The sequence below is a fragment of the Podarcis filfolensis genome (genome assembly GCF_964270895.1).
Source record: "Podarcis filfolensis genome assembly, chromosome: 6".
NCBI classification, from domain to species: Eukaryota; Metazoa; Chordata; class Lepidosauria; order Squamata; family Lacertidae; genus Podarcis; species Podarcis filfolensis.
In genome coordinates this window covers 6,498,829-6,638,757 of record NC_139609.1, presented here as the reverse complement: position 1 = coordinate 6,638,757, position 139,929 = coordinate 6,498,829, and the positions used below count along the sequence as shown (strand labels likewise).

Here is a 139,929-nt window from a genome sequence, read left to right as displayed (position 1 = left end):
ACCCCCCCCCGCTCTCTATTTCAAGCACAGACCTAAGCTCCAGCTCAGAAGCATTTGTGCAAACATTGTGTTTCCCTGGCTGTTATTTTCTAGCCTGTTGTATTTAATTAATTTATTTATTTTAAAAAAACACTTTTCCTTTTAGCACTGAAATTATCAGAAAAAGTAGAATTTGGAGACATTTCCCCCTGCTCTTTCAGGTTATGGCAAACATGTATGTGCACGTAGATCCTGTTGTTTTTTTTTAGCAACGGCAAAGGGATTTGTCCTCCTGTCTGCTGAGACATTAATAATATCTCCGCATTGTTAACTGACGTTGGAGGGATAACGAAATGTTAGGCAAAGCTGGGACACGCAGGGCATTTGGGCTGAAGGATACATGCTGAAATGTTACTGGCTGAAAGGGCGATTTCACTGGGAAAGGGCTAGAGGCCTTTGAGACAGAAATTCCCTTTGTTGCAGAAGCCAGAAGACCAAGATTAGATCAGCCCTGTGACTAGCAGTGGGGGGGATGTGGAGTCACAGCGAGCCTTTGCTGCCTTCTCAAGGGAATTCCATGTGCAAATTAGAGCAAGGCAGCACTCTGCCTTACAGGGCGGCTGGTATGTTTGGGGGCGGGGGGGGGGATACTCCCAAGCATCTGTTTACCACAGATTTGCACGTGTACGTATATGTGCATATGGTACAGGGGGAGTTGAATCGAAGGCAGCTCCTTGACAGCCAAGTTTGTGTCAAACTGCGATCCCAGCAAATGCTGTCCCTTTTTTTATTATGATGTCTCACTCCTACACAAGGGCGTAGCCAGGATTTTTGTTAGATGGGGCGGGGGTGGGGAAACCTCACATTCGTATTGATTTGTATTGATATTGATTGATTTAGGGGGGCAGCTGCCCCCCACCCCCCTGGGTTACACCCATGCTCCTCGCAGATGGGGCTCGTCAATCTGGGAAAGTAGCCCATATAGGCTGTGGGTAGGCAAACTAAAGCCCGGGGGCCGGATCCAGCCCAAGCACCTTCTAAATCCGGCCCACGGACGGTCCAGGAATCAGCATGTTTTTACTTGAGTAAAATGTGTGCTTTAATTTAAAATGCATCTCTGGGTTATTTGTGGGGCATAGGAATCCGTTCATTCCCCCCCCAAAAAAATATAGTCCGGCCCCCCACAAGGTCTGAGGGACAGTGGACCGGCCCCTGCTGAAAAAGGTTGCTGACCCCTGCCCTAGATCTTCAGCAGCGGTCTGGGGAACTGGCTGATGAGGTAAAAGTAGCTCAAACTTTGGGTGGGAGTGACTATAGACAGATACGCACCTTGGTTTTTAGGAATGCTAAAGATTTTGACGTGTTTTTTTGGGGGGGGAGACTTGGGTGCAATCCTGTGGGCAGAAACACTTGATGGGAAGGGAGTTAAAGACAGGTGGGGGGCGCTTAAAAATGAGCTGTTGAAGGCACAATCGATGTGCAAGAGAAATAGGGGGCAACTAAATAAATCAAAGAGGCTGCATAAGGAGCTGTCTGATGAGCTGAGATTTAAAGGAACATGCACAGGAAATACATTGCAGAGTGGGGGGGGGGGGGGCAGGTGGGGAGGGAACCACCCAGGACAAAGTGTTGACCCCTGATCTTGGAGAGGGAAAACTCTGATCCTAAGTGTCCACTGCCTTGAGGGACATCTTTGAGAGAAGAAAACCCTACACAAATCTGGAGTGGAGTCCCTAAGACGGTTGGATGGTCCCTGGTACACCTCCTTCTGGCAACTCCTGCAGCCAAGCTGGTGCCAAACGTCTTGATCTGCTTTCCTTTGGACCACATCAGCGAGGGCAAGAGGGGGAATCTTATCACCTGGGTGGGCAGCCCAGGACCTCCAAAGATACAGCCCAGCCTTGCGCCCTGGCGAGGTCACTTCCGTGCTGCTTCTTGTTGTTGTTGTTTAGTCGTTTAGTCGTGTCCGACTCTTTGTGACCCCCTGGACCAGAGCACACCAGGCACTCCTGTCTTCCTCTGCTTCCCGCAGTTTGGTCAAACTCATGCTGGTAGCTTCGAGAACACTGTCCAACCATCTCGTCCTCTGTCGTCCCCTTCTCCTTGTGCCCTCCATCTTTCCCAACATCAGGGTCTTTTCCAGGGAGTCTTCTCTTCTCATGAGGTGGCCAAAGTATTGGAGCCTCAGCTTCAGGATCTGTCCTTCCAGTGAGCACTCAGGGCTGATTTCCTTAGGAATGGAGAGGTTTGATCTTCTTGCAGTCCATGGGACTCTCAAGAGTCTCCTCCAGCACCATAATTCAAAAGCATCAATTCTTTGGCAATCAGCCTTCTTTATGGTCCAGCTTTCACTCAAAAACAGAGCAGGAGGCAGCAGTTACAAGATACCTGTCTCTGCAGCCACAGCAGGACCTGTGATTCTCCGGCAGTTTGATTTCACCCTTGGAGGTGCACTCCATTATCTCTCGATACAGATGGATGCCTAACCCTAACCTGGCCACAGGTGTGCATTTTGCTGCTCATTAAGATGCTGGTTGCTTTCAGCCCTTGAATTATTGGGAAGGAGGGAGAGAGGGGGCCCAGACCTCTTTCATGTTGTGATGGTCCCCTTTAGCTACCTGTTTTATAAGGCTGTAGTTGGGATATTGTTTGGCTTAAATTGGGGAGAGTCAAGAGTGAGGCTTGTGGATTTCATTAATGGTAAATAAAGTTCCATCTACCTTTCACCCATGATTCTAATACTAAAATGCTTCCAAGAAGCTGCTTTGTCTGGAATCGCTATCCTTTGTTCATTAAGTTTTTAGGGAGAATAGTGATTTATGAATTTTGTGCAGATCTGATTTTTGGCCAAACCTCACTCCCCCCCCCCCCCCCCAAATCACTTGAGCCTTTAATGGGAAGTTTTCTCTGCATTCCATTGCTTCCTTGTCAACATGGTCAACATTACTAGTGAATAGTTGACAAATTGCTCTTTATTTTCCCTGTATTTATTAAATACCAGTTGTCTGTGTATTGTGGGGGTGTTTTAATTACCAGAAGCTTTTCATTGTTTTAAAAAATTCTTTCTTTTGTAGCAAGATAGTACAATTTCACAAATAAGAAAGAAAAATAAAGATGAAGCAATGCAGGCCAGACCCCCTTCCGCAGTAATGTGCATGGGAAAGATTATTTATTTTATTTAATGGAGTCGTATTCCACTTTTCAGGAGAACATTCTTGTGAAACAGTAACATTGGTTAACGCCAACTATGCTGAACAGGGGGAAATTAGAAAAATAATGGGAGCAGAAGCTGCAAGGTGGAAGCTACTCATTAAAGTTGCAGAGGTCCTTTGCTGAACAAGACACTGCTGATTAAACATTTCAGAGGGAACTTGACCACGGGGAACAGACTGTGATTATGGGGAAATGATTCTTCAGCAGTGCTAGAGGAACCTCCTGTCTGTAGCTGGAGAAACAAAAGAAACTGGGGGAAAGCCTTTTAGACTGCTTTTCATAATTCCATCTAGTCCACTATTGTCATTTTTCAGAAATCTGAAGACATTCTGATAATATCACCCACAATACACATATCCATTGTTGTCTATTCTGCCATGGTCGCTGGTCAACAGTTTTTCAACTTTTCGTACCACTGCAAAACCCAAGACAAAAATCAGCAAATGCTGCCACGAGCAATGATGGCTCTAGCTTAAAGTCCCTGAAAATTTGTAAGCTGTAAGCAGTTTCTAATGGTGGTGAGGCACATGCCTTTAGGGAAAACCAAAGAAAGTCATTATAGAAATAGCCATCTCTTTCATTTTGCCAGCACTGCCTCATAATTAGAGGTGAGCTGCTGCCTCTCTTAATATGCAGATTGCTTGCGTGTGTGTGTATTGTGACTTACAGTCATTGTTGTTGTTGTTTAGTCGTTTAGTCGTGTCCGACTCTTCGTGACCCCCTGGACCAGAGCACACCAGGCACTTCTGTCTTCCACTACCTCTCGCAGTTTGGTCAAACGCATGCTGGTAGCTTCGAGAACACTGTCCAACCATCTCGTCCTCTGTCGTCCCCTTCTCCTTGTGCCCTCCATCTTTCCCAACATCAGGCTCTTTTCCAGGGAGTCTTCTCTTCTCATGAGGTGGCCAAAATATTGGAGCCTCAGCTTCAGGATCTGTCCTTCCAGTGAGCACTCAGGGCTGATTTCCTTCAGAATGGAGAGGTTTGATCTTCTTGCAGTCCATGGGACTCTCAAGAGTCTCCTCCAGCACCATAATTCAAAAGCATCAATTCTTCGGCAATCAGCCTTCTTTATGGTCCAGCTCTCACTTCCATACATCGCTACTGGGAAAACCATAGCTTTTACTATACGGACCTTTGTTGGCAAGGTGATGTCTCTAATTTTTAAGATGCTGTCTAGGTTTGTCATTAGCAGATCCTATTTTGAAATCTCCAAAGCTGGTGACCATCACATCTTTAGAAATCTTCTTTGGCGATCACTCGTACCTGAGTAAGATGGTCTTCCATGAATATGGTCCTAACAGTGAGTCCGTAAGTGACTCTGGAGGCCAATTCTGGATCCACACGTCCTTCCACAGTGGGGACATAGGTTTCTGGACAGGGGTTGATAAAAGTGAGAATTGGCCAAGTGTGCCTTCCTCTTAGCATGTTTCTCCCTTTCGTCCTGAGTTTGAGCATCTTCAAACCCTATGACATGTTTGGTAAAGGCTGTTCTCCATTGGAGCACTTGCAGGCCAGTGTATCCCAGTTGTCGTTGTTTATGCTACATTTTTTTAGATTTGTCTTGAGAGAGTCTTTAAACCTCTTTTGATGACCACCAGCATTACACTTTCCATTTTTAAGTTTGGAATAGAATAGTTGCTTTGGAAGACGATAATCAGGCATCCCAACAACATGACCAGTCCAACGAAGTGGATGTTGAAGAATCATTGCTTCGACACGAGTGATCTTTGCTTCTTCCAGTACACTGGCATTAGTGTGCCTGTCTTCCCAAGTGATGTGTATAATTTTTCAGAGACACCGTTGATGGAATCTTTCGAGGAGTTGGAGATAGCATTTATAAGTGGTCCATGTTTCACAAGCATACAGTAAGTACAATAGCTTTGTAAACAAGCATTTTGGTTTCCCTGCGAATGTCCTCAAACACTCTGCACTTCAATCGGGAGAAAGCTGCACTCGTAGAGCTCAGACGATGCTGTATTTGGCATCAGTATTGGCCCTCATGGAAAGGGCCAAAGCTGGTGAGGATCACATCTTTAGGAATAAGCTGTATGCTAAACCAGACTCTTCTCCCTGACAAATTTATCTAATTGAAGGGGATTCTTCAAATTTGCAACACCCCCCCTCCTCACCACCACCACCATTGAGTAGATTGGAAGTAAAACACAAAGGGTAAGGGGTGGTGGATGGTGATGGGAAAAGGAATTATCTGTGGGATTGAGTGTAGGTATGTTTGAACATTTTTAAGGATTGTATAAAATGTATGTTTGTATGCTTGTGTATTTGCAATATGTTTGTATTAATGCTGAATTATTTTAACAATAAAAACTTATTAAAAAAAATGAGGGAGGGGAAGGAGCTAAGCCTGGCAGCCTTCCACAAATATATATCCCCCCCCCTTTTCATTTTCTGTTGGCCTTGTTCCACCATCTATCTACCCGCTCCCCTTTCTACCGCTTTCCAACAATTGCTGGGACTGCATCCGGCTTGTCACAAATGATTAAGGCAGGAGAAATGCAGAAAACCTGTGCCAGTTCACTGCTTCTTGCCAACCTGAATGAAGGAGTCACAGATGGCCACTTTCAAGCTTCCATGCCAAAGAGACGAGGGAGGAGGGAAGTAATAAGAATCATTTAAAGGTGGAGGAAAGGATAGAATCTCAAGGTAGACATATACCATTTTAATTTTAAATTTCTCCCCAGGAGGGAACTTCACATAGACTTCCAATGGCCAGCTGCAGGCATTTAGGTGCTTGAGGTGAAAACTGGCAAGACCTCCTCTCCCCCAATGCTGCAGACCTGGTTTTGCAGCAGTGGCACCTGTAAATCAATTTATTTCTGCGACAACGCACATTGGTGTAATTTAATCCTTTCATAATATTCTTTCCATCGCCTTAACAGTTTAGTATCTTAGAACAGACTGTAAAGTAACAAGCATGGAAGAGACCACCTTTTAAATTGGTAGCAAAATTAAAATGATGGACTGTTTGTTTATTACCAATTACAAAGAAGACAAACAATATATAGCCAACATGTACCTTGCAATCTCAAAAATTAACAGAACCCCCTGCCCTCTTTTTCAAGCAGAGACCTCAGCTCCAGCTCAGAGCCCTAGATGTGAATTAAATGACTATCTGAAACTTTGAAGCAGCCTCCCATATTGTCATAATGCTGTCAGCAGCTCCTGGCTGGTTGCCCAGAGAAGTATAAAGACAAGGAAAAGTTACTTACTGTCCTCCCCCCCCAGTCTTTACAGAGAGAGGCTATAAAACCCAGCCTCTGGGATAACGGCATTGTCCCAAGTAAATCTCCACCCCTGTTCTCTCCCACTCTCTCTTCCTCATTCGTCTCCTCTACCTGCCCTCTGTCTTTGAGCTCTTTGCTCTCCTACTTTTAAGGCTCGCCAGGTTCTGGGAGATGTGTGGGAATGTTCAGGGTGGCAGGAGAGGATATATTGTTTATTAATATCCTTCCTAACTTGCATTAGCAAGTTTCTTTACTTAGCAGAGTTTACATTCCCCTTCTCAGGCACAGCAGAATGCTGGTTTCAGGCTCATTAGAATCTCTTACTATTATGCAATTCAATCTGCCTCAGATTGAATTGTATGTTTCTGGTAAGACCCCCTATTAAAGTCCCTCCTAAAAGAATAAAGACACCACAGTCTTATCCATAAGTAACAACAACAACAACAATATATTATTTATACCCCGCCCATCTGGCTGGATTTCCCCAGCCACTCTGGGCGGCTTCCAACAAAACACTAAAATAACCTATTAAACATTGAAAGCTTCCCTAAACAGGGCTGCCTTCAGATGTCTTCTAAAAGTTTGGTAGTTATTTTTCTCTTTGACATCTGGTGGGAGGGCGTTCCACAGGGCGGGCGCCACTACCAAGAAGGCCCTCTGCCTGGTTCCCTGTAACTCGGCTTCTTGCAGCGAGGGAACTGCCAGAAGGCCCTTGGCGCTGGACCTCAGTGTCCGGGCAGAACGATGGAGGTGGAGACGCTCCTTCAGGTATACTGGGTCGAGGCCGTTTAGGGCTTTCAAGGTCAGCACCAACACTTTACTCATGATCAGACAGAGCACAGTGAGATCCCTGAAGGCAGGCTTTAGGCTTTAATTTACAAACATATACAAACATGTTTACCCCATAAGAGTGATGACCTGGGGGACTGCTTGGCTGGCAGCCAGCAGTTCAATCCAGGAAGTTCGCAGGATGAAAGGAAAGTGGGAAAGAGAGAGAGTGGCAGTATGCCTTGTCCTTTTACCAGGTCTGGAAAGGTCACACCCACTCACTAGTCACATGCAAGAGGAAGGATGCTCTAGGCCAGGAGGAACTGGAAGTTTCGACTGGCTGGACCAAACATTCCCTTGCATGTCCACTCTAGGAAAACAAGGAATGTTGTACTTGACTGCTCCCAGTGGATTACATCCCACAAGATGGAGGGTCTGGGATGCTTTCTAATAACAACGTGTCAGCTGGGTGTTGTCCCGGCTCTTCCATTATTTCCCAACTTTCCCGCTCATCTGCCTCTGAGTTGTGACTTCCCGCAAACCCCTGTTGTAAATCTATACTGTCTTCCTCCTCCTCCTCCTCCTCCTTGGAAGGGTCAGGATGGGGAGTTGGTCTCCACCATTCCTCCTCTGCCCAGTCCCTGACATATATGAAACATGTCCCAAACCCATTTGTTCCTCTTCCCACCTCCTCCAGGCAGTTGGGCTTTGGGACCAAGAGGCCAGCTGCAGGTGCATGGTCCAAAACGGACAAGAGTTGACTTCCAAAGTGGCAAATGGGCAAATGGGTTATAGGTGCCGTGGGTATAGAGTGAAAACCAAGCTAGGGGCAGGAGCCAAAGCAGCAATAGAGAATTAGGAGGACTGGAAGGAGGTCCCTACTCAAAGGGATCAAGAGTCATGGTGCAATCAAGGAGCACAAGTTGTTTAGATTGAAGGGCCATCTGTGAGGTCAGGGCTTTATAGGGCATTGGGTGTGCAGAGGCAGACCAAATGACAAAGTCCAGAGCTCTGTCTAGTAGGAAAAGCAGAGAATGTCATGGTGCAGGAGCTAGCATGATGAAGCCCACCCACTACGGACTCTGCCTGAAACTACTCCCTGCTTTCATGCCTTATGCTTTTCTTGGATAGAAACAGTTTTCTTGAGCAAACAGTAGTGTAAAATTGTATTGCAGTAACACAGCGCTTTCCGTGTTTACTGAACTCCAAAGAAATGTGGAACAATTTTTCCTAGCACGCAGCTTTGGAAGAAGGAAACCAGTACAGATGAGGACTGATTATATTGACAATAACTATTTCAAGTGTGAGAGCTGCGTGGTTCTCTCCAGTTCTCCACAAGCCCCCAAAGAAAAAGCTGCACCAGTGAGGAAGAGCTTTAAGGGATTAATCAAATGAGTTTTAGCCAACTGATAAAATTTGCATAAATCTGCATATTGGTGCAAACCAGTAGTTCTGAATAAATATGCAGAATTGCAGCCTTGCATGCTGCTTGCTCCAGGCTGGTGTGATGTCTTGCTTTGGTGCTGGTGCAACAGGCTAACCATGGTTTTTCCTTGTCAGGCTAATTTCTCATTGGAATCAGTTCAATTAATCAGTTAAATATGAAACCCTAACAGGAAGAGAGAGAGGGAGCTGCGTTATACATAAAGGATGGATCTACAGTATACACATGCCAGTTAATCCATCAATCTGAACCCAGAAGGTCAGTTGAGGGCATTTCAGTCTAAATAAAAGGATACGAGACTGCCAAACCAGGGGGAGATTTGGATGATGCCTCTGCAGATCAGGTTACCAAATTTTCACAGAGGGTCGCAGCAATGAGAGGCTCACCCTGACATCTGCGGGAAGTCAAACTCTGCCAAGAACAGGTCTACTAAATTCCCGACTTGCTGTCAATTTCATCTTCCAGAAGGGGGAAGAAGAGACATGGGCTGCCCAGCCTGTTCTAGACCCTAGATCATGGGTAGGCAAACTAAGGCTCGGGGGCCAGATCCAGCCCAATCGCCTTCTAAATCTGGCCCACGGATGGTCCGGGAATCAGCGTGTTTTTACTTGAGTAGAATTTGTCCTTTTATTTAAAATGCATCTCTGGGTTATGTGTGGGGCCTGCCTGGTGTTTTTACATGAGTAGAATATGTGCTTTTATTTAAAATGCACCTCCGGGTTATGTGTGGGGCATAGGAATTCGTTCATTTTATTTTTTTTTCAAAATACAGTCCGGCCCACCACATGGTCTGAAGGACAGTGGACCGGCCCCCTGCTTAAAAAGTTTGCTGACCCCTGCCCTAGATTTTCAGCAGTGGTCTGGGGAACTGACTGATGAGGTGAAAGTAGCTCAAACTTTGGGTGGGAGTGACTATAGACAGACACGCACCTTGGTTTTTAGGAATGCTAAAGATTTTGACGGGGTGTTTTTTGGGGGGGAATCCTGTGGGCAGAAACACTTGATGGGAAGAGAGTTAAAGACAGGTGGGGGGCGCTTAAAAATGAGCTGTTGAAGCACAATTGCAAACCACTGATGTGCAAGAAAAACAGGGGCAACTAAATAAATCAAAGAGGCTGCATAAGGAGCTGTCCGATGAGCTGGAATTTAAAGGAACATGCACAGGAAATACAGCACAGAGTGGGGGGGGAGGGAACCATCAAGGACCAAGTGCTGACCCCTGATCTCGGAGAAGGAAAACTCTGATGCTAAACCTCCGCTGCCTTGAGGGACATCTTTGAGAGAAGAAAACCCTACACAAATCTGGAGTGGAGTCCCTAAGACGGTTGGATGGCACCTTGTACGCCTCCTTCTGGCAACTCCTGCAGCCAAGCCGGTGCCAAACGTCATGATCTGCTTTCCTTTGGACCGCTTAAAAATGAGCTGTTGAAGGCACAGTCACAAACCACTCCAATGTGCAAGAAAATAAAGGAAAAGGTAAAGGGACCCCTGACCATTAGGTCCAGTCGTGACTGACTCTGGGGTTGCAGCGCTTATCTCGCTTTATTGGCCGAGGGAGCCGGTGTACAGCTTCCGGGTCATGTGGCCAGCATGACTAAGCCGCTTCTGGCGAACCAGACCAGCGCACGGAAACGCCATTTACCTTCCCGCCAGAGCGGTACCTATTTATCTACTTACACTTTGACATGCCTTCGAACTGCTAGGTTGGCAGGAGCAGGGACCGAGCAACGGGAGCTCACTCCGTCGCGGGGATTCAAACCGCTGACCTTCTGATCGGCAAGTCCTAGGCTCTGTGGTTTAGCCCACAGCACCACCCGCGTTCCTGCAAGAAAAATAGGGGGCAGCTAAATAAATCAAAGAGGCTGCATAAGGAGCTGTCCGATGAGCTGAGATTTAAAGGAACATGCACAGGAAATGCAGCGCAGAGCGGTGGTGGGGGAGAACCACCAAGGACAAGGACAAAGGAACAGCTAAAGTTTGTGGAGAAAGTGTCAGTTCAGAGTCAGCTTAGGCTTGCAAGCGATGCTAACCTCCCCCCCCCCCCCGAAGGGGATGGTGGTTGTGACCATGTTGAGGGGAAGCGTGAGGAAGTGATAGATCTACCGAGAGAAGGGGATGGGAATTATTAGTGTGTGGTGGAGAGAAAGCAGAACTGCTCACTTCCTACTTCGCCTCAGTCTTTTTCCGCATGGGAAACTATGCTCAACCTTGCAAAAATAGGCCAAATGACCAAGGAAGGGCCAGGATAGATAAAATGGTCATATGGGAGCACCTAGTCCCTCTACATGGCTTCAGTGCTTCTGTCTATAATTTTAGAAAATCTTCAGAGATTTTCAGAGAAGTGCCATAGGAAGAGAGGTGGGCAATTGTCACCATTTAGGGGGGAAACTACTGTGATTAGTAAGCCAACACGGCTTACTAATAAGTCATGCCAGAAAGACTAACGTTATATCCTTTTTAATAAACAGCTATTAGCCTGGTAAATTAGGGGAATGCAATGGATGTAATATATCTTGCTTTCAGCAAGGTCCCATATTCTTGATGGTAAGCTGGTAAAATGTGGGCTAGATTCAGGGCTCGTTTACACTTCCGCTTGTCCTCTGCCTAAAATCTGGCCGGTTTTGCACTTGTCCTGCTCCTTTCCCAGGGAAAACCTGCTTGCTAGTGTTAAATCGGAGCAAACGTTTGCTCCAATTGAGCGCTAAAGAGCAGTTTTCCCTGGGAGAAAGCAGCGGAACAAGAGGAAGTGTGGTTGAGCCCTGAGTTAGGTGAATTTGTAGCTTATTGAAGAGCTTTCCTCAAAGTGTGCTCATCAACAGATTCCTACCAGCGTAGAAAGAAGAGGCAAGTGGGGTTCACAGCGAACTTGTGCTGGTCCTGTGGGTTAACCATGCGGTGATGTCCAAGTCCAGTCCTAGGTCGAGGGTGTGGTATGGAGGCTGTCCGTCAAGGCTGAAGCGGGGCCCAAGGCAGGGAGTCGGGTGGGGTCAGGAACTCTGGCAGAAGAGCAGGACAGGAACAGGCTACCAACAATGTTGCTCCTGCAACCTGGGACTGGGGCTGGCTGGCTTTTATCTGCCCCGAGGCATAGGGCAGCCCCAATCCTCTGGTGACTCGCCTCTCCTGGCCTGGAGGCAAGCACTCCTCCTGCGGGAACTTAGTTCCCTCCGCCTCTCTGCCCTGAGCCTCTGCAGCTCAGGAGAGGCTGGAGGGTTAGCGGACCCAGAGGCAACCTCAGCTTCCTCTGACGGGGCTGAGAGTGGAGCACCTGCAGGCAATGGGTCCTCCATCCCCTCAGGAGCCAGAGCAGACTCAGCTGGTGCCTGCACCTGAGGATCCAGCACAGGTGAGGACCCTTCAGGCTCAGGCCCCAGCCCCGGCTCAGCTGGTTCTGGAGCCGGGAACTCCTGTGCAGGCTGGGATCCCTCAGGTTCAGCCTCCGAGTCCGAATCCCAGGCCACTACAGAACTGTAGCTTGACAGTTGTTAGGAGACTCTTAACAAACTATAGTTCCCAGGTTCCTTTTGCAGGGGGAGGCCATGACCATTACCAAGAGTACTTTAAATACGTGGTGTGGATGTGGCTGCCATGCAGCACAGGATATCTGCATCTCCTCTTCTACCTGGGACCCTCGTACCTACGGGACCGCCTCTCCCGGTATGCCCCACGGAGGACCTTAACGTCCATAAATAGCAACACCCTAGAGGTCCTGGGCCCTAAGGAAGTTAGATTAGCTTCAACCAGAGCCAGGGCCTTTTCAACACTGGCTCTGGCCTGGTGGAATGCTCTGTCCCATGAGACCAGGGCCCTGCAGGATCCGATTTCTTTCCGCAGGGCCTGTAAGACAGAGTTGTTCCACCTGGCCTTTGGCTTGGAATCAATTTGATTCCCTCCCCCTCTTTCTTTTTTCCTTTCTCCTCCTGTGATGAGGCTGCGTTTTAATGTTTTAATGTTGTATTTTAATCTTGTTTTTAAGTTGTATTCATTTAACTTGCTTTTATTATTGTTTGTTAGCTGCCCTGAGCCCAGCCTTGACTGGGGAGTGCGGGGTATAAATAAAATTTATGATTATTATTATTACCTTCTCTCTCCCTTGTAATGTCTACTACTGCAAAATGTGATATATCACCACACTTTGAGTTTTCTCCACTCTGCAAAGGTGCAAATGGTGGAGAAAGCTCACCAGAAGCTATGCTATATCTCACAGTATACGATAGCAGACATTTCTGGGGCAGAAAAGAGGAGACGGAGAGCCGTTTGTTGCTTTCAGGAAGGAGCAGCTTGTACACCCCATAACGTGTAGCTCTGAACTGCTTTGGAGTGTTTGTGATTTACACTCCGGGATTCAATTTCCCCTGTTGCCACCGGAGAGCAAATAGCTGTACCCGCCTGGACAGCTGGCTCCTAAATCAAAGTTGATTCCCAAGAGGAAGCTGGCAGGTTTAATCGCTGACCAAGGAAGCGTCGATCAGTGCGCTTGTCAATGTGGTCTTCAAACGGACTGTAAAGATACAGTTCTAGGAACCGTAGAACAAAGTGGTCCAAAGTAGAAATCTGGATGCTGCGACAGTTGAGTGATGGGTGACAGAAGAGCAGTTGGAAAACATGCTTTACAATGGGCCAAATCTGCGGTATTGTCAGCTGAAAGAGAGAGGAGGGTTTTGCTGCATGTTACCGCTGTGGTCTAAACCACAGAGCCTAGGGCTTGCCGATCGGAAGGTCGGCGGTTCGAATCCCCGTGACGGGGTGAGCTCCCGTTGCTCGGTCCCTGTTCCTGCCAACCTAGCAGTTCGAAAGCACACCAGTGTAAGTAGATAAATAGGTACCACTCCGGTGGGAAGGTAAATGGTGTTTCCGTGCGCTGCTCTGGTTTGCCAGAAGCGGCTTAGTCATGCTGGCCACATGACCCGGAAGCTGTACGTCGGCTCCCTCAGCCAGTAAATCGAGATGAGCGCCGCAACCCCAGAGTTGTCTGCGACTGGACCTAACAGTCAGGGCTCCCTTTACCTTTACCTTGGAAAGATGTACCTTATTAAATGCAGCTGTACATGCACTGCACAAGTTCCATTTTCACCACAAACAGGGCACCTCCTTTCCAATTTCTGCTGCATCTGTGGGCCACAGGTGTTAATTATGTGAAGTGGGATCAATACGCATTAGAATAAATTTAATCTGCCCCTTTGCTTTGTGGATCTGGCTGTAATTCTCTTGCTTCCTCCTGCAGCTACAAGGTGCCTCCCCACCCCCTCGCGGTCTCCCGTCTCCCCGTGATGCTTTTGCCTGCCTCATTGTATTCCAGAGTAGGACCATTTCCTTCTGCTTTCCTATCCAGGCATAAGCCCATGGATAGAGCTTGGAAGCAGGGAAATAATGGCTTGCTTATTCTCATAACGGCTTATGTTCTATACCATTGATATTTTTTGTAGTTTTTTTTAGCCCTTTCAATTCTTCTTCTTCTTCTTAAGGATTTTTCTTTTGTAATTTTGGCTGTTTATATTTATCTGTATTTTTTTTAAGCAAAATTTAAAAAATTAAAAAAAGGAAAAGAAAAAAAGAAATCACAGTTCAGTTCTGGATTTATATGTTTTTTAAGGGCTAGAATATAAGAGGAGCGCTCTTGGTTCACACCCAAGGTGCATTGGTTAGAAAGCAACATCAGTTGAGCTTGTTGGAGAACTAAGTAGCTCCATCTCCCCCGAAAACGATGGAAATTAAGAAAAGGATAGTAAAACACACCGGGCACAATCCAGCCAAATTGAATCCCATATGGGAGAATTAATGGGGATTTAAGCACACGCATAATTATTTCCTGTTGAAATCAATTTGCTTTAAAAGTGCCAGAGTGCAGCCTGGATTGTGGGTGCTCTTCCAGCAGGGATCCAGCAGGTGCCTTCTGTACTACCGTATTTTTCGCTCTATAACACGCTCCAGACCATAACACGCACATAGTTTTTAGAGGAGGAAAACAAGAAAAAAAATATTCTAAACAAAATAGTGGATATATGATTTTTGTGGTTCATGCTGTGGCCACAGACATGTGATCTGACAGCGAGTTTGGAGTAGCCCAATGCAAAAATCCTGAGGATCCATGTGGATCAATGCTTTGTAACCACGGAGGAGGGAAGGAAGGGGAACCATGGATCCTCTGCTCACGACTGCAGCAGATCCCCCCCGCCACCCGCAGGCATTCGCTAAAAAACATGCACAGACATTTCCCCTTACTTTCCAGGAGGAAAAAAGTGAGTGTTATGGTGCAAAAAATACGGTAACTCTCAAACATTTAATGAAAACTTATTTGCCACCAGGCTTATGCGGAAACATTTTATGCAGTAGGCAGCTTGTGAACTATTTCAGTTTGTGTGTGCTTGTGTGTCTTTTCTTGTCGTTGTTGGCATCCCCTCTGCGATTGTTGTAAACTACTTTGGGCATTGTATTATTATTATTATTAATAATAATAATAATAATAATAATGTCAGGGAATCAGGAGCAGGAGCACAGGGGAGAGAGGAATTGGAGAGCGAAGGGGAAGAATCCGAGGGCAGCGTAGGGGAGTATGACAGTGGCCCGAGAGATTCCATGAGCTTCTCCAGCGAATCAGAAGATTCCCAGAAGGGGGTGCCGATGGTCAGGGCAAGGGGGGTCCCAGGGGGGGCGCACCAGAAACAAGGAGCCAGAGGGGAACCCCAAAGCAGCAGTGGAGGATCGGGACCAGTTTCCCCACCAGAGCGTAGTGGGGGGGAAGAGTCACATGTGTCAGGGCCAGCGTCTCCTCCAGCGGGGAGAGAAGATGAGTCAGGGCTGACCACGCCTCCATCGGAGAGTGGGGGAATGGAGGGGAGGTCAGTTGCAGCTAGCCCACCCGAAGGGGGAAGCAGTGACAGCAGCAGTGAAACGGTGAGGAGGAAAACGGCTGGCTGGGCGCGTGCGCCAAGTTCAAATGTACAGGCGCGCGGGACAGCAGGAGACCCGGATGGGGAACCAGCTCCTAAAGCCCGCCGGAGGGAGGGAGAAGGCTCAGGGGAATCAGCGTCAGAGGAGGCTAGGAAGGGCGAGACCCTGGCGGGCAGGCGGACCCAGAGGAGGAAGGAGCAGCGGAAAAGGTGGAGCAAGGCTAGGGTCTTAAATTGGTGTACAGGGGGAGGAGATTCAGAAGGGTCATCAGCGGTCTGACAGTTGAGACGTGGGGCTGCGCGCTGCGGCTCTGGAAGTGAAACTGAACTTCAATAAAGACTTTTGTATTTAATTAGAAAGCAGCGTTGGTCCTTTGTGAGCTGGGACCTTGGGCAGCCTTGACAAATAATAATATTTTTTTTTTCATTTTAATACACTACATACAAAAAGGAAATATGAAGATAAACAAATATCCATCACCTCCTAACAACTAAGAAAAAGAAAGAAAAATAAACAGCAGCAACAACAACATCAATACATCAATTAAATAGTGCTCACAATACATTTAACATAAAAACAACATTTTTCTATATAGCTGACCTCCCATCTACTCCTGACTTCTATTTCCCATCCGTTATTCACTGCCATATTATAACACGTTTTGGCTTTAATGTTATTTATTCTATCCTAGGTTTTCCATCAGATTTAAAACTCCTACTGAAGTTATTCAAATGCTGCTACAGATTTCAAACTTTCATTACTATTTTTCAAATAAATTTTAAAGACTTCCCATTTTGTAATAAATACTTCCTTTGATTTATTTTTTTTATTCTTTCTGATAAATGGTCTAATTCTGCATATTTGGTCATTTTTTGGATCCACTCTGATCTAGAAGGGACTTTATCACTTTTCCATTGTTTAAAATTGTGGTATAACAATGTATTTATAAATAAATGCAGACCCTTCAGATACCAGCAAATGATAAATGCAATTGCGTGACTGTGATCAAATACTTTCAAATATCAAATATTTAAGTATTCAATACAGGTACCAGATCGTATGTAAATATTCCGGTAGTTAAAGAAGCAATTTAAAGACTGTAAAGTCAAGGACTCTGTAATATTGGCTCACTTTGTCTATATAGCATCTAATAGATGGACGCAGGTGGCGCTGTGGGTTAAACCACAGAGCCTAGGATTTGCTGATCGGAAGGTCGGCGGTTCAAATCCCCACGGCGGGGTGAGCTCCCGTTGCTCGGTCCCTGCTCCTGCCTAGCAGTTCGAAAGCACGTCAAAGTGCAAGTAGATAAATAGGTACCACTCCGGCGGGAAGGTAAATGGCATTTCCGTGCGCTGCTCTGGTTTGCCAGAAGCAGCTTAGTCATGCTGGCCACATGACCTGGAAGCTGTACGCCGGCTCCCTCGGCCAATAAAGCGAGATGAGCGCCACAACCCCAGAGTCGGCCACGACTGGACCTAATGGTCAGGGGTCCCTTTACCTTTACCTATATAGAAAACGGTGCGGCTTGTAGGTCCTGTTTCTTCCTCTGCCTCTCACTACAAAATGTACCCAAAATGTACCCACCGTATGCAATTCATAGACTCCTTGCCGCATCATGCTTACCTTTTCAACATGGCAGGGTGGGGATGCAAACAGAAACTTTAAAACGGAACAACTCCTGCACCCCTAACAATCTGCTTTGGGTTGTGGAAACGTTTAAAATTATACCTTTTATAAGGGAGGGAAAGTTGAAGTGGGACCCTGGACCTGTTTCCAAACAGTCCTGGGTTTAAAAAAGGCCTCTCCTTTCTTCTCTGACACGCAGAATGATAGGTTTCAAGACCTGAGTTGTGTATGGCATTTAATTATACCAAAGTATTTTCATTCCTCTTGGATGAATATATCGCTCATCACCCATCATTGCAGGCCTTTGTTGTGCTTTGAGGGGCTTTGTTTATTGGTTTTAAACTCGCAACCCTAATCTTTACGGCTTCTGTTCCGGGGGTGTTTCTGAAACTTTCCGGGCAGGGATTTAGGGGATGGCTGTGCTGGTCTGCAGAAGTACATTTAGGCATAAACAGAAAGGGAAGGCACTATGTGGACATTTTAGAGCATGGGTAGGCAAACTAAGGCCCTGGGGCCGGATCTGGCCAAATCGCCTTCTGAATCTGGCCTGCAGATGGTCCGGGAATCAGATATATATATATATATACACACACACACACACACACACACATATATATATATGTATGTAGAATGTGTGCTTTTATTTAAAATGCATCTCTGGGTTATTTGTGGCGCATAGGAATTCATTCATTCCCCCCGTCCCCAAAGTATAGTCTGGCCCCCCACAAGGTCTGGGGGACAGTGGACCGGCCCCCTGCTGAAAAAGTTGGCTGACCCCTGTTTTAGAGTCATCTGCTCCCAAAGCAAAGGACCATTGTAACTGGGATGAGAAGAAGAGCTTAATTGCTAGTTCACACATGCATCTTGATTCCTCGGAATCTGAGGAGTCAAAACTGCAAGCTGCAATGTGGAATCCACAATGTGGAATGCATGGGTGTCACTGCTCAGAGGGACCCAAAAGGTGGAACAAGTTTAGAAGAGGGGGCAGATGTCAGGGACTGGGCAGAGGAGTATGGTAGAGACCGCCTCCCCACCCTGACCCTTCCAGAGAAGAGGAAGACAGTTCAGAATTAGAACAGGGGTTTGAGGCAGATAAGGGGGAAAGCTGAGAAATAATGGGAGAGGAGCAAGAGGAGGAGGAGAAGGAGGAGGAAACACCAGGAAGGCGACAGCTGACAGACTCTGTGCTGGTCCCGTGGGTTTCCGTGAGGTGTGGTCTGAGTCCAGTCCGAGGTCAAGGGTGCAGTATTGAGGCCGTCCGTCAAAGCTGAAGCTGGGTCCAAGGCAGGGAGTCGGGCGAGGTCAAGAACTCTGGCAGAAGAGCAGGACAGGACACAGGCAGGAACAGGCTACCACCAATGTTGCTCCCGCAACCTGGGACTGGGGCTGGCTCGCTTTTATCTGCCCCGAGGCACAGGGCGGCCCCGGTCCACAGGTGACTCGCCTCTCCTGGCCTGGAGGTGAGCACTCCTCCTGCGGGAACTTAGTTCCCTCCGCCTCTCTGCCCTGAGCCTCTGCAGCTCAGGAGAGGCTGGAGGGTTACCAGACCCAGAGGCAACCTCAGCTTCCCCTGATGGGGCTGAGAGTGGAGCACCTGCAGGCAATGGGTCCTCCATCACCTCAGGAGCCGGAGCAGACTCAGCTGGTACCTGCACCTGAGGATCCAGCACAGGTGAGGACCCTTCAGGCTCAAGCGCCAGCCCCGGCTCAGCTGGTTCTGGAGGCAGGGACTCCTGTGCAGGCTGGGATTCCTCAGGTTCAGCCTCCGAGTCCAAATCCCAGGCCATCACAGTGTCTTTAGAAAGCATTCCAGACCTTCCATCTCCCAGAACCTGGCGAGCCTTGAAAGTAGGAGAGCAAAGAGCTCAAAGACAGAGGGCACCTAGCAGCACCCATAGAGGATGTGATGAAAATGATGAATGAGGAAGGGGGAGAGACGGGGAGGTGGGGTGGAGATTCACTCGGGACAACGCCATTATCCAAGAGGCTGTCTCTATAAATACTGAATAAAAAGAGGGTGGTAAGAAACATTCCTTGTCTTTGTACCTTCCTGGGCGACCAGCCGCGGGAGTTGCTGGCAGCCGCCCAACAGCAGAATACAGAAAGTTTGAGAAACCAAAAGATTCCTGCATTGCAGGGGGTTGACCCTTTCCAATTCTACATCTCTATGATTCTATAAAAAGCAAATGGATCCAGATCAAGTGTGTGTGTGAGAGAGAGAGAGTGAGTGAGTGAGAGAGAAGGCGCTTTGATTCTAATGAAAGAAAGGGGACTGTTTAGCCATGAGCTGAATGCCCCTTTGGGATGGTTTCAGTAAGATGTGGGCGGTGTAAGAAGCCGCAGCCCCTACAGGGGTCCAGGAAGCCCAACCAATGCATGAAGCAATTTGTGTGTGCAACACATGCAGACCGGCAATCTGTTGCCCCCTTGGTTCACAAACACAGCGTACAGGGCTTACAAAGATATTCTATGCATATTACACACCATTTATGTAGCAGCTCTGGCATTTAACGAAAGAGCTAATGCTAGGGTACACTGAAGCTATTCATCAATTAAAAAAAAATATCTTTTTCTTTTTCTTTTGAACAGCTGAGTCCCCACCTCCATGTCATATCACAGATTGCTTTTGAATTTCTTCCCAGCTGGAAAAGCAGTGCTGCCATGCAGTATTTGAGATGGAAAGCTCCCCCCCCCTCCCTCTCTCTCTCTCTCTCTCTCTCTCTCTCTCTCATTTTTTTTTTGGGGGGGGGGAGAAGGGAGCGACTTTGCATTCCTTTGAGCTCAAGAATTGATTCTTGCTTTTGAATTCTCTCTCATATATATATATATATATTCTCATATCACATCTCTTAACATGCAAAAGGACGAAGTCAATCAATCAATATAAATTAAATTGAATATGACTCTAAGGATGCCCTTCAGAGTTTTGAATATGCAAGCAATCAAATGCAAAGTACCGTATTTTTTGCTCTATAAGATGCACCAGACCACAAGACGCACCTAGTTTTTGGAGGAGGAAAACAAGGGGAAAAAATTCTGAATCCCAGAAGCCAGAACAGCAAGAGGGATCGCTGTGCAGCGAAAGCAGCAATCCCTCTTGCTGTTCTGGCTTCTGGGATAGCTGCGCAGCCTGCATTCGCTCCATAAGACGCACACACATTTCCCCTTACTTTTTAGGAGGGGAAAAGTGAGTCTTATAGAGCAAAAAATACGGTAAATAATTGGGAGGCAGCAAATAACAGACACTTCAGCCAGATGGGCAATGTTTCTGTTTTGTTCACAAGGCTATACAGGGGGAGAAAGTTCACTTTCCCAACAGAGCATCCTTGACATCTTATGGGAGTTCCGGAGTCTGAGATTTTCAATTATTTCCATTTTCACAAGTCTCAGATAAAGGCGGGCATATCGTGCTGTTACGTTTGTCCCACTGTTTTTATTGCTAACCAAAGAGATGACTTCATATCAAACCACACAGAAAGAGTCCGTTTCAGCTTCCCCTTAATACCTGTAAATGGTGCCCGAGTTTTTCCCCATCGCTAGTATAACTTTGGCACATCCTTTTAGCACCGCTTAAGTCTCCAGCTTTCCTCCAGCACTGGGTTATCATTTGCCTTGCTGCTGCTAACGTAACGTGAGGAGAGCGCTCCTTGAGTTCTCCCACAGGAATATGGAAAGCTAACATAACTTGGTATCTGTTACCAAGTATCTTGAGGCTGGATTACTGCTTCAAGCTCTGTGCTGGGCTGCCCTTGGGCCGAGTCCAGGAGCTCCATCTGGTGCAGAATGTGGCAGTCAGATTGCTGACCGCATGTGACATCAGTGTTAAAGTATCTGTATTGGCTGCACATCTACTTTGGAGTCTGCATTCCTAGTACTCCGATCTATTTCCGATAGCAGTTCGAAAGCACGTCAAAGTTCAAGTAGATAAATAGGTACCGCTCTGGCGGGAAGGTAAACGGTGTTTCCATGCGCTGCTCTGATTCACCAGAAGCGGCTTAGTCATGCTGGCCACATGACCCGGAAGCTGTATGCTGGCTCCCTCAGCCAGTAAAGCGAGTTGGGCGCCACAACCCCAGAGTAATCCACAACTGGACCTAATGGTCAGGGGTCCCTTTACCTTTACCTAACAGTGATGGAAGGGTGTGTACAGAACCAGCAAACTGGTCTGAAATGTAAAAAAAGGTAAAGGACCCCTGACAGGTAAGTCCAGTCGCCAATGACTCTGGGGTTGCGGCGCTCATCTCGCTTTACAGGCCGAGGGAGCTGACGTTTGTCTGCAGACAGTTTTTCTGGGTCATGTGGCCAGCATGACTAAACCGCTTCTGGCGAACTAGAGCAGCGCACGGAAACACAGTTTACCTTCCCGCTGGAGTGGTACCTATTTATCTACTTGCACTTTGACGTGCTTTCGAACTGCTAGGTTGGCAGGAGCTGAGACCGAGCAACAGGAGCTCACCCTATTGCGGGGATTCGAACCGCCAACCTTCTGATCGGCAAGCCCAAGAGGCTCAGTTGTTTAGACCACAGTGCCAACCTGGTCTGAATTGTAGTTGGGGGCTAAAGCGTGAAGAAGATGTAAAACGATGCCCCCACCCTCCCTAATCTTTCCCTCCTTTTCAGCACAGTTGAGCAACTGCGTTCCTAAAGGCTCCTCGCAGGAACCATTCATAGTGACATCACCTTCAGGGGCCCATGTTTCTGTTTCCATTTATTAGGTCACATGCAGCGTCTTGGCCGCTCTCTTGGAACAAGACGAGTAACGCTAGGAGAGAATGCTTGGGGCTTCCTCCGTATTTAGGCGGCTGCCGAGCAAAAGCTGTCATTGTGTGAGGCTATGTAAACAGTTCTTGCCCTTGCGGTTTTACCTGCTGCAGGCTGGCAGCGTGCTTGGCTGCTGAGCGGTCCACGCCCCGATAAATGGCTATAATTGTAAGCTTGTTCTTTCCCTTCCTTTCGCAAGGAATACTGTTTCAGCGTGACATTGGCATTCTCACAGATGTGGAGGGGGGGCCGGAGATCCCATAATAATCATATGACATCATGGATCAAAGCGGGAGAAGGCAAAAATACAATTAAAGGGAATGGCAGTGCCTTGTTTGCGGCCCTCTCAACTCATCTTCAGCTCAAACCTAAACTGAAAGTCAAGCAGGGGAGAGGACGGCCCAAGCGATGAGTCATGCAGTGATTCAAATGTCTCTCTCCTTGGTCTGGAGCCAGAAAAGTCACTCTCATGTAGTGGGTCCACATTCTCCCAGTCCAACTGTTACAGCTAGAATCCTGGCTGCCTATGAGCTCCTCTTCTTCTCCTTCTGCACAGGCAAATACCATCCCTGACTTCTGGGGCTGAGAGGAAACAGACTGCCAGGTGTGCGTGCAGGAGCCGGGCCCTGTGACCAATAGGACTTTGCAGGACTGGGACCTTCCTAAGTTTGTTCTGAAGAGGCAAGGCACGGCTGCACAGGTGAGGCCAATTGGTAACTCACAGCACCTGGTGGCAAGAGCCGGGAAGGGATATAAGGTCAGCATTTTCCCTTTGCTCTTTGCCACACCACGTTCCCTGCCTTGCTGCGTTTGACTCCTTGACCCTTGATCTTCAGACCCTTGACTTTGTGACTCCTTGCTTCCTGACCCTTGGACCCTTGACTTGTTGACTCCCGGCTCTCTGCCCTCGGACTCTTGGTTTCCTGACTCCTGGCTTCTGGAGTCCCATTCCTGCTCTTACCCCGCCATCTTGCCCCCGGTCCCGATGTCCCCAGCCGGGATTTTGATCACCTGTGAACCGGACCGTGACACAGACCCACTGACAGCCCCATCGCCTGCTAATTGGAATGGATGGTGTTAGAATAGCTGGCTGGGTGTACAGCTATCACCCTCACAGAATTCTAGAAGAGTTGAAAGGGACCATGAGGGCCATCTAGTCCAACTGTCAGGGAACTGCCATCGGAGCTAGAGGCGGAGGCAAGGCTCCACAGCGATGCTGGAGAGGGGCCAAGCAGGGAAAGAGGCAGCTCTCCGGCTGGGGAAGAAAATCAGCGTAACACCAGGGATAGAGGGGGGCCGATGGGGGAAGCGGAGAGGAGGCTCCAGGACTCCTCGCAGGAGACCAGCGAGGAGAGCACGGGTCCTCCGCTGCCCACACCCTCCCTGCACAGAAGACTTCCACGCAGGAAGAGTAGGTGGCGACTTGGCGTCAAAGAACTTCTTTGCTGGAAGAGGTTCAAGAAACGCCCACTGACGGATTCTGCTAGCGACTGAACAGCCACGGAGAGAATGGCTGTCCAGACAGAAAAGGTTTAACCAGGCAACCTAGCCCAGAGTGGGGGTAACTTACACACGAGCAACCCCTAAAACCATTACAGCAATTCGTCAGTCCCTGAAGTTGCTTGTGCGCAGCGACAGGCAGGGGAGCATAATGAGTCAAACCGGAGAAGCCGGCGCCACGGAGCGAGCAGCTGGAGTGCAAAATCTGGTGGAGAGGAACCAAGATTTGGAACAGCATGTGGCTCTGCTGACGGTGCGACTGGACGAACAGCGGGCTCAGGATACCAAGATCAGACCCACCCCTAAAACCATTACACCAACCGCCTGCAATGCAGGAATCTCAACTAAAGCATCCATGACAGGTGGCCATCCAACCTCTCCTGAAAAATCTCCAGGGAAGGAGCGTCCATCACCTCTTGTGGGAGTCTGTTCCACTGTCAAATAGCTCTTGAAAGCTCATACGATTCACATTTCTTTAGTACGCTTGCCTGCCGAGTTAGTTTAATAATAATAAATACATTTTTTTTTATACCCTGCCCTTCCCGGTTCAGAAAACTCTGGGTGGCTAACAACAAATTTAAAACACTTAATTGATGCAACAAAAAACGGCATAAAATATAGTATAAAATGGGAATAACAATAAATTCAGAATTCAAAAATCAGTTTAGGGGGGAAATCCATCCAATAAACATTAGGTGATCACCAGGGCTAGCTGGCTAAATTAGTCCTAATTTACAGGTACCCTTTGTAAGTGCAGGAATCCTGGCATGGGAAAAGGAGGGGGTGTGTGTGTCTAGAATATGCAATGCAACCCACTCCGCATTCAAATAGTCCTCAGCCACAACCACATCCTTTTTCTTGCATATAAGCACCCCTATTATTTGAGTGGAAATGTGCATTTGCTAAGAGCAAAGTAGAGGGGGGGGGGAGAAACAAAAGGTGTGACCCTGCTGACTGAAAGTGTTTTTGCACAGGTATGAAGCTAGGCAACAATTCACCATGGAGACCGCGAAAAAATCGCACTCTGTGATTATGGCTAATTTGTCGCTCGTCAGTTTTGCTCTCACCGCATGCAGTATTCCTGCTTGAGCCATCCTTGTAGAACACAGTCTCAGCTGCGGCCACCAAGTCGCTTCTCCAAATGCTCTAGGAAGGGCTCCCCACCCCAGTTCTGGCACCTTTCAGGTGGGCACCGTTGCCATGATAAGAGAACAAGGATTCATGCTGAGTTCCAGCATCTCTTTTTCTAGAAAAATAGCACGGTCCTCTAGAAGACTACAACGATCCGCCCCCGCCCCAAATTACCAGTCAAAATCAAACAGATGAAATGTCATATTGTTTTTGTTGTTTAGTCGTTTAGTCGCGTCCGACTCTTCGTGACCCCATGGACCAGAGCACGCCAGGCACTCCTGTCTTCCACTGCCTCCCACAGTTTGGTCAAAGTCATGTTCGTAGCTTTGAGAACACTGTCCAACCATCTCGTCCTCTGTCGTCCCCTTCTCCTTGTGCCCTCCATCTTTCCCAACATCAGGGTCTTTTCCAGGGAGTCTTCTCTTCTCAGGTGGTGGCCAAAGTATTGGAGCCTCAGGAACTTCCGGGTTGGCGCCATCGCCGAATGGCGGACTCCCTCCGAGCTCCGGAGGGAGTCTGCTCGGCAGGGGCTGGGTTCTACCGCACCGGCGATGCGGGGACCCTTAGAAACCACGGCCACGGAGGCCGTGGACATGGAGACTCGGCTTGCACCGTTAGCGCCCTCCCGACTCGTGAAGGAGCCTTTTTAAAGGCTACGGATCGGGTGCCGGGGAGAAGCGTGGTGCCTTGAGTTCTCTGCTTCCCCTGCTGAGCGAAGCCGCATGCCATTCGGCGGAGAGCGCTGACTTCTTCCATTGAAAATTCGGACTTTTCAACAACAACCCGTGAGTAAATTTGGAAATCGGGTTCAAAAGGAGGAAAAAAAAATTTTTTTTTCGAATTGGATACGAGCGGGGGGGATCCAAAAAGGAAGTCAGTCCCCTCCCTATTGTAAACTTTCCAAAACAAGGACGGGGAAACCAAGACCCAAAAAGGCTTGCATTGCTGATAAAAATCCAAAATTTCACGATGGGGAACTACAAGAACTGTGCTGGAGGAGGAACTGGAGAAGGGAAACGCAACCCCCCCCCCTGGGAACCGGGGTGACTGAAGAGAGAGCCTGGTGAAAGGAGTCGGAGATCTTGACAGCTGTCAAAATAGCTGTCAAAGTCGAAAAGCGGAGTGGATTTTATTATGAGAACTTGGCTGGTTAAATTTGATACAATTTGCTACAACTTGTTAAAATTTGGATACAAAATGGCGAATATGGATAACAAATTGACTTTTGGATTAGAGGAAACAAAGATACAACAATCCCCCTTGAGGAGTTTCGGGACATTACAAGGATTGGGAAAGTGGAAAAACACCAATGGAACTTTACAGGACTGGTTATCTTCTGGGAAAGCTGCAAAACGGAAATAACATCTCGTCTTCAGGGTGTTTTCTTTTTTGTTTTTTTAAAGGAGACAATAGATTTTTCTATTGAAGAAAGGAAGGGACTGAACGTAAGGTTTTGCCCCTGAATAACAACCATCCCTGCAGACTTACCAAACTTTCGAACTACAACGTTTTAGCAGCGGAACAAAGGGAAATCAGACTACAACCTGGAAAGAACAATGGAGGGAGTTCTATTACAGTTTTATTAAAGACTGAAGTTAAAGTTTTGAAAAATAATGATAATAATAATAATTTTGATTTTCAAAAAAATTTATTTTTAATTTTAAAAAAGAAAAAGCCAGCAAGGAGTTGGGGAAAAGTTGTGATTTATGGTCTTAAGAATTCCAGGCAGACACCAGGGGTTGATGGTCAGGGGGAAATTATACCGGGGACAGGGGGGGGAGAACTAAAACTCCAAAGGCTTGCCAACTTGGTTATTTTTTGCTGAATTGGTCTATTATTCATTATATTTTTTTATTCTCTACCTTTTCTGTTTCTATTATCTGGGGTGCTTCTTTTATTAAAAAATGGAAATTGTGGAATGACATGGGGTGGGTCTTGGGGAAAGAACACTGGGTTTTTTTTTTTTTTTTTTTTTTTTTTTACTGTAAAACAAATTAAGTTTCAATTTGAATGGGGAACTTGTTTGGCCAACAATATGAAAGGGGAATATGGTAGGGGTGGGGGAAGGGGGGAGTCCCGTAAAGTGATATTTTTTGTATTTTTGAAAAATTTTAATAAATATTATTTAAAAAAAAAAAAACAAAGTATTGGAGCCTCAGCTTCAGGATCTGTCCTTCCAGTGAGCACTCAGGGCTGATTTCCTTCAGAATGGAGAGGTTTGATCTTCTTGCAGTCCATGGGACTCTCAAGAGTCTCCTCCAGCACCATAATTCAAAAGCATCAATTCTTCGGCGATCAGCCTTCTTTATGTTACAGATAGGTAGCCGTGTTGGTCTGCCATAGTCAAAACAAAAAAAAATTTTTCCCTTCCAGTAGCACCTTAAAGACCAACTAAGTTAGTTCTTGGTATGAGCTTTCGTGTGCATGCACACTTCTTCTGATACACTGTATCTGTATCTGAAGAAGTGTGCATGCACACGAAAGCTCATACCAAGAACTAACTTAGTTGGTCTTTAAGGTGCTACTGGAAGGAAAAAAAATTTTTTTGTTTAGCCTTCTTTATGGTCCAGCTCTCAATTCCATACATCACTACTGGGAAAACCATAGCTTTAACTATATGGACCTTTGTTGGCAAGGTGATGTCTCTGCTTTTTAAGATGCTGTCTAGGTTTGCCATCGCCTTTCTCCCAAGAAGCAGGCGCCTTTTAATTTCGTGACTGCTGTCGCCATCTGCAGTGATAATGGAACCCAAGAAAGTAAAATCTCTCACTGCCTCCATTTCTTCTCCTTCTATTTGCCAGGAGGTGATGGGACCAGTGGCCATGATCTTCGGTTTTTTGATGCCATATTATTTGGGTATAATAAAATAATGCAATGAATCCTAAGGCTCCAATGTAGATTTCAATAGCCTCGATAAATGGAGAGACAAAACACATCATCTGGTTGGAACTGAGGCATCACCCAAGGGAATTTAGACTGCAGTGCCCTTCCTGATAGGTGGAGGGGGCCGTCGATCAGGAACCGAATCCTTGCCTGCACCCTGCTCTGGCGAATGGGGCTGCAGGCTGGGGCGTGGGCTGTGCCGGGGGCGGAGCTGATGGAGCACGTAGGCTTCCCTCAGATCTGCCCCTTGCCCATTTAAGCAGCTCACACCTGGGGCACAGCCTGTTGGTTTCTGCGCTGGGTCTCCCAACTCACCCACCCAACCATGGTTTACGCTGCCAGTCAATGACTTTGCTGTGGCTGCGGTGGTCGCTGTTCTTTAAGGGGGCTGGGCAGGAAATTGCCCACCGGGCTAACTGGCACTGACCTGGTGGTTTTGCCTACCTCATAGCAATCGTCACAACTGGTTGGGCACTGGGGCAATCTTTTGTTTTGGACGGAGGGGAGGTTGTAGTCTCTGCCTGCCCCTCCAAACGCTGAGGTATCCCGTTACATCAGCTAGTGCGGCAGCTAGACTGGTGACTGGGAGCGGCTGCCAAGACCATATAACACCACTCCTGAAAGACCTACATTGGCTCCCAGTACGTTTCCGAGCACAATTCAAAGTGTTGGTGCTGACCTTGAAAGCCCTAAACGGCCTTGGCCCAGTATACCTGAAGGAGCGTCTCCACCTCCATCGTTCTGCCCAGACACTGAGGTCCACTGCCAAGGGCCTTCTGGCGGTTCCCTCGCTGCAAGAAGCCAAGTTACAGGGAACCAGGCAGAGGGCCTTCTCGGTGGTGGCACCCACCCTGTGGAACGCCCTCCCACCAGATGTCAAAGAGAAAAACAAATACCAAACTTTTAGAAGACATCTGAAGGCAGCCCTGTTTAGGGAAGCTTTTAATGTTTAATAGGTTATTGTAGTGTTCTGTTGGAAGCTGCCCAGAGTGGCTGGGGAAACCCAGCCAGATGGGCGGGGTATAAATAAATTATCATTATTATTACTACTACTACTACTACTACTGCTACTAGTGGTACTTCGGGTTACATACGCTTCAGGTTACAGACTCCACTAACCCAGAAATAGTGCTTCAGGTTAAGAACTTTGCTTCAGGATGAGAACAGAAACCATGCTCCGGCAGCGTGGCAGCAGCAGGAGGCCCCATTAGCTAAAGTGGTGCTTCAGGTTAAGAACAGTTTCAGGTTAAGTACGGACCTCTGGAATGAGTTAAGTACTTAACGCGAGGTACCACTGTACTACTACTACAGGGATGTGGGGGGAGTGGCCATGTCTGCATGCTCAGGCAGGGGCCAGGGCTGAAGGCACTCTCCCAAAGATGGAGGGCAGAGCAGGGATGCAAGAATCTGCCCCAGACAAGTCCAGGGAGCAGGAAGGGCAAGGATACGGGGAGCAGGTGAAGCTGTGGCTCAAAGGCTCTTTCCAATTATACTGGTAGCATTGCCCGCTAATGAATCGTGCTTTGCATAGTCTACTGGCTATCAAGTGAGGAGGTGATTCTTCTTCAGTCTTTTGTCTAGCTAACAGAGAAACAGGATGCAAAATGGCGGACACGTGGAATGTGTCTCTCTATGGCTTCTTATGATACAGACTTCTGTTTCCTCTGCATCCCATGCGCTCCCAATGCTGGCTTGGGGAAGCAGTGTATGCTCATTATCCACAATGGATAATGGCCGTCTCTTTAGAAATCCTCCCAAGCTTTATTTCTACCCACAAAGGTGAACATCCTTGAATCCAGTTACACCTTCCTCCTGTAAATACCACTGAGAAGCATTATTTCAAGACCCTCTTAACAATTCTGGAGTCTCTGAAGAAGAGCACTTAATAAGTTCATACTCTCAGACTGAGCAAAAGGCTGTTTTAGAAAGATTGGATACCTTAAGAGAAAGACCTACAAAGATCAGGGTTGCTTCCACCTGCAGGTGGGAAAGCAGCTGAGAAATTATTAGTATAGACCTTCGACTGGGAAAACAGCCTGTGCATGCATGCTGCTGCAATCATAAAGTGTAAACAGATAGTCTGATGACACTATGTGTGCGTTGCTTGTCTGCCTGTCCCTAAGGATAGCGATAGCATGTGCACAGAAAGAGAAATAGTTTGGAACAGCCACGGAACCAGCAAAGGAGTTAAGATGTGTAGATTAGGCAGCTAGTTTGAGGCTCCACAGAGTTGCTTTTGCATCATTGAAGTCTCATTGACTATCTGCCTCTGTCCCCCCAGTAGAGGGTCACCTTCCATCCCCACAAGTCTTCTCTGGAGAGGAATCGTTCTGTACCCTGTGCACTGCAAGTCAGTGCTAAATGCTTCAGAAAGCCCTCCATGCCAGTCTTTGAGGGCATCTGTGGTGGTGAGGTATGGCACACAGAAGCCATAAACTTTACAAGAAACTGCAGGACAGCAAGGTTTGTTGCAAACTGGGTGGCGACAGTTCATTTCCTCCAGGCTCCTGGCTCAGCAAGCTCCCCTTGTAAATACTGATGTCTATTTTGGGCTTTGGGTGTTTATTCATCACTCACATGAATAAGTGATTGGATTAGGTTTGCAGCTGATAGAGGCAAACTGGATTTTCCTAGGCTGAATCAGAAGACTCGTTTCTTATAATAATGAGAAAGGGGAAAGGGGAACCGAGGAGAAATCCTGTTAGTTCTCTCCCCCCCACCTCTCTTCAGATTGCCAGGTGCGTGTGTGTTCCTTTGCACGCACAACAAACAAACAAACCCCAACCTGCACACCTGTCAGTGAGAAAGGCAGGCTTTTCCTTAGGGCATCCATTTTCTGCTTGGGATCTGTCTTATCAGCTTCCACCTGGATTCTGCAAGAGGCACTCGCCCAGACATAGGATCATTTCCTCTGTGAGAATCAGACTGTGTGTATTCTCACAAGAGTAGGGGGTGGCCAAGTGCAAAAGGACTATCAGGTTGCTGCCAGTGACTCTCACAGATGGTCGCCCAGGAATGTACAAAGACAAGGGAATATTTCTTACCGTCTGCTTTTTATTCAGTATTTACAGAGAGAGGCTATAGAACCCAGCCTCTTGGATAATGGCGTTGTCCTGAGTGAATCTCCACACACACTCCGTCTCTCCCACTTCCTCATTCATCACTTCTACGGGTGCTGCTACGTGCCCTCTGTCTTTGAGCTCTTTGCTCTCCTACTTTCAAGGCTCGCCGGGTTCTGGGAGATGGAGGGTGTGGGATGCTTTCGAATGACGACGTGTCAGGCAGCTGCTGCTCTGGTTCTGCCTCCTATTCCTACTCCTCTCCCAACTTTCCCCCTCATCTGCCTCTGAGCTGTGACCTCCCTGTTGTAAATCTATACTGTCTTCCTCCTCCCTGGAAGGGTCAAGCTGGGGGGGGGTTTCCACCATTCCTCTTCTGCCCAGTCTCTGACAAGGACAGACAGGGTTATTCCACTCTCATCGCTGTGTAGAAGAGACAATGGGGACATTTTATGCAACTGGCTTGGGTTTTTACATGCATTCCATGCAACCAGTGCTCTCTTTTTAATGGGAACTCAAGAATACTCAGTACCAGCCCCTCTTTTTGTTGCTGTTAGGCACATACTGTAACAACTTCACGATGAGCACCTCTTTTTATGAGTACAGTGGGCATTCAGGTTGCGAACATGATCCATGCAGGATGCATGTTTGCAACCCACAGCACTCGCAACCCGCGTCTGCGCATGCACGGGTTGCGATTCAGTGCTTCTGCACATGCGCAAAGTGCGATTTAGCGCTTCTGCGCATGTGCGACCGCCAAAACCCGGAAGTAACCCATTCCGGTACCTCTGGGTTTCGGTGGTCCGCAACCCGAAAAAACGCAACCTGAAGCAGCTGTAACCCGAGGTATGACTGTACTGGGACCTATTTTTCGGGGGGGGGAGCACTGCATGCACCATTCAACCCCCCCATCCCCGCCTTCAACTATTCTCCTCCCTGCTGCCGCAAAGTGCTGCCCGAAGTCAGTTGTTTCACCCTGTTAGATAGCAGTGCTGGCACCAAATCTGTTCCTTAACGTGTCTAGAAAAGTCAGAAGAAGCCCTTTCTCCTCTGCCTGCTTCCCTGAGCGCCAGGTCTTTGCAAGCCTCAGACGTTCAGCAAAGATGTACGGACCATTTCCAGTTTGGGTGACACACCAAACATCCCCTACAGGAAAACTGTTTGTTTTCTGTGCCGCTTTTAAACGATAATATGGAAAACAGAGTGGTTGTCTGTCTCCATGGTGCCTTCAACTCCTTCTGTGTTTACAGCAGAAACAAAGGAAATATATGTTTATGTTGCAGCAGGTTCCCTTCATTCAAGAGAGTTATAATCAGCCTTTGGGTGTGCACGGCAAATGACCTTATTTCTCTGTGGAAGAGGCACGTGGAGGATCCAAAGGGAACCTTGGGGACGGCTAGTCCTCCTTTTGCCAAGAAGCCGTGTGAGCATCAACTCACATTGCCAGTTTTGCCTGAGAATACATGTATCAGATAAAATCCCCCCCCCCCCAAAAAACCCCACAGTTTTGCTGCTGCAATATTTTGAACAAGGAATCCAGAAAAGTGCACCAAACCTCTCAGATATGTCTGTTATAGGTAGGTAGCCGGGTTGGTCTGCTGTAGTCGAAACAAAATAAAAAAATTCCTTCCAGTAGCACCTTAGAGACCAACTAAGTTTGTTATTGGTATGAACTTGTGTGTGCATGCACACAAAAGCTCATACCAATAACAAACTTAAAGTAAACGTAAAGGGACACCTGACCATTAGGTCCAGTTGTGACCGACTCTGGGGTTGCGGCGCTCATCTCACTTTATTGGCCGAGGGAGCTGGCGTACAGGTCATGTGGCCAGCAGGACTAAGCCGCTTCTGGCGAACCAGAGCAGCGCATGGAAACACCGTTTACCTTCCCGCCAGAGTGGTACCTATTTATCTACTTGCACCTTGATGTGCTTTCGAACTGCTAGGTTGGCAGGAGCTGGGACCTAACAATGGGAGCTCACCCTGTCGCGGGGATTCGAACCGTCAACCTTCTGATCGGCAAGTCCTAGGCTCTGTGGTTTAACGCACAGCGCCACCCGCGTCCCCCAATAACAAACTTAGTTGGTCTCTAAGGTGCTACTGGAAGAAATTTTTTTATTTAGGTATGTATGTGTCATTTAGTGGTTGCAGCGATTTCGTTTCTGCTTTGTGGGATGTGGATGGCGGAGTTTCTTGAACGTGGAGACATTATATACAAAAACTGATGACAAAAAATACCCCCAGGTGTACCTTGAAACTATGGTCTATGGCTCCTGCTGAAACAGTGAACCTGTGCCTGAGTTACACCTTTTAAAGCTACAGGCAGGGGCTGATATTGTGGAGTGCTCTTTCTATGTGCAAAACCCTTGAAGACTTGGATTCTCTTTAATATACCCATTTTCTACATGGGGTGTTTACTGAGTGTGTCTGTGGGAAGTGTACATGTAAGGCTCTTCTTCTCATCTCGTGGAGGAGACCACAAGGCAAGAGAAATTCCTGCTGCACAACTCGCTCCAACAATGTCTGGGATCAGACAAAAGCCGTTTGCGCCTTGACATCCAGACAGCCCAGCCCACTCTGGGTTACACACCCTCCTTGATAACTGGAAAACACTTAAGGGGGCAGGACTCTGTGTCTGAAATATACTTAGAGTCGCAAAGTGATTTCATGCTCTTGATTCAGCTCATAGTGGTGAGGAGGAATGAATGAATGTCCCCTCAAAGTATCTGCTTTATATACATTATTTACACAATGGGCTGCACATGATTGGCTAATTCTGGAATTCTACTGTAAGCCAATCAGGTTGTGGATTCACTTATATCTGGAGCATGATTGGGTGGTTCCTGCCAACCAATCATACTGCTGCATTGTTCTAGGACCAATCAGACTGCTGCATTCTGAATCCTATTGTTCTAGGACCAATCAGACTGCTGCAGTTTGGATCCTATTCAACTCAGTACATAACATGTCACTGTTGGACTTTGAGGTCAGGGCACTGCCTTGGGTCTATGCTCCGCGAGAACAGCAGAGCCCTGCTAGATTGCACCTAGTCACTCATCCTGTTCTCACAAACAGAACAAGTATGCTGGGAGAAAACCGCATTTTCATTTTTAAACCTCTGTCATGTTGGTTTCCAAATCAAAATCACACAAACAGCTATTTTGCCCTGTGAGTGAAGAAAGTACGAGGGCCTTTATTTTATGGTTACCAGATTTTTTTCAATGAATCTGGGGACACTTTTTTTTTATTCTTTTAAGCTGAGTAAAATTAAGATCATGGCCACTGGTCCCATCACCTCCTGGCAAATAGAAGGGGAAGAAATGGAGGCAGTGAGAGATTTTACTTTCTTGGGTTCCAGGATCACTGCAGATGGTGACAGCAGTCATGAAATTAAAAGACGCCTGCTTCTTGGGAGAAAAGCAATGACAAACCTAGACAGCATCTTAAAAAGCAGAGACATCACCTTGCCGACAAAGGTCCGTATAGTTAAAGCTATGGTTTTCCCAGTAGTGATGTATGGAAGTGAGAGCTGGACCATAAAGAAGGCTGATCGCCGAAGAATTGATGCTTTTGAATTCTGGTGCTGGAGGAGACTCTTGAGAGTCCCATGGACTGCAAGAAGATCAAAGCTATCCATTCTGAAGGAAATCAGCCCTGAATGCTCACTGGACGGACAGATCCTGAAGCTGAGGCTCCAATACTTTGGCCACCTCATGAGAAGAGAAGACTCCCTGGAAAAGAGCCTGATATTGGGAAAGATGGAGGGCACAAGGAGAAGGGGACGACAGAGGACGAGATGGTTGGACAGTGTTCTCGAAGCTACCAGCATGAGTCTGACCAAACTGCGGGAGGCAGTGGAAGACAGGAGTGCCTGGCGTGCTCTGGTCCATGGGGTCACCAAGAGTCGGACACGACTAAACGACTAAACAACAACAAAAGCAACAGGGAGTCTGTAGTGGGGATGCTGAGGCAAAAGACCCTGGGCCCAAGCACACATGCATATTGTATAAAGGCGCAAAGCCCTTCTTTCGCACCCTGTGAAACATAAATGCGCAGGGTTTTTTAAAAACTGGGCAACGGCCAGCCGCCCGCAACTCCCAAGCCTCCCCCATCAGTCAAAACAAAAAGGGAAGGGGGCAGGAGATCTGTACCGCCGGACGTCCCCGGTTCCTTGCCAGAAGTTCCTCGCCATCACAAGACACATCATATGGGGACTTCCAGCGAGGAAAAATGGCGGGCACCATGGCAGTGAGCAGCTCCTGAATCCAGCCAGAGCCAACCAGGCTGGCTCTGGGCTGCTGAGGCTGCCGCTGCCACATTTCCCGGGGACAGATTTGCAAATCTGGGGCTGTCCCCGGGAACCGGGGACGTCTGGTAACCCTACTTTATTTATTTATCTTCCTCCTCTGGGGTTATTTTCTCTTCCTCGCTTTCTTTACGACTCTGTTTGAGGAAACAGTATGGCAAGGAGAGCATTACCAGCCCCTATTTCCCAGGGACAGCCCCAGATTTACAGAAGCCATCCCGGTTTCTGATTTGATCCTGGAACGTCCCGCTTTTCCTTTGGACGTCCCTATTTTCATCAGAGAAATGTGGGAGGGTGTGGAGTTATGTGACCCCCCCTCAGCCATGGAAAATAAGTCACTATTCAATCTTTAGAAGACATCTGAAGGCAGCCCTGTATAGGGAAGTTTTTCTTAATGTTTAATATTTTATTATGTTTTTATATCTGTTGGAAGCTGCCCAGAGTGGCTGAGGCAAACCAGTCAGATGGGTCAGGCAATAATAATAATAATAATAATAATAATAATAATAATAATAATATGCAATAGGACATCCCTATTTTCATCAGAGAAAATTACTCCTGCCCCTCATTATGCCCTTCTGGTCCCATTCTGATCCAGTTTTGATATTCCCCACCACCCCACCCTCCTGGCTCCTTTCAAGTAAGAATAAAAAACATCAGGGGATCTGTGCAAGCGGATACCATCCATACCACACAGAGTTTGGCCCTAACCAAAAGCAGGCGAGGTCGCTTTGTGGTCAGAGAAAATGGCTAGTCTATAAGACACAAGGAAAGCATTGTGTGCCCTCTTGTGGTCGCATTCAATGTGGCAGCCTGCTGTGGAAGTGGCATCACCAAAACAGGTACACAAACCGTTGGGAGGGTCAGTTTTTGCACTGTGGGGACGGAGGGAGAAATGCATTTCTATTTACTATTCCCTCAGCCACCCTGGGCTCCTTTGGAAGGGGGATATCAATTTAATAATAAATAAATAAAATGAAGCAACAGAAAGTGTTGCTGCCGCCGACTTTTTTTTAGATGGGGTTCGAGCCAAAAGCAAAGGATCTTGCAGTAGTGGAGGAATTGCACTCTGCACATGCTCCATCCACCTGAGGCAGAAAAAAAAATACCACACTGTTTATCAGTAAGAGATAAATGACCATTTGCTGCTTTTTCATGGCACCCTGAGGCAACAGCCTCACTCTGCCTAATCATAGGGATGTCCGTTTGCTGTCCTTCCCTCCAAAAAGTGACCAAAAGGAGCAGATACACCTTGCCTGCCCTGCCTATGGCTGTTGACCACCAATGTCCTCTAGCAGCTTCTATGGCCAGGCAGGGCAATTCTTGCTGAAAATAATGGACAGAGTCATGGGATTGTTCAGAGGCCAGTGGGGAAGTACTTCAGTCTCCTCGGACTCTCAAGTGAATATTAGCTTTGTTATAAAACAGAAGCATTTCGGAGCACAGCTGGTGAAGAGGCCAGTCCTGAAACTCATTCACTCAAATGTCTGCGTTCTCAGGGCCGAAACAAGAATGATGAGCGGTTCTCTCAAAATAATTGCTTCCAGATACGCCGTGCGCTTCAAACATGCTTATTGCTCGAGCCATTGTTTTGTGTTTAAGGTTCCAGCAAATGTTTGGGTCGTGTATTGCATTTTTATGCCAGCAATCAGGCTGTATTTCTGCCTGTTATCTTGTTCGTATGATTTGTTCTCCCGCGTACCTGAGCTGACATATATAAATTGCTTACCCTTCTCAGTTTCCTGCTGCCTGGAAAATGTCCTGTCACTATAAAAACAAAGGTTTTTTTTATCTACCAGTTTTGCACAAAAGAGCAGTCAATAATAATAATAAATGTGTGCATCACTCTAAGCCAGGAAGCCCACGGTCTGTTGAAGGGAGAGAGGTGGGAATTTGTGTGCTTGCACTTTTTTTTTAATCTACCAGAGTTGTACAAAAGAGCAGACAAAAAATAAAAACAGAAAAATGTGTGTGTTGCTCCAACCCAAAGATTTGAAGTTACTCTCATGAAAGCCTGCCACTTCCTTTCCTCCCTTTTCCTATACCTGAAGGGAGTATTTTGATTCTTAGTACAGCTATTTTCTGCAAGAGCATATCTGTGCAAGAGAGTTTTTTAAAAATAATAATAAAAATACCACAAACATTATTTTAGCAACAAAGATGAAAAAGAAGTATTATTCATTAATAACATATGGATAATGATTATCGCAGCTTGCCCCAGATATATCACCCTGTTCTATAGTCCTTCCCTCTTAATTTAATATTTCAGGGAATAGCTTTAATTTTGGATTTTAGATCAAAAATCAGTCACACCAGAGATTTACCTGAAAGCTTTAAAATATATATCATCAAGTTCAAGAAAATAGGTTTTAGTCATTCAGTCTTTCAGTACCTACAAATCAGACTTTGATTTTTAGAAATATTTAAAGAACATTTTATAAGGCAAGCCACCACGAAAAGTGGTGTTTTAAATGGTAAAAAAGGCAGCTGTTGGATCCAAAGAAAACTAAAAATAACTATCAAGGCTATGTATTTAGTATAACATTCTTTCTGGTTGGAAATGTATTCTGTTGTGCCAAATAAACATTTGTAAAAAATGTGTTTTATACTGTGTTGTTTTGTTTTGTTGCAGTGATAGGCCATTTCTAAATTGTGGCCACGGGCTTTAAGTACAACAATGCTCTGAGTCCATTTGTTTGTTTATATATTTATAAACACATTCATTTATATATTTGTTTATATGCTTATATTGTTAATATCCTGCCAATCCTCCGTCATGGATGGAAATGAACATACACACACACACACACACACAATTTTATTTGTATGCCGTCTTCCATAGTTCAAACCATGATCAAGGTGGTTTACAACACGAAAAAAGTACACAATTACCGTATTTTTCGCTCTATAACACGCTCCAGACCATAACACGCACATAGTTTTTAGAGGAGGAAAACAAGAAAAAAAATATTCTAAACAAAATAGTGGATATATGATTTTTGTGGTTCATGCTGTGGCCACAGACATGTGATCTGACAGTGAGTTTGGAGTAGCCCAATGCAAAAATCCTGAGGATCCATGTGGATCCATGCTTTGTAACCACGTTTTTGCACCACTGCGGCCCCAGGCAACAGTGGGTGCGTGATTTTTTTGGTGCAAGATGTAGCCATGGACATGTTATGTGATCTGATGGTGAATTTGGGGTGACCCAGTGCAAAAATCCTGAGGATCCATGTGGATCCGTGCTTTGTAACCACGTTTTAAGTGGGGAGGGAAGGAAAAGCACTCAAGGGACAAGGAGAAGGATGCTGCTAATAATGAAGAAGAGGGGTATAAGGGGAGAAGACTCCTCTCCTCTCCCGCTTTGCTCCTTTAAAGCAAGCAGGCTCTGCTTTTCTCCCTCCTCCCCGCTCATCCCCGGCTTAGCAAGCTGAAAAACTTTGCTGCTATTTAGCGAGCTGAGTGGGGAGGAGAGAGGGACAGAGAGCCTGCTTGCTTTAAAGGAACCAACCGCTCCTCTCCTCTCCCGCTTTGCTCCTTTAAAGCAAGCAGGCTCTCCGTCCCTCTCTCCTCCCCACTCAGCGGCTCTTCTCCCGCTTTGCTGTTTCAAAGCGAGCCACGGAGGAGGGAAGGAAGGGGAACCATGGATCCTCTGCTTACGACTGCAGCAGATCCCCCCCCCCCGCCGGCATTCGCTCCATAACACGCACAGACATTTCCCCTTACTTTCTAGGAGGAAAAAAGTGAGTGTTATGGTGCAAAAAATACGGTACAAATATAAGAAAAGTAGTAGTAGTTGTTGTTTAGTCATTTAGTCATGTCCAGCTCTTTGTGACCCCATGGACCAGAGAACGCCAGGCACTCCTGTCTTCCACTGCCTCCTGCAGTTTGGTCAAACTCATGCTGGTAGCTTCGAGAACACTGTCCCACCATCTCGTCCTCTGTCGTCCCCTTCTCCTTGTGCCCTCCATCTTTCCCAGCATCAGGGTATTTTCCAGGGAGTCTTCTCTTCTCATGAGGTGGCCAAAGTATTGGAGCCTCAGCTTCAGGATCTGTCCTTCCAGTGAGCACTCAGGGCTGATTTCCTTCAGAATGGAGAGGTTGAATCTTCTTGCAGTCCATGGGACTCTCAAGAGTCTCCTCCAGCACCATAATTCAAAAGCATCAATTCTTCGGCGATCAGCCTTCTTTATGGTCCAGCTCTCACTTCCATACATCACTACTGGGAAAACCATAGCTTTAACTATACGGACCTTTGTTGGCAAGGTGATGTCTCTGCTTTTTAGGATGCTGTCTAGGTTTGTCATTGCTTTTCTCCCAAGAAGCAGCCGTCTTTTAATTTCATGACTGCTGTCACCATCTGCAGTGATCCTGGAACCCAAGAAAGTAAAATCTCTCACTGCCTCCATTTCTTCAATGGACAAAGACAAAGAAAAGTAGCAATAAACAACAAATAAAAACACCAGATATTATAAAACCAAACTGAACTATTTCCACATAACCCTCTGAGCAACAACCCTCTCCCACAAAACCCCTAAGGCCTAAGCATGAATGAAACCCGGAACGTTCCTTTCCAGCACCAACATTCCTTTCCGGGGTCACTTTACACCAATGCACCAGCCCCGCGCGGGGGACAGGAAGGAGCGTGGGGTCACCGCCGGAAGTCTAGGCCTCAAAGCCCGCAACTGAGTTCGCGGAACCATAGACTCATAGCATGGTAGAGTTTTTCCCCACTCTCTTCCTAGTGAGAGGATAATACTTCCCCGGCGTGGAGCCGGCGCAGCGGCGTAAAGTGACCCCGGGAAAGGAAACGTTTGAGGCTGGAAAGGAACGTTCCGGGGGTTCATTCGGAACGCTTATTCAAAAGCGTCCGACGCTCTTTCCGTCGCAGGCGCCGTATCTCTACGTGCTCCTGGCCCGCGCGTGCGCGCTGGCTGGGCGCCCGCGTGAGACGCACGCGCGGGGGTGGCTGGGCGTGGCCTCGGCCGTTGGGCGCGAGCGGGAGTGGGCGGGGCCTGACTCTGAGGCGGGAGGAGGATGGACTGACTGAGGCGGCTGAGGCGCTGAGGAGGCGGCGGCGGCGGCGGCGGCGGCCGGGCGGGTCATGGCCTCCTTGTTCCCGGCCAACGGAGCGGCGGGCGAGTGGGGAGGCGGCGGCGGCGACGACCCCAGCTCGGCGGACGAGGGGGAGGGCGGCCGGGCGGCGGCGGCGGCGGGGCTGAGGGAGTCCCCGGTCTCCGACTCCGGGAGCCGCTCGTCGTCGCCTCCGCCGATGGAGCAGTTCGAGCGGGCGGCGCAGCGGGTGCCGGCGCTGGCGGGGTCGGCCAGCCGGGAGCAGCTGCTCTACCTGTACGCCAGGTACAAGCAGGTGAGGCTCCGCTCGGGCCCGGCCCTCCTTCCCCGCGCACTGCCTCTCATAGAACCGCCCAGGGACCCCCGGGGGTCATCTAGTCCAACCCCGCCTTCCCTCTTACCTTTTTGCCCAGTGTGGGTCTCTCGAACCCACAACCCGGAGAGGAAGAGCCCCTCACGCTCTTGCCCTTCCCGTGTGTTCAGAGAAGAGGTACGCTGCCCCTGAGCGGGGAGGTTCCGCTTATTAATATTTTTATTTACAGTGGTACCTGGGGTTACTTACGCTTCAGGTAACACACTCCGCTAACCCAGAAATAGTGCTTCAGGTTAAGGACAGAAATCGTGCTCCAGCGGTGCAGCAGCAGCGGGAGGCCCCATTATCTAAAGTGGTGCTTCAGGTTAAGAACTTTGCTTCAGGTTAAGAACAGAAATCGTGCTCCAGCGGTGCGGCAGCAGCGGGAGGCCCCATTATCTAAAGTGGTGCTTCAGGTTAAGAACAGTTTCAGGTTAAGAACGGACCTCCGGAACAAATTAAGTACTTAACCCAAGGTACCACTGTATGTATTATGATTTTCAGTTTTATATATTTCAATCATTCTATAATCGTTTTAACATTTCAAAACTTGACTTTCCCTCCCCCTCTTTCTGCGGTTCCTTAAATTTATTTTAAAAAATATTTTCTGCATATCCAAATGAACCGAATTCGCCCCTTTATTCATTTCACCTCTGTAATGTAGATGGAGGTTCGACTTTGGCTTCTGCCACCGGCAAAACGGCGTAATAGACGTCTTTGAAAATGCCTTATTCTCCTGTTAATGGTGCTGCTTCGAATGTGTTGCTTTATGTTCTGCGAATAATGTTTTATTCTGGATTGTTTGATGTTTTAATGAAGGGTGTAAACTGCTTAGAGAGTTTATTAATTTTTTGCTTAAAAACAGAACGTGGTATAGAAATGAAGGTAGGGTCATCGTCGTCACCATCATCTCCGTGGGTTGACCTGTTAGATAGGACGGCCCATCTCTGAAATTTTAATAAATATTATTATAAAAAAAATATATAGATAGGACGGCCTTGCGAAGCCAGCGTGGCCAAGCTGTTAGGCTGCAGTCTTACTTGAGAGTTTCATAGGGCGGGTGTGTGGGTGTGTGCAGCATTGACAGCCTGTGGTTTGTCATAGCTAGAACTATAAACCTACGACTAACTATCTTAGCCTCATCTTGCCCTACCCACCCCATTATTACTTTTCTCACTGTAGCCTATTTAGCCACTTTAAAGGGCATAGCACTTTCTGGAGAAAGGAAGGAAAGATTGCAAGCTTCTCGGTAGTAGGAACACAAGTACCCGCCAATGAAGGTTGCAGGGAAAGAAGAGGGAGAGAGAGTTAAATAGGAAGAATGTGCATTAAGTTCAGATACATGTTTTAAGAGTTATGGTGCAGTCCTCGCCCCCAGGTATGCATGTGGTGTATCCTCCCACTTCCTGGCTGAGTTGGCCTTCAGCTGATGTAAGTTGCTTACCCCATTGTATCTACTGGCAGAAGAAAAGTCCTGCTTCTGGAAGTTACACTGCTGTAAAATGGCCAAAGAAGAAGGTGGTAGGATACAGAAAGTTATGCTGCATCCCATCTCCATTCATTCACTGGTCTTGTCTGCAGTGTTTGGTGTAACTTACACCACCAAAAAATGCAATTGTAACTAAAATTCACCCTGTGGGAGTCAGTGGAAGGCAGAAAGTGGAGGTTTATGCTGCTCCTGCCCAGCCACAAGCAGTTCAGTGTAGCTTAGTTTATCCAGGAAAAAGACCAGTATATCTGCCTGGTTAGGATTGCTGTGTTGTTTTCAGCCGGGGATGAGGTAGTCAATGAACTTACACCACACACAGTATATTGCATCAAATGCAATATGCAGGACAACGCCTAATCACACCCACTCCATCAGAGCCAGTCCACAGACATCTCTCTAGGTATGGATTTAAATCCCCATTTAAATTATGTTGTCACAATCACTGTTCTTCTAAGCACAACCCACACAAGCGGGAAGAAAAAGAAGAAACGTAACAGATAATTCACGTAGCTGCTTGGACAAGATGTCTGTAGAGAGTGCACAGACTCCCTGGGATAAAGGTTCAAGAGCCATTCAGGAAGAAAATACTCTTCCTAAACAGGCCAGAACATCCAACAAGAGCAGCCTCCAGTGGCTCACTCCATAGTGCAGAGGGCCGGAAAACACAAGTGGTAATTCATGCCCCATGAATATAGCCCCATCCATCTCTTGCATGCATGCCAAAGTAACTTAAAAATGTCAGTAACAAAAGAAAAGTTGCTCCTGGGATTCAAACCCACAAGACACTTCTACTTACACACAGCCACAGCACCAGACAGGAATCATCCACACCTATGGGAAATCTGTCCCTCTCCTCTGTCCCCCATCAGAGAGCAGAGGAGCTGTGAGAGGAGCCGTAACTTGGTGGAACGTTTTACTTGCATAAATTTCCAAGTTCAAATCCAAGATATAACCCCTTAACTTGCACATGAGACGATCAGAATGAGTGCTGCAGGGAGCCATGTTGTTGTTGTTTAGTCGTGTCCAACTCTTTGTGACCCCATGGACCAGAGCACGCCAGGCACTCCTGTCTTCCACTGCCTCACGCAGTTTTGTCAAACTCATGTTGGTAGCTACGAGAACACTAGCCAACCATCTCGTCCTCTGTCGTCCCCTTCTCCTTCTGCCCTCCATCTTTCCCAACAACAGGGTCTTTTCCAGGGAGTCTTCTCTTCTCATGAGGTGGCCAAAGTATTGGAGCCTCAGCTTCAGGATCTGTCCTTCCAGTGAGCACTCAGGGCTGATTTCCTTTAGAATGGATAGGCTTGATCTTCTTGCAGTCCATGGGACTCTCAAGAGTCTCCTCCAGCTCCATAATTCAAAAGCATTAATTCTTCAGCCTTCTTTATGGTCCAGCTCTCACATAGTTTGGCCCATGTGTGGGCTAACCCAGCCTTCCCCAACCTGGTACCCTCCAGGTGTTTTGGATCACAACTCCATCACCCCAACCATTGACCACACTGCTGGGAGTTGTAGTCCAAAACATCTGAATGTACTGAGCTGGGGAAGGCTGGGCTAATCCAACCCTTTTGCCCCACCCCTCTTCCTGATAACCTATATGACCAATCCATTCTCCACTGCTATTTTGTCTGAAAGGCTAGGCCCTGTCCAGTAGTATCCCAGGAGGCCTCATTGCCTATCCTCCTTATCGTACTCCCCATTTTTGCCTTATATGCCTTTACCATGCCACCCATCCCACCTGGGCACCCTGAGAGGCCTGCTTCCTTACAGTACAGTGTACCTGAGTGAGCAGAGGAAGGGGCGGCGCCCTTGAGGCCATGAAGTTTTTTGCTTGCGTCCTCGCAATACTATGGCTAGCTGATTGTATTGGGCAGAATATATTTGAGGAAGGGATTGCTCAACAAATCATGTAATGCTGTCAGCACCTTTAAAAGTGTCTGGCATGGAGGAGATCCTAAAAAGACACAAGTGCAGTGTTGCTGTGGTCACCCTAGCGTGGCCGTTGGAACTTGGACAGTGCCTTGACCGATAGCAAGGTAGCATGTAGGTTTCTATGTGGGACCAGCTCCAGGTTAGGAACACCTCCCCTTGCATAACTGTCATGGAGCTTGCAAGAGTACAGAAACCTGCATGGAGCAAGTAGGTTGTTAACCCAGAGGGACAGCCAGGAGCATCCTAGGCATTGCTGCTGTTCATGAGGAGAGTCTCCCTCTTAGCCTGCAATGAATAGGCTGTGGGATAAAACCTGTACCTGTGGAAGAGAGGCCTCTGGAGAACAAAGTGACAGACGGAGTAGCAAGTGATAGGCAGGAACGAGTGCACTGTTCTTGAACTGCTGCATGCGTAGTAAGTGTTTGTGAGGAGGTAAGACCATCTATTTGAGTATTCAGCCAGGGCTTGTGCCTCAGCTGTGCTTCCCCTTCTCCATGGTGAGAGTATCAGGGGAAGAAACTTCTGGCAGTTCACTCACTGTGAGAAGTGAGGCTACAGGGAACCAGGCAAAGGGCCTTCTCAGGAGTCGTGCTTGCCCTGTGGAACGCCCTGCTGTCAGATGTCAAGAAATAAACTCAGATGTCTGAATTTTAGAAAACACCTGAAGGCATTCCTGTGTTGTTGTTTAGTCGTTTAGTCGTGTCCGACTCTTCATGACCCCATGGACCAGAGCACGCCAGGCACTCCTGTCTTCCACTGCCTCCCGCAGTTTGGTCAAACTCATGCTGGTAGCTTCGAGAACACTGTCCAGCCATCTCGTCCTCTGTCGTCCCCTTCTCCTTGTGCCTTCCATCTTTCCCAACATCAGGTTCTTTTCCAGGGAGTCTTCTCTTCTCCTGAGGTGGCCAAAGTCTTGGAGCCTCAGCTTCAGGATCTGTCCTTCCAGTGAGCACTCAGGGCTGATTTCCTTCAGAATGGAGAGGTTTGATCTTCTTGCAGTCCATGGGACTCTCAAGAGTCTCCTCCAGCACCATAATTCAAAAGCATCAATTCTTCGGCGATCAGCCTTCTTTATGGTCCAGCTCTCACTTCCATACATCACTACTGGGAAAACCATAGCTTGAACTATACGGACCTTTGTTGGCAAGGTGATGTCTCTGCTTTTTAAGATGCTGTCTAGTTTTGCTATTGCCTTTCTCCCAAGGAGCAGGCGTCTTTTAATTTCGTGACTGCTGTCACCTGTGTAGGGAAGTTTTTAATGTTTGATACTTTGCTGTGGTTTTATAATTTGTTGGAAGCTGCCCAGAGTGACTGGAGCAACCCAGTCAGATGGGTGGAATATAAATAAATCATTATCATCATTATGATTATTACACTGCACTGACTGTGAGAATACACTGGTGTCCACAGTATTTGTGTGATTACAATCTATGCAGCAAAAAAGGGCTCTCTTTGAAGAAAGCATTGCATTTTATCTGGTACGAAAGTTAGCAGTTTTGCCTGAAAATGCAGTATTTCTACAACACAGTGTGGCCCTGAATGAAGAAATTTGTTCATATGCAGCAATGGACTGTGCTTTCCAGGCACAATAAACACAAAGCCTGTTGGTAAATGGTGTGATACCCTGTTTTAGATTTTTGCCTCTTTGCACAGTGTGGAGATGTAGGGAGGGGGAAAAAAACACTGAAAATAAATGTCCGAAGCCAGCCCAACTGTGATGGGAAACAGTGAAGCCTAGAAATGAATGAAGTGCCCTTGAGCACTTGCCAGCTTTGTTAGACTGCCTCTTACTATTTTATACATTGGTCCTTGTGGCTATAGGCAGAATTTTAAGTCCTTAGGTGTGATCATTGGGTCATTCCACACCAAACCACCATGGTGCCATGTGCTTTCACAACTCAGATTTTCTTCATTTATGTGTACATACCTGTGAGATAAGTTCAAAATAATATTTTAAGATTTTTTTGGTCCAAAATTGGGCTCAGGAGAATTTTTTGAAAATTTTTATTTTTGTGCAATTTAGGCTAATGGAATTTTTGCATCAGTGTAGAAAAAACCTCCTGTTTCGCTTATTTTTCAACCGATTTGGCTTATTTTGGTATCAGAATAAAGCTAATTGTGGTCTCTTTCAAAATAAGGTATAAAAATGGTCTTAAGTGCCACAGAAAAGGGTCACTGACCATTCAAAGTAAATTTTTGTCTTTTTATTCCTGGTAGGTTCGATAAGCCATAGCACGCAAACCACAACTAACACATGTTTAATACTTTTGTTGTAGAATGGGCTAACCATGTACTTTTTATGTTTTAAAAAATAAGGACGGTGTTTTTTGCAGTTATAAAATAAATTGATTTTGAAGTATTTTTTTCCCCAATTTTTATTTATTTATTTTTGTACAGGTTTAAGGTCTCTTTGAGCCTGAAATAACTCACACATTAATGAGAATAGTTAAATTTGTACCCTCTTATGTTACAATGTCATCTGATATATTTTAAAAATTAAGTTTTATTGATTATTTGATAAAAACAAAATACGTCTCAGAGCCCTTATTCATTTTATTGTGTAAAACAATGCTGCAGTGATATGACCCTCTTGTGTAAGTATGAAAAAAATTTAAATTCCTCATTTCCTGCCTCAGAGGTTGCAGGTCTAAGCACACTTAATAGGAAGTGAGCACCATTGAACTTAATAGGAAGTAAGCCCCATTGAGGCTTATTGCTGAGCAAATCTTAGGATAGCACTGCACATCTGAGGTCCACGGGACTTTTCTAGTCTTGGTAAGTGGCATGAATAACTTGTTAATCAGGTAGTCACTCCCTTCGCATTAAATTGTGTTGTCCAGCCTCAGATTTGTAGGATACGCTTAACATTCGTTCTTTGTCAGAATGATTGTGTCTATATTGTATGGAAGGTTGACAATGCTGGTTTGACAGGAGAAAACCAAATAACTCAGTATTTAGCAAAGAATCAAACCTGGGCGAAAAGTAAAAAAATTATACTGTGCTCTTCAATATTTCCATTTTCAGGGCAGCTAATAAACTAGACACACAGGAAGACGAATAAAAGAGTTAAATTAAAACAGACAACATTTCAGTAAATTGGAACAAATGCCAGTAGTGACTAAAAACCAGAGTCAACTCATTAAACAGACTTGAATAGATTTTTTACCTGACACCAGAAAGACATAAGAGTAGGTGTCAGGTGAGCCTTCCTGGGAACAGCATTCCATAAGACAAGTACCACAAATGAAAAAGCTGTTAATCACCGTCCATCAAGCCTCCAGAATTGGGGCAATCTTGAGGATGATCTCAGCAGCTGAGCAGGTTCACGCAGGTTGGGCTGCAGATACTGTTTCAAGATTTCAAGGGCTTTAAAACTTGAATTTTGAGTTTTGTTTGGAAATGGGCTAGTGAGAGATTCTGAAAGACTAATTCTGGCCAGTAGTCTGCAAGCGGTGGTTGACTGCCTCATTGACTTTATGGGATACAACAATCATTGTCTGGTGAAGTATGGGCATATATGCTCCAAAAATGTAAAGTACATCAGCCTCAGTGCAGACATCTGAATTATATGCCATTACTAGCTGCCTATTACAGTATGATGGCAACTGCCCACTGGCTGCATTTCGAAAGAACTTTTCTTGTATTTGGCATGGCAATGCAAACTGCTGTTGCGCTGTTAAAAAAAACCTATCATTCAAGTACGTACATGGTGGTGCTATATTAATAACAAATGGGCTTCTAGAGTTTGTATCCTGGGCTTATAGAATCTGCTTTGATTTGAGGAAATCTGCACAACCACATTCAACATGTGTATATGAGTGCATTCAATGAAATGAGCAAAATCCCCCCAAGCAACCCCAAAAGGCGGGGACCCCAGCCCCAAACAAAGCATCTTCATTTTAGAAATACAAAAAAGCAGGCAAAATGCACCTGCACCCCCCCAAGGCAAAACACCCCCCTGTCTTTCCCCATGTCTCCTAACTTAGGCAGCAGCAAGGTCTGCTTTGCTTTTGTTTTGTTTTTAAAGAGAAGGTAGAGTTCCAGCTGGACACGGGTGGCGCTGTGGATTAAACCACAGAGCCTAGGACTTGCCGATCAGAAGGTCGGCGGTTTGAATCCCCACGACGGGGTGAGCTCCCGTTGCTCGGTCCCTGCTCCTGCCAACCTAGCAGTTCGAAAGCACGTCAAGTGAAAGTAGATAAATAGGTACCGCTCTGGCGGGAAGGTAAACGGCGTTTCCGTGCGCTGCTCTGGTTCACCAGAAGCGGCTTAGTGATGCTGGCCACATGACCCAGAAGCTGTAGGCCGGCTCCCTCGGCCAATAAAGTGAGATGAGCGCCGCAACCCCAGAGTCGGTCACGACTGGACCTAATGGTCAGGGGTCCCTTTACCTTTAGAGTTCCAGCTGCACCCTCTTCTTTCCTCTGAAGTCTACCTCTGGGCTCAGTGAGACTCTGCATTCTGGGGAAAGGGTGAATGACCGAATGCCTGCACTTCACTTTCAAGGCAGCTAAAGGTTAAAATAAAGCCTGAAAAATGTTTTTAAAATTAAAAAATTGGGGCGGGACAGGGGGCTACAACAGCTGCAAGGAGGGTGTTTGTGGGCACTGCTTGGGGACTCCAGGAATCAGTGTTTGCATAATCAGCTAATACAAGAAGAAGCCTTGATAGCTTTAGATTTCTATCGTTACTGATTTAAGGCAAGACTTTACTCTTCAACATTCTTTCTCTCAATTTAATCATATAATCTGCATAAAAGACTGATAAAATATTGCTTTAGCAGAGACTAGTACCTCCATTGAATAAAAGGTGCTGACTCATGTCAGTCCACTGTCCCTAGTGCAGCATTTGTGTTTTTCCTCACGTCTGTTTCTTTTCTCTACAAACTGATTTAGGAGAGAACAGCCCCTATAAAAAGATGACAGTAACAGCTGAGCACTTTGTTAAGACACTGCTTACTTAAGCAATTCAAGATAAATAGCATAAACACCTACTTAACTTTTCCACTTACTGGAGGTCATTTCAGAGTCTGACTGTGTGAACAGACCTGACAAGAGTTGCTCAGCTGATTTCTAAAATGTTTTTTTCCTAAGAGTTAAGATAATGAAGATGTGGCTTGTTGGGGTTTTGCAATCCCCAGCTTACCTGTAAGAGTTCTAGACAGATGTGATGCTGGTAGACATGGTTGCTTGAATGAAAACTTTGTTGGCTGTTACCTAGCAAGGAATTCCTTTCCTGGAACAATAGGCGCTTGTTCTAATGGGTAATTTTTTTATTGTTGATACATCTACTCTATAGGAAGGGCTGTGTGTACTTTATTAAAAATATATTTTATTTTACTAACAGATGATAGTGCAAATTGGCACGGCCACTCAAGTTTCAAAGGTTGAGAGATGGTCTAGAAGAGGCCACAGTTCTCAGGATGTCTGTGGCCTCTTCTCAAACCATACTTCCCTCAACCCAAGACGCTGGTAATTTGCAGAGTTTGCATTCTCACACTGGTGTAAAACCTAGCCTTTATTTTTATTTTTTGTATTAAAGTCTGCTAGTGATGGGGAGGGGCCAGGAACTTTGCCCCTAAACCACTAACCACTGAAAATGTTAGTGAGCTGCTTTTGGGATAACATGCATTGTTCACCTAGTTTCAAGCATATATGCATAAGAGCTAGAAATTTTTTTAAAAAGAAAGAAAAGAGCAGAATTGTGGCTAATACCACATTTGGTGCTTTTTTTGTGTGCTTTGCAGAATTGTATTTTCCAGCCCTGACTATTTCTCTGTTGTCACCACTTCTTGCAGAATATCACCAGGCCTGGGTTGTATAAATGTGCCTCTTACTCTACAGAACCTTGAACTTAATGAATGTATTTCTGTTGTGTTTCTGCATTTGGCGAACTTGGGAAAACAATTTATATGTTCTTAGAAAAAATTAAAAGCTAAAGTCACATTATTTTGTTAGCAAGTCCATAAAGACAAACAAAAATACATCATCATTTCTTTAGCACTTATGCCAGCACTGTTCCCCCTTCTATCTTTAGGTCAAATGTGGTAGCTGCAACACTCCCAAACCTGGGTTTTTCGACTTTGAAGGAAAGCAGAAATGGTAAGTGGAAATACCTCATAATTTCTATGTACTTTCCCCCAGTCCATTAGATAATTTTCTTTAGAGGATGCTACCATTTTTGTGTTAATTACTGAATGACTCTTGGGAATGCTTTTTTTTTTTTTGCTCCCCTCCTCATTTTCCAATTTAAAAAATGTGTATTGTAACAAACTCAAGGATTGCGCAGCTCACATTCTCAAACGGCTCAGGATTTCCCTGAGTTATGCCCTGCAGGTCACTACCCCATGGAGCCTTATAAATATCTGCACTACCTGGAGCCTTGAAAAACAGCTTTTGGGGGATTTTAAAGAGCCCTGTTTGAACTGTGATTAATGCCCAGGACTTAAATGAAATAGATTAAATTTAGAGAGGCACTAACAGTGCGTGTGCAGAAGCCTGTTTTGCATTCTTTCTGATCTGGAGAAGTACTTCATGGGAAAATTGTGCTCTTTTTATCATACATCTGAACACTTACAGACAGGATAAATTAATATTCCAAAGTGATAATTAGAAATGTTGGTATCACCACTGGCTATAAACAAAACTGCATTTATAGCTGGTATGTGTATTAATTTTTAAAACTCATTTAAAACATTTAAATAGAGTAAAGGCCAATAAAATGTTATTTTTCTTTAACATTGTTCAATTACTATTTTTGCACTATAAATAATTGTCGTGCAAAGACAAATATACATAGTTATAATAGTTACAGTCATTCAGAACAATTTTGCTTTATATATAAATGGTTGTTTTTAATTAGCATGTCTCTGTTGGTTGCAGTAGCAGTATATTAAGATCTAATTTTAAGATGTTAAAAAAACTAAGATCCATAGTGAGCTTCTATTCTCTCTATGGATGGGAAAATGTTTCCTGAGTATTTCACTGTGAAACTAAACAATTTTGTTATAAATTTGCTTTAAATTTATATTAATGTGACCAATATTTGACCAGTCAGTGGATGAAACTATTTTTGCATGTAAGTGTCAAATGACTAGCATCTGAATCAGGTACCGGCTGCATAGGTGACTACTTCACCACCATTGTGAGAGAGAAGAAAAGCTCACTATGGATCTTTTTTAAAAAGTCTCTCAAATAATGATTTTAGCAGCTCTCCTCTGTGGAACGACCAAACCTCTTTCTATGAAACCCTGCGTTCAAAGAGTGACTTAGAAGGTTGCCCCAATCTAATTAAAGCAGTGATGGATACTATAATGGATTAATTATGGATGTGAAATTAAGTACCGTATTTTTCGCCCTATAGGACGCACCGGCCCATAGGACGCACCTAGCTTTTTGGGGGGGGGGGGGATCAAGGGGAAAAAAATTATTTCCCCCCCAGGTTTGCGCAGCCATCCCCAAGCTAGAAGAGGGAGACGGAGCGCTCCGTCTCCCTCTTCTGCCTTCAGGGACAGCCTCTCTAGCCTCCGTGGGGCAGCGGCTTGCCCCGCTATCCCCCGAGCTTGTGGGGCTGGTGATGGGGAGAAGCAAGCTTGCTTCCCCCCCCCCCCCCGCCAGCCTCCAGATCAGGTCGGGGAATAGCGGGGCAAGCCGCTGTGCCTCCCCGCTGTCCCCCGAGCTTGTGGGCTGCAGGCTGCTGCCCGCAAGCCTTGCGAGCCCGTGGAACCTCCCGCCGGGCTTGCGAGGCTTGCGGATAGCTTCCTGAAGCCTGGAGAGCAAGAGGGGTCGGTGCACACCGACCCCTCTCGCTCTCCCGGCATCATCGAAAGCCTGCATTCGCCCCATAGGATGCACACACATTTCCCCTTCATTTTTGGAGGGGAAAAAGTGCGTCCTATAGGGCGAAAAATAAGGTATATAAGCCTGACCAGGGTATTGAATTGAAGGTGGGAAATCCAGAGATAAACACATTAACCTCTACTGAGTAGTGGATCTTCTTTCCTTACGTCTATGTCCCAGGGAAGCTTGGAAAGCATTGGGTGATACAAGTCCAGAGCAGGCTATTCGAGAGTATGTCGCTACTGTGAAGAAACTGGACCCCACTTGGAATCCACAGGTAGGCATATATAATCATCTTTCAGAAATTCATTGTGTAGCTGAATAGGCCATAAAAGGCAATGTCCTGCCCTCAGGTCTGTGAATTTTGTACATTTTAATCAGGATGCAAGCAAATATGGGCTTTGCAGCTGGGGCAACTGAACACTTTCAAGGTAAATGGCTTCCTTGTGGGCAATTTCTGTCTCTCATGTCTAATCCACAGTGAAGTTTTTTAGTACCACTGGCCTGCATTACTTGCCAAGCCTAGTAGCCACGCACTGTGGTTTATCAGTAACATAATGTACTTCTTGTTTTTGCTGCCTGAATGGGACTGAACAAAAAAAAAGTTCCCTGCAGCTTGGAGGTTGCTGTTCGCTACTGGCTGCCTCTTGGTGGATCACAGCGTGTGTAGCCTTGGATGCTAAGTAGCTTGGAAGTATAATGCTAACTAACTTAGAGGCGTTACTTGGTTACCTCAGACTTGTTTAGCAATAAGTGCAAATGGTTTTCTTTTCTCTAGTCTCCGAGTTGTCGAGGTCAATCCTATATAATCAAACCTTGGTTGTCGAACACAATCTGTTCCAGAAGCTCATTCGGCTTCCAAAATGTTTGACAGCCGAGGCACTGCTCAAGTGGAAGCTGCTTCAGACGTTTAGCTTCCAAAAAATGTTCAAAAACCGGAGCATTTACTTCCGAGTTTTCGGCGTTGGGGAGCGGAAACATTCCAAAACGGAGGCATTTGACTGTACACAAGAAGCTGGCGCAAAGCAAGCGCAGCAGAAGTCAAGCCAATGTCAAATCCACCAGATCCAAACTCTGTTCAGGCGTGGGGCTAGCAGTGGCGGAATTGGCCTAAGGCTGACAAAGTGTGGGGGAGCCTTTAAAGTAGTGTTTAAGTTCTAACTAACCAACTGAGCCGTCGAACCCCTCCCCCCTTTTTTTTGCTAGCTTCACTTATGCTGGGTTGCCAGGTCACGTGATTGAGCTGAACGGGCTTAGGATCTGTCCAAATTCCCCCACTCTGGTCCTCCCCCACCCCTTTTTCAGGGGCAGCTTAAGTTCTGCCGACCTTGGCTCCATTGGCTGGTTGAGGCGGAGTAGGGGACTTGAGCTAGCGTAGGCCTAGCTGAGCTGGGAACCTCCCGACTCTTGCTACAAAATTGCTTCTTAAATATACTTTTGTGGATCTTGCTACATAATTGCTTCTTAAATATACTTTTGTCAATTTGCAAGCAACTTTTACGTGCTGTGTGTGATCCTGTGTTACTATACAGTTGTACCTTGGAATTCGAACAGAATCTGTTCCGGAAGTCCGTTCGACTTCCAAAACATTTGGAAACCAAAGTGCGGCTTCTGATTGGCTGCAGGAAGTTCCTGCAATCAGAAGCCACAGAAGCCCTGTCAGATGTTTGGCTTTCAAAAATAGTTTGCAAACCGGAACAGTCACTTCTAGGTTTGCGGCATTCGGAAGTAAGGTAAAGGTAAAGGTACCCCTGCCCGTACGGGCCAGTCGTGTCCGACTCTAGGGTTGTGCGCCCATCTCACTTAAGAGGCCGGGGGCCAGCGCTGTCCGAAGACACTTCCGGGTCACGTGGCCAGCGTGACAAGCTGCATCTGGCGAACCAGCGCAGCACACGGAAACGCCGTTTACCTTCCCGCTGGTAAGCGGTCCCTATTTATCTACTTGCACCCGGGGGTTCTTTCGAACTGCTAGGTTGGCAGGCGCTGGGACCGAGCAACGGGAGCGCACCCCGCCGCGGGGATTCGAACCGCCGACCTGACGATCGGCAAGTCCTACGCGCTGAGGTATTACCCACAGCGCCACCACTTTGCTTCAAATAATTTGTGCACTTCAAGCATTAAAACTGAATACAGTATTCAGAAACCCACAGAGAGATTTTTCTGAGCGTTTCCTTTTAATACTTGAGACTCCCCTGATGATGCCTGATCCCCTCAAAGTCTTCCTCTGAGCTAGTGGGTATCACAGGGCCTGTCGAAGGTGAGCTGTGCCTCAGTTCCCTTTGTTCAGTCAGTCAGTCAATCAATTTATTACAACAATGGAACGTAAGTAAAATAAAAGGTGTCACTGATAGTGGCTAAATTTCTATCAGTAACTGAGAAGAGAACAAGTCACCATTTGAAACAGGAAGGACCATCTTCAGGGGCTAACTCAGGATTACTGTACCTCTGTATAATTTTTTGTTTTTGTTACTTTTGAATCTGTTTTGCTCTGAGATTCTGCTGTGCTCTGTGTGTTTGTTTTACCTTTGGACTATTGATTGTAATTAATTGATTTAATTCTTCTTGTAGTTTGAGCTGTGGTGCTTGTATTTTAGCATAAAGCACTTTGTATAGCACTGGATTTGAAGCAGGAAGAGCTTGACTAAGCAATAATATGAAATAATTGTAAACTTAATTTGCAGCCCTCAGAAGTTAAGAAGTATTAAATAGCCTAAGGCTTGAGCAGGTCCCTGCTGTTGGCGCAGCCAGTTATTTTCTTCTAACAATTACTGTAACTACAAATTATTTTATTTGAAAACTGTGTGTTATATCCTGAAGGTATATTGTACTACTGTGCTGTCAAAATTACTGGAGTTACTGGAAAGTTGGTAAACCAGACCTACTCTGTTCAGTGCTTTCTTATTCGGAAATCATTGCCCTTTAAAATTGCACTGTAGTTAGCTAACATTTAGGCCACAAGAGGGAGCTCTGATTCTAATAGTGAATGAAAGTTCATTTGTCATAGTGTTGTGATTCCTTCACAGCAATTGTTTACTTCAGATTTTAATGTAGAATTTTGTGGGGACATAGTGTAAGTGGGTTACCTGTTACCTCTTCCTTTTACATTTAGAACTTCTACTGATTCAGGAGTTATAGATGTATTTGGCCAAACAAAAGGTGGAATGGAAAATGCTTATTGCTTTATCTTGTTCACCTTTCTGTTAAGAGCCTAAGTGCCTTGCTTGATCTAGTCCAGCATCTTATTTCCAAAGCAGCTCACCAGACTCTGGGAACTCATAAGCAGTGCATGAAAGTGGTCGCCTTCTTTTCCCTTCTTGTCTCTGTTGATGGTTTGGTTTTATATTATTTATTGCATTTGTATATCACCCTTACAACTGATTTCTTTGGGTGGTTTTACCTTCATAGTTTCTTGTGATTACACCTGTTTACCGAGTTTGAACCTTTTAGAGAGATAATATGTATTTAGCTAATTTCTGCTCTGCACTTGATCTGTCAATAGTTTTCTGATTTATTGAGAAATTAGAAAAAAGTGTGTGTAATATTAGGGAAGCAGGATGTGACCTTGCGTTTTCAGCTGGTGGTGTCGAGGGGGAAACATGGAGAATAGCCAGTGTGCTGTTAGAAACTTGACAGGCTTGAAAGTAAATAAAGCAGTGGTAAAAGCTCACCTGCTTAGGGCACAACACAGACTTAGCCTATAAATCCTGTGTTTAGGTGGTTTTTCCCCCATTTTCCTTTCTGTATAACAGCCTCTAGAGGGCAGTGTATCATCAAGTAGCAACCAGCCACTGCAGACAACTAAAATAAAATGTCTGCTACAGTTGAAACGTTTGAAGTTTCACGGACAAATAATTTCATAATTCACTAGAACTTCAGCCGTGATACTGAATAAATAATACTGAAGAAAAGCAGTTTCTTTCTGTGCTGATAACACTTGTAGATAGTGCTGCATTTATAGCAATGTTGCAGCAAGAAATGTTTAGGTAGCAAATAGGATGGATTGTGTTGATTTAGTTAGTGGCTCACAGTGCCTCCCAACCAAATCCACAGATCGAAGGTATCTTAATCATTTTAGGTTGCCACTTCTCTGCCGCTTTAGAAAGCCTTAAATGCAAGCACAGTCTCACCAGCTCTGTTGCCATCATGTAAAGAGTTGACATTTTTCCTGCATAGGGAAAGCATTTTTACTTGGCCCTATCCTTAACAAAATAAATTTTAAAAATGCATAATCTATATCTATAACCACACTGTGATTTAAACAAAAGGAAAACTGGGGGTTGTGTTCTGGATCTTGGGTTCCCCAAAATACAAACTTTTGGGTTCTATTCAATGCTAGTGCTACTCACAGTAGGCCTATTGAGCATGGCTAACTTGGGTCCATTACTTTCAGTAGGCCTACTGTCAGTAAAACTTAGTTGGATATTCAGTAATAACCCTGTGGGTGGGACTCACCTACCCTGCCCTGTCAGTAGAAGCCCTGTGCAATGACTTCTACTGCACAACCCAGCTTTCCACCCTCTCTTCCCCCTCCGCACTCCCCAAAATTGGCTCTGGGGCGTTGGGAGAACCTTCAGAACAATGTGTGGGTTCAAGAGAGGAGGTATCATTCCTCCTGGCAAGCAGGGCTAATGATTGGAAGAGCGTGGTGTTCAATTCCACTCTGTCTTCAAAATTACTGTAGAGTTACAGGTTTTTGTTGCAAGCCCATCTCTGACTTTTCATTGTAAAATGAGAGCACTCAAAAGAAAAACAATTTCTCAGTGATGAAAATCAACGTAAGATAGAGAACACTTTGTTGCTGGAAGAGATGAGGTAAATACAGAGTTTTAACAAAGCTGTAGCTTGCAAGCAAACCAGACTCCACATGTCTCTCTAGTTTGGTCACGCAAACAGATGCCACGTTGTTAATCTGTCCAGCGAGCCATCATCTGCAGTGAGGAGGAGAAATAGAGGTTTGGTCAGGATTACCAGAGGTTGGGAGGAGAACAAAGGAAAATATGTTGGGTCATGGCCTAATTTAATCTATGGCTTCTTTTATATCCTGCCTTGTATCTTTATTTTGCTAACACAAGAATGACTCTATTAATGATACATCATTTGCAAAGAAAGCCAGCTCTTCCACATGCTATTATTGTCAGTACTCCCATTGCGTGCATGTTTTGTATATAAAAAGTTGCTCATGTTATTTAAAGCAAGACAATATTTATGTAAAATAATATTTACATTATGTAGAGGGTCTTGTTAATTTTGGTGTCTGGCTCAGATATGTTTTTAAAAATTTAATTTGAGAAGCTTCATGTATGTTTCAATTTTCTGTTGTTTTCTGATGTAAGTGGTCATAAGGTGAGGCTTCTACTTAAAACTTGCTGTTTTTAACATTGTTTCAAAACCCACCCATAATGTTTCTGCACTGTCTAATACTGTACAATCCAAATAAATGCTTCCTAGTTGTTTTTATTCCTTTTAAAGCTTTTCAATATTAAATATGTATAAATATGCATAACAATAAAATGCCAGAAACTTAAAAACTTCCTAGTGGAATGTCCCCCCAAATCACCTTTTTGTCCACCTTGCGAAATATATGGAAGGTTTGCTTCTGTACAAGCAATGACAGTTTTGCACATGTTCAGCATGTGTGCAACTGTGCACGTGTGCATTGCCACAACCTAGAAGTGGCTAGAAAAGGGAGCAGGGATGGAGCAGGCTTATGCGTGCTCTGCCAACACATGAGGGGGTCAGGAACGTAATTCATGCACAAAACTGTCGTTGCCTTTATTTATTGTATTAATTGCTGTTAAGTGAGCATGAGAAAGACCCTTCAGAAACAGCATATATTCTCATATAGTAACTGACAAAATGTCCTAAATATGTTTCTCTAAATAATACTGTAGTTAAAAATACAGTTCAGCCTTTGCTTACTTCTGGATTGTGAGATACATTTGACGATCATGCAAATTTCAGGACACACCCAATAGGTGCATTTTTCCACTGTTTCGTGAGCTGGTCCATTTCATTGGACTATATGAAGAGTATGTGTCATTATGTGCTACGCAGCTGACAGCACTTGCCTGTGTTCTGACTAGGCCGGATGGCACAGCAGCTGTGATACTTAGGAAAATTCTGTTAGAGTCTCTGTTGCTCATAATACTGGAGAGGAAGGTGTTCAAGAGGCTTGTGACTATATCTCACAGCCAGCTTCTCTTCCTAGTCCTCTGTGGAGTCATTGCCTGCTGCTGAATCTCCTCCTCCTGAGTAGCGCTGGAGCTGTCTGGCAGCCAAACGGGTGCTTCTCCAGAGACTCAGGGCTTCTGGTTGAATTATGCTGCTACCTTTGCTCATAAGGCATGGGCAATGGGGTGGGCAGGGCTCAAGATGGAGTGAGAGGAATTATTGGGTGCCAGGTGAGGCATCCCTGAGATAGGGCTCTTCAGCCCACCTTTGAATTATTGTGGATTCCTCCATATCAATGTTTCTCAACCTTGGTCTCCAGGTACTGTTGGACTACAACCCCCATCATCCCTAGCTAGCCGGACCAGTAGTCAGGGATGATGGGAGTTGTAGTCCAACAACAAATGGAGACCCAAGTTTGAGAAACACTACTCAGTGTCTTCAGTTGGTGTGGCGTTCCCTGCAGGAGCCCCCCAAGCCTCTTCCTCTGACAAGATCTCTCCATGATCTGGGTTGGATATGATCCTTTCATGTGAATGATCTGTCATTGAATTAAGGTTGAATGGAATTTTAAATTTAAAATGTTACCGGAATGGTTTCTATTTTGGCCCTGTATCAATAAGCATGTTGTAGCAACTATTCTTTTTACCTGGTGTTCTATGCTGGAGTTATCAGTTGCCTTACAGATCTCATTCTGTCAAGCGAAATTGTCAGATGCACTGTGTGCCACAACATTAGCAGGGCCATTTCTTTCTTTCCCACCACTCGAATAGGTTAACTAATTTGACAAATGACTGACATTTCCCCCTCTACTGGAGACACAATTTGCACTGAAGTACCCATAAACACCAGTAGCACTGCTCAACTGTTTCCTAGTTTCTTCTGAGGGCCATCTCAAACCATAGGTTCCACATAGCAAGAAAAGAATGAAATGTCTTTTTGCAATTAATGTAAGTAAAACTGCACATGGAGGTTGATCTCTTTAATATATTTTTTTAAAAAAAAAATTTGGCCTGGGTTTATAGGCTATTTGTTAGTTCTTTGATTTTATGTCTCTTTAAATTTATGGACTCTTAACTTTTATTTATGACAGGGCAGTCATCTTCATTCTAGCAGTTGATTGAAATAAATTACTGCCAGACCAGCTACTGGAGTTTAAACTGACATGATGTAATAATAAAACTAATAATAATAATAATAATAATAATTAATAATTAATAAACAGATTTGCACAGGATGGGACCTTTCCTGGAAGTTCTTTCTTTCTGTTAGATACCAGCTTGCATGGTTTTTATCTTAAATTTCTCTTACGTTTAGAGAGCAGTCCTGGGCAGAACAGCTAAGCGACTGTTGGATGCTTCAGTCCTCCCTCTGTGGGTGGTGCAGTGGTAGAAAGATCTGGCACTGTTGCCTTTCCATGGTTGGTGAGCCTGAAAACAAGGCATTTTGAGGGGGGGTGATCCTGGATGTACCTGGTATCACCCTCCCCCTTTCCCCTGAGGTTGTCTGGGGTGGTTTAGTAGAATGATGTGCAGTTGGCCTAGTGCTTGCTGATTTTTGAGGATAGTTCAAGCAGAATAGGTTTTTTTGCAATATACAATAAGCAGCATACTTTTTTTTAAAGTCTTCTATATAAGAACCTGAAGTACTATAGCTTGCACCCAGACTTTATTGCCCCCAAATGCTGGCCGTGTTGAACATGGTGTTGGCAGCATAGTGAATAGCTTCTCTCTAAGACTGCTGATACCTGGGTTCAAATTTCCACTAAGCGGTAGAGCTCACTGGGGAACCTTGGGCCCGCAGGGTTGCTGTGAGGATAAAGTATGTGTGCATGTGCATGAACCATAGAGAAAGGGCAGGGTAACAATGAAATAACATAATTGCAGAAATGTAAGTTCCAAAAATACCTTGTTGGGCCCTTAAGTAAAAGGGGAAAATATATTTTACTGGGGCTTAGGACACAAGGAATGAAAGCAAACATTCGAAAACTCTTTCAGGAAGTCATTCGTATTTTAATAATATTTGGGAGGCAGGTGTGAGTGTACACACACATCTGATTTGCTTTATCAAATTTTAAAATGGAAACTATTGTGAGAATTTTAACTGTAATGAATTTTGAGCTGCAGCTCATTGAATGGCTTAAATAGTTGAAAGGCCAGTTTGCTGAAAATGTACGGTTCTTCATTGGTCTTTTGAAATCATTCCAAGTATTAATTCTTGCCCAGTCACTTGGTGTTGCTGTTCACTGGAGCCAAGAGTGCTGCTGAGAACAGAATATTAAAATGGGATGTTTTTGATAGAGGCTAATAGAGGTCTGTGACCAAGGTACAATATCCTTTTGTAAGAGGTGGATTCACAGAAGGAGTCTAAAATGGAAGCCTCCCTTTGAGCATTGCTTATTTTTATCATGTTTAAATGTAAACTGATGTCTTATTCCATAAAGAGTGTCAAGTACTCTAAGATGTACCCACATTTTAATAAAGGAGGATGCTTTTATGGGGAAATCGACACTGTTTTAGGCATTCAGGATGTGGTAGTGTGAAGTGCAGCAGTGTTACCTACAGATAAAGCCCTTTGGAATGACACTCATTTCATGCCTCATTAACTTACCTGTCAAAGAAACACTCTGTATTGTTGTGTCCATGTTCTCCTAATAAAGACAGGTGTGTATCCCCTTATTTTAGAGACTGCAATCTTGGGCCACCTGATTTCCAAGGTGGTGCATTCTCTCTCTCTCTCTCTCTCTCTCTCTCTCGGCATTGGCTTTAACTAGGTAGAAGCAATTACAGCACACACAATTAACCAACTTCAGATCTCCACCCTGGCATGTAATTGTGACTGTCAAACACAATTAGTGTCTGATCAAATTTGGTTCCTAAAGGAGAGCCGGGTCATGACACTGGGATAGAAAGGAAGGGGAAAGGGTACCTGAAACTTTAGGAGGGTTTTCATCTTTCTCTTCCTGTTCAGTCAAATTATGCTATTGTTTAATATCAACAAGAAACTAGCTCTTCCCTATTTAACTGACAGACATGGTTTTCTTAGTTTCTCTTATTTGCAGTAAAATAATGACCACTAATGAATGAATGCTAACAGTCTTCTGATATTGCCATAGTAGTTTTATTTTTATTGCTGTTACTACATTTCTTCTCCATTTATCAGTTCATCAATCAACTGGACTGGGTGGACAGGTTTAAATCACCCAGCTCTGTGATAACCACCGATCCCTGCTCAATCAACTGATGAGTAGGGGTTGTGTGATTTGCATCCCCACTGTGGTGGATAAAGAAGCCACCCATTAAAAGAGCTGCAGTTGGGACATTCCGTTCATGTTTTATTTTTATTTTCTGCCAGTGCTGCACATGTCATTGCCCTAATGTCCACATCTAATGGGTATTATTTGTATGAATACAAGATGTTTGTATTCAGTCTGCTTGAAAAAACTACTTTGCTTCATCCTGGAATCACGTTTTAGTAGGATTGCTATAGAAGAGCAGTTAATCAAGAAGGAAGGTAAAGACTCGTTCTCAGAAGACCTTGCATATCTTCTTACTTGTGTTCATTGTTGAGTGCTGTGACATTCTTAAATCTTCTAATCAAGGAAGAGAACAAAATTTTATCATTTTAACTGGTTTCACTTGAGTGTATTGTTCAGAAGACAGACTGGTTCTTATATAATTCACGTAATGTATCTCAGAACTACTTTGCTGAAAGACGCATATGTATGCATTTATTTTGCCACTGAGTGGTTCTGAGGAATCTCAGGATTCCTGAAGACGCATTTTGAAAAACTCTGTATTTAATTCATCAGTGGATACAGACTTCATGTTAAGAGTACAGAGAACCTTTAAGGAAATGCTTGGGTTACTGAGGTTTTCTTCCTTTATATAATGCTTTGCATTATAGCCATCCTCTTCAAATATTTGATTGTTCAATCATGATTTGATTTTAATTCTGTTAGAGCCTATAATTGTGTTTGAGCTGCTGTCTTTTAAAAAGAGAAGATTGAGCTAAAATGGTTGTGGAGGCATTGGACAGTGTATTTAATGTGTCTGTCATTATATGTTAACCTCTGATCTGGGATACGTGGCACCTCTTTTATGCTTGACAACAATTTGGAAGTATATTTCTTGACATTGTGTATAAAGGAATAAGAAGGGGGGGGGGAAAGAGAGGCAGAAGTGAATTAATGATGTTAGAAAATACCACTCCCTGCATTTTCATTCCATTTGGAATACAGCTTTCAAACATGTAGCCCTCTGGAGCACCATTGCCAATGACAGCTAGTAAGGATCTGATTGTATCCTGAATAAAGCTGCTCCTTTTATTGAAAAATACACTGTATTAAGCCAGTAATGGGAACACTTTGCTGTACTTGTTTTGAGTGAATCTATATGTTCTGCCCAGTTCCAGATCAATTTTATTAGCTTAATCTCTTCCAGGAATACAGGAATGGAAGAGGATTTTGCAGGACTGTGGAGTCTAGATGAGTCATGCCATTCATAGTAAAGTCACAGGTGTGCTCTTATTGAAGAGGGCATTGAGTTGGAGGTTGTCCAGACTATAGCATGCCATGTGCAGAGCAGAGCAGGGGTACATAAGCAGACCAAATGTTGTTGTTGTTTAGTTGTTTAGTCGTTTAGTTGTACTCAAACCCTTTTGTGCTTCATGTAAAAGAAGTGAATGGTACAGAGCCCTCAGGAACTAAGGATACATTGCAATCTTTTAGTTTCCTGGCAGTCCTTTGTTGTTGTTGTTGTTTAGTCGTGTCCAACTCTTTGTGACCCCATGGACCAGAGCACGCCAGGCACTTCTGTCCTCCACTGCCTTCCGCAGTTTGGTCAAACTCATGCTGGTAGCTTCGAGAACACCATCCAACCATCTCGTCCTCTGTCGTCCCCTTCTCCTTGTGCCCTCCATCTTTCCCAACATCAGGGTCTTTTCCAGGGAGTCTTCTCTTCTCATGAGGTGGCCAAAGTACTGGAGCCTCAGCTTCAGGATCTGTCCTTCCAGTGAGCACTCAGGGCTGATTTCCTTCAGAATGGATAGGTTTGATCTTCTTGTAGTCCATTGGACTCTCAAGAGTCTCTTTCAGCACCATAATTCAAAAGCATCCATTCTTCGGCGATCAGCCTTCTTTATGGTCCAGCTCTCACTTCCATACATCACTACTGGGAAAACCATAGCTTTAACTATACGGACCTTTGTTGGCAAGGTGATGTCTTTGCTTTTTAAAGCAGATCGAATAAATGTTAATAAACCAAAACATGAAAGTGCAAGGGAAAAGCTCAAACACATTGAGAGGCGTAGTAGGAAGAGATTGACCCATTTTGGGGAGGGGGCATAGATAATTTGATGGAAGAGTTCAGGCTTTGCATGTACAGGCAACCCCCAGTTTGCATGGGGGTTGTGTTCCAGGTCATGGTGTGCAACAGGGGAGCGTGCATAATCCCATTATGCCCCGCCCCTGTTCTTCCCCCTTTTTCGGACACTTCCAGTGTGCATGTGTGCGATCACGCATCAATTGCATGTGTCTTAATCAGCCGTTTCCTCTACCAGGCTTAATCTTTGGCATCTCTAGTTAGAGATCTTAGCTCTCAGAGCTGGGAAAGATCTTTGCCTGAGATCTTTGAGAGCAGAGAGGCTGCAAATTGGAGCTGACAGTTCTGTTCTCGATGGAGATTCAGTCTGACATCATGTAAGGCACAATGATGGTCAAATCAAAAAGAGGGAGTCAAGTGTAGACATGTCCTCTAAGTAGCCATTACACCTGGGAACTGATGCCATGAGTACACAGTTTCTTCCGGGATATCTTGTGTGCTATACATTTGAGAAGGAATATACTATACAGTGGGCCATAGTACAATGCTGAAGCACATGGCTTGCATGCAGAAGGTCCCAGGTTCAGTCCTTGAAAAGTTCAATTATAAGGATCAGTCAGAAGCACTGTTGGAGAGCAGCTTCCATTCAGAGCAGACTGGCCTGGTACAATAGGCAGTCCCCTATACAACTGTGTAATAATTTATATCTCTGAGGGCTTGTTTGCATGATGAATTATTCTTCAGTAACAAACTTGTAACTTGTTCATTCTTCAGTTTCTTTATACAATTGGGGTTTATTCAAGCTGATCAAGAGGGGGAAAGTGCATCTAGAACTTCTTACTCCATTTTACTTCTGAACAAGTAAATCATACAACATATGCAGAGATGGGTGCATAGGTCAGCATTAGAACTGACTGCAGGAACACAGTGACTTGATTTTCTGGAAGTAGTTGATTTGGGAATTTGGCTAAAATACTTGTTTCTTTTGCTTTCAGCAAGCACCATTAATTTGTTCTTTTTATTATTATTATTTATTTAAAAGAATGTGCACACTGCCTCTCATGGGGGTGAAGTGGCCTGTGCTGATTCAGGGCTCTCTTCTGGTTGCCGCCATTTTAATTCTTAAGAGAGAAATTTGAGGTAAAAAATGGGGGGACGACGACGTATTTTTAAGAAATATTTTTAAAAATTAAGGAAAGGGAATTAAGATTTTAAAAATAAAAGATGGCTGTAGCGGCAGTGGGCTTCTCAAAAAAAAGGGGGGAGGTTTTGAATATTATTAAAATATACTTTCCAGCAAAATGGGGGGGGGCATTCTGCACTCTCTTCTCTTCCGGGGTGTCCTCCGTCGCGTGGCCTCCTTCTGGTCCCCAGTGTGCTCTTGGCACGCTAGCCGCCAGGGAGGTAGGCTCGGGTCGGGCCTGGGCTTGGCCGTGCGATTTGTCAAGGCCTCCCAGGCCCTCCTGGTACTCTCCTACCTCTCCTCTTTCCCTTTGGCGTCAGCGGCAACAGTGGCAACAATGGTAAGCTGGGGAGGTCGGGGCTCCTTTTTTCTTTGGGTTGGCTCTGCTGGGCCGTTGGCCAGGTATTCTCGGTCCCAGCTCAGCCAAGGTCGTTGCCGGGGGGTGGGTTCTGGCGGCTACCCCGGCTGACACACCAGGCACCCCCGGTTTGCCTCCAGTGGCGGTGTTGGCGGCGGCAGTTCTGGCGGCCTGGGAGCCAACCAGGCAGCACAGTTGATGCTGGCTGCCATCAGGAGCTATGTACCACCGTAGCGCCCGCCATTTTGCCTTGCCGGAAGTCCACTGCCCCCTCATGTAAAATATTAAAGCAGTGTTCAACAAAATAAGCAATAAAACATACAATGTCATAAAAACAATACAAAATAGTTATAAACATGTCTGGCTCAGCTTGAAAAAGTTTAAACAACTAGCCTGTCAGCACAAAACGGTATTCAAGAGACATCTGAATATTGCAATGAGGATGCTCACCTCACTGCTGGCTTAAGTGATGATGTGAGTGTAGCAAAGTAACTGTTTTCTGTTTGGGAACAATATTCCCACTTAGTGTTCAAATAATTTCTGTTTGAATATGCACAGAATATCACTGTTTCTACCAATCTTTCTCCACCTTCTTTATGAAACGGTGACTGTGCTTTCTTGTGTTCTTCGTGTGACAGTTGGAGAACTGATATTTTAATGTTTGTTTTTTCAGATAGCAGAAAAGAAAGGAAAGGAGGGAAAAGCTGGGTTTGGAGGCCCAGTTGTCAGCTCACTGTATCAAGAAGAAACCATCAGGTATATTTTCATGGCTTCATTTTCATTCCGTGTTTGTTTAGAATATCAACAAAAATGATAGTGCCTCTCCAGTCAGATAATAAATGGCAGGAACGAACTTTCTAGGCCCCCTAATAATTTAAATCAGTAGCTGTCGGTATTGCTGCCAGGTACTATTTTTTCCCTAGTGTGAAATGTTTGGGGAGGGTGAGTGTATGTTTCTGTGTTTCAATTACTGTTCAATTTTTTAATACTTACCAAAAACCTTTTACGTTATTTCCCTGGAAAATATTGGATAGGTACTGTAAGGAAGTTAACATTGGGACTCCATTTTCATTTATAAGCTGTATTCAAAAGCCTTTTTGCACCTGAATGTTAATAGCTAAAGCTCCAGCTGAGAGTAATTCCCACTAATATTGTTGGATTTACTTCTGATTGAACACATGGAGGTTTGTGTTGCAATCTCATTTAGCAGAACTGTTGTTTTAAAGTTTATAGTTGAAGATGCACAATCAATATTGCTGGCCAAAGTGAATAAAGGTAACATATTTTAAAACTTACAGTGTAAAAGTAAGGTTACTAATTGGGGTCAGCATTAGAAATAAAAATGTTAAAGGAACTAAACTGAGAAATCTGTGTTGATGCTATATCAGTGGTGTCCAAACTTTTTTCAAAGAGGGCCAGATTTGATGAAGTGAAGGGCCGTGAAGGCTGACCAAAGGGCCAGTAAGCTTTTTTTAGGATTGAAGTTGTTGAGCTTTATTTTATTTTACCCCAAAGTTGTTGAGGTTTTTTTTTAGGATTTTAACCCAGGAAATAAACTGCCACAGGGGTCAGATTAAACTGACCAGCGGGCCGAATTTTGCCCCCAAAACGGACTTTGGACATGCCTGTGCTATATGAAAGTTGTGGTGAAGTAAGGGATGCCAGGAAATGGGAGATCTATAATAATCAAATTATAGAGTTGGAAGAGGGACCCCAAGGGTAATCTAGTTTAACCCCCTGCGATGCAGGAATCTCAGAATGTGGTGCCCCATCCAATGTGAAAACATACTGGAGTTCTTGCAGAAGTATCAGTGTTGCTAGCACACAAAACACAAATGTTGTTTTGAACTAACAAAGGCAAAATAGTGGGGACAGTCAACTGACTTATTTTTTTTTGCCGGTTAATCACTCCTTTTTCTATCCTCCTAAATGTGAATTACCTCCGAAATTCACCATTGAAACATTATGTGCAACACCTTTCCACAGGTAGTGGTAGAAATAGCACAATAATGGGAAAAACCTTGAAACACCATTGCAACATTATTACAATAAAAAAAACTTATTAGCTTCATGTTTTGATTCATCTTGCAGATGTCTCAGGCTTATTTACTTCAACACCACTTCTGTGGAGTCCAAGGATTGATAGCTAACCCTTTAAATACAGATCAATGTGCATTTGATGATTTTAGCAAATGCAGATATTGTGGGGAAGGGCAACTGTTGAAGAGGGTACTATGAAAATTGAAGGAAGGTGGTCTGGTGTGTATGATCCACATTCTGATGTATTCTAATGGTAATAGTATGAGTGGAACTATTAATATCTTTATGAAAATTTCCCCTTTATATCCAGAGCTTCGTTATATTTATTTTCTTGAAGTTGTAATATAAAAGTTGAAAAACAAGGGAAGAATAACTGCAGATAATTTTATAAAGATGGTCCTACTCCATTGCATGTCAAAACTGAGAGCCAGATTTACCATATTTTTCGCTCTATAGGACACACTTTTTCCCCTCCAAAAATTAAGGGGAAATGTGTGTGCGTCCTATGGAGCGAATGCAGGCTCCTTGGCTTCAGCGATAGCAATGCGAAGCCTCCGAAGCGCAGAGGGAGCGCTCCCTCTGCGCTCCGGAGGCTTCGCGTTCCTTTCGCTGAAGCCTGGAGAGCGAGAGGGGTTGGTGCGCACCGACCCCTCTCGCTCTCCAGGCTTCAGGGATAACCACCCGAAGCCTTCAGAGCGCAGGGCAAGTTCCCGCTGCGCTCCGCAAGCTTCGGGTTCCTTTCGCTGAAGCCAGGAGAGTCTTGCTCTCCAGGCTTCAGCAAAAGGAACCCGAAGCCTGCGGAGTGCAGCGGGAACTCGAGCTGCGCTCTGAAGGCTTCAGGGATAGCCGCCAAGACACAAGTCAAGACAGCCAGCGGGATAGATCCCGCTCGCTGTCTTGGTTTCTTTAGCCTCGCACAGCCTCTCCGGCCAGGATAGGCTGCGTGCGGCTATTGCACAAGCCAAGACAGCCAGCGGGATGGATCCTGCTCGCTGTCTTGGCTTCTTTGCTCTTTGGGGCTGGGGGGAGGGGACCCGGGCTTCCCCCGGCAACCCCAAGAAGCTCTGGGAAAAGCGGAATTTTTTTTTCTTGATTTCCCCCTCTAAAAGCTAGGTGCGCCTTATGGTCCGGTGCACCTTATGGAGCGAAAAATGCGGTAAATGGGTGGATGATGGATGAAATTTTGGGGTGACTGGAGTTCTTCTGCAGTCATGTGCTTGGTGATTTTTCTTCAGGCTAGAAGATTCTCAGTCTAAGCAGTAATAGGAGGGTTCATCCACAGCAAAATATGTTCACTTGAGTGTGTTGTATATTTGAGGCAACTGCTTACATATAGTAGAATCTAGGCCATCTTTCCATAATAGAGAATTTAATACCCCCCTACCGATACATTCCACCAATCTTAATCAAATGCTTTTAGATTGCAATCCTTTTGGGACGTGGAAGAATAGTCAATCGAATGGGAGGAATTCACATCTCTGAAGTGGACAGTGGAATTGAGGCTTGAGCTTGACTGGGTATAGAACGAAGCAATTTTACTGCCTTCAGATTTTTCCTCATCTCCTAGAATTGCAGCCTTAGTGAGCTACAGAAGGCATGATCTGAGCTGCATGTGGTTGTATCCACTTCAAACTGACGGTCAGCTTCTGAAGATTAAACAAGTTGAAGTGGCATATATGGCAAGAGGCCACATTGAACAACTCCAGCTTGAACTACACTGCCCAGAGCAGACCAGAGAGCAATTATTTTGGAAAGTTTCTCACAAATGTGTCATAAGAGGTTGTAGATGTGGCTGAAATTAGGTGGCCTTAGCCATGTACCATGTGAAACAGTCCTCTGAACATTCCTAATTTGTTCCACTGCCCAGTCATCCGGACTTCTATCACCCAGTGGTCTGATCACAACAAGGTGACTTTTTTCAATTATCTATTCTGTAGCTGTAGATCATGATTGTACATTTAAGTAAGCTGGCCTATTAACAGTATTCTTGGGCAGTGTAGCTTCAAAATGAGAAGATGGGAAGATTGCCTAAGACTCAGGATCATCTATCTGGCTGTCCTTTTGTCAAGAAGCAAACTTAGCATCCACCAGAGTAAGATATTTGACTCACAAAAACAACAGAGAGTATTAGATTTATTGTGACATAAGCTTTCATGGATTAGAGCCCACTGCCTCAAAAGTGTTATTTTTAGTTTTCTTTACACAGCCCCACAGAGGAATTGTTAACAGTGGGTCCAAAAGGCAATGAAAAGCCAAATGTAAAAGTTAATTGCCGTATATACTTGAGTATAAACCATCTTTTTCAGCACATTTTTTTATGCTGAAAAAGCCCCCTTCGGCTTATACTCGAATGAGGGGGGCGGCGGCGGAGGGATGAGCAGCCTGAAAGGAGCCCTTTCTCGCCGCTGGTCCCGTCGCCGCCCACCTCTTGCAAGGGCAGGCACAGGAGCCACGGTTGGGAGAGGCGCTGCACTGCGCTGTGCCTCTCCCAACCGTGGCTCCTATGCCTGCTCTTGCGAGCGGCAGAGGTGGCGGTGGAGGGTCGAGCGGCCTCAAAGTAGCCCTTTGGGCTGCTTGTTCTTCCTCCGCCATTGCCGCCACCACCAGGTTTGTGGTGTGGTGAACCGGCTTATACAGTGGTACCTCGGGTTACATACGATTCAGGTTACATACGCTTCAGGTTACAGACTCCACTAACCCAGAAATAGTGCTTCAGGTTAAGAACTTTGCTTCAGGATGAGAACAAAAATCGTGCTCCGGCGGCAGCAGGAGGCCCCATTAGCTAAAGTGGTGCTTCAGGTTAAGAACAGTTTCAGGTTAAGAACAGACCTCCGGAACGAATTAAGTACTTAACCTGAGGTACCACTGTACTCGAGTCAGTAAGTTTTCCCAGTTTTTTGTGCTAAAATTAGGTGCCTCGGCTTCTATTCGGGTTGGCTTATACTCGAGTATACACGGTAGTTAGTTTTTCGAATTTATACTTCACTTCCCACAACAGAATGTCCCACAGCAATTTACAGGAATAATTTACAGAAACAAAATGCTGTAATACAGTAAAAAGACATAAAAATATTTATAAACATAATCAGAAAAACATCCAATCCTTGGTGGTTCCAAAATGCCCAGGAAAACAAAAACATTTTTCTCTGGCACAAGAATGATGAACCAGTTGCCTCCCATGTAGGCCTCCCAGTTTTATGCAGTGCTAAACTGTATGCAAGAACCGATGAATGACTATTCACAGCAGTAAAAATGGGACAAAATGCCATCTTCCTAGCTTTGCTATACTAATACCTTGTAGTGGGAGAGGAATCTTTGGGGCTGTTTCTGATGGTGGTTTTGTAGTAGCAGAAATCACTTTTGTGCACGCAAGACAGACCATCTGGTTTTCACTAATCTCCCCTACCTATATGCACCCATTTTCTATTGTGAACCACCTTGGGATCTTTGGGTGAAAGGCAGGATGATGATGATTGATGATGATGATGATGATGATGATGATATCATCACACTGTTCCAGAGAGTCATGCAACCTTCAGGAGCATTTTGGGCAGTGCAAAGCATTGTAGGGGGAGTAGGGGACAATCAAGTGCCCTGTCTTATATAAGTCAAAGTGCTTTTAGTTACCACAAAACCACTATAGGATATAATATAACCCATGCTCTTTAACTTTAACTTTAGTAAGCTACCTGAAAAATACCACCCCTCAAGCTCCTATCTCATTTCTTTCTGGTTAAGTGTCACATGAAGCCCTTGAGATGTTGAGCTCATGAGCCAGAGGTAAAAATTATGTGAACCATATCCTATTGACATGTTATTCTTTTGCCACCTTTTCACTACTGGATGCTAAGCTTCAAGTAGTTTTAGCTCCATAATCCTATAAACAAAATAAAAGACAGGATTTGGATTAGTTCTAAACCATTTAAAGTATACATTATTTGTATGTATTGCATTTTCATCATCTCCTACCCCGATATTTTTGTGTAGGCCTCTGGGTGCTGTTCAAAACCAAATGCCCTGCTTTCATTTTTAGCTTTTGGATTCATACTTCCCAGGTAAACTGATTTTTAAACCAAAATCACTAAACAAAAATACTAGTTTCCCACCCACAAAAGCATCGGTGGTTGCTTGCTAATTTCTGGTCTCAGCACCAAGCCTCAATATCAATAATTCTTCCTTTGCCCCATTTATAATGACCTCAAAAAGTAGGTATTTCCCCCACTATTTTTCTAATTTGTTTTGATAGCTTGAAGATTAAAAGTTGATAGAGGTTAAGTGTAGGTTTTAATGTGTTTATATTAAATTAACACTTCATTTCAAACTTAGTTATTTTAAAACAAATTCACTATAGTTTAAAGCATATATATCTGATTTAAATCAGAGCTCAGTGTTCTTTTTCAAATTACCCGTTTTTATTTTCCTTGATAGGTCTGGCATGAGAGATGAGACATGTGAGAGAAAACTGTTAAATGATTAATACTGGGAATAAAGAGAAGCCAAAATTTGTTGTGTTAGTTGTAAGATTTTGAACTAGTGACATAAAGTTTTTTCAAGGGCCAACCTCTTTAAAAATATTTGAGGTTTGCAGTATGCATGTATTCGGCACTTGTTTGGTTCTATTCTCACTTTGATATTTATATCAAATCAAATGTTAACTATTAAATAACCAATTAAAATTGTTCAAAAATACATTAATTTTCTGGTCAGAGAACTGGCATAGTGTAATGGAAAAGAGTATGTGCTGCATTCAGATCTCACACCAGCAAAATCCCCAATGAAGTAGCAAGGCTAATCTAATTTCCTAAGGGAGGGGTGGGGTGATGTAATGGTTATAGGGGTTGCTCGTGCGTAAGTTGCCGCCACTCCTGGCTAGGTTACCTGGTTAAACCCTTTCTGTCTGGACAGCCCTTCACTTTGTGGCTGTTTCAGTCGCTGGCAGAATCCGTCAGTGGGCGTTTCTTGAACTTCTTCCAGCAAAGAAGTTCTTTGACGCCAAGTCTCCGCCTACTCTCCCTGCACGGAAGTCTTCTGCGCAGGGTGGGTGTGGGCAGCGGAGGACATGTGCTCTCCCCGCTGGTCTCCGGCGAGGAGTCCTGGAGCCCCTTCGCCAATTCCCCCATCTGCCCCCCTTCACCCCTGGTGTTACGCTGATTTCCTTCCCCAGCAGATGGGCTGCCTCTCCCCCTGCTGGGCCCCTCTCCAGCATCGCTCTGGAGCCTTGCCTCCGCCTCTGGCTCCGATGGCAGTTCCCTGACAGGTGAGGACTACTGAATGGTTTTATGTATGTCATACACTTTGAAAACACTAAAGCACTGTGCCTAATAAAGATATTAATTCCTCACCCAGCCCCAATATTTTTCAGTCCCACCTGACTCTTGGTTCTTCTGTCTGCCATTGCCCTGCATGCTAAGTTCTAAGCAACATCCACCATTGCATGAAGGCAGTCCCCCACCCATCTGCTCCAGAGTAGATCTTCTGGACATGCCAGGAGCTGTGGGGGGGGGGGGGAGGAAAAATCATTCCACCAGCAGTGTCGTTTCCACTGGCAAATGGATGCTGTTGGATTTTACCCTCTATTTCAAATTTTGCTGAACCTTAATGAAAGGAAACACAAACAAACTGCTGAAAATGCCTCTGTGATGGCGTCTGGATTTGGTGCCCTGAGGGAATGAATTATGTGATATTGTAGAAAAGTCATCTGTCCAATAATCTGTAAGCAGGGGTGTGTGTGTGTGTGTGTGTGTAAACAGCTAAACTGCTATAGAAATTAAGCTATAGTTCTATGTACTTTCACTTGGAGGTAAGTCTCATTGAACTCAACAGGACTTCATTCCAAGTATCCATTTGTAGGAATGTGCTGATAGCTGCAGACTACTGGCTCATAATGAACTTTAATCGGACCATTGATACTAAATATGTTGCCTGCTCCTGATTTTTCTGGGGTGTGTGTGTGTGTTTCCCACTCAACTTCAAATAAAATAAGATGTTTTTCAATATAATGTACCCTTTCTCTGTTTCTGAAAAACAGCAACCTATGTCTAAACAATGCAAGTAACAACAGTGTCTGCTCACCAGGAGCTGCATACAGATACAAAACACCCACCCACCCTCTCACTCACTCACTCTGTATATATTCATTTAATGACTAAACACCCTTGTAAACTGTGCAGAAATATAGCAATGTGCTTTAGCTAGGTGGCAACTGTTTTAAGCAGTGTCTTTAAATGCTGTTTTTGTTAAGTTGGATATTGCAAATTTGAGAAATGTTTTGTACTGTAGAATGTGAAAACTTGAACAAAACTGATCAAAAATGATTTTTTTTAAAGTGGTCCTTTTAGGTAGAAGTACTAAAGGAACAGATTAAAAAGTAAAGGATAGCTTTTTGCAGCAGCATGAAGAGGGAACTGTAGTGATCTCCTTCCTTGTTTTGGGAACACTACAGGGATCTAAACTGCCAAGAAATGATGGGCTATTGTCTCTTCCCTCTCCTCACAATCTTCTCCAGCATTTTTGATAGTCCCTATCATATTTTGTAGTCTGATGCCATGTAATCTATCAGAATTTTATTAATCCCATTAACAGAGGCAGCCATCTGGCCAACTCTGAGCTAGACTAGTACTGAACTGGAATGATTGATGGCTCTGGAATTGATTAGTTGATCTGAGAGACAAATGAACTGTTTTGGCAGAAAATACCAGAGGTCACTGCGTGTGGTCAGGTGCAAAGGCTTGCAGAATTTTAACGAGCAGCTTTTTCCATACAGTTGTAAACTTCCCCTAAAACTAACAGATTCCAGAAACAATCTAATGATTGAAGCTTGCAATTCTATACATGGTTACTTGAGAGTAAGTTCCACTGAACTCAGTGAGACTTCTGAGTGTACCTGTTTAGGGTTGTGCTATAAAACTTCAACTGATTGTTAAGTGTGCGGAACTAAGACATACTCCATGATTTTGTCAAGAATATACAGCTTTTTTCTTGGCAGTGGCTTGGCTCAGATATGTAAGCACCAATTCTGACCATAGTTACACATGCCTCAGTTATGGAGTGGGCAACTTTCATGCTTGCAGTAGAACCACTGGAGCCATGTGCATAACATTGAAAAATTGAGGGATTTGTTTTTGAGCATCAGAACTGAACTCTCTGTCCTTCCATGCAAAAATCCACTTGTGGTTAACACCCCCATCAGGTTTCTTCATTTCAGTAATTCAATATAAGGAGGAATAATTTTGTTAATAAACAACTGAGAGTCAGAAATTCTTGCCAGTCAACTGGAAATTTCTGAGAGATCTACCCAGTAGATCCCAGTCTGCCTTCTGCCCACCCCTGCCTTAGTTTGGTCTTGGTGGGATTACTGCAACACATAATGTGTGGGGTTGCCTCTCGAAAGTGTTCAGAAAATACAGTTACTCTAGAATGCTGCAGGCATACTCTTGAGCAGAACTGGTTATTGCAACTCATTTGCTAAAACAGTTTTACTAGATTCTGATCCTGTTTCTGAGCACAATTCAAATTTCTAGGTATAGCTCTAAATAATTTTGGGACTACTTCTTCCCGTAGGAATCTGCTTAGGCATCAAGGGATAGATTGCAGCTCATGGTTTGTCTGGTGGATGGAAAACATGGCTTAACTCACAACAGTATGCAGCAAAGAGACTACAATCTCCTGTACATATTTGCATGTTCAGTTAGCATTATGTTTGAACTAAGCCTTTGTATATAGAATGCACTTATGTGGAAGAGCAGGGAAATGCTCTCCTTTTTAAAGGAAAAAAGGTTGGCATGAGTGATTTCCATAGCTGTCAACTTTTCCCTTTTCTTGCGAGGAATCCTATTCGGAATAAGGGAATTTCCCTTAAAGGGAAACGTTGACAGCTATGGTGATGTCACAGACATCTGGTAAGTATACCTGACAATTGAATAGTCATATTACACACACTATCAATTGTAGGACTTTTTGGTAGTAGTGGGGAGAAGATTTTGATTTTGCTGTCAATTACAATTTGTGATTTAAGTGTTGGTAATTGTTACTTCCCCAGCAGCAGAGATGTAGCCCGAAGGAGAGAGATCTGTATTCCCATGGTCATAGCGCTGGGTGGGGCAGGAGTGGCAAAGGAATTTGTCAAGGAATTTGCCATTTGTAGAAGCCTTCAGGGGGTTTACTTGCATTCTTACTTTCTGACAAGCACAATGGATTTTTACTTTTCATTTTAACTGGATAGGCGCTAGAGTATGTAGCAAAGGCTACATTCCCTTGTGTTGTAAAAGTCAAAAAACATGTTGCATTGAGGGAGGTGGTTATACTATGACTTTTCAAATGCTTGGTAATCTTGAATTTTGTGCATACTTCTTTCATGCATGGGCAATTGGCTGACACATGTCTTGTTATGTCCTAGTTATTCTCTGAGGACAGCACAGAAGTGTGCAGGCAAGTGGGCAACACTTCCACCCTGGGGAACCAGACTGTTCAGAATAAACTTGAGTTATGGATTTATTCAGCTTGTAAAACCTCAGCTGGCATAAATAATTGAGAAAGCAAAGGTTTGTCTGCAGTGCATACCTCAGGGACACGTGCCTGCTTCTCTCCCTCCCACCTCCCTTTCTTATGAAAATGATCCCAGTTGCACTGATAGATTATAACAACACCAAGCAATTAAAAGCTATGGGTGGCTGGAGAGAGGAGAAAAGGTTCACTTAATGAGCTTTTCCTCTTCCTGTGCCCAGGAGAGCCTCAGAAGTGACGGGGCGATTAAACGAAGAGATAATTATAGATTATGTGAAGATGGGTCCCTTGGGGGTAAGAAGGCCTTGACATAAACAGTAACTGTTGTAACTGTGCCTTGGCTCCCATCTCTCTCTCTCTCTCTCTCTGCTTCATTGAGCTTCAGTACACTCAGTGGCACGGTGCCAAGCAGAAAGGCAAGGCCACCTGTTTGTGGCACATGGGCCTTGCTGGGCAAGGTAGGATCCTTCAACCAAATCTCCTTCTACCACAACAATTAGACAGGTCCAGAAAAACAGAGAGGGTAGAGAGGGTACAGTGATGGAGCATAACAACCATCTGAGCTGTCTGTTTAGCTTCAAAGATGACCCAACACAAAGGTAGGCAGACAAGGAAGATTCTGTGCAGTGTTTCCAATGATGCAGAATAATCCCAGAGCCTTTTCTTTTAAAAGAGTAGAAATTTGAAAGACTCACTGGATAATATGAGCTGCTTGTGGGGCAAGATTAAAAAAAATGGGAAGACATTTCAGGGCTTTGTCCAGATAAACCGAGCATAAGCATCTTTTCTCCTTCACAAAGAAGTTCAAACTGCATAGACTGTTTTAAAAAGCTTAAATAACTTTTCTAAATAAACCGAGTTTCAGTTGTTTAGTGAATTATCATCAAAGAAACAAGAGACGGCCAGGAGTGCTGTATTCCTCTTTTCACCAATGATCCTTCTGCTCCTGCCAGTTTTTTTAGTGCTAGTACCATTCAGTGTTTATTAAGTTCCAATTATATGTGTGCAAATTGGAGAACTGGGCCCAAACTAACAAAATTAATTTCATTAGGGACAAATGTAAGGTTTTGCACTTAGGCAGAAAGAACCAGCTGCACAAATATAAGATGGGGAACACCTGGCTTACTAGTAGTACATGTGTAAAGGATCTAAGGGTCTTAGTGGACCACAAGCTTAACATAAGTCAGTAGTGTGATGCAGCAGCAAAAAAAGTTAATGCTATTCTGGGCTGCATCAATAGACGCATAGTGTTCAGATCAAGGGAAGCAATAGTAGCACTCTATTCTGCCTTGGTCAGAGCACACCTGGAATACTGTTCTGGGCGCCACAATTTAAGAAAGATATTGACAAGCTGGAATGTGTGCAGAGGAGGGCAACGAAGATTTGATCATAAACCAACTTTATGAGGGGCTGTTGAAGGAGCTGGGTATGTTTAGCCTGGAAAAGAGGAGACTAAGAGGAGATCTGATAGCCGTCTTGAAATATCTTAAGGGCTGTCACATGGAAAATGCAGCAAACTTGTTTTCTCCTGCTCTGGAGGGTAGGACTAATGGTTTCAAGTTACAGGATAGCAGATTCCGACTAAACATGAGGAAGAACTTTCTGACAGTGGGAGCTGTTCAGCAGTGCAATGGACTCCTTCAGGAGCCCTTGCTTTCTCTCTTTTTTAGCAAGAAAGCCTTCAGATATATGATTTCCCCACTTACAACCTGCAGTAGTATATAGCACCCAATGTAGGTAAAAGGAAAGTGCATATGCTTAGGAGAAAGATTCTTTAGAGACCACATCCACAGTGAGGAGTAGGTCAGAGGAAGTCTGTTCTGGCATTTTTTCTGCAGCAGGAGCCCAGTATCAGCACTTTCTTTTCAAAAGTGCTACACTAGCAGAAGGGAAGGAGAAGAAATCCCTGAGTTCTGAAGAATGAATCATAATTCACAAAGCACATAAAGCTAAAGGAGTTAAGAAACAGCATAAGTGATGTGCCATTTGTTCTGGGGTTTTTCCTCACCTGTTTCAGCACATACGTGGTTTCTTGGAGGGATTGTTGCTTGCAAGATATAAAAGCCATCAATTATTGTATTGTTTTGTGTTTGAACTACAAAAGTGGTTATATTTTATTTGACCTCTTGATTAGTTTGTTATTGTCAGTATCCTGCATGCATGTAAGCTATACTTCAATTTGTGAACTGTGAGATTAGTTCCATTATAACCTGGAACCTTTTTTTGCAGCATGATGAATTTGAAGTTGGCAGTGCTCCCATTGTAGCAAGCTTATCGTTTGCTGAGACTTCAGCTCGTAGTTTCTGCTTATGTTCCTGTGGACAAACAAGCTAAATACCATCAAATTGCACCAGAGTATTTGAAAATGAGGAAATAAAATGTGGGTGGGGAGTGAAAACATGTTAATTGTAGCATTGCTCCTATCCTTTGAAAACTAACACTGATGCTTATGGTTGTTTTGTGGCTATCTTTCTGGTAGAACTGAATTTCTTTCCCCTTTGTAAGTCACTCAGGAAATGTTCAGTTCTAAGTGAGGTATGATTTTTTTTTAGTTCAATGTGTTTTCTAAAGTGTGTATTGCTCTGAACCAGACTAGACTGTTTTCAAGCATTTTTCATTGTGTAAACATGAATGGTAGATATACATCCTGGCGTGCTTTTAAGTCAGTGTCTTGGTTCCATGTTTTGAGTTACTTTTGTGTTTCACAACTTGGAGAAGTTCAGATTAAGAGTGCTAAAGTATATCCACAAGATAAACCTGATCATACAGCAATGAAAGACTTTGACAGGGCACACTCAACATTTCCTGTTTATATTGTACCTCTCTCATTATTTCATTCATTCATATATTCCTCTTGTTTATCATCACCTTATTTTAAAAAGGCAAGGTAGCTTAGGTTAATTAGAGACTACCTGGCTTATTGAGGCACACCAGAAAAGGGATGTGTGTATAGCAAAAGCCTTATTCGTATCTCAGTTTAATAAGCCAAGGTATAATTGTCTGAATGTGGCCATAGGTTTCACAACAACGTTGGTTCAGTTTCATTGCCAGTTTGGTTTATGCTAACAGTAGTTTAGAAACCAAACCAACATTTGAGCTTACAAATGCACAACAAGCAAACTGTGGTTCAGACAAAGAATTGTCTGCATTTGTTTTCTACCCTCTCAGCACTTGGCTTCAGAAACACTTTAACCACCCTAGTGCAACAGCTTGTGGAGTTGGAGAGAGCCTATTGTGCCTGCCAAACTTTGGTTTCTGATTCTAGTTCATTTGCTAATTGCAAACTATGGTTTGTTAGTTGAGACGCAACACCAAACCACATGTTATCTTCCCAAGCCCTTCTGCCTTCCTTTCAAGCATCCTTTCGAGAAAGTCTGGTTTGCTGCTCACCACTGAATGGTGATACTGAGACTATGTCCACTGGAGTCTTTGTTGGTGACCTTTTCCCACTAGCCCACTTTATATAAGTTATCTGTATCAGACTTGCTACTTTTTTTGGGGGGGGGGTCTTCAGAAAAAGGGAGAACAGACCCTGGTTTGTAAATAATGGATGGCAGAAGGAATATTCCATATTTATTTTGCTAAGAAATACTGTCAGCCCCAGTGCACTAATATATATTAAAGTCTGTACGTGTCAAATGGGGCTTTATAGAGATATATTAAGGTACAACTTTAGATACTAATTTATTATGAATTCGTGCACATTTTTCCTCATGGCTGAAATTGGTTTGTGTTGGTTTTCTTCATTCCTTGCGGGAGGTTAGCTTTCAGTATATTGTTTTAGTTATGTGTGATGCAGAGTGTATCCCAACCTGAATTATGCTGTTTGCATTCAAAGCACTGGAAATCTGTAGTACTCAGTAATGCTGAAATGATTGAATTGGTGGAAAAGCTGGGCATCTTATGTTTGTGTAGTTTCTGTGCGTTGCTCAGTAACAGTACGCATTTGCTCACTCTCCCTTATGTCTTCTTAGGGAAGAAGATAAGAACATATTTGACTACTGCAGAGAAAACAACATTGACCATGTAACCAAAGCCATCCGATCAAAAAAAGTGGATGTGAATACGAAAGATGAGAAGGTATTGGGCCAGGGGAGGGATTAATCTGTCTTAAAGGCTGGTATGTCAAATTAATGTCTCCTCATTTCTCTAATCCTTCCTTGCAGCTGCTATATCTCTGCTGCAGTGTGTCTGACCAGACATCTGTTAGTGGAAGAATTGTCCAACTCTAAAACACTCCTAAGCAACAATTACCTGACACATGGTTGGACTTTGACTTTTGAATGTGATAACAGTTACAGCAGGTCAGAGATAGGCTGGTGTTTAAAGCAAAAAACAAAACAAAACACAAAACCCCAAATGGCACCCCTCTTCCTCTTAATTAACATGGGGCACATGCCCTGGGGAAATTCTCTAGTGCAATCCTAATTGAAATGAATAGTTAATTTTAATGTGGCTGGCACAGGAAAGAAATTTTGTGGATTGTCCCTATGGATTTGATCTGTCTGCTTCCCACTCCACCCCTTAATGGCACCCAAAAACTTTCCAAAGAGGCCACATGCCCTGTAGATGACCCCTCTCTGGACTGATGGCAAAGATAGTGGGAGCTTAATTGAATAATCGTACTCTGGTTCAAGAAATACCTGATAAAGCAGTGGTGTAAATAGGAGTACCCTGTAATGTTTTTCATTGGCAATAGCTCCACATATGGAACACTCACTCTTATTAACTAAACTGTATTTGGACACCCTTTGCTGCCCTTCTGTATCTGTGCAGCAGATATTCACATCACTTGACCATAGGCTATTTGTGAACATGATTTTGCTGGTGTGGCTAAAATCAGTCTGGATTATGTGGGATGTACTTCATACAAATGACTTGCTTTATGGAGGGGTACCCATATTGTTCTTGACTTCAACATCAATTGTGTTGCCATTGTGATATATGAAATGGGCCTTAGAAATGATGGAGCAGCAGCTAATTCATTGCCAGTGAAGTGTCTTTATACCTTTGCCAAAAGAGGGGCAGCTCTTTCACTTGTCATCTAAAGGAGTTTTAGGGTAAAATATATGTCACCTGTGTTCCCTGAAAACTTCTTTTTACAATAAAGTACTATATTATGGTCTGGCATGCTGAAGTGCTTCAGGCTTCTGCAAGCCATGCCTTTGAATGTGTACCCACCCACCCACCCTCTACCCAATGTAACTTTGTCAGAAGGAATCAGCAGTTCATGTTTCTAAAGTAGTGCCAGAAATTCTCCTCCTTGCCATGCCTTCACAATGAGAAGTAAATATTTAATAGTGCAATTTATGCATACTGGGATTTTCCCTCTGCTTACTCTATACTGAGGTTCAGCTTCACATGGGGGGGAAAAATTGTTTAGTGAGTTAGGTCCAGGCTTTACCTTCCATCCATAGAAGCCTTTTCATTCAGTGGAGGGATCCTACTGGTGGAAGTGGAGAAGGTGACCATTGCCAACTTCCCCCTTCCTCTACAGCACCTAATGCCACTTCCCACGCTGTTCCTCGGGGTCCCTCAACCTTCTGAAATGTACTTCCCATTGTTGGAAGCAAAGTCTGGATCCAACCTGAAGATAAAACCAGATAGGATGGCTGTAAGTTATCTCTTGCTCTGCACTGGTTGGAGAAGGGGAGGTATGGTATTTTGGTCTGCACTCAGTAGCAGTGTTACGAGAATTATTATTATTATTACCAGAGCTGGACCTCAGTGTCCATGATGGCCATGGAGTGATGGGCATGGAGAAGCTCCTTCACGCATACTGGGCCAAGGCCATTTAAGGCTTTAAAGCACAGCACCAACACTCGCAAAGTTCCTTTTTAAAGGCTTGAGAGTTTCCCAGATAGTAAATATCTGGCGCGTAAATGGTCAGACAAAATAAAACCTGTTTGACTTGCTGGTTACTATCTTTGCCCACTGACTATTTGTCCTGCTTTTGGCCTGTAGCATGTAGTCTCTCAGCATATTGTGTTGCGGTGAACAGATGAAGTGCTTACGCATTCATAGACTGAGACGCCACAAATTCAGTTGGGTTCTCTTGTAGCTCTAAGCAGATTTCTGCCCTTTGAGCCATGACATTCCCGGCTGGGGTTCTGAATGCTGATGGCATGGCTTTTTATTATTAATCAGGAACTCATATGAATTAATTTGTTGAAAGCAGGGGAGGGAGTTTAAAATTCAGGACTAGAAACTCATCCTCGATGAAGTGAACTGAAACATCTGTGTGTTTCTACAGTACATTGTTCAGCTCTATCAGTATTGCCAGAGGTCACAGGTTGTTTAGCCATATAAGATAAATTTGTATAAATTGCAAGTCCAGGAATGGTTTGTGATTATTTTCTGGTGATCAGTAGTAATAAACGAGAAGTTAACTTTCTGATATCTATAGCAATAAACTAGTAATCCAAGCCACTTCTAGGCTACTGTTAGAGGCATACGACTTTCTGGAATATCTGCTTCTCTAAAGATAGGGTATTCTTCAGTTAATGAATTATATGCCCCATTCTTATCAAATATGAAAACAACAGGTCCTTTCACACTTTTATTATCGAACCGTCAGCATCATTGCAACCCTTCTCATTACTTTTCCCAAGTCAGTGACTGTACGTGGAGGCTTCTTACATGACTTGGCCGTAGAAAAGTTTTATGTATAGCTATGAAATGCACTTTTAGTAGTAGTAGTAGATGGCTCCCAACAGATTAAAAACAGAACAAAACATCAAACCTTAAAAACTTCTTTAAACAGGGCTGCCTTCAGATGTCTTCTAAAAGTCTGATAGTTGTTTATTTATTTGACATCTGATGGGAGGGCATTCCACAGGGCGGGCACCACCATCGAGAAGGCCCTCTGCCTGGTTCCCTGTAACCTCGCAGTGAGGGAACCGCCAGAAGGCCCTTGGCGCTGGACCTCAGTGTCCAGGCAGAACAATGGGGGGTGGAGATGCTTCTTCAGGTATACTGGGCTGCGGCCGTTTAGGGCTTTAAAGGTTAGCACCAACACTTTGAATTGTGCTCGGAAACGTACTTTTAGCCAGAGGCCTGGATCCGATAGTGACCCACCGTCCACAGGCTACATTGACAGATGGACAAGGCCACTCACCTATCACCCATCTGACTTCCTATAACATCTGGAGTGCAGAGTTCGAAATTAGCAGGGCACCAGGCACATTTCCCCATTTGTAAGCACCTCAGAAAGTCTTGGTGCAATTTTTTACGCTTGGCTGACACTCGAGGATTACTGAAATGTATGTACTTTGAAGCCTCGAAGTATATGTTAAGGATAGACCATATGTTAAGGAGCTTCAGAATAAAGAGTGTTTTGAAAACTGAAGTATGGTACCAATGTTTTTATTATAAACCAAATTAAACATGTATTAACAGTTTCTGCTAAAAGTGTCACTTATGTGAATTGCTTATTAATTCATGCTTATGAAAATAATAATAAGGTGTTGTCAACCCGCCCCCCAGTGGCAACTAGACATTCTGTTTTGGCGCCCAGGTTCCAGGAGCCGTCCACCTTTTCTACCCCAGTTTCTAACACTGCAGAAATGGGAAAGGACAGTTGGAAGTGCACAACACAGAGTGCACTCCCACTTGTGCCTTTGCAGATGTGGCTTGCATTCAGTGTTTAAATTTGCCTCCTTTTCAAACCCAGGCAGCCTTTGGGAAGGTGGTGGGGAAGGTGCTCCAATCCGCTCAAGAGCATCCGACCTCCCAAAGGCTTTGGGAAGGAGGTGCCAGGGCCCTTGAGCGCAAGCTGATAGAAAAAAGCACTGTTAAAACAATGCCAAAATAGCTCTTAAGCAGGGCTGGGAGGAATTTATACCGATGTGGGGGGATTTCATCCTGTTCAAAAAGGGTGCCAGTCAGCTCTTGAGGATTATATCCTCTCTCCAGTCACGAGGAAAGGTTTTGAAATTGCAGGTGTCCAACCTCCCAGTTCCAAATTAGGCGAAATCCCCTTCCTTTTGAAGGAAATGTGCCCTGTGCCCCACCCAGGCTGCAAATAGAGGCTGCTGTATGAGAGCATACGCACAACAACTTTGGGCAATCTCCCCTAAAGAAAGCTCAACAACTCTTGCAGGTATGTGCCCGCCCCTGGTGCCGGTTGGGCATGCTCTGCCGCTGTGAGCAATCACATTCACACATGCACACATGCTCTCTCTTGCAGCCCCAGGTAGAATCAGCTGCCTTCGCCCGCTCCTCTCCGTACATTCCTCAGATTTGAAGATGGCAGGTCAGGTGTTTGCTTTGTGGTTCTCTTCACCACCCCACCCCTTCCTCTTTTGAGCCAGGAAAAGCCTCTTACTTTAATTTTTTCACTTGCGGGGGAAAGCTGTTCAGAGCAGGAAATAAAATGGAGCATCTCTGATCTTGCAACGGGCACTGACTAGCCGAGAGGAAGCCATGAAGAAACTGCTAGTAAAAACTCATTGTAAAGAGTGCACTTTTTGCCATGCTCATTACATTCACCAGCAAACACTTTTTTTGGTTTCAAGGTTCTGAAAATTGAGGTTCACCTTAGATTTGATTGTGCACTAGACTTGAGTAAATACAGTAATTTTATTTAAGCAATAACTACAAATATGCCCAGTGTTGGAGGTGAAACTGGTATAACTTTGACACCTGAGATGTATATTTTTAGGTCACACCTTTTTGTGATTGTAAGCTGTTTTAAACTGTTTTCAGTAGTGTCTTTTAAATTGTAACCGAGTCAGTTGGGCAGGGTACAAATAATAAAATTATTATTGTAAACTGCCTTACAGCATAACTTGGGGCGAGTAATAAATTAATATAACAAAAACAATCATACAATTTTTTCCAGTCCAAAAAATGATACAAATGAAACTATAAACATTATAGTAAATTAAAATATTTGTTGTATGTAAGCTTTGAAACGGTATGTAGATCTCAGCATTTTCATGCAGATAAAAATATATATAGTTTTCCCCAAAAAGTTCAGAAAATATCATCCCTATAATGTAATTGAGCAGCAGTAAGTTTGACTATTTTTTGTTAAACTTAATAATGTTTAATTCATGTTCAGTGTTGAATTTACGAACAGTCATCAATTTCCCTTGATGCAGAAGATGTAAGGTAACTTAGATCCAGAAGCAAGAGGAGTTGGTGCTGTAGTTAAAAACAAAAGCAGTTTCCCATGTCATAGGCATAATATGCTTGGTATGCTACCATACTGCAAGCCTTTTCCATGTTTTATATTTTTGAAAGTACTTTTCTGACATCAAGTCCTAAGGATGTTGCTTATTTAGTAATCCAGTCAGATGCAGTAGCAATGCTATCAGCATCACTACCTTTGAATCTTGCCTCCCAAGTTATTTGCAGCAGTGTGGATTGCCTGTAACAATATTTTAATGCACTGCTTTAAAAAGCATTTCACTCACTGTGCTGAAAGAAAATATTTAATAAGAAATGTTTGCATTTCTTCCCAAGTTTTCCAATGCTTTTCAGAGCCGGAGGAGGAACAAAAAAGATCTATTTTTCTATCCCCCCCCCCATGGGTGCATCAAGGTAACTGGACGTAATATTGCAGCAGTGAATACAATATTTCTACTGAATGAGCCTTTTAATTATCTTTGCTATGCTTTCTCTTTCTGTCTGAATTAAGAACAGTTCCTATACATGTTGTCTTCAGGCACATACATGTTTGAAAGCAGGCAATTCTTTTCTTAGCCTCCCCACTTGCTTTGTTTGTGACTAGACCTGTGACATGCAGCAAAGCAGGATTTATGTGCTGTTCACTTGAGAAACTGCTATACAGGCTGGCCAAGTGAGGCATGGAAGATTTAATAGGCAGGGTCACTGTACTTGGGATTAGATTTATGCATTTTTATTCCAGATCATTTAGAGCGTAAGAAGTATCTTCATTCTTTTGCAGCTAAAACGTGTTCTCCATGAGAAAAGAACAAAATAGTAATGGACATCCGGAATATATTCTGGGCTGGGCTGGGCTGGGTATATGATGTAATTCTTTGAGAATGAGGGAAACCAGCAGAATGTGATATTGGGAACAGAAGTCGGCTTCCTGTGAATCTTAGCATTTGCGTTTTTTGCCTCGATACCTGAGAAAATATGCTTGAAAGTGTGTGGGTAAAAGCTGAAGGCTGTGAACAAACTTTTGAGTAGTCAAAGGCCTAGGTATTTCAGTGACCTGCCTTTGACCTCACCCCTTCTATTAACTAAAAAGATTAGAGCAATCCTGAAAAATGTGCTTAACCTTCATAATCATTACTAGTTCCAGAATTTAGCTTTCCTTTTCACAGAATTTGGATTACATGGACACAGAATTTTCATTCTTTCGATGCAGTGTACACAGCCTTGACTGGAGCATAAACTAATTCTGTACATATATTAGACTAATCTAAGGTTGAATACATTTTATGCAAGAGATGGGGCATGTTAGAAATGTAAATGAATAAAGTTACTTTGAGCGGGACTCATTTGAGGGCACAGCTCCTAGCAATTTTCAATTTACGGTTTGGGAATAAAATGAATAATCTAGTGGCCTACGGTCCTCCTGGGGATGCTGTACAACTGTTAAACACCATAGATTTGGAGCCAAAGATGGACAGGCTGTTCAGCTCATGAAACACTTCCAATTTGGCTTTTGGCGCTGGATTATTGCTGATTTGCATAAATTGTTTATGCTTAATCAGTATAGTTTGCAGCATGGGAAGGCCAGACTAACACTGTCCGTACCAGGTTTCTCCCCCGCCCCCTCAACACCAAATACCATTTGTGAAATTGTTGGCATTAAGATAATGAATACGAGTCTTACTAGAATGTTGTATCACCGAATGGTTTACACTTAAAATTTAAAAAATGTGATTATTTAGCACAATGCATAGTATTAGAGAGGTTGCTTTCAATAAGCAGTGTCATGTTTAGCACATGTGATATATCTGCCTCCAACCACCCAGCTGGTTAATCAAAGGCCTTAGTATTGCCAATTCTTCAAATTTATAACCTTTGGAAAGATAGGGAGATATAGGTAATGCAATTTGGAAGCGCAAGTATGGATATTTTTTATTTGCCTTTGTTGGAGACCCTAGAAAACAACATGCTGTAATGTGGAAGCTTTTCTCATTTAAACAGAAAGGCTAGCACTTGCAATATTACTCTCCTGAAATGATTTTTTTTCAATTAGATTCTAGGCTATGTTGGTTGCCACTTTTTTCCCTCTTTTTTGTTGCTGATCCTGTACCTTTAACTGCAGCCTGATATGTAGACATTTATCAAATGTAGGTACGTCCACCACCTGCCTCACCTGCTTTCCAAGAAAAACTTATCCTGCTGGATTTTTGTCACACTGCTTTTAAAGGCACAAGGCCAGAACATTTAAAAAGGTACCAAACCAAAGCTATGCAAAAATGCCTAAAGGCATCTGTACATAGCAGTTCTACCTGGGCTGCAAACACAGGTAACAGATGCCTTTAGGCATTTTTGCATAGCTTTGTGTACAGGACACTACAGATATGTATTTGTTTGTTTGTTTGTATATAACAAAATGTATGTACTGCTTGATTGTAGAAACAACTTCTATGCAGTTTACATATGGTATACATGTTAATGCTATGTTGGCAGTAGACATACAATATTGGGCAAATGTTAACCCTGTTTTGCACTCTTCCCACTTGGAGATCCTCCACACACCTTGGCAGCTTTTTCTTTTCTTTTTAAGGAAAAGCTCGTATTTCCTTGAGATGCATTTTTACATGCAGCTTTTTAATTTTGGCGTTCCAAGTTTTTGCTCTTAGGTTGTTGGTGGAGAAAGAGAACTTGCAAAAAATTAAGCTGTGTGGCAACCCCAAGTAAGTTTGTACCTGTTGTTTTAGACTGCCAGAGAAGAAACTGCAGGAAGCCTAGGCTGGAGTGGCAGCCACAATGGAAAGCAGGAAAGTGCATGCGTGAGGAAACCACCTAGAGAACTGTGTGGACACAAAACGGAACCTAGCTATTGCATGGGGAAAGCTAATGCCTGACCTGGAACCATTTGTGGATAAGCCAGGGTAGGGGGAACCAACAGACTTTTCAATAGGTAGAGTTGTGATAGACCTTGGAGAATAATGCAACCTTCTGCAATCTTGGCAGAGCAGGCCGTCTCTCCATTCTAGACCTAGTCACTCCTGACATGGAGAATGGACTATAAATGACAGATGAATAAACCAGACTTTTATCAGTGAATTAATTTAAAATCATTTTTGCTTTTGCCAGATATGTTAAGATCCACACACTCCTTTTCAATTCCATGCTGTATAATTGAGTGCAGTAAGGTTTAATAATTCATAGAACTAATCTGGGTGCCATCTATGTTTCTAAAAAGAATAATTGCCAAAACCCATTCTAATTCATGGTTAATTAGTGTACTATCAAAATAATGTGTTACAAAATTAATTACTTGTTGGGTTAAAAGTGAGCTGAAAAGCTTAATGCGTGGAAGCCTGAGACAGCATTTTCCTACTTAAAATAATGATCTACATCTGCTGCCTTTCTGAATAACATGTAGAATGAAACATGAATTGGGTTAGGTGCAGGTGTCATCCATCCTTCTCAACTTCAAATGTAAAGCTTTGCTGTGTGCTTAAATACCTTGCTTGTTCGCTTGCTGAAGATTCATGGTGAGGAAGAGCCATACCTACCTAGCTGGTGGCTTTATGAAGCACTGCAAAGAAGTTTGAATAGTCCAGAAAGAAATGCACTCTGTTACAAAATTTCATGAACTGCGTTATGATTTCCAGCTTCACTTGTAATACGAGTGGTTAGGAAGATCATTTCTGCAAGTGCGTCACATGTTACATCTGGATTCAATATTTTAGTAGGTAGTTTTTAATTAAGAACTGCAATGTGTACAGCCTGAAGGCATGAGATTGAGGTTGTTTCTTAAAATGTGAGTTGCTTTTTACTTAAAAGTTTATGGACTGAAAAAATACAGGACGTTTTTAGTTTAAGATGATAAAACTTTCTAAAAATGTTCAGAGTCCATAAACTTTAAAGAGCACTGTCATTCTGGCCATGGGTGGGAGTCTGCAGGATGAGGTGACATTCTGGGTCACAGGCCCAGGTATATAGTGCCAAAGAACAGTAAAGGCCAGAGAAACAGGAACCAGTTCTGAGATTGGCTGAAGGTGGACCACAGGACCTCATACAGGTATGAAGCAGAGAATTTGTGTCAATGATAGCCAGAGAGAGAGTGATTGAGGTTACACAGAACATGAAGTCCTAGCTGGCCCCACTTTTCCAGGTTGAGGAGTGCTTCATTAAAAGACCCATGCTTGTTCTTTGAGTCTTGTACTCCATTCGTAATTGGGGATCTCTTTATAGGCTCTGATGAGTAGGTCTGAGCAACCATGACCTCTGGTGTTGCTGATTGCTCCTGAGCTGTTGCCTCAAATATTCAAGGTTCACAACATAGTTCTCTCCATACACACACCATCATGTTTTCTCCCTGTACTAGACCACTGGTTCAGCTAGGTTGTGTGGATTGTCCATCAGTTTCCTTGTGGTAAAGGTGGGGAACCTGTGAGCTTCCAGTTGTTGCTTGACTACAACTCCCATCACCTCCAACCTTTGGCCATGTTGCCTGAGAATGCTGGAAGTCGGAGTCAAACAGATTTCCCCCACATAAATGGTTCTTGATCTGATGCAATATCCATGCCAAAGTGGTTAGCTTTGGGTTGGCTCATGGGACTGTCCCAACATGTCATCAGCCCAAGGCATGTGGCAGGTCACACTCTGGACCTTGTTTTGTTGGTTGGGCAGGAAGAAGGTGATCTGAAAGTGGGGAGTATTGACATCAGTCCCTTGTCATGGTTGGATCACTTCCTGTTACAACTGAGGATCTCAACAACTTTCTCCCTCTGCAGGAGCAGGGGGTCTATGAAAATGGTCCTCCCTCAGAGGCTGATGGACCCAGTTGCTTTTCAGATGGCCCTGAGGGATTTCCCAGCTTATATGACTGAAGCCCTGGGTGACTTGTGGAACATCTGGATAGCTTGGGCTTTTGACATGATTACCCCTGGGCACCCTCTCCCACTTCTTGGAGCCCGCTTAGCTCCCTGGTATACTCCAGAGCTTAGGAAGAGGAAACAAGCTGGGAGATGGCTTGAATGAAAGTGAAGAAAAACTCTGGTCAAATGCAATCAAACACTGGTGAGGGCTGATCATCAAGCCTACCTGGTGGCCTGAAGGCAGCAAAGAAGACATACTTTGGCTGCCTCCATTGCATCCTTATTGGTTTGGTTTGTTTTTACATATTTTATGTTTTTGTTTTGTATTTTTGTGCTGTGAACTGCCCTGTGATCTTCGGATGAAGGGTGGCATACAAATTTAATAAATAATTATAATTCAGAAAGGCACTTATTTTGTTACAGTGCAAGTGCTGTTGATATTAATGTATCAAATAAAATGCTTTGAGGCTCACATTGGTTATCTTAAGCTATTATAACAGTTTCACTCAATGTTGTTGTTTGCTTGATATTTTAGGGCAGAGCTCTGCTGCACTGGGCATGTGACAGAGGACACAAGGAACTCGCCTCAGTACTGCTGCAACACACGGCGGATGTTAACAGCCAGGTACAGATTGGAGCAGTGACCACTCTGGTATATCTAGTGCATTTCAAAAGGGAAGCAAATACAGCAAAAATGTTCTCAGTTGCACAACTGAAGGATATGTAGGGTTCTTTCAGGATGCTGCTCTGTTTGAGTACTTTTGGTGCCTCTGCTCATCATAATTTCAGTGTTGTACTGTTTAATGCCTCAACAGCACCATGTCATACTTTCTACAGAACATAGGAGCAGCACAGTCCCTTCTTACAAGGGTTTAGCACAAACACAAGTGAAGTGAGGAAGAGATGAATGGAGGACCAACTTGGGTGATATGTGGGAGTTAGCATCCATACATATGAACTGAAAAGCATCACCAGGGTTCTGCTAGCTTGAGGAGTGGGTTTATCCATTTCCCCTCTGACCATTTGTTGACTTCAAATTGTGCCCCTCCCTGGCTGCTTTCCTATAAATGTGTAGTGGTGGAGATGCATGGGTCTCTGTTTCTTTTCCCCTGTGAAGAGAAAAGCAGCTTCAGGTGGGCAATTTTGAGTGAACAGACAATGAGAAGAAAAAGACTGAAGTGTTTCTTCAGTGTGTGTAGTGGTTAAGAGCGGTAGTCTCGTAATCTGGTGAACCGGGTTCGCGTCTCCGCTCCTCCACATGCAGCTGCTGGGTGACCTTGGGCCAGTCACACTTCTCTGAAGTCTCTCAGCCCCGCTCACCTCACAGAGTGTTTGTTGTGGGGGAGGAAGGGAAAGGAGAATGTTAGCTGCTTTGAGAATCCTGAAGGGGAGTGAAAGGCGGGATATCAAATCCAAACTCCTCCTCTTCTTCTTCTTCTTCTTCTTCTTCTTCTTCTTCTTCTTCTTCTTCTTTCACCCTCCTGCTGTTCCTCCTCACACGGATGAGCAGAAGAATTCTGTTGGAAGAATTTTGGAGGAGAGGTTTGATTGAAGCGATGATAGATTGTCTGCATTATGGAGATGTCAGCTAAGGGATGAAAATCAGATAAGTTGAATCTGAGAAAGTGAGGACAATTAAATAATAGAGAGGAGGGGAATTTGTTTAAAGCGTTCTGTTTTCGCTTATAAGTGCTAGGAGCCTAAAGATCATGCAGAAAGAGAACTAATGCATCAGCTTAGAGGTGATGAAATCATGGCTGTTGAAGGGAAATGAGATTTTTTTTTTAAAGATGACATACCAGCAAAAGTGGGGCTTACTTAGCCAAGGGATGAGTAGAGCACAGATTAGAGTTTTATCTAGCTACGAATTTCCTTCCTGATGTACAGAGTTAATTGACTACTGTTGGGTTATACACACTGGTTTCATGAGAGAGAAACCCTACTAGGGCTGGAACACGATTGATTTCTACAGTCAGTTTCTTTGGTATGATGTGCAGCAACTTGCTTCCTATGCCCTGGCTTAAAAATACTTACATTAAAAGCAGTCAGCTTTTTCAACAAACAGCTTTTTTACAAACAATGCAATAAATAGTTGACTAATAGTTGCTTCATTAGTAAACTGTTGTTATAAAAGTTCAGAAGAAGAATAGGTTTCTTAATGAGCAACACAAGCTTAGTTGATGAAGTGTTTAGTGCTTGATACTTAAGTAGGTGCAGTTAAAGTGCATATTATTATTTGATCCTTAGATATCTTTTCAACCTGGTGTACCATCATAACAATCCATGAAAACTCAAAGTTTAAGATGTTCATTTCAGTTTTTGAAAGCAACAAAAATGTACTGGTTGCAAATTTTAAACATGGAATTGACTTGGGAAATTACATTTTTTAAAACACAAAAACCTTTCTCTCCATTTCTCTTTCCTACTTTTTATATATTGCCATTTTCTATGTAGCCAGATTATTTGGGGTTAATAATGGTTATAAAATGAAAATATTTTGTATCACACCTCCTCTCAAATAATAATAAAGGCGGCTTTCTAAAAGGTCTTGAATGGAATAGAAATGTATCAGACAAGCCAGGCAATGTCCACATAGACACACATGCATCCATGACTCCAACATGGGTTAAATTCTAGTAATATTTTGTGTGTTTGTGCATGTGATGTTATCTTTATGAAGAGGAAAGCAGAGACCTTTATGCTAGAGGAGGACATACTCCAAACTACAGTTGCAAACCTTTTTTCAGAATTAAAAAAAGTTTCCACATACACCTTAAACATCAGAAGATTTGTTCTTTTATACAGTATAATTAATTTGAGGTTACGGAAAACTTTAGAACTTTTCTGTTAGTCATGTCCTGTGTCTACACACACCAGTAGTAAACTGAGGCTTGTACCTTCATCAACTAACCATACAGTAGTAAAACAGTGCTTTGCTTGAGAGCTGCATTTGCCAAGTCAGAGTGAATAGTACTGGTCTAGGCAAGCACACTTTGATTTCTGAAGCAAAAGTTCGGCCAGTACTGCAGTGCTTGCAGACGGTACCACGTAGTGAATACTAATGTGGAATAGCTAGAATGAGTGTTGGGCAGTGGTTAGTTCCAGAGTCACCAATCTTCAGATGTTTGTGGGAACCTGAAAAACTGTTGTAGGTTACAACACAGTCTTATATATACACCTTATATATATGATGTAAGCAACAAGCAGACATGGATTCGTTCACAGGAGGCCTCAGATGTTTCATATGGCAGGACATCTTTGTTGGTCTCAGTTTATTCTCCCAGTCTGTATTTTGGCCTTAAAGACCCGAATGAGAGTGCATGGAGGGTATGTTGTAAGAAAGCTTATTTTGCTGTATGAACAGCAACATTGCTGACCATGGGGCACATCTGTTAAGACATCAGACTTAACTTACAATTTCCCAGCTTTGTGGAGTTTTGAGTCAGCATGAGATGGCCTTTACTCTGATCTTAAACTGGCAGGTGTTTAGGGGAGGAAATATTTGAACTGCAGCAACAGAGTGGCAGAGCTTTTTTCCTTCCAGATTATAGGGCAGGCTGAGTCCAGCTCTTTTCAGTGTTGATAATTACCTTTAATAATACATTTGAAAAGAGATGGTGATTGCTTGGGATGGGGGGAGTGCAGAAAGAACTAATTTGTGGAGTGGGAGGTAGGCTTTGCTTTGTGTTGAAAAGGGTCATTTGTGTAATCTAATTACCTAAATCCTTAGCCACAGGCCTTTTCCTAGTGGGTGGCTCTGTCTTGAGAGCTATACTTAGAACTTGGATGGTTTGGGCATCATGTAAGTGAGTGGCTGCCCCAGATCCAAAATCCGCATCTCCTGTTTTGTTTTCTAATTTTAACACAGATAAAAAAAATAGGTATGCCTACTGTGAATAAATAGGCAGAGTTCATATATAACACTGGTCTATGCTTTGTGTTATGTGCACAAGTCTTTGGCTGATTGTGCTCTGCCTTCTCCTCTCCCCTTCCCCTCTCCCATTCACAAGGGAGGAGATCAGAAAACTTTTGTTTTTCAGTTAGCTTCAGTTTGTTCTCATGTGTGAACTTGGAGTGGTGGTTTGTCTTATGATTTAGAGCAGAGGTATCTAACCCTTTCTGCCCCGAAAGCCTTGTAAGTACCTTCCAATCCCTTTGGGAGCCACATGTAGCCAAAAAGTGGGTGAGGCCACCTACACCTGACATGCACACCAGGTAATACACAGTCATACATGCATATAGACATACACAAGCAGTGCAAATCTTAGATGATAAATCTGGTGAGTTGCAGATTGTTCCTTGTTCCTTAAGTACATAAGGTTGCTGCTATGCGTGAGGGAGCTGCGTCCAAAGGTAACCAAGCATTCTCAAGCTAGTTTGTTGCGTCATTGGACTAAAGCTGTCATTTGTGATATGGCTAATTTCCATCTTGCATAGAATGTTATAAAATTTGAAGTTATCACCAAGATTCATACCAGATTAAGAATATAAGCAGTAACTCTTATCTACTGAACGTTAGAAATAGTTTGAAACTAACTAGGTAAAGCCAAAAAGGCCTATGATCACAGTTAACGCAGGAAACCTGCATGGAAATGGGCAGGTCTGTTATACCCACCAGGATATGAGTTGAGCGCTGAAGGTTCATGGAGATAATTGCAGAGTGATATAACATATTTACAGATCTTTCTTACAGAGGATATTAGAGAGAGACCTCTAGCTGATAAATCTGAAAGTTTACCACAGTTTGAAGTGTTTGTAGAGGACACAATAGATTTTGAGAGGATATTGATAGTTTAAATAAGTCATCAAGACCGGATTGCATAAGATCCTTTACAGATTTGTTAACAATGCCAGCTTTTTATTTATGCAAAAAAAGGCAAATTGGGTGAGCTTAACAAGGTAAATTGCCTGGTATTAACACCAGCCAAACATTCTTAACTATGTTTAATTTAGATAAATCTGACATATTAGTGAAGAATTAGAATGCCTTTGTGAGATGAGATAATTGTTTTCACAGATGTTTGTAAACTATTCAGTTTACCAGTGTAGAGGAATAAACACAGAAATACTTAACTCTTTGTAGTTTGGACCTGTATATGTTCCATACACAAAAAGGAAAACTAAAACAGGCACTATTATCAGTTGATACACTGTTTGTTTTGTTTAACTAAAAGATTTAAATCCTGCCTTTTGGTTCCCCTATAGAACTCTAAAGGCAGCTCATAGCCTGAATAAAATGATAAATAAAATAACAGATTATCATAAAAGATAATTTCCAAAATAAGATGGCAGAAGCAGTTTTTTAGAAACAAAAACAAAAACAAAAAAACCCCTTAGTGTGGGAACAATGAGTATCAAAAATGTATGCCCTATACCTCCCATCTCTGTGAGTGTTTATTTGTTTTCTATACTGCTCTTCATTTAACAATGAAGGATGAATATTTTTGCCAGGCGCCTATCTCTCCCACTTCTCTGCAACACACTCATTCACTCCCCCAGGTGGGGCAAATACTGCCTGATAACTAAGAAGAAAAGGGAAATGAACTGTTTTGGAGATCCCCCAGTCACATACACAAATGCACCTTCTCTCTAGCAACTGCTCTGAAGAATACCATTCGCCTAACACTCTTACCTTTGCTGCCTCATTCCCCTCCTCCTTTTGGTTCTACTCAGCTATAATCTTTCTCTATGGGAGGGATGGAGAACATTTTCTTGCTGGTGGGCCAGATCTTAACACCTCCCCATCCCTCATAGCTGCCCACTTGTCAGTAACCTGATGTCAGGTGAGGCTGCCCTTTGAAGGTTGGACTGAATTGGTAGCATGGGACGTTGAAAGAGCCCTTGTGCTGTTTCAGCATTGTTTTGCAGATATTCGCAGGAGCATTGTAAGGGCTGTTTGAAAGTCCTTTGCTTACATTGCTGCACTGCTCCAGTGTGGATTGTGCAAAGGGCTTTCAAACAGCCCCTGTGATGCTCCTTTAAAGGCACGTTGCAGGCCTTTTTGAGAGCTCTGTGCTGCTTTTTAAATTCCTGAGCTTCAGGGGACAGGGCTGGGAGGGAGAAGTGGTTTTAGCTGAATGCTATCGGCTTCCCCCTCCTTGAGCAAGGCATGCTTTGACCACCCATCAACTGATGAGGGGCTGGGCGTTCGCCTTGTTGCAGCAAAGGAACAGTAGGGAGCCCACTTTAAACTTCTGCTTGTTCCGGCCCCACACCTTATGTCATAAGAATGTAAGAAGAACTTGCTGAATCAGACCAGTGGTTCATCCAGTCCAACGTCCTGTTCCCACAGCGGAACCAGATGCCTGTGGGAAGCTTCAAGCAAGGCATGAGCACAATAGCACCCCTCCCTACATGTGATTCCTAGCAGCTGGTATTCAGAGGTATACTGCCCCTGTCAGTCGAGGTAAAGCATAGCCATTGTGGCTAGTTGCCATTGATAGCCTTGTCCTGCATGAATTTTGATGACTTTAAAAGAAGGTTAGACAAGTTGGTGGCCCCATCACTGCCTCCTGTGGGAGCGAATTCAATAGTTTACCTATGTGGCGCATGAAGTAGTACTTTCTTCTGTTAATCCAGAACTTCGAACATTCAGCTTCTTTGGGTGCTTGCAAGCTCCAGTGCTCTGGGGTAGAGGGGAAACCTTTTCTCTACCCTCTGTCTCCCATGTCATGCATAATTTCTGTTATGCCACCTCTCACTTCCCCTTTCGCTAAACTGAAAAGCCCCAAATGCTGCAACCTTTCTTCATAGGGGAGTTGCCCATGTATGACATGTATGACACAGGTGGACGTGACTTCCTGAAAATGGTCTGGTGGGCTAGGTTTGACCCAAGGGCTGGAGGTTCCCCATCTTTACTCCTTGGGCTTGTTTGGGGGAAATGATGCCGTGACCTCAGCAGCTGTTATAAGAAGCCCCCGTCTTGGTAATACCTGTTTGCACACTGAGCAACCAACACAACAGAAAAGACAAAGAGGGGCTTTGTTAGTCCCAAGATTCTTACTCGTGTTTCAACACTGAGTTGCCATTTTAATTGAAAACAATATAGCTATCTTCAGAAAAGGGCAAGGGCACTTCAAGGGTGTGAGTGGGGAAATTCTTAACTATGGTTATTCATCAGGATGGTAAATGGTCTTTTCTGCCCCCGGAGGGGCTAGAAATTGAAATGAACAACAGCAGGAGCTTTTCTTTTAAGAGCTTTGTGTAAAATTTATACCTTTAGCATTTCTTTGCTATTGTATTGCCAGAAAGCCAGCTGTTTAAAAGACACAAGTGTACATTTTGTTCCTTTCCCAGGAAAGATCAGAATGTGCTGCTTCAGCATTGTTCTGCGTTCTTACCTCCTGTACCATCATTTGTGGCGTTGTAGAGCACCATCACGGTGTAATTTGGTTATTGCTTCTACAGCATTTACAGAGGCTGTAAACCATCAAGACCTATGCAGTTTTTGTTGTTTGCTTGTTATTGACTAATAACCTAATGTACTTTTTTATATAAAAAAGTGGGCTGTTTACTCAAGGTGGAACTGTGCCTTTCAAGTATTGTTACATTTAGGGGGCGATTCTGACTTAGAAGCATTCAGTCATAATCCCACAGATGGTAGCTTCGCCCTGCTGGCTCCTCAGCCAAGCACATCCACCAAATGTCTGAACCTGAACTATACCCTTCAGTCTGTCACCAAAAATGATACCAAGTTGGCCTTCTGTGTCCTCACACAATTTTGTGTGTTTCTGTGCCCCAACTAGTGGCAGCTACTGATGTCAGCCAGTGTCATGTTTCTTGTAAGATGTAGTTCTGCCTCAGCAAGGGCAATGTTGTTGCCACCCTCCTGAGTGTTCACTTGATCCATTTTGGGACAGATGTTTTTGAAAGATGGCCAACCTGCCAGTGTCAGTTTTGATTTCAGAGGAGGGGACTTATTTCTGCCTCGATATGTAACCTTTCCTGTTGCAGACTGAAAGCATTCCATCCATTTAGATGGGAAGGTGCTTGTGAGTCAGAGGGCTTCTGGAGACAAAGATGCAGAGTATCAATTCTTTTATAGTACACTCATGCACGTTTTTGGGAAGGGGGGGCATGCTTTTCAAATAGAGACAATACAAACATAATAAATGGAAGAGAAGGTTCATCTCCCTCATGACTCAATCCTTCTCAAACGACATTATTATTGACTGGACCATTGGTTGCCAAAAAGAAAAATCAATTTTTAGAAGTACTTGCTTGGCCACAGATCATGGTACTAACCCAGCACAGACAGGCTGATTTTATCAACTATCTGAAGACTAATTTCCACCATTAGCCAGAAATGAAGTAGAAATTATGGATAAATCAAAGATGGCTTCGTATTTCTTTCCATTTTCTTGCTCCTTTTTATTCTGTGCCTCTAAAATGCTTTTATGTCTCCTTTAATTCTGTCATCTTCCAATTTGATGCAGTTATATAGTCTATGTAGCTCAGAACCTGCATTTAGTGTTGCTTTGTGTTCCCCAAAAGCTCTGTAACACACTCTCACTCACTCACTGTCTCTCTCTCTCCCCTCTTGCTCAAACCGTTCCTTTCTGGCCTCCTCTGGCTCCAATTGACATTTTTTTTGCAAAGGTACAGTTGTGAGTGAGCATCAGTATTACGAATATAGGACAAGACACACCAATAACTTAGTGGTCCACCTTGAAGGAGGGGTGTAGGGAAGCAACTTTTCCCCCACCGTGACCATCCCATGAGAAGTCCACGAGTAGGATTAAAGGGTGGTATACTTACGGCTTTTCTCACTTGTTTGCCTTGCCTTCACGTCTGTAATTGTGCCAGAATGCTCCCAAACAAATTCTGTTTGCATGTATATGGCAAATGGCAATAAAAAAGGTATGGATCTTTTTCACATTTTACTACAGAAACAAATGGCTGTATGCAAATTTTCAAGTAGTATAGCTGCTAAAGGACAATCTTGTGTTGTACTACTTTGACTGTTAGATAACTCTGATGTGCAGCCAGCACCCTTCTCTCTCAGACTTGAATCTAACAGCTCTAATTCACTTTGTAAAATTACCATCCAAATTAAAAGCTGTTAAATGCTGAAAGACATTTCTTAGGTATCCAAGGCTTTTACTGAAAAATAATACTGCTGACCTTTTACGATTCTTAATGTACTAAATTATGCCCAGTGTCGTACATACCTTATATAATGTAATGTAAGACTACCATGAGGTTTTTTTTGTTGCAAGGAAGGATTATAAATGTTATTTAAAAATCAACATGTTAAATCACATGTTGGAATAAACCCAGCTTTATCTAAGTAACCTACAAGTGTATTTGCCATGATGACAGGCACTGCGGTGGGAAGGGGAATCGCCAGAAATGCACCTCCTCCATTTCACTGATGAATCCTTCTGTCAGTACACAACGAGCACCCAAAAGCTTTATATGCTGCTGGACTGTGTACAGTGGTGCCTCGCAAGACGAAATTAATTCGTTCCGCAAGTTTTTTCTTCTTGCGAGTTTTTCGTCTTGCGAAGCACGGTTTCCCATAGGAATGCATTGAAAATCAATTAATGCGTTCCTATGGAGACCGCTTGCCAGGCTGGCGGTGCGGAGAAGGGCTTTTCTCCCCACTGCAAGCCTTCAGGACAGGTACGGGAACAGAGGGGAAGGCGCGCAGCGCTTCTCCTCTGTTCCCGGGGCTTGTGGTGGGAGGAGGGTTTTCCTCCCCACCGCCAACATTCAGAACAGCATTCTGAATGTTGGCGGTGGGAAGGAAAACCCTCCTCCCACCGCAAGTCTTCAGGACAGCCATCCGAAGGCTGGCACGGGGAGAAGGTCTCTCCGCCCCACCGCCAGCCTTCGGAGGAGCCTTCCAAAGGCTGGCGGCGGGAGGAGGTCTCTCCGCCCCACCGCCAGCCTTCGGAGGAGGTCCGAGGACAGTGGGGAAGACGCGCTGCGCTTCCCCGCTGTCCTGGAGATTTCCCTATGGGCTTTCGTCTTGTGAAGGAAGCCCATAGGGAAATTCGTCTTGCGAAGCGCATCGAAAAACGGAAAACCCTTTTGTCTAGCGGGTTTTTCGTCTTGCGAGGCGTTCGTCTTGCGGGGCACCACTGTAATTTCCCCCCCCAACTTTATCCAACTTAAGGAAGTTCAACTTAGACAAGAATTTATTATAGGATTGTTCTCTAGTATAGATCAGCCTCTGCCAATGACCTGCCAATGTTCCCTGACGGTTAATCGTGCTGGCTGGGGCAGATGGCAGTTTGTGCTCCAAAACAATTGTAGGTACCAGGATGAGGAAGGCTGGTATTGATCCCTATCAGATTGGACAAATGTATAGATTTCTTCAGAATACTTAATACTTGGGTATGTTTTTCTTCTTTCCCAAACAGTTGTTCTCCAACATCCTGTGTTGCATTTACTTAAAAAAAAACACAACCCTGTAATTCTGACCCATTTCACATTAGTAGGTCATTATCATCTGAAAACATATTATTTAATCTCCCATCTTCTTTCACAGCTTCAGTCCTTATTTGAATCTTTTCAAAACAAAAAACAAAACCCTGTGATCAGCAAGTACAGCACTCTCAGACTGAATGTTTACATTTCAACCAGGTAATGTGAGGAAACAAGTACATACATTCTGGAATAAGTAATTTATTTATTTTTACCCTGGAAAAGAAAGTATGGCCTCTGTTTTTTTTCTGAATATTGTACTCTTCTGATTGCCTCCTCTCTCCTGCGGCTCCTTGAGCACTTCCGCTACCAGATTTCTTGCTGCAGGCCTGCTGAAAACGCCAATAGAGGAGGGTAGAGAAAGCAGCAGCATATCATAAGTGTAAAAAGGGTAGTTTGCCCAACACCAGCTCTTCCCTGCTGTTTCTCAATTTGGCTGTTCCAGGAAGCTCTCTGTAGGCTGCAAGCATATATCCCCACCCTGTTTATACTCCTGCCAGTGGTTGTGAAATCCATTAACCAAAAGAAAGGAAAGATCTGCTTAGTGACAGAGGGTAGCTTTCTGCATTAAAGCATTGACTTGGTGCCAGTCACAGTTATTAGAAGTGGCACAGCTCCACATTTCTCTCACAGATCTCTCTGAAGAATGCAGGTTGGCAGCAGGTTGAATGCTAAGTGGTCAGTGCTCAGCAGATGCTGTTTATGTCTTCTGAGGGGGGGGGGAAACCTTTTCAGCAAAAACATCATTCAAAGCATTCACAAGTTTCTGCTGGAACTTTGAAGTATTTTTTGGATACAACAGTGATTTATTTTGGTTTGTACTCTACCTATTGGATGTGGACTGGAGTACTTTTCAAAACTTGCTGGACTTTGGTGTGTATATCCCCCCCCCCCCCCTTGTGATGGTGGTTAATCCCGTGAATTATTGGGAAACTGAAGTTATTGTTGATTAGCTCATTTGTGGTTCACAACGTTCCCTAAATATGAAACTTGCTATCAGGAAAGAAGATGAGGGTTTTGAAATGAAAAAAAGTCATTCCTTCCCACACACCTCCTGTTTTATAGTTAGTATTTGAAGCTGCCCTTGAAAAAATGTACAAAGCTTTATATTTAGGTGCCTTATTACCAGTGAATAGTGTAGAGAACTTTGTTTTCAAAGCTCAGCATCATATAATCCAGTCCTAAAACATGCTTCTCTTGGAAATATTTTGACAGTGGTGTATATCCTCTTAATGTTGCAAAACAAGTTATTTGTGGTTGCCAAGCATCCAAATTCAGATATATAGATATGTCTGGGTTGAAACAGCAGTAAGGTAAAGGGACCCCTGACCATTAGGTCCAGTTGTGACCGACTCTGGAGTTGCGGCGCTCATCTCGTTTATTGGCCGAGGGAGCCGGCGTACAGCTTCCGGGTCATGTGGCCAGCATGACTAAGCCACTTCTGGCGAACCAGAGCAGCGCACAGAAACGCCGTTTACCTTCCCATCGGAGCGGTACCTATTTATCTGCTTGCACTTGACGTGCTTTCAAACTGCTAGGTTGGCAGGAGCTGGGACTGAGCAACGGGAACTCACCCCGTCGCAGGGATTCGAACCGCCGACCTTCTGATTGGCAAATCCTAGGCTCTGTGGTTTAACCCACAGTGCCACCCGCGTCCCTCTTGAAACAGAAGTAGGTGGGAGCTAAATATATTTACCATTGAAATAAATGTACTATATAGTCTAGAATATATGCTTTTGGTTAAGACCTATCACCCAAAGTCTGTTCTACAAAAAGTTTCATCCAAGCCACATTGCTGTTAAATATTAATCCCCCCCAAGAAATGTTTTGTGGAATGTGCCTCTAAGCATACATTTAAAAAAACGTATTTTAATGTGGCTTGTGACATTCTCGGATGGTCCTATTACCTTTTTAATTATCCTTATCTTGTTACTGTGTACTTAGATTTGGTGGTTTAGTCATCTGACAAACATGTGCCTAATGTGCTAAATCACCTGTATAATTTTGGAAATCGTTTAGAAGGTTTAAACCCTCTTTGAGCTATTTGCTCTTTAAAAAAAAAAGTCAGGTGTGAAAATGTAACCTGTTGTTCAAGAACAAAACAAGATTCCTGTGGCAGCTGAGTCAGTTTTCCAGGTGAGTGCATCATAACAGAAGGGCTCTAGCCTCAAATTGTTTCCTTTAATCCTGGGTTTCATCCTGAAGCATGAAACAACATGCACATCTTCTGTCTCTACTTAGCAGTGACAAATCCCTATTTTTCAAGATGGCATCAATCATATTCGCACCCTGTCAATCCACAGAACTCTCTCTGATGAAAGAATTTATTTGGAGTTAAAAGGAAATCCTTCATTCCTGCTGCTGCTTATAGACTTCTGCTGCTGGCTGTATTTAATAGGAAGATGACAGTTGCCCAACACTTTAAGCAAACCAGTCTTTTTGCATGTTATTAGTGGATATTGGGGGGGGGGGGCAGGCAGCTAGCTGAAGAGCTTGTGTTGTCCCTGCACAGAGCCTTACGTTGGCTGACAAAATCCCTGGAGTTGCTGACTGACTGGTTAAAGGGACCTTGCCTTATTTTGCAGTCTTTGATTTCTACAAGGCTGGGAGACAGAGGTACTTCAGGGAACTCATCCTCTTAAGTTAGAATAAGTTTGGCAAAACTGAGACTTCTGGCAAGGGGGCGTCCCTGGACTATTGCCAGCCCATAACTCCAGTGCTCAAAAGCTTGCACTGGCTGCCCATATGGTACTGGGCCAGGTTCAAAGTTATTGAATTAATTTGCAAGGCCCTTAAAAACTTGAGTCCAGGATACCTCAGGGACCGCATGATTCCTTATATCCCTGCACTGGTGTCTTGGGGGAGTTTATGTTAGTGTCCCCCCATGGCTCAGATGCGTGGCTGGCTCAATATCCACCAGGTGCTGTGGGTTCGTTATTGCGGGTCCAGGTTTGTGGAACTCGCTGCATGTTGTAGTCAGGCAGGCTCCTGACTTCATGATTTAAGCTCCTTTTTAGTCTTCCTGTATTGGTCTCTTGTGCACTGCTTAGAAACTACTGTGATTAAGCGGTATGCAAATGGTTGTATAACCAACTAAATAGGTTGGGTTTTGCAGAATTGCCCAAAATAAGACCTGCATCGGTCCCCAAAAGTAGAAAACAAGTCCCTTTGCAAATTGTAGTAGCACATGGCTTCTGCTACTTTCACAGTGTTTACACATGGAACTCTATTATAGCAGGCATTAGAATTAAAAATTAAACAAAGTATCCCACACTATATTTGCTAGAAATTTGCACAATATTCTCCCATCAGCCTCATTAAAAGGTGTCTGAATCTCTAAACCAGTTACTACTTTTTTCTCCTCACATTAAAATTAACAGAAAGAATCTGCCGTATCTGCTGTTCTTAAGAATCTGATCAGTTTTAAGAAGATCAGTTAGTTGGGTTTACCTCCCTGCAGAGATGTGAGTTTTGATAGCTTGTCCACCTAGCTGAGCATTGTCTCCAATAATGTAGACTATACTGAATGGTTTCAGACTTGGGGCGTTCCCAGCCCTTCCCAGAGGTGGCAGAGAGTAAAGCTGGGAGTTTCAGCATGCAGAACTAATGTCCTACCACTGAGCTATGACCCGTCATTATACAAACAAGGCTCCCATTCTACCAGTCTGAGTTACATAATTGCAATCTCTTATAGATGGTTGACCTGAATGATTAAGTGATCTGACTGCTTAAAGCATTTCTGCTTCTGTATGACAACCTGAACTGTCTAAATCCTTAAGTCTGTGTATCAGTCATGTATCAAAATACTATATCTTATAGTGGTCTGACCCCAGGGAATCCAGACATTTCCACTAGCCAATCAAACATGCCTTGTAAAGCCTATTTTATAACCATTCCACAAGCATTAGTGTAGATGTCAGAAATGCATGTAATGATATATATATATACTTTACCTCCATGAAGGTGGTCGTTTTTTTGCCCACCAGCCAATTAACTAACTATATAAAAAGCCTTTATCAAATGCATTATAATAGCCATTCAGGGCTATGTGCAAGGTTTCTCTATCCTTTTTTCATTACCCCTCTCTGTAGTAATGGAAGATGGTATTGTCTCAGCATCCCTTTTAGATTACTAAGTGCTTAATAACTATTCTGTTGTTGCTCTCTGTAGTTCTGACGGACTGCTGTAATACCATTTTGAACCTGCAACTAGGGAGTGTTATGTGAAAGCAAGTGCCAATGTGAGTGTCTTTATGTAGAGGGGAGAACTTTGAAGCTGAGATAATGTCAAGGAAGACTCCGTTCTAATAGAAATAAAAAGCAGCAAATGTGGTAATCAAATTCAGATAAATTAGTATTGGCAGATTCAGAATGATGTACTTGCTTGAGCAATCTTTCAAAATTCTTTCTTGTATACTGCTGCCATCTCTATATTTATTATTATAATAATATGATCCATGAGGCATTCGAGGGTGGCCTAGCTAATTCTAATTAATCCAGTCAGAGAGAGCAGCAGGGTAAGTGGAACAGTCTATCGGATTGAAATTCATAACTTAATTGAGGTCAAAGTCCTGGGCAGGGAGAACAAAAGTCTTTTGCTAGGATCAGGTGGATCAATAGCAATAAATATCTGGCTTGGATACAAGTACTTTATAGTGACAGATTATTTGACACTGGCCAGAGGGCTTGGTCTTGTTAAGGGCAGTGTCCTGTACAGTATTCCACAAGTTATATTTGTAGTCTTTGCAAGACCATAGGAGCCCAGAAGGGGAATCGTGTGATATATTATAGGCTGTTGTGAGGCATGGAAGGATGCAATTTAGAGAGCTCCCATAGAAATGGTGAAGAGCTAGCTACAGTTTATTGATGTATCTTCAGTAGTTCAAGGACTTTAGTCACATTAGCAGTGGCTGAGGTCAAAAGAACTTGCTTACGGCTTGCAGAAATAAGCAGCTTAACCCTCAGGCTTGTCCACAGAAGGACCACTAGGAGACATCTGTGCTGATTACAATCCTGCTCCATATCACAGGCAGTGGGTTAGTAACATACTGGTTGAAACAAAGTAGAATATTTTCTGCAACGTGGCTTTCAAAATACAGTATAGACCAAACATTTTGTTTCCATAAAACATTCAGCATTTTTTTGGGGTGTGCATAATTGTGGTGCGGCCACAAGAGAATACATAATGTTATCAACTTTGCATAGTAGATAGTGGAGGCAAGGAAGTACTTTCTGTCTTTTGAAAATAAGCATAGTGGAAGTGGTACTTCAAAAAAAAAGTATAGGGTCCAACCTGTTGTTCATGAGGAATGGTACATAAGAACAGACCGACTACTGCATCAAAATTGCAATGATGTTATACAGTGGTACCTCGGGTTAAGTACTTAATTCGTTCCAGAGGTCCGTACTTAACCTGAAACTGTTCTTAACCTGAAGCACCACTTTAGCTAATGGGGCCTCCTGCTGCTGCCGCGCCGCCAGAGCACGATTTCTGTTCTCATCCTGAAGCAAAGTTCTTAACCGGAAGCACTATTTCTGGGTTAGCGGAGTCTGTAACCTGAAGCGTATGTAACCTGAGGTACCACTGTACAGAATAAGAGAACAAGAAGAACATACGTTTAGAGAAGATTGGAAAATGTTTATTGAATGCATGGGAAATAATTGTGTACAGCTGAAAACGCTGGCAGCATTAAGATAAATTCAACAGTTCTGATGGGTGTAATGATGGAATGCTGAATGGGTATAGTTTCTGTAAAATATGCAGGGGTTTATGATATGTAAAATGAACCATGGAAAGAGAAGAAGGGAAGTCACTGATATCTTAAGGATGCAAAATGGCTTCTCCCCGCCCTGCCTAGAGGAGGAAGGGGGCTGAGCGCCATTTTAAGCAGGGGCTGGGGCTGGGGGGGGGAGTACTACTTGCCCCCTTCACCTCTTCTTCCAGCTCTGCCCCCCAGTGCTGCTTCCCTGGCCCACCACAAGGTCTGAGGGACAGTGTAACCTGAAGCGTATGTAACCCAAGGTACCACTGTAGTAGAAATACTAAGAAAGCCTCTTTGGACAAAGTGCAGAACTGGGCAAGGTTTTGATCATCAGTAGTTTTGTATTGTTGGACATTATTGGGGTTTTTCAGTCTTGTCAAGTGTTGCAGTGTCAATTCTAATAATTCAGAGTTGTGCAACTCTCTGCAAGCACTTATTAGTAATAGTTATGCTTCAGTGTTTTGGGAAACAGCATCTGGGTGTGAAAAAGTAGGTGTAAAAAAATCGTTTGCTTTTTATATTTTAATACACTTGGGCAATAATATTCATTATTTTCAGAACTCAGGAGTCCAAAATACGCTTTGGATTTGAAACACAAGTTACCGTATTTTTTGCTCCATAAGACGCACTTTTCCTTCCTAAAAAGTAAGGGGAAATGTCTGTGCATCTTATGAAGCGAATAGTGTGCAGAGGAGGGACATGTAAGCGGCTCCTGTCCGCTTTGCTGCTTTAAAGCGAGCCACAGAGGAGGGAAGGAAGGGAGCCATGGCTCCCGTCCATCCCTCCTCCGCAGCTCACTTTAAAGCAGCAAAGTGGACAGGAGCTGCCTGCTTTGCTGCTTTAAATACCATAGTTTAGTACAACATTTGATTCAGAATATTTTTTTGTGTGTTTTGCTCCTCTAAAAACTAGGTGCGTGTTATGGTCAGGTGCGTGTTATGGTGCGAAAAATACAGTATATTTCAAGTCTCTGCCAACAATAAAAGCAATCTGAAATCACATGCTAAATGGAACTGAAAGTAGGCTAATTGCTTTCTCTGAATAGGATTCAGTATACATAGATCTAGGGGTGAAATGTAGGCCAGCTTCTTCCTTCTTACCTATGTCATAAGAACATAACAAGAACCTGCTGCATCAGGGCAGTGGTCCATCTAGACCATCATCCTGTTCTCCAGCAGCTGATACTCTGAAGCATTACAGCCTTCAACTGTGGAGGCAGAGCATAGCCCTTATGACTAGTAGCCATTGATATTCCTCTCCTCCATGAACTTGTCTAATCCTCTTTTAAAGCTACCTAGTTTGGTGGCCATCACTGCCTCCTGTGGGAGCCAGTTTCCTAGTTTTAACTATGTGCTGTAGGAAGAAGTGCTTTTTCTTCAATCTGTCCTTAATCTTCCAACAGTCATCTTCATTGGATGTCCACAAGTTCCTATATTATGAGATGGGGAGAAAAACTTTTCTCTATCCACTTTCTCCACACTGTGCATAATTTTATAAGCTATCCTCTTACTCGCCTTTTCTCTAAACTAAAAAATCCCAAACGCTAAAACCTTTCCTCATAGGGGAAGTTGTACCATCCCCTTGATCGTCCTTTTCTGAACCTTTCCAACTGTACAATATCCTCTTTGAGGTGGGGCGACCAGAACTGCACACAGTACTCTTGATAGATTTGTATAGTGGCATTATGATATTGGCAGCTTTTTATTTTCAATTCTTTTCCTAATGATCCCTAGTATGGAATTTGCCTTTTTTTTTAACAGCTGCCACACACTGGGCCAGCATCTTCATCAAGCTATCTACTACGGCACCAAGGATTCGTTCCTGGTCAGTCACTACTAATGAGCATATATGTGAAATTAAGATTTGTTTTGGCCGGACATGCATAACTTTACACTTGTTTACATTGAATTGCATTTGCCATTTTACCACCCGTTCATTCAGTTTGGAGACGTCCTTTTGGAGCTATTCAGCTTTTTCATTACTTTAGTATCATCACCAAACTTGACCATCTCACTGCTCATCCCTAACTCTGAACTGTTTATGAACAAGTTAAGAAAGCACAGATCCCAATACAGATCCTTGGGGAATCCCATTTTCTAAATCTCTCCATTCAGAGAACCGTCTTTTTATTCCTACTTTTGCTTCTTGCTGCAACTTAACCAATACCTGATCCACAATAGGACCTTTCCTGTTATTCCTTTACTACTGAACTTACTCAGAAGTCTTTGGTGAGGTACTTTCTCAAAAGCTCTTTGAAAGTTCAAGTACACTGTGCCTCCAGGAATCTCCCCTATCTATATGCTTGATGACATACTCAAAGAACTTCAATAGATTCATGAGTCAGGACTTGCCCTTGCAGAAGCCACGCTGGCTCTGCTTTAGTAGGTAAAGGTAAATGACCCCTGGACAGTTGAGTCCAGTCCAATGTGACTGTGGGGTGCTGCGCTCATCTCGCTTTCAGGCCAAGGGAGCCAGTGTTTGTCCACAGACAGCTTTCCTGGTCATGTGGTCAGCATGACTGAAAATGCTTCTGGCACAATGGGACACCGTGATGAGTGCCAGAGTGCATGGAAATGCCGTTTACCTTCCAGCCGCAGCAGCATCAGATGCTTGGTTATTTTATCTTTAACAATACTTTCCACCAGTTTTCAGGGAGTGGATAATTAGGTAACGGGACTATAACTTCCAGGACACCCTGGCCCCGCAAGATTTCTTTTAAAAATGAGTGTTACTTTGGCCACTTTCCAGTCCTACTCTTGGGGCCCAATATCACCACCCATAATGATTCTGAAGCAAATCAGCAACACCTGCTGCTTAATAAGATATGATACATTTCCACTTTTTTTCTCCAAAATTTGTCCTAAGAATGTGAGGTTCACCCTCAAACTGGTGGTATACAGCAAATATATATATATATATATATATATATATATATATATATATATATATATATACACACACACACACACACACACACACACGAGGAGTTGTTGCAAACTACATCCTGTGGCCTACTCGCTAAACAATCGTAGCCTCTGACCCTCAAGCAACCACATTTCACGTCTAGATTGCATGTAGCATATTGAACCATTTCCCACTATAAGATAAATGTGCAAAATGATTCTCAGTCACTCATTATAAGTGGAATCTGCTTGTTTGCTTACGAAGTCTTGCTCTAATAGCCTAGCTTTATCCCAAATATGCATTTTAAATGTGAAGTAATTATAACTTAGACTTTTCAGGAAACAACCGGTATTTCTGTATCTTAATTGAATCGTGACTACCAACAAGTGTTGTAACACAGTTACAGTTAACTTCTCCTTCCTAAATTTTTCTTGTCTAAATAAAAGGTAAAGGGCCGACCATTAGGTCCAGTCGTGACTGACTGGGGTCGCGGCACTCATCTCGCTTTATTGGCCGAGGGAGCCGGCGTACAGCTTCCGGGTCATGTGGCCAGCATGACTAAGCCACTTCTGGCAGCGCATGGAAACACCATTTACCTTCCCACTGGAGCGGTACCTATTTATCTACTTGCACTTTGACGTGCTTTCGAACTGCTAGGTTGGCAGGAGCAGGGACCGAGCAACGGGAGCTCACCCCGTCGCGGGAATTCGAACCGCCGACCTTCTGATCGGCAAGCCCTAGGCTCTGTGGTTTAACCCACAGCGCCACCCGCGTCCCTTCTTGTCTAAATACCTACATCCTAATTTAGACTGCAGCTCTTTTTAGGCATTCACATTAACTGTGGGAGTGTCATGAGGATGAATACACAAGCTCTGCTTCCCCTTTGCTATTCCTGACACCTTTTGCTAGTTAAGAGGATGAAGGTCTGAAGCAAGGGAACTTCCTGTACTTGTGGAGGCTCTGGAATATCAGGGTTTTTAAATATGCAGGGAGCCTTCACGAATACAGGAAGCTCCCCACTTCAGATCTTCATTCTCGCAACTCATACAGGGCAATTGTGGGGCAGGGATGTAGAGCTAGTGCAAGTGTCTGCACTCATCACAAGTTAACCCCTAATCAGAAGCCCTGAAAAGGGCTTATGTGCTTGTTGATCTGCTACACACTGTGTTGGGAAGGACTGAAAATAAAAAGGGCAAAGTTTGCTCAATGTATGAGCTTTACCCTTCTGTAAAATGATTTTGAGCGTTTCAGCTGCACTAACTATGCTGTAATCTTTGTTGCCATTAAGCTGATTATGCCTGCCCCAGGATTCCTCCAACTAATCCTGAAATATTGCAACTGGTAGCTTTTCATTTTAACACAATTAAAAAAAAATCCATGCAGTTTGACTTCACTGGTCTTTTAAAAACTGACTGCACTATATTACAGGGATCACTTCATAAAATATTTGTTTTTGTTAATGCTTGAAGCTAGAATATAATAATGGGCTTGTGCAGCAGAGGAAAAATCTCTTGATCCGTTAGTTACATACACTTTGTGGAATTTAGATAAAATGATACACTCTTTAGAAAAAACAACTGCATTGTTCTGATATTAATAACATTTTGGCCATATGTTGAAAGCAACAGCTTCCTCTGTAGTTGAGTATCTCTAAAACTCTCTGCTAATGACTAGACATTTCACTTGCATAATGTAAGGTAGCATGCCCTGCGCTACACTTTTTTAATATGCTTTTTTTGTAACAGAGTGTTTTGCAACTATGCTTCTTCCTTATGACCTGACCTAAACTAAGAAGGAGTTCTTGGCCATGCCTCCTGAGTCTGCCACATGCCCAATTAGGAAACCTGTTTTGGGGTTTTGGTGATTTTAGTTTCAGAACAAAGATTCTGTCATGGGATTTGTCATTTTGAGACTTGTTGCTATAAATAAATGCATCCTTTTTCATCAGCGGCTTGGTGTTTAAGGAAACGCAATACCTTAAGTTAAAGCAGTACATTTACATCAGTGGAATCTGATTGTGACCATGAGGAAAAGGTGGGGAGTCACTTCAGGTCAGAAAAGTGAAAGCCTTTGTGTAGTCTCCACTTGCCTAATATATGCCACTGTTACAGCCTCGGGATAATCCCTTTAGATTACTCTGTGGCAGTGCTTAGTGGATGCTTATTTTGAGGTGGCTGCCTTGCCTCTAACCATTACAATGGGTTTGCAATGCAGCTGCCTGTCGGCCAGAGTTGTAGCACTTTTGAGTGTTGGGACTCCCTCCCCCTCCCCCCCCCAGCAGCCTTTTTAAAAATTATTTTTCACGTTACAGAAGCCTTAATCCCATGAGCTCACCTTTTAATAACAGGAAAGTGTATGCGCTCTCTTTGCCATGCTCATTGCCACTTGAGGGGTAACTCATTCCTGAGGAACATTCATAATGGAATTCAAGGCTGCTTTCCCGCCCCCCCTTCCTCCTAAGGGTACTCACAGCTTGGTTTTTGCAGGTTGCTGTGAAGCATGCCATGTGGGTTCAAGGACACGCTCCCAGTTTAATGTGCACAGGCATGCTCCTGCTTGCGCTCTGATTGGCAAGGTTAACTCTGAGAGGCGCTGAGAGGCTGCAGCTTTTTAAACTGATTTGATTAGAACCACTACTTTATTCCCCTTCACTCCCCCTCCCCTAACCACTACCTCCTGATCCTTTTAACATTGGTCCAATAACCATTCACTCTGTCCCTCACCACCCCCTATCCTATTTTCATGCTGAATTTTGACATTTTATAAAATAGATTAAGAAGCTCTAGAGGAAGGATTTAGGCACTAATATATGTCTCCTGGGTGCATTGTTTTTCTGAAACTGGCTAAAAGTGTGATTCCCTTTCCCTCATTTCCCTAGCAGTTTTCTGGTGCCACTGTCAGCACGCAGATTTTAGGGTGTATGGCAAATGGAGATATGTATCCTGATCTCCCATTTTAAAATCTATCTTTTTTGTGATTTAGACCTTTGCAAAAGATTAGATTTTGGTCGTGGCCACTATGTGCTTTATGCTTCTTCTGATAAAGCTGTGCTGTGTGGGGGCTCCTTTTAACAAATCTTTGACTACTCCTGTCATGACTTCTTCACTGACTGCTTGCTTTTGTAATGTTGTCATGTTCATGACAGCATTTGAGACTGAACGTGTTCACATTTCCCCCTTGGTTGTTGCCAAACGTATTCTTCATGCTGAGAGTTTTTCTTTTTATTATTTTAAAAAACTTCATGCCTATCAACAAATCCTTAAGCTATACTTTTCCGGACACCCAAAATTTTGTTTATTTTGGAAATCTGACTTCTGAAGAGATATGTATAGGATTGCAATCTTATTAAAAAGAACGTCAAAAGGTGCAGAAATAGAGAAGCCGTCCTAATGACATCCATACTGTGGAATCCCTTTACTTTACCATTTGAATTTAATCTAAGCTGCTATTACTGAGTCTGTAGTATGTTGCTGCCGGAATTTGTCTCTTAAGCTTGCAAAACTACCTCTAGTTGAAGTAGCACAAACAGTGTAGTGTAAACACAATCCCCTAACCAATTTATTAAATCCTGACATACTGCATTACTTAAGAGTTCTCAGGGAGAATTGAAGCCTTTCTGACTGGCTTCCGCATTGCGGGGAAATTTTTTAGTGACATTTAAAAGGTTTCTCTTGTGCTTCTTTTTTAATGGGATATATATAAAAAGGCTTGTTTTAGGCCAGCAAATGGGACGACAATCCAATTTCCCCTGATTCCATCAAGACACTCTCAAAGCATTAGCTTGTGCAGTTAAAACAAAAACAAAAGCCCACATACTTGCTTGACCCTTTGCACCTGATAGCTCAGAAAAGTGGCTTGATGTGTAGGTATTTATTCACTGCTATATATACCTATGGCACTCAAGTACATTCGGAAGTGAAAATGAAGCTTAGTAGAGTGTTTCCATTTACAGTATCATGCTGATTATATGAAAGAGATTGGGGAAGCTTTTGATCAAGGTGGGTAGTCCTTGTCTTTCCAGACTCCCCTTTCCCAGGAAAAAGCCAGGCTTGGATTAGCAGAGAGTTGGATGGGGGTGAAAGCCAGCCCAGGAATCTATTAGAGCAGCCTTCACCAGCTGGTGCCCTCCAGCTATATGACCATGTGGTTGGGGCTGATTTGAGTTGTAGCCCAAAACATATGGAGGGCACCAGGTTGGTTCGAGGAAGCTGCTGGGTCTCTGGGCCACATCTGAAGTTTTAGTGTGTAATTTCGATAAATGCATGTGCTTAAAGGTCAGTTGTGACCAAGACATACACGTTAGCTGTCTTTTTGAATATGATTTACTGGCTTGTATATGCATTTTGGGATGCGGGTGGCGCTGTGGGTTAAACCACAGAGCCTAGGACTTGCTGATCAGAAGGTCGGCGTTTCGAATCCCTGCGACGGGGTGAGCTCCCATTGTTCAGTCCCAGCTCCTGCCAACCTAGCAGTTCGAAAGCACGTCAAGTGCAAGTAGATAAATAGGTACCGCTCCTGCGGGAAGGTAAACGGCGTTTCCGTGTGCTGCTATGGTTTTACCAGAAGCGGCTTAGTCATGCTGACCACATGACCTGGAAGCCATCTGTGGACAAATGTCGGCCTGTAAAGCAAGATGAGCGCCGCAACCCCAGAGTCGGCCGCGACTGGACCTAATGGTCAGGGGTCCCTTTACGTTTATATGCATTTAGCCTCCCATCATGGAGAATCTCTCATAGGTCCAGTCCTGTGTCAGGCAGTGTGGCCTGACACACACTAAGCAATCTGCCTGCTTTAAGGTGGCAGATTTGGCAATGTCATTAAAGGGCAGCAAATAGTAATGGTCGTTAATCTTTTCCCGTTATTGAGGGACATTTAAATTTTCTCCTAAAGGACACCAAAGTGCTGTGGCCTGTGACTGTTGTCCGTGGAGGCTGGTAGCCCATTTTTGCTTCAGCCATGTCCACCAAGTTTCCTTCTTGCCCTTTACAGCCTTAACAATAATGGCTTCAATGTACACTGTGCCACAGCAGTCATATCTAAGGCTTAGGGAGGAGAAACTTTACGCTAGAGCCCCCACAAGCCTTAATCAGTTATCCCTGTCACCAGGAAGAGCCAGGAGGTGCTGATTACCCATTGCTAGAGGATTAGAGGATGCTTCACCATCTAGAGCCCAGGGAAGGTTGTAGCTCAGCAATAGAAAACATGCTTTGCATGCACTAGGACTCAGGTTCAATCCCTACAACTCTTAAGCAGGGCTGGGAAGGTTCCCAGTCTGAAACTCTGGAGAGCAACTACCAGTCCTTGTAGACAGTACTGAGCTACTTGAACTAAGGCAGTTCCTTGAGCTCCTTCTTCTGATGCTACCCAGACATATACAGTCACTACAGAACTTTCGGGTGAAAGACCTGGGGAACCTTACTGCCTTTCCCCTCTTGTTACATACCTTTTATTTATTTTGGAAATTTCTGGGCATTTAAAAATAGCTAAGTGGTATATAATTTTCAATAAAACATAACAAAAAATCATGATATAAAAGCACTAAACATAAAAACACAAAACAGTAAAATACACAGCAGAGGTTCAAAGATATTGGGGGGGGAGAGAATAAACTTAGGGGGCAGGAAACACATTGGTAAAAACATGTTTTCACAAGGTTCCTGAAACAGAATTTGCATTTTAGGTTATTAAGATTTTGCCAGATTTTTGAATCTTACACCGTGCCATGAGTTCTTAGGCACTTATTACTAAAAATACATAGTGGCCACATTCAGATGTAACAATTCTTTCTTGCACTATTCTCTTTCTCTTTATTCCTCTGAGAGCAAAAAAAAAAAAAAAAGGGCAGAGGAAGAGAATACAGATGGGAACTATATTGTTTTCTGGATAGGCCACTTCCTGGTTCACACTGAGAAGCTCTTTTTTCAGTGTCCCCAGAGATGGAAATGAGGGCTGCCTATAGAAATCAGTGCACAAATCTTAAGACTTTTAATGTCGCTGGAACTGGACACCAGTGTGTCCACCACCAGGCCCTCTCAAAAATCCAGAGAGGCCCAGGCCACTTCCAGTTATTAAAGCCCATAATAACAATAAAAAATGAACAAGACATTAAAACACTTAGATTATAATACTTTACTATTTGAAGCACCATATTATTAATCTCTATTGCCACTCTGGGCCCCTTTTGTGAGGAAGGCTGAGAGATAAATTTTAGAAAATAAAAAAATAAATTTCAGCACGCAGCATATCTGGAATGAACAAACAAAACCAGAACAATCCAGACCTTGTGCTATAACTCAGTAGCACTGGGCCTTTTGTGAAACCAGGTTAAGGATGGGTACTTGCACAGTTGTGCCCTGCTACTAGCAGACTGTAGGTTTTATAAATACATACAGAAATAATTAAAATCTAAGGGGTTTAGAAGGGGTAATCTCCTTTCAATAATCTCTGCCACAAAGCCTGTAAAGTCACTGCTGGCAGAGAGCCCAAATCGGACCGGCTGTTGGATATCAGGATAGCACGTGCAGCTCGGAGTCCAGAGAGATTAAGTGAAATCACTGCCCCGCTGGCCCATCAGGCAGATACGAGGCTCTAGAATATGATCTTCACTGGCTAAGGTGAAACCCCATCTAGGACACCATTCTTGTACCAAAGAGCAGATCAACGTTCAGCTGGTAGAAAGGGATTGTGGGGGGGAGAGAAAGGGATGGGAAAGAAGAGAGGAAACCATGCACTGAAAGGCAGCAGTGGCGTAGCGTGGGTTGTCAGCACCCGGGGCAAGGCAAGTAATTTGCGCCCCCTAACCCGTGGATTTGCGCCCCCTAACCCGTGGATTTGCGCCCCCTAACCCATGGATTTGCCCTAACCCCAGATGTTGCGCCCGGTGCGGCCCGCCCCCCCTGCACCCCCCACGCTACGCCACTGAAAGGCAGTAAGGAATCCTGGAATGAATTCAGGTAGGCTCCTGCTGTATGAAATCAGACATCTCCAGTTGTGAAAACAAATATAGCAATTTTTAAACATATTTTAATATAGCTTCTTGAACCATGCCCCAGCTAGCCTAATTAAAACAAATTCAAATTAGAAAATACTATTAAAATGGGTGGCATGTTATTAAATATCTCATTCTACTACTGAATAAAACAGCCATCATTCACTACATTTATCTGATGGATGTCTGCCAGAGATGGCTTTGGAAGAAATCAGATTCATCGTACCTGTGATTTATCAGATTGTTCTGCGTGATTCCTTAAAAGATGATGCTTTCTGTTTTGCCAACCTGCTGCTTTTGCAGACTCCAAAAAGGCTATTTAAGTTTGGCTCTTTAGGAAGATCTTTAGTGAATTACTATTTTTATTCTTGGCTTAGTAGTTACATCAGCACTTCCCATACTCATTATAGCTGAAGCACCTGTATATTCTGAACTAAAACTGGAAGTAAAATTCACTCCAAAGTGTACTTCAGAATGTGTCAGTTACTGTACCATTTCCTTTGTTCCTATTGGAATGTGGGCAAGCCTACCAGAGTAGCAACTCATGCACAAAGGCAGCAGGTAGACGTACGTAATTTACATACGTAATTTAATTTGTATGATGCCTTTCCATAGTTTAAACCATGCTCAAGGCGGCATAAAACATAAAAAATACATACAAAAATTGCAAACTCTTGTCTTAAAAATCATATTCTTCATGTTATTACTATGCTTCCTCCATCCGTTGGGGATGTCCATTGTCAGCATAGAGGCAGGATATTAGGCAGCCAATATTGTATCTCAGATGATCTTGCCCATACTTGGATTATTAAATTAATATATTTATAACCTGCCTTTCCCTCTAGTTGAGATGCAAGGCAGCTTACAACTTTAAAAAAAAATCAATGATAAAATAAGGTAAAGGGACCCCTGACCATTAGGTCCAGTCGTGACCGACTCTGGGGTTGCGGCGCTCATCTCGCTTTATTGGCTGAGGGAGCCGGCATACAGCTTCCAGGTCATGTGGCCAGCATGACTAAGCTGCTTCTGGCAAACCAGAGCAGCGCACGGAAACGCCGTTTACCTTCCCGCCAGAGCGGTACCTATTTATCTACTTGCACTTTGACGTGCTTTCGAACTGCTAGGTTGGCAGGAGCTGGGACCGAGCATCGGGAGCTCGCTCTGTTGTGGGGATTCGAACCGCTGACCTTCTCATCCAGAGTGATAAAAACAAACTAGTTAAACTGGTCAAAAACTAGAAAATATTTTGATTGACTTGAGAGGTGTTGCTCATACACCTACTGGGAAGATCAGTGACATTGGCGAGCACAAAAGAAAAGGTCTTTTCGGTGGTGGTCCACAGCTGTGGAACTCCTTCCAAATGATTTACACCTTGTTCAGGCATTTAAGGGAAAGCCCCAAATACCTTTTTCTTCACTGCTACCTTCAGTTAACGTTTTGAATGACTTAACCAGAGCAACTTTATTTAGTAGTACAGTGATATGATACCTCCTTTTGCGGACGGGATCCTTTCCGGAGTTCCGGTCAGATCCCAAGGTTTCCACAACTTGAGGACCACTTCTGTGCATGCGCGCACGGCGGTAGACCGCTTCTGTGCATGTGCACGTGGCGGTAGACTGCTTCTGTGCATGCAGCAAAACACTTCCGGGTTTGCCGCTTTCGTAACCCGAAGTTTATGTTACCCGAGGGTAACATAAGCCGAGATGCTACGGTATGTACTCTTCTGATGTGCCCACATAGCCAATGTTTCTGTATCATTTATTTTGCTGTACATTGCTTTAGGAGGGCATGTCTAAAATATGCAACTTACAAAAAAGCTTTTAATTAAAATTAGGCAAATAGATACCCTGTGTGAGGACTCAGTGGCTAGACATTGCTCACAGCCAAGGGCTTAGCAATTGCCAAAAGGATAGTCGGGAATGTCTCCAGCACCCCTGCCAGACTGGCTAGCAAGCCACACTGTGGTTGCCTTTCCCTGTAGGGTTTACTTGCTTGTGTAAGAAATTTACAGGAACAGTTCCACCAACTCAGTTGAACTGCAGATTACGACCTGTCCAAGCCTTTTGCACCCCTCTCCTCTTGACTCATCAAGCTCCCTCCCTAACCCAGCAACCTTTCCCTCAAACTCACCACTTCCCAGGTTTGGGTTTGCTGTGAGAGATCACAGCCAAGGATAATTGATGAGGTACCCATCCGTTCCTACAGGTGGATAATTCTGTTATGGCAGAGCATAATTACCCAGCTACAGAGCAGACTGATTGGAAAGAGGCAAGGCCAGAGCACTGACTCATGATGAGACTGGGTCCTTTAGTCTAACAGGAGCCTTTCTTCAGTTTATATCTCACAGTACCCTACTGTGCAGAGTTTGGAAATTACATAGTTAAGAGCAGATGCTGTACTGTTTGTTTTATTTTTAAAGTAAACGCATTCCCCTAACGAACTACCGGGGCTTAAATGAGGCCACTTTTCTCTCTCTGCACTTCATCCTCCCTGGTTTAATCACATAGGTCCTAGAAGTCAGTGAGCATCAGTTCACTTTGCACCATTTTGGATTTTAAAAAATGCATTTCCTTTTAATTTACAACTCGTCAGGGAACCCTCTAGTATGCAGAAACCATTCCCTTATTTTTGGTGGCTTTGTTTCACTTCCAAATTGATAAGCATGAGACTACTCAAATTCAGTATTAAGGACAATTAAGGACTGCCAACCTTGCCAACAAAGGTCCGTATAGTAAAAGCTATGGTTTTCCCAGTAGTGATGTATGGAAGTGAGAGCTGGACCATAAAGAAGGCTGATCGCGGAAGAATGGATGCTTTTGAATTATGGTCCTGGAGGAGACTCTTGAGAGTCCCATGGACTGCAAGAAGATCAAACCTATCCATTCTGAAGGAAATCAGCCCTGAGTGCTCACTGGAAGGACAGATCCTGAAGCTGAGGCTCCAGTACTTTGGCCACCTCATGAGAAGAGAAGACTCCCTGGAAAAGACCCTGATGTTGGGAAAGATGGAGGGCACAAGGAGAAGGGGATGACAGAGGACGAGATGGTTGGATGGTGTTCTCGAAGCTACCAGCATGAGTTTGACCAAACTGCGGGAGACAGTGGAAGACAGAAGTGCCTGGCGTGCTCTGGTCCATGGGGTCACGAAGAGTCGGACACGACTAAACAACAACAACAACAAAGGACTGCCAGGAAACTGAAAGATTGCAATGTATCCCTAGTTGCTGAGGGCTCTGTACCATTCACTTCTTTTACATGAAGCACAAAAGGGTTTGAGTACAGCAAGAAGGGGGAGATGCTGAAAGGAAAACAAGTGACTGTTCTAAACAATAGCAGAGATTTGAATAAAGCAGGGATGTGGAAACACTGAAGGTTTAACGAAAATATTTTAACAAGGTGAAATAGTAGAGATGGATACAATAGAGAAGCTAACACCTAAAAGCTTACACAACAGAGCCTTTCCAAACTCTTAATGTACAGTACTCAAACATTGCTTTAAACTGTTTCTCCCCTTTCAGTGTCATCCCCTGCTAACGCAACCCAAACTTCTGTTATTTTCAACCACTGCTTTTCCCCTGTCACTGTTCCCCTATCCCACTCCCATGCCTGTTGGGCAGCCTTCCTTCACTTTTGCTTCCCTACCCTACTCTGAATTCATGCAATTCCAGGGTTGCATTGAGGCATTGTAAATCCTCCAATGAAAGCTATATGATGGCATTATTATATTTTTATCATATAGAGAGATAAGCTAGCTAGGGTGGCTAGTCTGTACTCGCCTGAGAGGGTTACCCATTGAGCTCAATGGACTTATATAGGAAAAGGCACATAGAGGATTGCACTGCACCCTCCTACAGCTTTCAGCTTTTCTCTTGATTCACTGTCCTCCTGATTGTCTCCTTGATTATCCTATATCAAATCCTGTAAACTATTTATTTTAGACAGACACAGAGTAATAAATGCTTTCCATGTTTCTAATGTTACTCTTGACACACACACACACACACACACACACACACACACCTTTCTCTCTTTTTTTGAAATTTCACATAACTTGAGAGTCTTGAAAGACCTACATTGGCTCCCAGTACGTTTCCAAGCAGAATTCAAAGTGCTGGTGTTGACCTTTAAAGTCCTAAACGGCCTCGGCCCAGTATACCTGAAGGAGCGTCTCCACCCCCATTGTTCTGCCCAGATGCTGAGGCCCAGCTCCGAGGGTCTTCTGGCGGTTCCCTCATTGCAAGAAGCAAAGCTACAGGGAACCAGGCAGAGGGCCTTCTCGGTAGTGGCACCCGCCCTGTGGAACGCCCTCCCATCAGATGTCAAAGAGATAAACGACTACCTGACATTCAGAAGATATCTGAAGGCAACCCTGTTCAGGGAAGTTTTCAATGTGTGACATTTTAGTGTATTTTTGGTCTTTGTTGGAAGCCACCCAGAGTGGCTGGGGAAACCCAGCCAGATGGGCAGGGTACAAATACTAAATTATTATTATTATTATTATTATTATTATTATTATTATTATTATTATTATTTCAGTCTTGCATCAAATGGTAGAGCTGATGTGACAAAGTGTATATGGGATGCTTGGACTGAGGAGATCTGGGTTCAGATCCCCTTTGGCCCATGAAGCTCACTGGGAGGGCATAGCTTAAACTACCACAGAGGGTGGTTGTGAGGATAAACAAGAATAACAACAGCTGGGATTCTGAGAGCTACTTAAACTCATTCAAGGGGCTGTGCAGATGCTACAGTTCTTTCTAAGGACTTCCAGTGCCTATGTCTATTTAAGAAAAGCTTAAATATTACGTCAGCTGGGGGAAGCAAAAGCTGTAGTACATATAGTTAGCTGAACCATTGTTGAAACGAATAAAATGTTATGTTTGAAAATACAGGTCTGCAGACCCGTACTGCGTTGAAAGGGTTAAATTTCCAAGCTGTAGCAGCAGATTGTGTTTTCCTTCTATGATCTGGGCTGACAAGACATCAGTATTCTATTCATCTGTTGGGAATTAGGCTGTTAATCCAATCAATGACTCTTGAGTGAGCTGCGGCCTGCCTCCCCACTGGGGAACAATCGGATCAGACGGCAGATTGTTTAAGAGCACAACGCTGTCCCAGTGTCAGGTGGAATTCTTGAACGTTCCCTGGTGAATTGGAGCTGGGGGAAACTGTCTCAGACCATTTATCCTGCTCTTTAAATAACCAGGTACCTGCCTCATCCATACTAAAGCGATAAGCAATTGGGGAAGGCAGAAGGGAGCCAGCGACTAAAATGCTGCAAAAGGGGCTGCAGGAAATGGAAGAGGGGCTTCAGATTTAAGGCTCCCTGTTCATTAAGCATGTTAAAGAAAGGGATCGCCTTGATGTCCTGAACAGATCTTGGGGGTAGGAGGGGAGGGGCTGGCAGCGTTACACGCTTTGGTTGCCATGAGAATTTCCTTTTGGAATTGGAAAGGCGAGATATAAATCTCGCAGGAAACATTTGGTATAGCACAATTGTCATACAGCTTGGATCCTTTATGTTTTAGAGAACTTGGTGCTTTTGGGGGGGGAGGGGTGAATTATCAGCTTAGATTGCACCACATCAGGTGCCTGTTGATAAAATGTTTGCATTTGAAATGTTGCTTAAGAAGGGGCTAGCTAGTTCCTCATCCGTTGGATGTAGTTTCGATACGCCGATAGGTCCGAATATGTGAATTTAACCTCCCTGCACAGAAACAGGTTTAATTAGGACACACAGAGAACTCCATTGAAGGCACATTATGTTTTTCAGCTGCTGAAGCCCTGCCAGCTATCTCTGTTTCAGACTACCTGGAAACCACTTCTGTGTTCTTCAGAAGAACAGCAGAGTTTAAGTGTAATATAGGAACCCCTGCCATCTGGGCATCCCACTTCTCTTTTCCCTTAGTCACATTTCTGCATTCCCAAATGAGTCCTCTGAATAAGTAGGCAGCTGAGGAGGCAAGGCTATGTAGATGAAGAAGACTGAATCTGCATAAAGTCAGACAGCTGTTCTTGCTGGTTGCTAGTTGGCAAAGTCCAACAAGGGTGTATATGCACTTGGATCAAGTTGAAGAATCTCCTACTCTCCACCTACCTTTTGATTTTGTTTCCTCTGAGATTCCTGGCTCCCCCTCTGAACGTGGAGAGTCACGGATCTCCTTCCTTTTTATATGTGCCCCACTAGCTGCGTCTGTTGCCTAGTTCCCTTGATTTCTTTGCAAGTAAGGCTCTGCTTAGTGCCAAGGAAATAACTTCAGGCTGCTATATCTTGCTCCCCACCTCTTAGGTGTCCAGTATAAGGGAGCTGCCCACCATCTCCTTGACCAATTCGCTGCTTCCCTTATGACTGTCCTCTTTCTCTGCTGTGTTAACAAAATAAATCAACTTTCCTTCAGTACCAGCCTTTATAGCAGAGGCTCAGAAAGCCAGCAATGAAACACTAACATTTAAAAAAAGGATTCAGGAAGCTACAAACGAATTAGCCTGCAGTCTTTTCCTAGATAGAAGTCATTAATCACCGATCTTTTAAAGTTCTGTGTCTATTTATTTATTTGTTTATTTATTCAAAGCATTATACTCCACTTTTCACCAAGAGTGACTTTCTATAAAAATAGCACAGTCCTCACCCTCAGGCTTACCTTCTAAAAAGACATGACACATAAGGAAAAAAGAATGGGGAAAGGAGAACAAGCAGACTCAGACACTAAATTCTTAATGGTATAAGGTGCTTATATTAATGCCATTGGATGGAGGTGGGCTGTTCAGTTCAAAAACAAGCATTGGTGGCCCCTGAAAACTGCTGATCATTGATCCTTGTGGTACAATGGGTCGCTGTGTCTGGTAACCCGAAGGTTGGTGGTTTGAGCCCAGCCAGGGTGGGCTGTGGACAGGATCCCTGCATTGCAGAGGGTTGAACGAGATGACCCTCTGGGTCCCTTTCAACTCTACAATTCTACAATACTAGCCTTCCTGAAAGTGACTGTAATGCAGCTGGAAATTGCTGATATAACAGGGTGGGGTCTAGCTGAAATCTGTTCATCATCATCATCATCATCATCATCATCTGTTGGCTTCTTGTCAATCCCATTGCATCATATAGATTCACAGGTGCTCAGCTGATGCAGTCACCCCTGCAACAGATGGTCTTGCTACTCTTTGTCACAAGGCAGGAGGAACTGGTGACCTCTGTTAGTGGGGAGGAGGAGCCCAGCTGGTGAGAGTAGCAGTGAATGAAGATGGGAGTCCCACACTGGCTGTTGCTTCTTCTTTTCCTCAAGGACAGATGGAACAACAAATATGGATAAGACTGATCTGGTTAGATATTATATACATGGACTTTAAATAAGCCTTTGACATGTCCCTTATTAAAGTGAACTTGGGAGTCATGGGATAAGAAGGTAGCTCCTATTAGGTATTAGTAGTAGTTTAAACAACTCCAAACAGAGCCTAAGATTAAATTGACATTTCTCACAAAGCAGGAGAGTAAGAACTAAGATCTTCCAAGGATCCGTATTAGGTGTTTGGTTTGTTCACAAATGATTGGAGTCAAGGTGAAGTAGTGAGATGATCAAGTTTGCTTCCGATCCTAAATTAATGTAGTTTTTGTGGAGGGAGTGTGCTTTCTCATTTTCTCTAATAGGACTCAAAGGGTGACTGTCGGAGAGGCTATGTCAGCTTCTTGCAGTCGACATGTAAGTTTCTTCACTGTTTGGTGCTATCACTGATGTCTAGCTCCCATATGAGACCATCCATTGCTTTGTATTTGGGTTTCATGACACTGAGGTCTCTGTATTTTAAACAAAGTATTCAGAAGTGGCGATCTGCAAAAGTATTTGGAGGCTGTGGTTAAAAACCAGAGAAGATTCCAGTGATCCTGCTAGGGAACAGCTGTACTGGGGGGGGGGGGGATTTGCCTGCCTGTGATTAATGAAGTCTCTGAGACTTTATCTGATCACATAAAGTGTTTGGGGGATTCCTGGATCCAGCACTGCCCTTCCACTGTAATAACTCCTCAGGGCAACTTGTTGCTGCAAATGCTTCCTTTCTTCCTGAACTAGTAAGACGATTTCTTCTCTAGTAGGACCTTGTTCTTATCTTCTTTTTCCACCTATGATGGGACTGCCCACAAATGAGCAAAATACTCAGATATCCTATTCCAACTTCACTGCAGATTTGTTTGCTAAATCTATGGGACAATCAACTGCAGGGGTTCAACTTTCAGGAGCTCTTGACGTGGATGCTGATGCCCACCAGAACTTGACTTACTCCAAATAGAAAAACCTTACAGGACTTGCAGCTTCCACCTTGGTATAAAAATGTGGCATTTAGCGCAAGTTGAAAAGATAACTCATAAATTTCGTGTTGCAAAATGCTCAGAGGATCCTAAAAAAAACCCTACGATGTTTGGTGGGATTTTATCATATGTACCGTACAACAAATATACACAGGACTCCTTATTCACAGTATAACGTGAAATTTGACTCCTAATGGTCTTAAGTACTCAACCAGGGCTTGCTGATCAGAAGGTCGGCGATTCGAATCCCCGCGTTGGGGTGAGCTCCAATTGCTCGGTCCCTGCTCCTGCCAACCTAGCAGTTCAAAAGCATGTCAAAGTGCAAGTAGATAAATAGATACTGCTCCGGTGGGAAGGTAAACGGTGTTTCCGTGCGCTGCTCTGGTTCACCAGAAGCAGCTTAGTCATGCTGGCCACATGACCCGGAAGCTGTCTGCGGACAAACGCTGGCTCCCTCGGCCAGTAAAGCGAGATGAGCGCTGCAACCCCAGAGTCGCTCGCAACTGGACTTAACGATCAGGGGTCCCTTGACCTTTATCTTTGTTTGACTTGCTTCAATAAAAATAAAAGTTTAAAAAAGAAAGAAATACAGTGGTACCTTGGGATGTGAACGGGATCTGTTCCGGGGCCCCGTTCACATCCAGAAGCAAACGTAACTAGTGACGGCACGTCTGCGCACGTCGCTTTTCGCCGCTTCTGCGCATGCACGTGATGTCATTTTGAGCGTCTGCAAATGCGCTCCGTTACTTCCGGGTTGCTGCGGAACGCAACTCAAACGCGCTCAACCCGAAGCACATTCAACCCAAGGTATGACTGTATGTCAGTGTAACAGTGCTTTAATTATCTGATGCTGAGAGTGGAGAGCAAGATTCCGTCAAAATTCCTAAAAATTATTTTGTTCCTGCATTGTGCTGGCCTCCCTCTTACTCCTTGCAGTATTTTAGTTTTGGCATTAACCATTGTCAGATAAATGAGATCAAATATTCCCATGTTGTATGTTTCCACACTGGTTGTAGCTCACATGAATATTCATTATTTCTTCCATCGGGAGTAATTCATGAAACCTTCGTCTTTTAGTTGTCCTTAGGTCCACACTTGTGGGCAACACCAGATTATATGGAACCTAATAAGGAAACTATTAGGAATGGAGGAGAAATTTGGTTTGATTCCCATTTTAAATCCAAACGTGCCTAATTCATTCTTCCCCACAAAATGTGTGGATAAATCTTTAAAAGTTTCCACTTATCTAAAATTTGCAATGCTGTTTTCCAAACAAAAAATATGGTACCAAACAAGCAGAGGGGAAAGTATGTATAAAAATGCATGCATTAGTGAAAATTGTTTGCAAAATTGTGCATTTTATGAGAAATCCTCCCTTAAATTTGGATGAATTTTCATGGCAGCTTTTTTTTTTTACAAAGAAAAATCACAAACTGATACAGAAATGTGTTAGACTAAAGACTGGAACAATGAGAAACTAAACTTGACAGATTCATCTATCCCTAGAAGCCATGTTTGTTTGTTTGCTTGTGAGTTGCTGTTAATTTAATGTGATGTAAGGCAACAGAAGCTTCATATTGCCACCCATCTTTAAAATGGATGACAGTTTGAGAGCTGATGCGAACAACTTATTGGATGAGCTTCCAAGATCGGTGTAATGCAAGAACTCGGCCTCAGTATGGACATAATGACTCCTAGTGTGAAGAAATGTGAAATATAAAATCATGATCAATTAACCATTTCCCCCATATTTCAGTTGTCCTTAGTTCTTGTTGATAGGTACAGCCCCAAATGAGCTACATTTAGGCAGTAATTCATGCTGGAACAGAGCAGAGTATAAATAACTGTGGCAAATATTCCCTCTTCTTGCTTAGTAACTCAAAATGAAACTTAATTATCTTGCTCAATTTCCAAGAAAAAAAGATCAAATGTTGTCACTCTGTTCCATTTGCTTATTTATAGGTGCATTTTTACAGTAGGACTGGAAATTTCCCGCAGTAGTTGCCCAGAGACAATTTATCAGGGCTACACATGGAAAACTGTGTTGCTGCACTATTCCACGCTTTTTTAAACATAAAAAACCCTAATGTGAACAACCTCTTGCATTCCAAAAGTTTAGGGCAATTTAGGGATATTTATATAATCCATTTTGTGTAGTGGTACAGTGCTAGCATGCATGAATCTGAAGAGCTTAGTTTTTGTGTGACTTGCTTTCTTGTGAGCCAATGAGCCTTTCAGGAAGGCCAGTAGAATTATGTAGGTGACAATCATGTTATTTCCTTTCAACTGAAGTGGTGACACTTACTTAGGGCACTCTTCTCCTAATGAGTTTTCATGCTGAAATTTCTAAGGATTAAGAATTAGATTTTCTCACTCTGGAGTTGAGCAGAGTCTCTGTCCAGCACGCAGTAGATGGGTGCCCATTAGACACGGAATTTTGGGCAGTAAAATCCAAGGACGTAGCTCTCTGTAGGCAGTTGGAAATCTTTAATGGGCATTTCTGTAGCAGCCTCTTCAGCTTTGCTAGATTAAAATTTTGTTATGTGGAGAATATATATGATCGCTAACACAGCACAAACTCTTTAGCTAGCTTCATGCGAACCCTTGATAGTAATCTTTTATTACTGTTCCGGATTCAGTGTTCTCTTAGAAAGTTGCTTCAGTGCAGGAAAAGGGTGTCTGGCCCAGCAGCCACAAGTGGTAACAGTGCTAAATGGAAAAGCATGAAGGGGTCACTGCCATAGGCAGCACATCGTAAAAGGGACCCCTGACCATGAGGTCCAGTCGTGACCAACTCTGGGGTTGCAGCACTCATCTCACTTTATTGGCTGAGGGAGCCGGCGTACAGCTTCCGGGTCATGTGGCTAGCATGACGAAGCCGCTTCTGGCGAACCAGAACAGTGCACAGAAACGCCGTTTACCTTCCCGCCGGAGCGGTACCTATTTATCTACTTGCACTTTGACGTGCTTTCGAACTGCTAGGTTGGCAGGAGCAGGGACCGAGCAACGGGAGTTCACCCCGTTGCGGGGATTTGAACCACCGACCTTCTGATCGGCAAGTCCTAGGTTCTGTGGTTTAACCCACAGCGCCACCTGTGTCCCAGGCAGCACATAGGTATAGCACAAAAGAATGGGGCTGGGGGAGGCATTCACCTGATGGGGCTCGTTCTTTACCACTGCTTATGGTGTCTGCTGCTCTGCAGCAGCAGCTGATCAGGGGTTGATGCTAAAGACTCTTCTGGTTCAAGAGCCTTGGTCCTTGCCTGGCAGCGGAGGCTTTGCATATTTGTTACAAAAGCCAAAGGGAACTTACTTTCTTCAATGTACGAAGCTAACCTTTCCAGTGAGCATATGGCCACAGGTGGAATAATTTTGGAGTTTTATTCCCTTGCGTTTTTGCCATCGGCACTTACTATTTATTATTTAGCAGGATTTATATACCCGTTAATCATCAAAACTTTTAAGCTGTTCGCTTCAGGTTAATAGAATTGCATCTCTTTTATTGTATGTACTTTTCGTACAATGGGAAATCGACCATAGTTCCTTCCATGATCTGTAGCGCTTTTATCCAGTATAAAATATAGTAACCAGCTTTTTTGTGCTGAGTGGCAAGTTGCAGGGTGCCCAGCTGCCAGTCTGGTGTGATCATATGATGCAAAGTCAAGTTCCAGCAAAGACAGAACAGAGTCCAAAGGTCTGGAGGTGAGGGAATAGCCAAAACTGGACAAGTCAGCTTCCAGAAAAGGTAGACTAGGATTCATAAGAACATAAGAAAAGTCTGCTGGATCAGGCCAGTGTCCCATCTATTCTAGCAACTTATCATAGCGACCAGCCAGGTGCCCATAGGAAACCTGCAAGCAGGATCCGAGCACAAGAGCACTCTCCCCTCTTGTGGTTTCCAGCTAGTATTCAGAATCATTACTACCTCCCAACTGTGGAAGCTGAACATAGCCATCCCAGCTAGAAGCCATCAATAGCTCTCTCCTCCTTGAATTTGTCTAATCCTCTTTTAAAGCAATCTAGATTAGTGGCCATTAGTGCCTCCTGTAGGAGTGAGTTCCATAGTTTGACTGTACACTGTGTGAAGAAGGTACTTTCAAGAGCCTAAGACAGGGGTCTGCAACCCGCGGCTCCGGAGCTGCATGTGGCTCTTTTACACCTTTGCCACGACTCCGGGGCGGATACTAGCGAGGGGAGGAGGCGCATTGTGCGCCCCGACACTCCCCACTGTGGCGGGCGCTGTACTGGCTGTGACGTCGCATGGGGGCGGTGCGTGCGTTACGATCCTGTATATATAGCATTAAGGTAAGAAACAATATATGCAGTGTTATATTTGTTTTAAATGTCGCAATGGTTTTGCGGCTCCCAGTTTTTTTTCCTTTGGAAACGGGTCCAAGTGGCTCTTTTTGTCTTAAAGGTTGCAGACCCCTGGCCTAAGACAAGAGCATAGTGAAGGCTGAGATTTGAGGACTGCTGAAGTGGGGCACAGTAGGGGTCAGAAGTCAGAGCAAGTGCAAGAACAAGAGCTGTTTGACAGTGGAACGGACTCCCTTGGGAGGTGATGGACTCTCCTTCCTTGGAGGTTTTCAAGCAGAGGTTGGATGGCCATCTGTCAGGGATTCTTTAGCTCTGATTCCTGAATTACAGGGGATTGGACCAAATGACCCTTCCAAATCTGCAGTTCTGTGGTTCTATGAAATTAGGCAGATGTCATAATCTGAGAGAAGAAAGGAGGGCCAAAGTATCAGAGTCTTCGGCCTCAAGATGAATTGTGCAGACAGAGGGATGGGCTTTGATACCAAGGGTTTATAGAGCCTAATGAGGAGGGATAGGCCTGTGCGGACAGTGTTCAGGCAAGCTGGTACTGTAGTCTGGACCAGTGTTGTTCACCCTTGGGTCCCCAGATGTTGTTGGACTAGAATGCCCATCATCTCTGACCATTGGACTAAACTGGCTGGGAATTAACAGCACCTAGAGGGCCCCAGGTTGATCTAAATGGCACCCTTGACACCAAAAGCTTAATTTGTGTGGCTAAGAAGGTGGTGGAAACAGAGCAGCACTGAGGGAAGAAAATAAAAATAAAAACAATACTGAAAGTTCAGTCTTTATAGACATATAAAGTCTTAGGAAAACCAAAATACCCCACACATTTTGGTGATTGATAATCATCCACTGGGGCTCAAGATTAAGGTTCTATCTCCTATCAGAGTGCTTTGAGTTCAAAAGGACTTGCTTCCAGATAAGTATGTACAGGTGGTGACAATTTCATTCCTGGCATGTCCATGGAGTGTGCATAACCATGCTCTGCCCTGCCGCTGTTCCACCCTCTTCTGGGTCCAAAAGGACCTGTGTGTCATTGATCTCTTGTCAATTGGATGTACCTAAAATGCCCACTGCCTGTATTGGATTGAAGCCTAAGACGATTATTGTTCATAAATGTGTCTTCCAACTCCTCTTTGAGGCTTTGCCTCTTGTTTTGATTCATTCAGGCCTGTAAGTGAACCAAGTTCTGATGGTGAGGAGGTTGTTTCAAGACCCATGTCAATGTAAGGTCGCACAGCCCAGCACCTTGCAACCTATTCTATGAATGTTGAGCTTGAGGCTGTGGTTCAAAGATCTGTTAAGAGTTTTAGCACCGGTGGGTCAGTGGGTATCAAGTGCCAAGTTGCAGGGAACCCTGCTGTCTGTTTGGAGGGGGGGGGGCTGAAGCAAGAACCTGGTGTGAGGCCTTGGGTTCAGCTCTACCACACAGGTTTCAATTACTATTTAGCCAAGGAGGAGGCAGGGGCTCTTTAACATCCAATGTGTAAGAACATGGGACAGCAAAAAGTTATCCTAGTCCCCACAAAAGCTGGGGCTGCTCCAGCTACAGTACTGCATCACCTGTGTTGCTTGTGTCACTTGAGTTTAAGCAGATCTGTTTGTCACTATCACCCATGTTGAAAAGATAAGGATTCAGCTAAAATCATCTCTACTGTTCATTTTAGCTGCAGATTTTGTATCTCATTAAACGAATTATGCACAGGAATGTAAGTTAAGTGGCACTTTGTTTTGTTTTTTATATTTTACACCCTGTTGTTCAATCAGGAAAAGAATGCACAGGACAGTTTACAGAGACAGTCAAAACCTATAAGCAATAAAGTCTATAAAATGAGAAACAGTAACAGTAAAGCATGCCAGCATGAATACGTTCTTTTAAGGTCCTGCAATAATAAAAAGATGTTGGTGCCAAAAAGAGAACAAACTTTGTTCCAGGTGAGTCTCTCTGGGGGAAGAGTTCCAAAGACGGGATGCCTCCATTGGAAAAAGTCTAATCCAGGCTTCCTCAACCTTGGCTCTCCAGATGTTTTCAGCCTACAACTCCCATGATCCCTAGCTAGCAGGACCAGTGGTCAGGGATGCTGGGAATTGTAGTCTCAAAACATCTGGAGGGCTGAGGTTGAGGAAGCCTGGTCTAATCTCTTGAGCCTTGGGGGATTACCTTTAATATGCAGGCAGGCCCTTGTGGGAAAAGGTGATCCATAAGGGACTTGGGTCCCAAAATGTTTAGGGCTTCAAAGGTTAAAACCAGCACTCTCAATTGCTCATAGAAACAGACAGGGAGCCAGTGAAGCTGTTCTAAATCTGGCATGGAGATGTTCACTGTAGGAGAACATCATGGCTTTCTTTTAAAATGCATATGTGTGGATAAAACTAAATCTAGTTCTCTCTTTTTCCCCCAGGATGATGAAGGCCAAACAGCATTGCATTACGGTAAGCAGTGAGTGAGCATATTTGCCTATTAACCTATATTATCTGGTAGAGTGAATAAATGATACCCAAGACAGCTACACGTAACAGAAGTAAAGTCCTGCTTAGCAACTTGCAATAAGTTGTTCAAACCAGGAAACATTGCTTTCCAAGCTAAAACTCTTAACTTTGTCTCCTTCAAGCCTGCTACAATATCTGTGCCAAAGTGAATAATAATATTGCATGAATGAGGGAAATGGCTTCAAATACCATAGGTGTTTTGTTTTTTAATGACCATTGATGGATCTTTTGGTAACTTAAACTTTACTCAGTCAGTCTCTAAAATAGAATCATAGCGTTAGAAGGAATCTTTGAGGACAACTATTCTAACCCGCTGCTCAGTGCAGGATTTGTAGCGCAGGATACAACAATAGCACCCGTCATATGGCTGTACTGCCTCTGTTTAAACACCTCCAGCTAAGGAGAGCCCACCCACCTCCCAAGCCAATCTGTTCTGCTGTTGAACAGCTCTTACCATTAAGAGGTTTTTATTGAATCTTTATCCAAAATCCACTTCCCTTCAGTTTCCACCTATTGTTCTAGACTTTCCCACTAAGACAACAGAGGGAAAGCCTTCCTCATCTTCTGCATGACAGCCTTTCAGATATATGAAGACTGCTTCCATGTCTCCCCTGAAGCTTCTCCAGGCAAAGTATATCGCTCTTCCAATGATTTGTCATAGGACTTGGTTTCTAGACCCTTTGCCATTCTGGTCACCTTCCTCTGGTCTTTCCAGATAAGTCAGCCTCGTGAATAAGTCTGCAAAATTACTAGCCTACAAAATGTTTTACTAGCCTGCTGTGAATCTAGACAGCTGAAGACTTACGAGGGTATGTGCAAATATATGTGTAATAACGTTCCACGCCAGGAAACAAAACCATATTCTCCCCTCCAAATAAGGTAGTAACAGAGAGCTGGATGTTGTTAGATTGACCAGACCTGTTTTCACTGAATTCATTATGCACAGTTTTATTATTCAGAAACATTTTATAGTGAAAAAAGTGTATTCCAAGAATTCAGGGGAGTCTTCTGTTGTTTGAGACAGATTTCTTGTATTTCCTTTTATTGTCCTTTTAGTATAATAAAGTCTGATGTGGCTAATACACCCAAGGGGTGTCTGTTGTTTATCAGCAAGGAACAATGTTGGGTTCTTACCGTTTGAGTTCACTGCCTGTATCCTTGTATCCTGTTTTCTTTGTTACCACCTCCAATAGCACTAATCAAACATTACTTGAAGCCTGACAATATCTTGTTTGTTCAATTAATCATTGTGACTTGCTCAGGCCTGCGCTCTCCTGAAAAATCCTTATTTATTTATTCATTCCTTGGACTGCATAATAAAGTCATTCGTTGTAACCAAGACTTGATTGTAGACACAAACCTCTTGTCTATGGGCATCCTCCCCACCCCCCTTTGCTGCAGCTGTACAACAAACCAAGTAGTTAGCAAAATCCCTTTACAGTAAGGATGGTGAAATAGAATCTGAGTTTATCTATCTTTTGATGAGGATGTTTGGCCTGACAGCTGTCCTTGCCTCAGCAGCTCTTGTGATTACAGAAAGTGTCAAGCTGCATCCTTAGATGGGTTATAAATCCTGGTTTGTTCTGATTAAACACGGGTCAGAGCCATTCGGAGGTTAAATGAAGGACAGCTCCCCAGTATGTTACCCTCAAATGGTCTGCCTAAAGGGACCCACCCCCTTCCGTCCAATATCTTCTGGTTATTGGTGCCCCTGTCACTGAATGGTCAGCACTAGCACTGTGTCTTTGAAAAGGCTAGGATGTGTGTGGTCTCCCTCATGAATGGCTTGCTAGCCTTAAATTCCCTCTTTAAGACCTTCTTTCCCCCCCTCCCTGCCGCTTCCCCCCATGCACACACTTGTTTCCCTCAGGGAATGCTCAAACGATTGGCTGTGTGTCTCCCAGAGGAAATCAAGGTTTCTCCTTGGACTTGAAGTCACCTGACTGTAGCGTGGGCTGCCTCTCTGTATCCTCCCGGGTTCTTTCTTCCTCGTTGAAACACCATCTGCTCTGCTCTTTTTGCGCTGCTGCAGGGCAGTGGGAGGGGATGCTGGATTGAAAATAAATAATAAAAGGAGAAATCCATCATGAAAACCCTGAGGATTAATGGACTTGGAAGGCAAACTGTGCTGAATGAAAATTCATCTTCACCTGTGCCTGTGTCAGGGCTGCCTCCCTGGTGCTTGATAAATAGACGTTCCCAGGATGTGCTGTAAATCCAACAGCTGTTCTAATCTCCAGGGGAAATTTTGCACTCTTTAGAGGTGGGCGTGAGGCCCTCTTGGGTTTCCCGGTGCAGTGGCAACACATTGTCTCACTTTGGGCCCCTCCTCAGAAATGCCAAATATCTGTCCACGCGGCACCTCCGTTTGTAAAGCATCCCTGGTGCCATTGTTGTAGAAGCAAGGAGGCTATTTTCAAGTAGTGCTGCAGCTGCCCCCACGTTACTTACTATGGAGGCTCCTGTTGAAAGATGGTGACATTTGGAGGCTGGATTAATGTCTGGCTTGCTTTCTTTTGGTTTGTTTGGAAATATAATTGAGATAACTACCCTGCCACTACTTGATGCTTGCTCGTTTTGGGCTGTCAACTGGTTAAAATGGCATTGATTAAAATAAACAAAATGTTAACACAATTTTAATATAGGTTATTTTATACAATGCTGAAAGAAACTATATAAAATGTCACTCATTGTTAGAACAAAATGCAATCTTTTAATATTTTCCCTTTTATGGTAACCCTGGAACCAAAAGAGCTGAAAAAGAGCTACTAACTTGTAGCCATACTGATTTAAAAATGTCCCTTGCTGATTAATCAATGAAGGCTGCAGTCCTCTGCCATTGTACTTGGAGTGAGGCCCCTTGAACACAGTGGAAGGGGGGTTCCAAGTAAACATGTCAAGGATTGAGTTGTGTATCTTTAAGGTTGTACCTGCCTCTTTTTATGGGCTGATCCCAACCGTAATTAATTTTGTCAGCTGTAAAGGTTCCTACTACCACCGAGATCTATTTATCGCCAATATAGTAATTCTAATACGCTGTGCAATCTCTCCAATCTCTTCCCTCCTTGCCACAATCCTATGAAGTAGGTCACTTTTACTTACATTTTCATAAATCTAAAACTGCAGTGTTTAGAGAATAATTTGCACAAGGTCACCAGTTATGCCTGTGGAAGAATGGAGGATTGAATCCAAATCGAAATCAAAGTGCGCTATCAACTGGGCCACCTTGCGTGCTCTGCCTTTTCATGTGAAGTAGGTTCTCGTGTTTATCAAACCTTTTTTGAAAGCGCGCAGATTTCCAAGGGCCCCTCACTATGAGAAATGACATCTTGGATCGTTCTTGAACCCACCTGAGAATTCCTCCAAGCATTTAATAACACCCTTGTGCTCTCATCTCTTCCTAGAACTCCCAACACATGGAAATTTGTCAGTATTCCGCTAAGCATGGTGTTCACAAAAGTATGGGTCAGACTTCAGATTGCACAGATCTCTCTATTGGGCCTGGACCATTGCTCTTGTTCAGGGTTCCTTCCATTATAGCCTTTCCAGGAGATTGATTTCCCAGCGCAGGACAGTCTTAGCATGTAACATTGATTCTGGCACAACTGCACTAGCTACCAAATTGTTTGCTGATTCAATTCAATGTGTTGGTTCAAAGAGCCTTATGTGGCTCAGGACCCAAAAACCACTTCTCCCCACATGAACCAACCTGGACCCTGTGATCATCGTCTGAGGCCCTTCTTCACCTGCTACCCTTCCATGGGAGGTCTGGGGGGTAGTAACATAAGACCTTGCCTTTTTGGTGCTGACAACCCACTTGTGGAATTCTCTCCCCAGGGAAGCATGCTTTATTTTTAGGCACCAGGCTGAAAAACTTTGGCTCTACTCAAGCGTTTGGCCCTTAATTTGAAGAATAGCATTGTGGCTTCTTTTAGTGTGGTGGGATCAGTAAAGCCCTGATCTGTTTTAACCGTTCAGCTGCTTCTACTGGAGATGAGTAATACTGCATCTCCTGAGAAAGAGAGACCCAGAACGGTCTGTTTGTGGGCAGGGGTATAATATTGGTCCCTTCCCTGTTTTGAGTTGTTCAGCAGTAAAGCACATTTAAGCTACGCTACACCCAACATGTGGGCTTAAAAACAGCCTCTGGCAGGGAGGGGCTTAACCAGCCTAGTTCTACGCCTGGTTAGCTTTTTCTTTCAGAAGTGGAACAAAGATCTCCCACCCTTTTCTGCCTTATATTGTACCACCAGGTAATGAGGACGTTTCCTAGCTTCTCAGAAGTTGTCCTGTAGATGGATTGCTTCCCTGTTGCCAGGGCAGTAGGACTACACAGTTCATCCTGTCACTGCCTCGCTAGCTCTGAGGAAAGGAACAGCTTCTTGTGGGTCATATGTGTACTCCTGTCTCACAGGGGCAGTTTTGTTTTGCCACCCAAGGTGGCGGGTAGGTGGATGAGTTGAGGAAGCCGTCTGGGTTGTCTTCACATGGGGAATGGGGGCGCAGTCCTAGGCACAAGGCTAACACAAGCCTTGGCTTGCAAGATCCTGGAGTAGTTGGTTTGAGAGCTTTTTGCCAGATGTGGTTAGCAGCTCCAGCCCAGACAGATAAATGATTTTTTGCCTAGCATAAGCTCCTAAAATGTTAAAATTGTTCTTTAAATAACCTCCAAATGTGCCGCTGTCCTATTTTAATTAAACCTTTGCTTCCTCTCCCCCCCTGTGTCAGCTGAGGAAGGCAACAAAACAGTCAAGATACTTTCTAATTACTACACCTAATTGCAAAAAGAAGTACACCACTAATGTGCTGATTTGAAATATAATTAAAAACAGTAATTAGTGTTCAACAGAGAGGCTTCTTGAAGGTTTAGCTCCCACTGGAAATTTCAGTTACAAAGTTGCTTTCGGGTAAATCTTCCAGCCAAAGCCACCATGTTTTCAGGCTAAGCAAAGGCTTCCTCTCGAGTGAGAGTGGGCCTATGGTGTTACATTAGTCTAGTGTGCAATTCATAATTCTATCCAGTATGAGCTACAATACACAAACCTATTGTACAACATTTCACTTAATATTCCTGGCTCTAATGCATTAACAGTCTTCCCATCTTTTCTCCAGGACTACAGGCAAATTCTGATTTGTAATATTTTTGCATCTCATCTCTTTGGCGATTGGAAGCTTCTTTAGCATTGTACTTCCTACTTCTCTGTTTTAAGGAAGGAGAGAATAGAATCATATTAATCACCTCTACAGGAAAAGTGCTGTTGAAATTTCATTCCAGTTTCTTTGTGAAGAAATCAGTGCTCATCTACTGCTCAAATTCAAATAAAGATCAATGCAGAGCCAGTTTTTACGTAGCAGTGGCCTGGTTGGAGTTTTACTCTCTCATCCCATGGCCTTCCAATAATGCTAGCACAGGGAAATTTGCATGGGAGATACTTACAGTGCCTTGGATCACAAGATAAGTTAACATACAGAGTGCACTTGCAGTCCTCTGCCTAAAGCCTTTCAGAGAGGAGACAAGAGGCCTCAAACAATCTAGGGTGGGGTGCAGGGGCTACTGTCAAGAAGAGACAAACTTTCCTTCAGTGGGCTCCCTTAAATTAGATCTTAGGATCCAAACCCAATACAGGGCCATTCTACATGGTTCCTAAGGTGCCGCTTAACCCTACAGAGAGACTTTGCGGGGGCACAGTGTGCTGCTTGGGGAAGGGTGGAATGGGCATCTTTACTTCTGTGAACTTCCTTAAGTTGACTTAGCCACAATGACTTGGATTCTAAGATATTTTTCATGCCAGTTTGCCTTATATCAGTGATTATTTCAGTTGTCCAGTTTAGTTTTCAAAGCTGCTCACCCGCATTCAATCCCCAGCCAAAGGCAGATGCTGAAAAATAGGAGGTTGCCATGAGAGTAAAATTATCTATGCTGCAATCGGTAGGTTTCGGCCAAGTGGTCTCCCTTCCTGCTTCATTCACCTCGTGTCCCCTGTAAATCAGGCAGACATGCCCAAAAAATGGGCAGAAGAAGACTATCAGATGCATCATATCAGCTGCTACAGTCAGCCTTCTGTTCCACAAGCTATGAAGCCACTAATGGAGGGATACTCATGGGACATGGCCTTTGCCATCAGAGTTATGAATGCTAGGTGGTTCCATGAACCTTTATGAATCCAGAAAAAGTAGCAGTTTTGTCTATAGCCAGAAGTATTATGTGGCATATTTGCAAACAACTCAGAAACCATTCAGAGTAAAAAGGCATCTGCTGGGGGGGGCACACTGCTTTACTACCTCTTTTGGAAGGCCTTGATCTCTTAGCCACTTCTTCCTAAGGCTTCAGGTCATGAGTTGTGGGTGATGGCAGCATTGAGACATTATGCGCCACAATTGCCACTGTGCCTGCAAAAGATGTCCCCCCTTTGCCTAGAAAAATTTTCACACCCTGAAATGTCTTACCTGCAATTTGTCTTTTTATAAGGGTGAGCCTTTAAAAAAAAATGTGTTAATGGTCTGGTAAAATAATTCCATTTTTTAGATTGCTCAAAAGTCAGGAAATGTCAGAGTCAAGGTTGGTCTCATGTTTCCTCTGAAAGGTTACGATTTAAATTTAATATCCTGCATCTCTTCCATCCTCCTCCTCTTTCGTTTCAGCAAGCTATGTTTTCTTGGCTACCTGTGAAGTAATTTTGCTGTAATATCTATAGTTAATAGCAGAGGTGCCATAGTGTTCTCCAAGATTGAGCTCTGTTAGTTGGTTTTTTTCATGTTCCAAGATTCAGACTTTTATCCCATTCCTTTCTAGTAATAAATCAAGATCCAAGTAATCATTCCTTACTAACTACTGTCAAAACTGTGACCTGACATACATTTTAAGAAACTGAAATAGTGGTTCTTAGGCATGTCGATAGGATGTGGAATATCAATCTTCAGCAGAGTTTTCTCTGCTTTGCCAACTTCGTTTTCCGTTTGGCTTTAAAACTCTTTACTTCTGCAATTCTGAAACACACCACTCATCAAATGTTCTGTTAGCCACTTAAAAGTAACCTGTGTTTTTTCTGCCCTTTCCCCTCTAGCTTCCACCTGTGAGTTTTCTGACATTGTGAAACTGCTCCTGGAGTCTGGAGCTGACCCTACTCTTCGGGACACAGAGGGCTACTTGCCTGAGGAGGTCACGGACTGTAAAGTGATCACCTCCATGCTGCAGGAGCACATGGCTGGCAAAGCTTGATCGAAAGGCCAAGGAAGTGCAGGTAGCCCCAGCCCAGGGCTCTCAAAATGGACGAAAAACTGCAATAAAATCATCCTATGTCCACATAATCGATATGCATGATGTATGGAGACTGGAATCTGCGGAGCAAAGAAGCTTATTTCTGGGAGCAGAAAACAGAGCAATGCAATATTGCACTGAACAACACAGGCCTGCGTATCTGTGTTGCCTGCCTGGCACAACACAGCCCCAGCCATAGGTTGTGACCTGTCATTTGCTTGACAGACCCCTGTTTTTGTAGCCCCAAATTAAAAAGGAACAGATCTACTCTGCTTCTGGTGGCCGCCAAGCATGGCTGATGGGATCTTTCCTCTTTGATAGGTCACAAGCATTGTACTCCTTGTGCAGCCTGAGGCTGGGTTTGCATAAAGCAGAGTTTCATCATGAATCTAGAGGCTAACTAAGGGAGCAACTATATTATGAATGCAATCCTGTATGTGCCTACTCAGGAGCAAGCCTCCTCTGTGGGATTTGTTTTCCCGAGTAAATATGGACAGGATTGAATTGCGAGACTATCTGCTCTTTTCCAAAATGCAAGTTACTAGTAAGAAGGGAAAGTCTAGCTGATGGGCAAGGGGTGGGGAGAAATGAGCATCTTTACAAAGCTGATCTTCCCATGACAGATTTCACTTTTTAGTCCTGTATCACTACTGCTACTTCCTTGAATTGGGTAATGGAAGCAATGGAGGTATCTAAGATGTGAGAATTGAGGGTTTTCCTATTGGCTCCTGAAGATCAAAAAGGCAAAACATGGAGACTGAGCTACTGCTATGAGACTGAGAACTGATGGGAGTGTCCTTTGTGTGTGTCCCTCTGTCTCTGTAAAATACTGTCTTGCACGATAAAAGATGTCAAAGAATTGTTTCTGAATGGCTCTTTTTCTTCCTTTCACGTGAAATCAGTTGCACAAACAGCAGCATGATTTTGTGTTGAATATTCTGGAGTGTTACTTTGGATGTTTTTAATTGTTCTGTCGTGATCACCTCATGTTCTAGAGTTACTGAAAGAGAACTGACGGAGCTATTTAAAAAACTGTGAAGACCAAAACATCTTTGAAAGGCAGTGTGAAATCAAATATTAAATGACTGCGAATCCAGAAAGAGAGGAAGAAAAGTATTACTGATTTGCAGCTTACAGTTTATAGTGCTTGGATTGCTAGAACAGTTTGAGGAGTTGATATGGTAGAAACTTCTCTGTGGAAAGAAAATCAGAAGAGAGGAAAGCTTTTCTCTGGCATGCAAAGTGAGTAAGTATGCGGGTAACTTTGTAGTATCCACCAGTGTCCACTGGCTGACTGAATATGCACAAGAAATAAATAACATTGCAAGAATTTCATCCTTTAGGACTGATAGGAGTGTTCAGCTACACCCTTATTCTCTATCACTGTACAAGTCCATTGTACTTCTTCACTGCTGCAGTGTCTACACTGAAAAATATTTTAGTATTTGTGTAGATGCTACTGGAAATGGTTGGTGTAGACGAGGTTGCAAAGCTTTAAAGAACATAAATCAGAGAAGATGAAATGTAGGCAGTGGTGGACACCTATATTATTCCTAATTTCATCTTTCATAGTGGAATGGTAGTGGCTCTGTGCCTACCTCTTGCCATTGCTCGTTACCTTTGCCTGTTGCTGCCTGTCCAAAGACGACTGGGCAAGTTCATTTTCCATCTTGTTTGCTAAGGGGTTTCCTCCCCACTCAGCACCCACCCCTGTGATGTGCATTTTCAACCACATTTTTATTATTTCTTTGCAAGGTTGTACAGTTGTCTGAAAAATATACACAAATAGGCACATGATGGGTGATGGGCACATAGCAATCTGTCAGAACAGACTAGCCTTTTCTCAGAACAGGGCGTGTTTATCACCTATATTTGCATACAGCCATCTTTATGGCAGACAAGCTCTTAGTTGAATTAGCAGTCCCATGTTAAATCTCTTCTCCCACACCAAAAAAATGTTTGAGTTGTTCTTCATCCCATGGAGACTAGATCCAAAGATATGTTTGCTAGAATCATTGTGCAGGTAAGGTATTGTGACAGCTACATTTTGGTGCATGGAGAAGGGCATGAAAAGTATGGTCACTGCTGCACGGTTGGCAACTACTCCCTCTCTCTGCCAAATTCGTGAAATCAGTCATCAGTTTTGGAATTGTGCTGTGGAGAAGCTGGCAAACACTGAAGAGCATAACAGTCACCTTTCTGTGGTCCCTTGGCACCACAGAAGCAGCCACTTTGCCCAGTAGCTAGGATTTATTTATTCTTTCGTGCTGAAGGTTATCCTTTCTGGCATTTTAATATTTTCAAGGGAAGTTCTCTCTGATGGACATCTTGTGTACTAAAAAGCTCTCTCAAAATAACACATGCTTGCTGCGTGCCCAGATGCAAAGTGGCAAGCTGCAGCGCCCACACCTTTCACAAAGTACATTTGCAGAGCTCAG

At 43.8% G+C, this 139,929-nt stretch overlaps 1 protein-coding gene and 1 long non-coding RNA gene across 2 annotated transcripts; one reads left to right on the top strand and one right to left on the bottom strand.

Moving 5' to 3' along the window:
- Positions 1-39,893: 39,893 nt before the first annotated feature.
- Positions 39,894-138,350, top strand: ACBD6 (acyl-CoA binding domain containing 6). The gene is made up of 8 exons (XM_083621659.1): positions 39,894-40,174; positions 49,689-49,753; positions 51,671-51,767; positions 65,194-65,276; positions 79,037-79,142; positions 89,580-89,669; positions 130,146-130,176; positions 137,298-138,350. Exons 1-8 carry the CDS (start codon positions 39,911-39,913, stop codon positions 137,450-137,452), a joined length of 891 nt encoding a protein of 296 aa, XP_083477785.1. The 5' UTR covers positions 39,894-39,910; the 3' UTR covers positions 137,453-138,350.
- LOC310765983 lies at positions 131,044-137,302 on the bottom strand. Its single transcript, XR_014549899.1, has 2 exons — positions 132,384-137,302; positions 131,044-132,282 (listed from the first exon to the last, which is right to left on the bottom strand). It is a non-coding gene; the product is annotated as an uncharacterized lncRNA (long non-coding RNA).
- Positions 138,351-139,929: the final 1,579 nt, after the last annotated feature.

Coding starts and splice junctions, on each gene's coding strand:
- ACBD6 (XM_083621659.1), top strand. CDS start 39,911: ATGGCCTCCTTGTTCCCGGCCAACGGAGCGGCGGGCGAGTGGGGAGGC. Junction 40,175..49,688: donor TGTACGCCAGGTACAAGCAG/GTGAGGCTCCGC, acceptor TTCTATCTTTAG/GTCAAATGTGGTAGCTGCAA. Junction 51,768..65,193: donor ACCCCACTTGGAATCCACAG/GTAGGCATATAT, acceptor TTGTTTTTTCAG/ATAGCAGAAAAGAAAGGAAA.